Here is a 136,567-nt window from a genome sequence, read left to right as displayed (position 1 = left end):
AGCTGCAGAGGACAAGTCACTCTTTTCAGGCTCAAGCCCCTAATTTATTCATCAAAAAATAAGACGGAAAGCCAGGGTTTTTAAATACCCTTTAGGAACACCTAATGCTTCTGCCACAATCTTACAGCCAAGGAGTTCAGGAACGTGACCAGGATATCAGGGCTTTGAAATCAGCAGTGCTGTTCGCTGTTCAATGGGTCTGGATGAAAAAGGGTTTGCTGATGTTCATTCAGGAAATAAGATTACTGTGTTTTCGCTATAGGCAGTGAGTGATCTATAACCCCCCCCCCCCTTGCTCCCACACACACACACACCCTTCAAGGGGGGTGGGGGACAGGGAAAATAGGTGGAAAAAAAAGAAAAGCAAAATCAGTCAAAAGGCTCCTTGTGAATTCTAGTGAAATGGGTAAAAAAGATTTTTTTTTTTTTTTAAGCAAGGACTGAACCCAAAACCAATGGCTCTGGCAGTCAAATGCGTCTGAGCTGAGAGGCAAGGCTCCCAGGCTGCTAGATAGTCAGCACTGAGCTAGGCTGGCATAGACTACTTACATCTGCTCCTACCCACTGCTGGAAACCCCAGAGCCTGCAGGGAGCATCCAGAACAGCCCGCGGCTACACACTCCCACCGGCTAAAAAGCTGAATGGCCCTAAAACAAAGGACAGCCCCACCACTAAAGAAATCACAAGCCTCACTCTATTGAAGATGATTTTAGGCCACGCAGGACATCGGGGTGCAAGCTGGAGCTTTACGCAAGCACAAAGTGATGGGGAAAAATGCACCGGAACGGCTCTGAGAGCTGGTAAAAGCCCGTCTGAGAGGAGCTACAGCAAGGCAGGCTTAAAATCAAGTCTCAGGGAAAAGCTTCCTGCCCATGAGAGCAGCAGAAACTCCTACTACTGGGTGTCCAGGACAGGGCTGGGTGGGCGCCTGTCTGGAGAGGTTTAGGAACAGCGAATCCTGTGCCCATGGAGGGGGGTGGGGATAGGACTAGGTGGCCCTGGCACGCCCTTCCCCACCTACTGCCCATGCTGGAGGATTGGGCTTGGCATGTAGGCAGTTATTGACACCAGTTAAACCCAAAATGCTAGGAAGAGTTTGCTTCTGTATTTCTGACACCTGGCATTTGAACCCTTCCCTGCTCCGACATTTATCGGTCCACTATCCTCAATTCAGTTCCCCTGGCTTCCCCCCACCCCCTTCACACACAGCCACTGGAATATCAGAGCTTGTTTCCAGGTGCAATTACTTGTTGCCAGGTACACTGATCATGCCCCCCAGCCATGACTCCCCTTCCCAGTGCCCACATTCACCTGGCATCACTGGGTTGCTCGGGCTGCATAACAGGCTGGGGAAGGCCAAGGTAGAGGTTCCCAGATTTTTAAGCTGAACCCAATTTAGGGAAGACATTTCTCATGACCACACAGCAAAGTGCAATTCTTCAAGGAAATCCCTCTTCCCTTTCTTATGTTCCTGGTTAGCCACCTGCCAGTTCACGTACCCATGTTCAACCCCGGTTGAAGTTCAGCCTGGGCCTCTGAAGGATTGTTTCAGGCTCCTCACTAACTCAGGCAAGCATCTCTGCTGAGGTTATATTTGCTTCAGGACCTGGAAGTTTTCCCTCCACAAAGGTGAAGGGATGTGACTCGCTGCCTGCTACCTGGTCTAGAGGAGCCCAGGTGTGAAGGGCAGACTGCAGTCTGAGTCACACATCTAGATATTTGAGTAATATATGTCAGAAGCCTAAAGCATTTGTTGTGTGAACAGGGGACTTTGGCAGTGCTTTGAAGATTGTCTAGGTTCTGTGGTAGCCAACCTGGGAAGATGGTAGGTTATAAACCAGAAAGAGGAGTACAGGAATACACAGTACAAGAAGAGACAGGTGTTTGATGCTACAGTAGGACCAGCTCTTGAGGAAGGCAGGAATTGCTATCCAGATCTTATAGTCTGGAGTCCAGTATCCCCCCTTCAAGCAGCACCAGGTAGTACAACTCCTCCATTAACACCAGCATAAGCCTTGTATCCATTTGTACAGTTCATAACATGAGGAGGCTACAGCAACACGCATGCTAATTAAAAACACAGAGATTAGCAATAGTGCAATCTATAGCAGACAGTGCAGCTAGTTGCAGCATAAACAGATGGTTTTATTGCAGAGTTCAGGCTCCTGAATTAGTCCAACCCAAGAGTTTTCAACCTTTTTTAATAGGTGTACCCCTGGCAGCTGGGGTGGGAGTTGCGTGTGGCTGGATATGGAGAGGTGGCAGTGCGGAGTGGTGGGTAGTAGCCCCCCACATTTGGCCAGAGGCTGTGTGGCCCACAGAGGGATGCCACTGCGCTCGCCCAACCCTGCTCCTGGGAGGCGGCAACGTGGGGCAGTGGGTGACAGCACTCTGTACCCATCCACCCATGCGTACCCCCTGGGACCTTCCCAAGTATCCCGGGGGGAGGGGGTACGCATACCCCCGGCTGACAACCCCTGGTCTAACCAACCTGAACACAGACATGTAGATAGGAGCGCACACATGCTGCACGTTTTGAAGTGATATTTGGCTGTGGTAAATACAAGTCAGTTTATTTAATTAATAGAATTCAGCTCTGTAAGTTCTACCAGGCTTTGAGTGCAATTTTCTTAAAACAAAACAGTTTTATTTCACACGTAAAAAAGGAAAAAAAAAATCTTTCATTGAAACACGTTATTCCCTTCACAGCCCATATTGCACTTTTCTTTCCCCATTACAGCTCTTGTAACCCCAGCAAGGGGAAAGGTGCAGACTAACTTAGCCCAAGAGTTACAAGGCTGAACAATATTGCAGGTCCCTGAAATCACAAAGTGCAAGAATCCAGGTCAGAAGCAGACTGTGGAATCTGCTGTCCTATGGACAAAGCATGGAATTTGTCTAGTGTCAGAAATGCCTGGTGTTAGATTTACTGGCCTTAATACAAAGAGGAACACACCCTGCTGCTACCCTCCAACACAAACTGCATTAAAATGTACATATGAAATGGGAAACTCCCAATAAACCCAAGTGAAAATTCACTCAAACATGGTTCTTCACTTGACCTTGAGTACAGAGGATAGAGACACACATAGGCAGCACTACTAAATCCCTTCTTCAACAGTACAAACGTATTATGGCAAGATATTGACCATTAATAAACTGGTCTGAAAAAAAACTGCTGGACTAGAGAAAGCAGCAGGTAGGCAGGCAGAATGCTGCTGAGGTCCAAGGTCCATGGCTGCACCCAAAAACTCAGAACCTTATCTCTAGAGCAGCAGCTGCAAAACAAGTGAGGGAGAAACACCTAAGAACTATATGGTCTGTAAAAGGAAGAAGTCAGGATATCACCCCTGGAGTGGCATTCTTATTGCTCATCTTAGTGCAATGGCTCCTGCAGTTTGGTTTTGACAGGCTGCAAACAGCCTCAAGAAAGAGGGCAACAGCAAACCTGTACATCAGCAAGAGAATGACACTAGTTAGATTAAGTTTAAACACCAAATGGCTTCAGTTATGTCCCTTTCCAAGACTGAATGCAAGTGTCATCTACAGAGAACAAAAACTCAAGGGCCCCAGTAGCATAGTTCCCAAATGGACCATGCCTTCCTGAGCAAAAGGAATCATGGACTATTTCAGCAGTGTTGAGCAGACATTGAGCAGAACAAGGGGGACTGGGGGTGGGGGGAGGTGCAGTCAAAGGAGTTATGCTAACAAGCTCTCTCATCCTTACTGGACAAATAGAGCAAAACACTGAAACAAGCAACAGCAAAAATTCAACCCTTAGGATTACCCCAAGGCAGCAGATAGACCCTGAAGCCTACTTCAGAATCTTTTCTCCAAATGCCCCCCAGACAATGCAAAGTTAGTAAAACTTTAAGAAACACTGCAGCACTAGCCAAACGTTGGACTGTGGCAGAAGCGGGTGCTCAGCTTCTTTTGGCAAGTCAGGCTGGATCGCAAAGGGGCACGTTCCCCAAAGCATTCTTCATATTGTCAGTGGTCAGTCAAGTTGCATGTGCAATGTAGAGCAGTGCTGCCTGCTTTCAGACTCCTCCTGATCACCCTGCATTTCTCCCAGACAAACGGTCCTTGTCCATCCATTGAACAGTTACCTTGCGACTCCTCCTATATCTATTTAGATCAGAATGGAAGCCAGTGCGAGCGGTCACTTCCGAGAGTAGCATTAGCTGCCTTGAACGTCTTCAGATCGTGCTTTTTGCTTTGGTTGTGCCTCCTATGCTAGATGACGTTGGCATGCGCGAAGAATCCTGGACAGCTGTGGAATTAGCACCGCAGTCAACATAGTGATACGTTTCCAAGGAGCTCTGAGTCAAGTGACCAATGTAGGAGATTTTCACGGACGTCCTGTGACAAAAACAGAGATTCAGTTCTGATAGGCCACGTGACATTGAACTTACTATGCCATGAAGAGATTAAACCAGTGGACAACAAAAGTGTGTCACTTTTGTCACTTGTCCCTTGAACACTGCAGACAATCATGAATATTTATTCATGACCCAGCACTTGGGGAGAGATGCCAAAATAAGAACACAGTCTGTTAGTTTGTGAAGCGGAAACTTCCTCCTTTTATCTCAGTATGCACTGGCAGGTGGGGACACAGCACCACCACACACTATCCTGTGCTGCCGTGCAGGTGCTGCCCACCTGGCTGGACATGGCAGGGAGGGGAAGCTTGCACGTGGCGACTGCTGCTGCTCTGCATCTGGCTGCACCCCCCAGCTCGGCAGCTGGGGGTACACTGCTCCGTGTCCAGCCACCAGGGGGTACAATGATCCAAAAAGGCTGAAAACCCTGGCTTAGAGCATGTCCCCAAAAAGGCACTCACTTGACTTCGATTGGTAGAAAACAGAATTACAGCAAAAACAGACCAGAAAGAAACGACATACCTCATGAAGATCGCTATATTGTGCACTTTGACCTTCTCCAACGTGCAAAAGAAGCTGAAAGAGACCAGAGATGCAGGCAAGCAGTGAGAATAAGACCGATTCACCACAAACTCCAGAGATTATTTGGCGCTCCTGGCTGGCCTTTGATACCCCTTCTTGTCCCAAGGCTGTCCACTGGTGAATGGCTCAGGACATTTCAAACAGTCACAAAACTAGTGAGAACAACGTTGAGTCAACCCTCTTTGACAACAGGCCTTCTTAAAGAAAGCAGCCCTTGGAGCAGAGTTTGAGCAAGTTCCAGTTTAACCAGGTTAATGGTGTACTTTGTTTATACAAAGAAATAAATGCTTACTAGACATAAGAGAAAGGCCCACCCATCTCCGCTTTCACGGTGAAATTCACCTGTAGAGAGACAAGAGGAAGTGTATTTAGAAGAAAAGCTTAAGCGATTCAAGGAGTCAGATGGCAGAAACAACCTCGCTCCAGCCCAATCCTGGTTCATTCCCTCTACTCTGCTCTCCAGTCTGGCTCCGAGCTAATCCCAAGACACGAACCATCAATGATGCCTGAAGGAGAACCATCCTGTGACCAAAACCTAACAATATTGGACAACAGTCCTTGGCTTTGCTGTGAGATTCAGTACTGTGTTTGGAGTACTGTCTTCTACTTCCCCACAACCAAGATCCATCCCATCTCAGTTCATTCCTTTCATCCCATTACACCGTTGGCACCATCTTAGACAAATCTCCTCCCCTCTTAGCACTTGTGTAATTCAAATGCTTGTTAACCAAGCATTCCCTGACGAGTATATCTAGCTCATTAAGAGTGCACCCTTCATCACAAGTCACATGACTTCCAGTTGAATGCATCTGGTTGCTGGTTGGTGGTTTCTCGTACCAGCAGCAGCAGCAGCAAGGGACAATTCAATACTCCTGAGGATCTAAACCAGAGCATGGAGAACAAGAAGATCCCATACCAGTTGGTCGCTCCGTGCCTGGATGTGGGTGACATTGGAGATCTGCTGGGTTCCCACTACGGTGTTCATGTATTGTACCTGGCTGGTCAGACTGGTTATGGCAACTGAGTAAAAGTTGGAATTTCTGATCTTCAAGGTGGCCTGTATTGGGCAAAGAGGGAGACATAAGAATAGACGTCTTCTAGACTCCAGCAGTAAATTCACTCAAGCAAAGGATTAACCCAAGCTTTACCATGATGGCCAGAATGACAATGGAGTTCTTCTTGTCAAACCAAACTTGAACCACTTTGATGCCATCGTCCTCCACAAGGACAGAGTGTGGGAACAAGAAGAAAACCACCAGCCCCGATATCAGAAGGCAGAGCAGCACGGACAACAAGACGTACAGCTTCCTGCAACAGACATGAAAATATTTTCACCTCCTCTCCTCTGCAACCGAGTTTTTTGTGCTAGCAAACAGGAACCAATTTTAAACATCCTCTCCGAGAACACAGGAAACAATATGATCCTCGTTCTACACGGCACGTGACCAAATAACCCCAAGTCACTCGCGTCCCTGGAAGAACTGTAAGGAGACCCCTGATCCATATAAATCACTTATACACAACACACATGCACAGACGGGGAGTGACCGCAGGGAAGAGGCTGTAGAGTAGTTTTGTGCAGCTCAGCAATCTGTAATCTCTCTCAGAAAGACCCCTGGACTGACATCATCCTCTCTGACCCCATACTTACGTTCTCTGGGGGCGTAGCCGCTGGTCGCTGTATGGTATTAGAGCCACCAATTCGTTTACTTGCTCTGGAATCGTAGAGAGAAAAAAAAAGGCCGTTAATTCTCCAGAGCTGCCAAGTCCCTGCATTTTCAATGCACGGCGCTCCTTGAAATCTAGAGCACCTGCACCCCCGAAGAGTTCCCAAGGATTTCTGAAGCATACATATCAATACTATGCTCCTTCAGTATGAGAGATACCACTTGCCTATGCTGTTGCCAGCAAGACTAACTATGGGTCATTACTGCCACGGGTTGCAAGGTCGATGCTTCTCTGCCTCAAACAGTTAAAGGACGATGCCCTTGCAGGACTGTCTGTCTTGAAAAACATTGTCACGTTGATCTACATTCAGCCTTGAAACCATCGCTGGGCTAAGCACGGCCTTTGGTCTTGAACCAGTGACATTTTAAGCTGCCGGGAGATAAGGGTGGGTTTGTACTCATCGGTGAAGCTCCCTCGATACAAAGGTTTTCTGTTCACCGGGCAACGGCAACCGTGCCAACGTCTGCTGGTCGACCCGCAGCACCCGCCGCTTGCTGGAGTTACTCTATTTGCCTCGTACAGAAAAGCGGCAGGCACAAACGCGAGAAGGACGGTCCAAAGAAGGCCAGAAAGCAAAGCTGGCCGCTGCGAAGGGTGCCTCAAGAGGAACAGGAATTTTGACTAAATAAGGAAGACGGGCGCCTGCCCCAACCCACCCCGAGGTACGCGGGACCGGGGAGAAGCTCACCTGTGGGAATGCAGCCGGTGCCCTGGCAGGTGGGGCAGGTGATGCTGTCCCGCCCTGTGAACTCCACGTAGGGGAACTTGGCGATGTCCTCCTCGCGGTCCCGGCTGCACAGGATGTCATCGTCCTCCTCTTCCCACCGCTGCCTGCGGGCCACGCTAACGAAGTGGGACAGCGGGGACCCCATGGCGAGCGCTGGGGCCGCACCTCATGTCCTGTCGGCAGGGAGAGCCAAGCAGGGCTTGTCAGCTCCCCCTGCCCCTGGGAAGAGGGAAGCCCTCAGGCCCAAAGCACCCCCCCCTTAACCCCTTCACTGCCACACTGCCCCCAGCATCCCCCTCCCAAAGGAGTGCCCCTCCTTAACCCCTTCGCTGCCACACTGCCCCCAGTATCCCCCTTCCCCCTCCCAAAGGAGTGCCCCTCCTTAACCCCTTCGCTGCCACACTGCCCCCAGCATCCCCCCTCCCACAAAGGAGTGCCTCCTCTTAACCCCTTCGCTGCCACACTGCCCCCCACATCCTGACGAGGTAGCCTCCGCCCCACGCCGAGGCCGCCGCGCACCTGCAGCAACCGCCTCCCTCTGTCCTTCTGCCCGCCTCCCCGGTGACCAGTGTTGCTATGACAAGGCCGGAAAGGGGTGAAGCTTCCGCCGGAAGCCCCGCCCCTCCTAGAACGGGCCCAGTGCGCAGGCTCCAAAAGAGGCTCCGCCTCGCCCCTCCCCTCTTTTCCTCACGCACCTCCCCTCCGCAGCGCGCATGCGCCGCAAGAAGGGCGGGGCTAGAAGAACGCCAAGGTCGAGGAGGGGGCTCCGTGTGGCCCCGCCCCCCCGTGACCAGCGCCACGCCCGGGCGTAGCCCTCCCGCTGCGCATGCGCTGGAGGCCGCCAGCGAGACTCCTCCCCTTGTCTGAAGGGAGGCGTGACCCTTCCCATGCGCGTGCGCCGCAGGGTGCGGCCAAGGGCGCGGCTGGCGCATGCGCCACCCTTTCCATAGGGCGGGTCTGCCACGCCCCTCCTCATGCGCATGCTTCAAAGACACCCAGCGAAATCATTATGCTCGTTGCGCATGCGCACGCAGCCACAGCCACACCCTCGTGGCGCATGCGTGCCTGCCCCGGGGAGTCGCCCTTCTCATTGCGCATGCGCAGAGCCGTTTCTTGCAGGGAGCCTAGAGCGGGTGCGCGGCTGTTGCACGTGCGGGGCCGTGCATTGGTGCAGATGGGGCCCAGCTCCCACCTGACTGCACAGGGGCAGGAGCCATGGGCACCATCCCCTGGCCGGGTATTGCCCTGGGCAAGAGCATCCCTCTGGGGCCTGTTGTCTATTGCTCCCCCTGGAGTGGGGGAGGGGGCAAGCTTGATCCAGCTGTTGGGGAGGGGGCATGGCCCTGCTCTGACCCAGCTGTGGGTGGGGGCAGGGGCACGGGCTTGCTGCAGCCTGCCACGTGGGGTTTGGGAATTGGGTAGTGGGGGAAGGTGACTCTATTTATTGCCGCTGCTCCCCTGCTGCCAGATTTCCTGGCCTGTGGGACCCTTACCAGCCAGATGTCATGGCTCCAGAGGCTGCGTTTGGCCTGCGGGCCAGCGGTTGAGCACCCCTGTGCTAAAGAAATCACGGTTACGGAGCCTGGGTGTCAGAGCGGGTCCTGAGAGTTGATCCGGCTCCACCAGTGTTCAAGGCTGCTCTGGGGTTCACGCAAACCCACTGGTCTTGGCTGTGTGTGTGTGTGTGTGTACACAGTCCTGTTTTCTGTTTGTGTTTTGGCAGTACTTTTCCACTCTTCTGTTTCCAACTTCACATAAGACCATTCCCTGTTTTCATTTATACTCGCAGAATCATAAAACGTGAGGGTTGGAGGGACCTCAGGAGGTCACGACTAGTCCAACGCCCTGCTCAAACCGGGACCAGCCCCACGTAGATCATCCCAGCCAGGGCTTTGTCTACCCAGGTCTTGAAAACCTGCAAGGATGGAGATGCCACCACCTCTCTGGGGAGCCTGTTCCTAGTGTTTTACTACTCTTCTTGTGAGAGTTTTTCTTAATATCCAACTTCCCTTGCTGCAGCTTGAGCCCATTGCTCCTTGTTCTGTCGTCTGCCCCCACTGAGAACAGTCCAGCTCCATCCCCTTTGGCACCACCCTACAGGTAGTTGAGGGCTGCTATTAAATCTCCCCTCAGTCTTCTCCAAACTGAATAAGCCTGATTCCCTCAGCCTGTCCTGACAAGTCACGTTCCCCAGCCCCTGAACCATTCTCGTTGCCCTCCGCTGGACTCTCTCCAGTTTGTCCACATCCTGTCTGTAGTGGGGCACCAAAAACTGGACACGGGACTCCAGATGTGGCCTCACCAGTGCTGAATAGACTGAAAGAATCACTGTCCTCCATCTGCTGGCAGCTCTCTTACCAGCACAGCCCAGTATGCCATTGGCCTTGGCAACAATGCTCGCAACTCATCATTAGCTTGTTACTGGTCTACATAGAGAGCTATAACCACAATATTTTCATACATAATAATAAACCTCAAATCAAGGAGGGGGAAAAGGGTGCTTTGCAATACAAATGGCTGTTATCAGCATAGTTGCAAGCATGGAGACCTGAGAAGAACATGGGCATTGCATGCTACGTTGCAGGGTATTTTTGTACTAAGACAGTTGGGCGAGGGGCATGATTTTTCACCATCACCAGTATAAACTCTAATGTACATGTGTGCATCAGTATAAAAGGGTCTTATTCCAGTACAGCCTATTCCCTTTCCTGTTCCAGTGTTGCTAGGACTATTGCATCAACTATAGGGGTACAGCTAAAAGTGGTACAACTTCTGGGTCAAGAAGAGAGCAGAGGGGGCCAAAAGTATTTGGATGCCCGCAGCTGCAGATGGGATAAATACCAAAGTGCCTAAGGAGATGCATATCTGCAGGAGTTTGGTGCCTCACCTATTTAGGCAGGTTTGCAAATCCTTTCAGGCACCTAAATCCCCTTGCAAATCTGGCCTGAGGTGGTTTTTACAGCACTGGCTTTGGCAAAGAGGAGATTCACGCTGTCTGCTGTTAACAGGCATGGGCATGACTTGCTCAGTGCCCCACACACCTTGTCTGAGAGCTAGCTCAGCAGCTGGGCAGAGCTGTCAGCAATTCTCAGACCGGTTTCTCAGGGACAGCCTGCATTGTAAGAGGTGTTACTGAGGCAAAAAAGCTTCTGATGCTTTCATACAAGATTCCCATTAGACAGCCCTGTGTATCTAATGCTCCTAGCAGAGCTTTGCTGGTAAAATGTTGCCCGTATCAACCTTCAGACAGCTGCCGTCTTGACAAAGCAGCTCCTGCTCACCCCTGGGTTCATGGGGTGTGTTGCAGTTGCCTGACAAGGTTCTTTGGGTAAATGTGATATCTTTTATTAGGCCGACTACATAGTTGGAAAAAGTGTTCTTTGCAAGCTTTTAGGTGCAAACACCCTTCTTCAGGCATAGACGCTCCCCATGCCTGAAGAAGGGTGTTTGTACCCGAAAGCTTGCAAAGAACACTTTTTCCAACTATTTTAGTCGGTCTAATAAAAGATACCGGATTTACCCAAAGAACCTTGTCTGCCTATGTCCCGAGACCAACACGGCTACAACCAACAACCCGACTGCAGTTGCCTGGGATTTCACGAGATGGCGCCACGGTCTCAGCAAAAATGCAGTTTATGCTGAAATCAAGTCCAGCTGCTAGTTAGGGGATGTCAAAGCCTGCCTCTCTCCCTAAGGTCCTTAGGTGATCTCCTCCATGCACCAGCTTCTCTGGGTATTTCCCAGGATTTGGGGCTTTGCTGGTTGCCGCATGGGGCCAGGAGGGAGTTGATTCCCCTCCTGGTGCTGCTTGTGTCAGGGTTTTCTTTCCAAGCCTTTCTCAGAGGCACTAGGTGTTGACTGCAGCCAAAGCTGGGGATTGTGACTGGGTTGTGCCACTCCTGCTGCTCGGACTTCAACCCAGAAGTTCCCGTCTAGGGGGTCTTGCCCCTCCACTCAGGGTCAGACCCCATATGTAGTCAGGAAGGTGTTTTCCTCCATAGTCAGATTGGTATGTACCATGGAGGAGTTTGCCTTCCTCTGTACTGGGGGGCATGGCCTCTACCTGGGATCTCTTGAGCATATTTTAATAACCTTTGCAGCAGCAGGACATTGGCCAATATAGTCGCTCTGCTTTACCCGTGTCAGGTTTGGGTGTGATGTCTTGTGTTGTGTCAGGGGTGACTGCGCAGTGTTGCTAAGAGGCTGGACAGTGGATTTGCATGGGATGGTTTGGATAGAGATGATCCAGGCAGGGGGCTGGATTAGATCAGGAGTTCCCAACCCACTGGGTCGCAAAGGCTGCCGGTCTGCAGGAGGGTTGGCTGCCGGACCAGGAGTGACCGCAGACCAGCAAACTGTGGACTAGAAGTGACCAGCATACTGTGGACTAGCAACCAACCCTTTTTTATACCGACTATAATGGTCGGCTCTCTGTGAACTGGCTGCCTGCTCGCATTATGCTTGTCACTGCTGGTTTGCATTTTTCTGGTCAATGGTCACTTCTTGTCCATGGTTTGCCAGTCCATGGTCACTTCTGGTCCACGGTTTGCCGGCCCTCAGCATAACAAGGTTAGGCACCCCTGGACCAGATGACCTCTCAAGGTCCTGTCCCTCCCTGTGACTCTGTGCTTTCAGCTTCCAGGTGCCACATCTCACATGTGGCTTTTTCTGTTGGATTAAAGCAGCATGCACTATCAGAGACATCTTTCTTGTGCAAGCGTGCTTTTACCGTGATGAAATCACCTTTAACCATCTCTTGGAGCTTCTCATTAGACACATGTTTGAGCATCTCACTGCAAAGCTGGACCCCAACTCCACCTTCCTGCTCTATTCTGAACCCTTTCCAATGTGGCAGCACCCACATCAAATGCTAACCCCAGAACTGGACACTGAATCTAATAATGGTCTTAAATATCCATCCATCTATCCAAGCACTTTTCATCTGTCCAAACAGCCACCCAAACACCCATCTATCCATCCAAGAGGTGGCAAATAAATCAGATCATTCTGGCCCTTTGGTTCTGTATCTGCCTGGGTCTACTGGATTGAATATTTGACCAGTCAAATAAAAATCAGTCAATTGACCAGGCACGTATTGGTCAAAAATTGTAGAAAATTGCCAATAGATCCAAATAATACACAGAAAAAGCACAAATTTTCCATTAAGAAATGTGTCCAAAAATGATCCATCATATCTGTCAAGAAAACTACAAAAATGCAGGGGGTTTTGTAACATTGCTGCAGTCTTTGACCAGTCAAAAAGTATGCAGTCAATTGATAATATCGGACTGGTCAATTGATCGGCTTGCCAACCCTGGGGTCTGGTCTATAGCCATCTCCCTGGCCACCTGGGACAGTCACCAAGAAGAAAGCCCCCCTACCACCTTTGCTCCCTTTCTGCCAGCCCCTAAGCCCAGCATTTGGGTGGAACAGACTGCTCGGAAGTGTTTGGAGTGCTTTGCTGCGTAGATCCAGACAGATGCAGGCACGCAGGCAGAGTTTATCCATACATGGAGAACATGCGGGGGTCCTCATGTAACGGAGCAAACCATCATTAATGATTAATGATGTAGACATTGGTGTCAGAAGCGGACTGGCCAAGTTTGCCAACGACACCAAATTCTGGGGTAAAGCATCCGCACCTGAGGACAGGAGGGCAATCCAGGCTGACCTGGACAGGCTCAGCAAATGGGTGGACGAGAACATGATGGTGTTTAACACTGAAAAATGCAAGTTTCTCCACCTTGGGAGGAAAAACTTGCAGCATGCTTGTAGGCTTGGCAGCGCTACGCTGGTTAGCACTACAGATGAAAGGGACTTGGGGGTCATGACTGACCACAAGATGAACATGAGCCTGCAATGTGATGCTGTGGCTAGTAAAGTGAGCAAAATGCTGGCTTGCATCCATAGATGCTTCTCAGGCAAATCCCAGGACGTCATTCCCCCGTTGTACTCAGCCTTGGTGAGTCTGCAGCTGGAGTACTGCATCCAGTTTTGGGCTCCACTATTCAAAAAGGATGTGGAGAAGCTCGAGAGAGTGCAGAGAAGAGCCACGTGCATGATCACAGGGCAGGAAAACAGACCTTATGATGAGAGGGTGAGAGCCACGGGACTTTTCAGCCTGGAAAAGCGCAGGCTCAGGGGTGATCTGGTGGCCACCTATAAGTTTATCAGCGGTGGTCATCAGGATCTGGGGGAACGTTTGTTCACCAGAGCGCCCCAAGGGATGACAAGGTCAAATGGTCACAAACTCCTCCGTGACCGTTTCAGGCTGAACATAAGGGAGAACTTCTTCACTGTCCAAACCCCCAAGGTCTGGAATAGTCGCCACCGGAGGTGGTTCATGCACCTACTTTGAACACCTTCAAGAGACATTTGGATGTTTATCTTGCTGGGATCCTATAATCCCTGCCGACCTCCTGCCCATGGGGTGAGGGGCTGGACTAGATGATCCTCCGGGGTCCCTTCCAGCCCTAATGTCTATGAAATCTGTGAAATGTGTATTCATTGTGTAATGTCACACAATTCACTGCTACTTTTAAATATCCACTTGGGTGCTACCTCTTCTATAGAGAGCTCAGCATGTGATCCTAGGGCATTGATGAGTCAAGTGGACAATTGACTCCTCCCAACATTCAAAGGAATTAGGGCCTCTCCTTGCTTTGCGGGGGCTTGAAAGTAGTTGCGGGCTGAGACGTTTCACCCTAGGAGGGAACAGGTCAGCAAAGCAGGGCTGGAAAGCATGCCTCATTTAGCAAGAAGCGGGCATTTTAGTCATCCTCTGTGTACCTGTACTAGTGGTTAGCAGAGCTGCCTTTGCCTTGCAAAACATCGCAGTGCGATGAAGCAAAAGCACAGCAAAAGAAATCACAGAATAAGCAGAGTCAGCAAGAGGCCGGAGCAGGTGGGGTTGAGAAAGCCGCTGCCTGCTGGGAAGCAGCAGGTGACTCAGATAAGCCCAAATTCACCCCTTGCTCTTGCCTGATGGACTAGACTGCACCACGCTGCTGGCTTAAGAGTTAAAGCAAAGCTCCAGGGTCAGCACGCTCCTAATCCAGGCTGGAATGGCATGCCAAGCGCTGGTATGCCGTAGAGACTCAGCCTCCACTGCCTTTCCAACCAGGGCATGATGCTCTGCCTGGCTGCAGCCTCCCTACTAAGGGACAGGGCACGCGGCCTTCTGGGGAAGCAAAGTCTTAGACAGCTTGCAACCAGAGCTAGGGAAGGGTGGATGGTCAGGAGACACCTCTGCCAGGGTCTTCTCCTTCCCAGCAGCGACGGGAAGTACCCCGAGCACCAGCCATTTGGCTCTCCCCAGCCTTTCTTAATGAAGCTTTTCCACTTTGCAGAAATAAATACTTATTGGTCCCAGGGGACTGACTTCCTAGTCCAGTTTCGGGGGCACTTGGACTTGCAAGAAACCCCTGCTCGGTGTTCGGCTCCCTGTGCACTGCTGCAGACTTTAGTTTCGTTTTTGCCCAGGAAGCCACCGAAAGAGCTCTTACCGTATTTCCTCATATATAATGCACACCCTAATCTCCAGGGCAGAGGGGTATTTTGGGAGAAAAGATGGTATTTATGCAAAGTGGTCAAGCTCCAGCTGGAGAAGGAGATGGGCCCAGCCCAGAATTTCAGGGGGAAAAACACAGCCTTGATCACAGCATTGTTCCCTTCACCACCACAGGGCCGTTGGACCATGGGCCGTGCTACGTGCCGGACCCCATTCAGTCCCGATGTGATGGCAGAATCTACCTCTCCCAGGTATTAAGCTCCTGGCTTGTAGGACACTGCCCAATGCTGCACATGCTGTCCCACCTGGAGTCTGGCAGGGCCCCGATGCCATCACAGGCTGCAATAGGCAGCTTGGCAGTGTTTGGAGTGCCTGCTTACAAGTCGTTTTGGTTGCCACGGTTTCAGCAGCGGCTGAGGCTTAATTAGGCCAGAGGTAACCCTGTAAAGATTTTAAAGCAGCCCCTGCCTAGTCATTAAACTTTTCATTTTACTGCTGGGGGTGCCCATGACGCAGCCAGCCTATAACCCCGGCCTCTTCTCTCAACAGCCAGTGGGTAAATAAGTCATCTGGCACCAAAATTAGCCAGAAGCTAATTCCACCCATTTGCAGGCTTCGGCACCATGCAACAGAAGTGCCAGGACAGTCTTTGTCGTTCCAGTTTCTCCGAAAGCCACCTCTGCTTTAGATGGGCATCAGAATAGTGGGGGCTGGTGTAGTCTATGGCAGTGGTGCTCAGTGCTTTGGTCCCATGGGCCAGAGGAGTGGCGCGGGGCTGGTTCATGGGCCACATCAGACCCCATATGCCGGGATTAGGGATCATGCCTAGCCTTGGCTGGGCTCCAGGGTGGGGGGTTCATAGTTTCATAGTTGCTAGGGGCTGGAAGGGACCTTACAGATCATCAGGTTGAGCATCTCTGGTCTATGGCACACGCATTTTCACCCAAGAAAACTTCTGATTGCAAAACACAGGTGGCCTCTAAATGCTGCTAGCGTTAACATCCACTTAGCTTCAACAGGGCACAGTGACCTCGTCTGGGAACAGGAGAAGCTTTCCATGACTCCGGTAATGGAAGAAGCCATGGAGAACATTTTTGCTCTGACGCCCCCACGCTCGTTGATGCAGCAGCCTTGCACGCCGTCTCTCTCCCGTGTTCTTGGCTCACAGCTGCCCCAGTGAGTGGTGGGGGAAGGTTTTCTCATGAGGAATGAACAGCTCAGGGCAGAAGTCGGGACTTTTCCAGAGCATCCGCGGTCGCGTCCTCACTGCAGATCTCTGCTGGGGCAGGGATGTGGAAGGTCAATGGACTCCTAATGTGTCCGAGCCTCAGTGATTCACAGCTTGTCTGTACCTGCTGAGCCTGACCCCCTGAGAAGCAAGCCCCACCTGCTTGCTGTTGCTCGCCCCACCTGGGCAGAGCAGGAGACAGTGGGCGGTGGTACTGGTGGTTGGCAGGGGTACTGATCTCAGCAGACGTGGCCTGAGGACGATGACTTGCATGGATGGAGACACTTTGGAAAGTCCCTCTGGGATCATAGAAAAGTGGGGCTGGAAGGGACCTCCAAAGATCATCTAGTCCAATCCCTTGCCCGAAGCTGGGTCATCCCCATCCAAACCATCCTATATAATCCCTAATCTAAACTCTGCATAAAACGATCGTCAACCCTGACGCAACACAGACCTAACACCTTAACCCCCCACAGGTAAAGCAGGGGCAGGCAACGTCCTGCTTCTGTGAAATGTTGCTAATTTATGCTCAAGAGACCCTAGCCGTGCCCCCCCACTACAGAGTCTATACCAATTTGACCAGGGGTCAAATTCCCTCCTGACCCCAGATACGGCAATCAGTCTGACCCCGAGTGGAGGGGCAAGACCCCATGGCCAGGAACCTTAGGCTTCGGTCCCAGCAGAAGCATTGGCACAGCCCAAAGTCTCCAACCTTGATACCCATAGGAGAGCATAGGCATAGCTATGCCTTGATCATCCAGTGTCTGTCCAACCTCTTCTTGAACGCCTCCAGCGAGTGATTCCACTCTAACAGTGAACATGTTTTTCCGGATATCCAATCTACCCTTGCTTTGCTGCAACTTCAAGACCCCATATACCGGGGGACTTCATTGGTCCGTGTCCTCCTCTCTGCAGCAAGAGGTGTAGGGGTGCTTTCCCTCTACTTCAAGTATTTGAAGAAGTTCCCCTCTTAAGCACCCTTTCCGTCAGCTGGATAGCTGTTCCCTATACACTTCCCCTTCTTTTTCCAGTGCAGTGTTGCCCCAAGAGACAAGCCGTTTAGGCTTTGCCTTTTTGATCGCTGAAGACCCCAGTGGGATGTACAAGCAGGGAACAGAAAGACAAGTTCTGTCCCAAATTGCTAAGCGTCTTGCTGCTGTTGGCTCAACAGCGCCAAAAGAAGCCGGATCCTCCTGCGGCCAACTTTTAAACTACAATCCTTGCGATAGGAAGCAAGCAAGAAGGACCTGGGTGACATCAGAGAGCAATAAGCCTCTGAACCCCAGCAAAGAAACAGCCTGAAAAAAAGGAGGATTTGTGAAAACAACAAGGAAGGGAGTTTAAAAAAAAATACCTAAGAAGCTGGAAAGAGGCTCACCTGGGGGAAATGGCTTCTCTGTGAACTTGGTGGACACCAACCAAGTTCAACGAGTTTATCTGCTGCTTTTCCAGGAGGCGAAGAAGCCAAAGTGTTCCCAGTGTATAGATATCTAAACATAACCCCTACATCATGCCTGACCGCAGCTTTGCCGCCTCAAAGAACAAGCAGAACCATGTAATTTATGATGTGTGGAGACAAACGCAGACAAATTTGCCTCTGCAGTTGTTTCCTAGACACACACACACACACAACCACACATGCACACTCCCCTCTCTCGAAAATGCTGAATACTTCAATACGCAAATGCCACAGCAGGGACCCAGAATTAAAGTTCACAAATGAGAGAGGTCAATGCCAAAAGGAAATTGTAAGATCTAGAAATAGTGGGATCGGAGGAGCCAAGTGGTACTTTGTGGGGGAAACCAAGCTCCTTCCATGTCTCCTGGGGGTGCTTCACTGAGCACTAGCAGCCTTACGTGCTGGGTAGATCTGGCCCTGTATGAGTCTGCTTCTCTGGAGAGATCAGCTTAGATTCCCCATAGTGGCTCCCAGCCCAGGGAAAAGGAAGTGGAAAAACAACCAAAAAACATCCAAGTGCATCACGCTCTCTACCTTTTAGGAACTTCAGACTGGAGAGTGTTTCCTGAGCTATCGTGTCCAGCGCCCACGTTCACAGGCAGCCGGGAACCCAAGAAATCCCCAGAACCACCACGTCAGGAGCTATCTCCAGTGCCCTAGAGACTCAGGGGCCTAACTCTGCGCTGACCCACAGCAGTGTCAACCCAGAGGATCTCCACAAAATGCAAATATGTTGCTGTTAAAACCAGTGCAGGTGAGATGGAGAATTTCCAAAACCGATCCTAAAACCGTCGGGTAAAGCAAAGGCCGCTGGCAATAGATGTTGAACTGACATTTGGAGCCAGCCTTCAACCTGGGAAGACCAGCAGGGGCTGGGATGATGCCCGCTGTTGCAACCTCTTGGGCCAAATTTGCAGCGCGTGTAAACCAGAACAGCTCCAAGGACTTCCGTGGCCCAGAGTGAAGAATACTGGTGCTCTTTCACTATGGCTTGTTTCCAGTAATAAGGGTTTCCTACTGTTCTTGGCATTATGGAGGGGATTTCTGGAGTGTTGTCACCCCCAGATTTCCCAGGACTTGGACTTGGCCCGTGGCTGCCAGCAGCAGGCCTCTTACTTGCTGGTTTCTCACACTTCACTCCCTTGTCCCCAGGGATTTGGCCCCAGGAAGGTGGCACTTGTTGGCATGAATAGTAGGTGGTCTTTGAAGGTCATGGCTGCCCAGTAGCTTCACTCCAGACTCAAGAGTGCTCCCTGACTTTATCACCACGAGGGAACGGTCGGAGACCAGCTCAAGGTATCTCCTTTGGCCACTCAGCAGAGGACAGTCTTGTTGCAGGGGTCAGGTCCAATGTCATTGTCAGGACAGCCGCAGGCCCCTGGAGGTGGTCTCTGCTCAGGCCCAAGCTCTCTCTCTGGCGCTGTTTCTTGGCAGCTTCAGGAACGTTTTTCCCCTATATAAAATGTCAGAAAAACCAGAAAGGTGGGGGAAACCCCCCCCAGTTTTCACCTACATCTTCTACAGAGAAACACTAGACATCCATGGAAATGCAAACATCAAATATTTGGCCATGCTGCTGCAAAGCCCCCCTGGGAGACCTTGCCCTAGTGCCCCCTGACTATTCTCCTCTAGAGGTGGAGCTCCCCAGTGGGACTACATTTCTCATGATGCAATAGGAAGGGAGAAGGGAAACTGCATCATGGGAGCCCCAGAGTTACAGGGCTCAACCTTTGGGGAAGAACAGGGGTAATGTGATGACACCCTTGTGACGGGGATCAAGGCCTTGCTCTTTGCTCTGCTTCTTTTATGGCTCTGCAACCATGCCCTCCTTAGAGTTTTATGATTGGAAAAATCTTGCCGTGCCTCGGCTTCTCTGCCCCTTGGGTGATGGTGCTGGGCTTGGCTTGGCAATAAAAGGGAAGGTCTCTTCTTCCACGGTCAGGCTGCATGAAGTCCTCTGGCTGAGCCGTTTTCAGTCCTACAGCTCCAGGGACCACGTCCCCGAGGTGCCCTGTGCGGGCTACACAAATCAAATCCCAGGGGGTAGAAATGGATGAAGCTCTGCCTGAAAAATATCTATCCGGACATAATCTCCCCCTCCAAATCCCCGTGCATGCCATGCCAGGGGTGAGCCACCATCTCAGCCCATTCAGACACTGAACGACCAGCAGCCTTGTCTACACTAGGTGCTCACCACATCCTAGTGGCCACGTGTGAGCCAACACACTGCGAGAAGGGGAAAGGTGCTCCTTGCTGCTGTACAGGCTGCCTATGCGGGTTTGGCCTGGACGTACGTGGCCAGGCCTGTGGGTAGGGTCCAAGGGGCATCCAGGAGGTCAACTTGGTGGAGGCATTCGGTCCAGGTGTGGATCCACGGAGTGGAGAACACGGGACCAGGTCCCAGGAGAGCCAAGAGGGAGATCCAAGATATGCAGGCCTGGGTGCAAGCCGAGATCAGATGCACGTCCAAAATTTTCCATTCCCTGTTGCTCTCCCACTGCAGCTTCCAGCACATAGCCTCTGTCTGAAACCTCTGCATCTCCCTGCCAAGTTCAGTACCTACCCATGGACCTTTCCTCCAAGAATTGGTCCAACCCCCTTTTGGACTGGGCTAAGCTATCGGCCTCCACAGCTTCTTGTGGCCATGAGTTCATTACTCGCCGGGTAAAAACAAACCTATAGATTCATAGATGTTGGGGTCAGAACAGACCTCAGGAGATCATCGAGTCCGACCCCCTGCCCTGGCCAGGAAAGAGCACTGGGGTCAGACGGCCTCAGCTAGATGCTTGTCTAGTCTCCGGACGTAACTTCTTTATGTTAATTTTAAACCTACTGCCCAATAGTTTCATGCTAAGTCCCCTGGTTCTGTATTGGGGGAGAGAGCAAATAAACGTCCCCACCCCCGTTGGCTCTCTCTGCACCATTTAATGCAGTGTTTTCTCACGTGCTTTACTTTTGCTTTCCGTGGAAAGTGGCAGAAACTGCTTTTACCATATTTCATCCTATATAATGGGCACTCAAATTTAGAATCATAGACTCATAGAAAATGAGGGCAGGCTGGGCCCCTTGTCTCTTATGGGGGGGCTCTCATCTCTTATGGGGGGGGCTGAGCCCCCCCATGAGCTCCCTCTCCGTATTTCGAACCCTGACCACCGAGACTGGCAGGCACTTGACTGAGGGGGAGAAATCCTCAGGAGCCGACTGGCTTCAGCTGTCTATTAGGGGACTCCGAGGAAGGTCACAGCTTGGCTATTCCTCAGCCTCCATGCAATCTCACAGATTCCCCCCGCGACCTCCTCACTCCAAGTCACACTCTCAGCCCCACCGACCGAAACCCACCCTGCGCCCCTCACACGCTGGCTATTTATAACGTCTCTCCAGAAGGGTTTAGGAGCCACAGTTGATGGACAAGGTCACCAATATTTCGTACGCGCATGCTCACGAATGCATTCGAGCACGGTCTCTGCAGTCACGCACGCGCATTCATGCCGGAGGACAAGTGCAGGGTTTCCAGCTCCTTCTCAGTTCCCCGCGCTTGTGCCAGTGCCGTATTTGCAGAAAGAGGTCATGTAGGGGCAGTTCATACAGCTTACCCCCGTACTCATTCATATCCACTCCTAAATTCACTTAAAATATGCAACTAGCACAATATAACTGTAACGGAGGTAGGGGATACCAGATTTCAGCTTACGAAGGCACATATTATACGCGAAAAAATACGGTATTCTATCGTTCATGGTTCTTCTCAAGCATCGCTTTTTTAGGCTGAAAAGTCCTTGGCTATTTAGTCTCTCCTAGCATGGAAGGCCCCTCCATCCCTTGATCCCCCCTTATTGCCCTTCTTTGCACCTTTCCTATTTCTGACTCTTTTTGAGGTGTGAGGATTTGTGAGGCAGAAGAGACTGGGCAGGACAGCACCATGCAGGGTTCGAGATGGAGCCTTCCCTTCCCTGGGTGAGCTCCAGCTGGCACGTGTGATCCCTAGAAAGCAGGCACCTTGGCTTGCCTGTCTCATGTCTAGGGATGGAGGTCCAGGACCTCAGGCACCCTTCTAGTTTCACCAAATTAATTTGTAGGTGGCTTCGGGGCTGAAGCCGAGCCTCTGCTGAGCTTAGCTGGGAGACAGAGGTACAGAGCCTGGCACAATATATGTCCTCTGAGATGCGACTGCCATAGGTGTAGGTTGCCTGAGCACCGGGACACACGTGCCTTGCTCACGTCTCTGCCACTTCAGACACGAGGCCCTTCTGGCCTTAAATAATATGAACCGATCCACAAGCAGTGGCGTCGCTGGGATAGGCAAGGTGCACACGGATGCTGCGAGACAGACAGACGGATGACAGGTCTGCCAAGCTAGTGCTGCCATCTCCTCTGCCACTGGCTTGACAAGGGCTGTCTGGCGTTACCAGGTATGTGGGCTGAATCTCACAACGGCCGGATCTGGGGGATCCTAGGAGAGACTCATCTCATTGCAAGGAAGTTGCTAGCTCTCTGGATTGCGGAGAAAAGCTTCTGAGGACCACGCACCCTTCCCACCGGGCTTCCAACCCCAGAGATGCCCAATGCATTCAGCTGGCACTCATCGTTGGCAGGTAACACGTCAGCCCAGAGAGGCAGACTGGGGGCCGGTGACACTTCAGTGAAACGCTGGGTTGGACAAAACAAGAGTGTTATGAGCTCCAGCTTTACAGGGGCGCATATCATTACATAAAGGGATCATCACCTACCCATGCAGAGGGGCAATGATGGGTCAGGCTGTGGGTTGAATAAGGCTGGTGTTAGCTGCACTGCAGATAGGACTGCACAGCTCCTAGCACCCAGCTCAGGTGATCCTATGGGCATTGTTTAGATACACATCATGAAACGATGCCCAAAATCTCCGTTTCGCCAGGTTAATCGCGTCTCAAAATGCACATTGACATCTTTGATTCTACCTCCCTGCCTGCATGCTGCCCCTCAGGTCTGACCTGGGCTGTGGCAGGTTCCTGCCAGTTCCCCAGTGCTAGTCTCAGCCCTGATTAGACACACAAGACAACCCATCGTGGACGATTTGGGGTGTGTAACGAGCATCTCATCAGTCGAAGTCGAGGCAGGAAGGCTCCATCCCGCTGGTATTTGCTCCTGGGAAGGAGAGAGCAAATGATCCATAAAGTTTCCATCAGCACCAGAAGTTGGCAGCGAGAAAACCGATCGCAGCGCCCGGTGCTGCGAAGGCCCACTGTCCGCTGTGCATGTGAGAAGGTTATTGGAATATTTTCTTGTCATAAACTTTATTTTTATTGTGCTGCTGCTTATGAGGGGAAGGAATTCAATTTTCCACTTGTCTCTCACGTTGGCTGCAGCAGACCGGGGGAAGCCGGCGGGGGAAGGACATTGTAATGCCTCGGTTGTTGATTCCTAAAGGTGGCGGGTTGAGTACCTGACCGTTTCATTTGCCATCTGCAATTAGCTGGGATGTGCGATGATGCTTTGGGGACTTTTGTAAAGAGGCTGTTGAGTTTAAAGCAACGTTGCTGATCCCTGTGGGTCAGACGCTCACGATCATGAGATCTGACCTAAAAAAGGCAAGAGGTTTAAAGGTTGAAAGGAAAAAAGCGCTTTCCCTCAACAGGTCTCAAAGTGTTTTGCGGTGGGGTGAGGCAGTTGCATTGTGCCCATTTTGTAGAGGGGGTAAACTGAGGCATCAAGACATGACAGAGGAAGCCAGGGACAGGGGTGGAAACATCTCTGAGTCCTGGTCCTTGCCACAAGGCCTAGGCTGTCGGGACAATTGCATGGCAGCAGTGCCTCCTCCACGCAACACGAGGGGCCCCGATGCCCTTGATGGATCTGAGACATCCCAGAGGCTCAAGGCAAGAGGATCTTTTTGGCAGGGAAGTTTCCAGCTCTGAAATTTTCAGGGGAACATCAAAAGATGCGGGAAGAAGAGGCGAGTGGCTGGAAGGGTGCACGCTGACCCTCCCCAGAGCTCACCCGCGCCGGGAGGAGCAGCGCGCTGGCCTCGTGGGACTCCAGCCAGGTTGAGCTAATGGCACGGGATGCCAGCAGCTTGTGGGAGAGCTTTCCTAGAAAGCCATGCTCCATTTCTGGGGAAAGCTTTACTTAAATGTCCCCAGATGAAAATACCTCCCTTCTCCTCGCCAGCCGTCCGCAGCCTCATGCTGCCGATGCCCACAAGAACACGCTATTTGGGTAAAAAAAGGAAGAGGACTTTTCTCTATTAGCCCATCAACAAGAGCCCAGAGCTCTTGACAGACCTGGCGCCTGCCCGGAAATGCTCGCTATGTCCTGGCTGAAGCTCATCAACACCAATCCACTGCAGGAGTCCCTGGAAACTGGCACCTTTTCTCCTCTGCCCCACATCCCTGGTGCCCGCTGTCCTGCATTCCCCTACACACGTGGCCACGGCCCCCAGTCCATCTCCTCTGGGGAGGAGAGCTGGACAAAGGGATTGTGGCGCTGCTTTGAACTGGGAAGGGCTCGGCTCTTGCAGCATGTGTGTGTGGGTCAGATGCGAGCCCGGCTTAGCCCTCTCCGCACGAGGCGACATGTTGGAGTTCACCGAGCCATCAGGAGAAGGAGGGTCACCATCAAGCACCTTTACCACTGGAGCTGGATTGAGGGGTCCTAGAGGACCCCCCCTCCCCAGGCCAGCCAGCAGCCCAGAAATCCTTCCCCTGAAGCATCCCCATCCAGCTCCGCTTGCCGTGACGTCAGGCAGCAATAAGGAAGGCACAAAGGGGAAACTGAGGCAGCAGTGAGACCTGATCTCAGTGTGACTGAGCTTCTGTTTGTTGAATAACTGGGGGGGGAGGCTGCGTTTTCATCCTGCTCGTGCCCCCCTGTTGGAAGGCAATGCTCAACAGTGAATCCCTGGCACCTCTATGCTGGGCCGGGCATGTCCGAAAGCTAATGAGCAACATCTGGAAGGATCTGCAGCCCCCAGAGCTCCCTCAGCCCAATGCCACCCACCCCATCTCAGCCCAGCCATCGGCAACACCAGCCGGACCCCGCGCTCGGCCTGGAGTGGGATGTTTCTGTGCATCTGCACCCACGTGCAATGGGGCTGGAGAGACCAGGAGCATCTCTGGAGCTGGGTGAAGAGGGAGAGAGGAGTGGGAAGGGGTCACTGGCTGCATGCCTGGATGCCCCTCTCCGTACCTGCACCCCAGGGCCTCCTCCGCAGCACTTCTTGCCGGGATGCAACTCCCTCAGCACCCCTTCCCCATAGCATGAAGCCTCTGGCCTCCCGCTGCCCCTGCTTTCTGCTCAGGTGGATACACAGCGTGCGTCAGGGGTGAGTGCCTCTATAAATAGCCTCATTCCACAAAGAAACGGCCTGCTGCAGCCCCCAGGAATTCAATCTTACGAAGCCCTGCTGCGGCGGGAGCTGTTTGTCGGGAACGCAGCCGGCCGTGACCTCCTATCATCCCAGCTTATCAGCCGCCGGCCTAAGGGCCCGGCTGAAAATAGCCTCTTGTCCCCAACGTCACACCACACGCCTCGGAAAAAGACTGTGTGGGAAAACCGTGGGACCAGAGGAAGGTGGCAGGCCCCCCACCGGCAACGTCACTGCTGCAGCATCGCCCGCTGCCCTCTGGGCACAGGGCTGGCTGGGCATCTACACGCCTGCAGGAGGTAGGGGCCGGGGTCACAGCATCCTGCCCGTGTACCCCAAAGCACCTGGGGCTATGATCAGGAAGGCCCACCTGGAAGAGAGAAATGTGCACCAATGGTTAAAAGGTCTTTGAGTTGTTCCTACTGGGGACCTTAGTTCGGGTCCTGCCTCTGCATGGACTTTGGCTTTGTGCCCAATTCTCCTTCCAACCTCTGTTTAGATGGTAAATATGGGTTTTGGAGCAAGACCTGCCATTTGGGGCCTGGGCAGGGATCCACAAATTGGTGCCCTACATTGCAGCCCCTTCAGCCCAGCCCTTCGACCACAATCACTCCAGGGCAGGAGCCACGTCTCTTTAGGTTTCCCCTCACCAGTACCAGGGACTTTCAGCATGGCCTAACTGACTTAGGAGCACGAGTCTCACTGAAAAAACAAAGACTCGTTATCTCGGCACTTCTGAACCTCCCTCTGGAAATGGTCTCCAAGCAGGACCTCGCTCCATCTTTTGCCATCTCCTGCTCTTTGGCTTCATCCCCAGGAAGTGGGGGAAGCAGAACAAGCCTCTGGCTTGAAGTTGAAACCAATCACTGACAATAGAAATGGGATGCGACCCACGCGAGCATGGATATGGCTTTTACTTTCCTCTGATGCACCTAAAATTGGGTCTCCAATAGTACCCGATACCAGACCAGACAGACACCAGGTCCAAGCTGGTTGCATTGCTACACTTTGATCCAATCAGAAGTCAAGTCTCACTTTCCCCCAGTAACTCCGCAGGTAAAAACTGTTCCTCCCTTAATCTCCGGTAATTACCGAAGATCATTTGTGCACTAGATTTAAACACCCACGCGGCGGCTCATTGGGGCTGTTTATTCTGCGGAAGCAATTTCTTCACTCACAGCTCTCAGCATGCGACTTTTTGGGGGCAATTTATCCACCCCGTTCTCTGGGTCACGGAAGTTCGGAGCGAGGAGCTTCTTGCTAGGAAAAGTTTTTGCTTCTTAAAAGCTTCCCGTTAACTTCCCGGCCATCTCAAACAGAGCAGCAGTCTCTAGTGCTGGGGCAGGGGATCTGGACCTTTTTAGACTCCAGACCCCGTCGTCTCCCTCGGAAAATACCAGCTCTTTGCTTTCACTCATTTCTTGACTACAGAAAAACCCCAGAGCAATTCTTCTTTTGCAAAGAACTCAGCGAGTCCCCAGCAGGCCAGGACAGTAGAGACACTCTGGGCTCCTATAGGAAATCTCTGGATTTATCTTGTGAATCTACATACAGGTGTTTTCACAGCCAGCAGTGCTAATATTGCACAGCATCTCACAGCACCCCTGAATGCCACGGCACCCCGGTTGAGAATCATGGCTCTAGAAACTAGCACCAGTAGATCAGCTCAGTAGCCTCCGCACCTCCAGAAAGAGATAGCTGCAGCGGTAGGACCAATACTTGGAAAGGGAAGCTATAGGTTCCAGATCTGACCTTTCTTACTAGAGAGATGTCAAGGTAGTTTTCTTGCTTGGTTTTCACTTCCTGTCCTAAATGACTGTATGCAGCAAAGCCATCCCCACGTCTGGTCCCAGAGGCCTCCGCGGGCAGATGAATGCTTCCCTAGAGCTTTACAGCTCCTAAATTTTAATTTTGCACGGCACTTTTGGGAACCATTTGAATAACGGGGGCTTGGTAAACGCACCCTCACTCTGGAACTGCTGCCAGGAACGTGCGCCGCCTCCATAACAAGCACGATTAAAGCAATCATGCGGGACCGTGGCAGCCATTAGCCTTCCCTAGTTGATGCTTCAAAACCAGGTGCCTTCTAGGCAGGCTCGTCCCTGTATGGTACTTCCAGTTTTTGGGAGCACCCCTGGAGGCTGCTGGAAGAGGAGGCTTTCTGGAAAGTTTGAGTCTCATTCCCTCCGGCCAACTGGAAACGAGATGTGCAGGGGGGAAGAAACATGCAGTTCCCCCCCGCCCCTTCCCCCCCGAAAAATCCCATTCACTTCTCTTTTTGCAGGACTAATAGAGAAAAGTCCTCTTCCTTTTTTACCCAGACTGGTTCCTTTAATGCCACGTTTCTTCTGCCTCCAGTACTTCTACCACCCCCATATTCATAACATCTGACCCCCTGCCTTGTCTTGAATATATCTACTTCCCCAGTGCCCACTGAGGCAGGACAGTGCTACTATGCCCATTGTACGGAGGAAGGGAACTCCGGCACAAAGAGGCTAAATGACTTGCCAAGGGTTACACAGGTAGTCTGCGGCAGGGAATGGACTCCAAGACAAGTCTATCAGTTCCCAACATACCATACTGACTCCGGACCAGCTTTTCTCCCCATGAGGGAAGAGACTTGCTCAGTTAAAGCAACCAGGGAGAGTAGGATTTGACTGTCTTGGGTCCAGAAAATGAAGCTTGGGCATGAAAAAAGCACAAGCTCGTTATTATATTTAACTGCCACATGGCTGTATATTTGTTTCTCCAGCACCTAGTAGAATAGGTCCCATTCTCCAGGCTATAAAGGGACATCAAACTGTGATGATCACCAGTCTGGGTATGGCAATAGCACATAGATGATGATCACCATTCTGGGTATGGCAATAGCACATAGATGATGATCACCAGTCTGAGTATGGCCATAGCACATGGATACCCTGGGTAAAAGCATGGCTCCAGTATACTAGGCACTACACGGGTAGATAATGAGACAGTTCCTCCCCTTAACGCAGCCAATCCCAATGCAGCCAAGCCCTTTCACATGTTCCTAGCTCGAAGCTTAAAGTCCATCTCAATCTACATAGGCTTCAGTCCTACTGAAATGCAGAGACTCTAGCATGTTAAACAGGTGCTAAAATGCTTTGCTGAACAGACGCCAGGAAGCATCTGAACTCAATGCTGCAGCCTAGGACATACACCGGGGGGTACATGACACCCTGTAAGGGCTGCACCCCCAGACCCACCTGTGATGGTGAGATGGCTAGGATCCCCCAGCTCTTTCCTGGCTCTGGAAACAAGAGGCTTTAGAGGTAAACCAGCCCCTGCGGTTCCTGGAACTCAGGGCACGTGTTGACACCGAGTGTCCTGTGAGTTCCCGGAGTCCCGGAGCTGCACCGCCCCACACAGTTTCACTGTTGATCACAACACAACAAAGGGTAAGAATTAGTCATGCAGAGAGAGCCCTCAGCCTGATTCAAATGTAGCCTTGTTTTTGCATAATACAATGCCCAAGTTAAAGGCTCAGGTACCAGGATCTCGCAGCTACACATGCACAGCAACATTGATGCCATGAAAATCTCCTAATTCCAATCCTGTGATTTTGGAGGAAAAGCTAACTTGCGATTTCTGAGTGCATGGGATGGAGGACTGAGGAATGGGGAGTTACCACCAGCGCAGTCCAGAAACCAGAGCTGCCCCATAACACTCCCCGAGCTCGCTCTCTGCGTTCAGGACAAACAGCTCCAGGCCTATGGATCTGAGTCGGCTTCCTCCCAGGATTGATACAGCCATTACAGGGTTGGCAGCTTGCGGGACTTGGCTTTTTTACAACCTCAGCTCCTGGAGCCATGTGATTGTGCAAGAATTACCTCTCACTAAAAATAAGCCGAAGTACGTGGTTGCAAAAACAGCCTGAACATACTCCCTCTCAAGCATCCAAACCCTGAAAGCAACTAAACCCCCTGGGTTTTTGTTCCAAGCCTCAGGATCTCTAGTGGGCCTGTGACCTGTACACATCATCTATCAATCACCATCGTTTTGGCTTTGTGGCATGTCACACTCCCTTTGCACTGGGATAAGTAGCTATGCAAAGTTGGAGACGGTGGAAACCCTGTTCGGGAGTGTTTCCTGGACCTCACGCTCACGCGGCCCCGTGACTGCTGCACGTTCACCCCCGCCGACTGCCAAGTTCTGAGCCATCAGATTAACTTTAATAGAGCCCTCATTTCCTTAAAGATTTCGCCTTTTTTCTTTTCACCTGATTGGTGCCATTAAGTCAATTTAGCAAAACATTTTCCCTGGTAAATTAAAGCAGTTGAACTTACTGTGTGCAGGTCACAGTAAGGGGGGGGGGGGGGGGGTTCTCTCCTGTGCTGACATCCCAGATGCCTCCGCTTTCTCCCTCGGCTGTGAGTTGACTCTCGCTCTGCATTGTTGGAGCCAAAGGGGCTTGGGATTCATTTTGGTGTCTTTCTTAAGTCTTCTCCCCAGTTTCTAGCCCTGGTAAATGCTTCTGCTGCCTCTGCAGCATTATCTATAAATCTTTCTCAGACCTCTGCCTTTATCCCTGAGTCTAACAATACATGGTGTCCTCTCAAAGACCCAGCTCCTGGACTCAGGTGCTTCTGTGAGGATCTCAGCTCTCTCTCATCACTGGAAGAAGGTGAGCTTCTGTCCCTGGCTGCAGAGAAAAGTGTGCAACAGTTAACCTTCGAGGCTCCAAAACCAGAAGGCCAAAGAAAGCAACCTGCACTGATCTGGGGGAAAAGTTGCAATCTGGGGCTGCAGGTTAAATACCAGGTTCTAATTGTGCAGACACAGCTGTGCTGATGGGCACCCACGGGTGGAAGTTATGGAGCTGGGAGGACTTAATTAGAACCAAAGTACTGCACAAATTGTGTTGGCCCCTGCTGGGCAAATCTCACCCTTGGGGAGGAAGCAATTCTCCTTAGGACTAGAAGAAGGTTGTGGGGAAGAAGGAGAAAATAAGAGCGTTTCTCTGCTAAGGGGTACACGCTTGGACCTGGCAGAACAATTTCCAATCAGAACAGGGATCAGCAATGCTGAGACTCAGTATTTTCTCAACGTGCCTTGTCCTTCTCCTGATACCCACCAGCCCTGGGGCAAGGATGCTCACTATGCAAGCAGCTCCCATTTAAGCAATCTCCACCCAGTGGCCAATGCCTAGATCCCAGAAGCAGCTCAACCCCTTTTTACTTTCATTCAGGAGACTCCAGCTGCTTAAACCGCATCCCAGCAGACCGTATGTCACCAAACTAACAACCTGGGATGTGGGGTAGGATGCCCCAGTTAACTCAATTAGCCCTCATGGCAGCACCTAGAACGGCCACTGGCCGGACCCACCTGAATATACCTGCTCTCAAAAACTGAACAGACCTGGGCCAAGCTAGTACTTGGATGGGCAACTGCTGGGAGCCAGAGGTGGGTCAGATGCATGAATGATCGGCCTAAATGCAAAGGCATCATACGTTTCCTTGTTGAGCACACAGCTGGGAGAGGGGTCATTTAGAGAGCTCTTTGTCATGAGTCATGGCTAGGCAAGAACCTGGAAGAAAGCCTGCAGACCTAGAAACTGAAGCTCTAGTGTGGAGGGAAGGCGTCCAAGCTGAGTTCTGCCTGCCTGCTGCGGTCCAGCTTCCGAGACTGGCTGCATTCAGTTCGGCAGGGGCTGGAGACCTGGAGTTCCCCCAGTAGGAATCGCTATTCAGGGACCCCAGGAAGAAGCCCACAGTCTTGGCTTTGTAAAAGTAGCACTGAAGTGGAGCCTGAATGAGCATTGAAAAACAGCACCGGGCAGGAGAGGACTCCCCCGGGGATGTTCTGGGAGCAGTCGGTTGCCTGGAATGGGTGGGACCGATGGTCCACGGCTGGAGGCCAGTGTCACAGAAGAGCGCAGATGCTGGGGGATTTGGAGGCTGGGAGGCTGGTATCAAGCCAAGCCACAGGCTTTCAGTTTCCCTCTGGCGGAGAGGCTTGGGCTGTGAGTCAGGCTTCTGCAAAACAGTGCGGCATTTTGTCAGAGCCTCTGCCGCTTGCTCAAGAGGCCGAGTAAAACAGTCTGCAGAGCCGAAGGAAAGCAGATAGGCTTATCGCACACCCCGTGGTGGAAATGGGACCACGTGAGCAAGCAGCCAGGGTAGAAATCCTCCAGTCCCCAGCTCGGTTCTCTGGGTCTGGTGGATGTTAAAGCTCTGGTGCCGTGTCTTTGCAGATCGCTAGGTCCATCTCGCTACCAGAGTTAGCCTGGGCTGCAATCGCCCTGCCTACATTTGCCCGGGCAGATCTGTTGTGGTGACTTCCACCCACCAATACAAAACAGGAAGAAGCTGGGAGAGGTGATACCGGAGCCTGGAGGAGGAATACATGAAACAGGGCTGCGCTGCCCCAGTTCAGTTTGTACTTAAAGCTGGTTATGAGCAGGGAGCTGGGTAGTTAGCTGTTCCCTGACCCCTTTTTAAGTCAGGATCACAGGAAATCCTTTGATCCTAGCTGACTTCCTGCCCCTGGGGTAGGGGGCTGGATGATCTTCCAAGGTCCCTTCCAGTCCTAATGTCTATGAAATCTATGCAAGTGGAGCTCAGGAGGTCACTGCTAGTCCAGCCTCCTGCTCAAGGCAAGATCAACCCCAATTGAACCATCCCAACCAGGTGCCAGTCTGACCTGCTCTTGAAAATGTCCAGGGATGGAGATTCCCCCACCTCCGTGGGCAGCCTGTCCCAATGCTCTTCATCCCCAACCAAAGTCTTTTCTGCTGCAGCTTGAGGCCGTCGTTCCTAGTCCTGCCCCAAAGAGCCACAGAGAAAAGCCCATCACCATCCTCTCTGTATTCACCCTTCAGGGATTTGAAGACTGTTATCAAATCCCCTCTCACTCAGTCATCTCTTCTCTTCTCCAGACTAAATACCCCTCATTCTTTCACCCTTTCCTCATCAGTCCTGCTTTCTCTAATCACTTTTGTAGCGCTCTACTGGACTCTCTCCAATCTGTCCACATCCTTTTGGAAGCGCAAGGCCCATAACTGGCCGCAGCACTCCCGGGGGGGCCTCATTGCTTCACTTCCCCATAGTATTGCTCCTACCAGCTGTGCTAAGTGAATACCAGCCAAGTTTACACCTCTGGAGTCAAACTGATGCAACACGCTTGAGTTAAAACCAGTGCAAATTTGGTGCACCAGCTCTTGACAGCCTCCTGTGTGAACAACTCTAAAATCCAGCTGTTGGTTAAAACGGAGCAGGCAAGGCCTGAAGTATGCGCTCTTCGACCAGCCACCCCCATGGGTCCGAGGGGCTGATGCACCAGATAAACCCGCTCACCTGAAATCTGGATGTTTCAGGTTTGCAACAGCATTTTGGCATTGGCCGACTGGTCATTCAGGATTTAAAAAATGGAGGTCATGCTAATAAATCCTCGGGGGGGTTCTGCCCTGACTTTAAGATCCACGGGGCTGTGGGAATCCAGCTGCGCTACCCAACCGTCTAGAGAAACTACCCTTCTCCCATTAGAGGGGCTGTGTGGGGACTGTCAGTAAAGGAAGCTGTACAGAAAATTCACAAACTGGTGAGAGCGATGGAGGGAGTGAAAGGGGATCAATGCATGGGATTAGGTCCCTGGCCCCATCCCCTTCCTGCCCCTTATGCCAGGAGGGAGTTCCCTGCGTGGCTGCCCCTGCATTGGCAAAGCCGCGCAGGTACAAGCCCGGGTTTGCGAGTGCCTCTGTGCTAGGGGCTCCTGGCAGCACGTCTGCACTGTGGCTGCAGCCTCAGCTTCCCTTCCGGCTATTTGTATCAGGCCCCTCCAAATTCTGGGTAAAAACCACCTGCTGTCACAAGCAAATGGCTCCGTGGGAGGCTTTCGCTTGCCCCTTGGCTCCATTTTCCAGGCACTGAGGGCCGCTGGGACCTTTCGATCTGAGCCATGGGTTTCACATCAAAGGAAACATCAAAGCAAAAGGTTGGGCCCGTCACTCTCGTCTGCAGGGGGAATTTCTGCCCAGGGCGAGCTCCATCCGTTAAGCCGCCAGCCACGAACCGTGGGTGCTCCTTATCGGGTACGAGACTTGCTGCCTGGTCTTCCTTCCTCCCACCACCGCGTCCCCGGGGGGAGCAGGATGCCAGTGCTCTGGCCTGGATGTTGCTTGCCCCCCAGGTGCCAGGTGCTATAGGTATCAGGTGGGTGCTAGCAGCCCAGGCAGGGGGTGCAGGGAGAGCCCCCCAGGTGCGTAGGTATGGGGGGGTGCAGGGGGAGCCCCCCAGGTGCTGTAGGGATGGGGTGGGTGCAGGGGGAGCCCCCCAGAGTCGCATTGGAAGCCCTGGGGGGGGCAAGAAGAGCCCCCAGAGTTGCTGTGGTAGCCCGGGGGGGGTGCAGGGGGAGCCCCCCAGGTGCTGTAGGGATGGGGTGGGTGCAGGGGGAGCCCCCCAGAGTCGCATTGGAAGCCCTGGGGGGGCAAGAAGAGCCCCCAGAGTTGCTGTGGTAGCCCGGGGGGGGTGCAGGGGGAGCCCCCCAGGTGCTGCAGGGATTGGGTGGGTGCAGGGGGAGCCCCCCAGGTGCTGTAGGGATGGGGTGGGTGCAGGGGGAGCCCCCCAGAGTCGCATTGGAAGCCCTGGGGGGGCAAGAAGAGCCCCCAGGGTTGCTGTGGAAGCCGTGGGGGTGCAGGGGGAGCCCCCCAGGTGCTGCAGGGATCGGGTGGGTGCAGGGGGAGCCCCCCCTAGGGCCGCAGCTCAGCCTCGGGCCCAGCCCCGGCGCCCCTAGTGTAGACGCGCCCCCCCCACGCGGCACAGCAGCCACGCGCAGCCGGGCACCGCCCACAAGCCGGGAAGGGGCGGGGCTTAGGAGAAGACAGGGCGGTATTTCCCCCTCCTTCCCCGCCTCTATTCCTAATAAGGTAAGTGGCTGCCCTTGGCCAGAGCAGCCGCCGGCGCTCATTGGGTGGGGTCGGGAGCAGAGCCGTGCTCTCATTGGACGGAGGGGCGTGGCCATGGCGGGGGCGTGGCTGGAACGTGCCAGCCGGGGGGCGGGGCGGGGGCGTCACTGGGGGGTGTCCCCTGGGCGGGGCGGGGCCGGGCCGGGGATTCCCGTCAAAAGGCGGCTCCGCGGGGGGAGGGGACCGGCCGGCCGGGACCGCCGAGCTGGGGCTGGGGAGCGCAGGTACGGCGCCGCAGGGGCACGTGTGGGAGGTCCTGGGGGGACTGCAGGAGGGGACACGCGTGGGACCCCGGGGACGCACGTGGGTGGCACTGGGGGGGGACACGCGTTGGGGGCACACCCACGGGGGGTACCTGCCAGGACCTGCGTGGGGGCACACGTGTGGGTATGCCTGCCGAGAGGGACACGTGTGGGTGCTTGGGTGACACACACGGGGGCGACACGTGGAAGTGTTCGCTCCCACGCCTGCCCCTCTGTCTCGGGACACCTGTGGGCAGGGGGTCCCGACGGGCCAAGCGGGCGGCAGCCCCGTGGGACCATGCGGAGCAGGGCAGGAGGCGCCTGGCCCTGACCCGGCCTGCAGAAGGGGATCTGTATCGATTGCCAAATGTCCCCATGAGCTGGACGTCCTGGCTTCCCGGGGTGTATTTGTCCTGGGGGTAGAGGCTGAGCCCTCCCCGCTCTTGGTGACAGATGAGGCTGTGGGGACCTGTTTTCACCCTGCCCTGGACGTCCCTTCCCCCTCCAGCCGGCCGGCGGTCCGCAGGGGTCCTTCTGTACCAATTGATTTCCCCATTTAAGAGTTTTAAGAGGTGCCTTTTTCCGACCGCGTCGTGCAGGTACTGGACTGCGGGTGTTGTGAGTCTCTCCCCCCCTCGCGTCCTCTATCGCTCGTGTAACTTGTTTCTCCCTGGCGATGGGAGTTTTCCTCGTGGCATCTCCTCGCCAGCTCCTACCTTGTAAAAGGATGAAGAGCTGTAGCGGGTGCAAGGAGAAAAGGAGGTAGAGGGCTCTTGCTGCTATCTGTGCCTCTGTGCTGGGGAGGTGGTTATTACAGGTGTCTTCCCGGAGGCAGGGGGACAAGGCCCGAGCCCTGCTGTATCCGGGTGCAGTCAGCCAAGTGGAGTCTTTGGGGAGCGGGGGGATGTGGTTTGCGGGCAGATGGAGTAAAGAGGAGGGGAAACGGTGCAGGAAAGTGAGCGGCTGTGATTTTTCTTCCCGCCTCGTGTGGGGCCGCAGTTGTGGCTGTAATGACTGCAGGTATCTGGACTCGGTGGCTCAAAACCCAGTTTCTACCCAACTTGAACAAAAACCCATCCCAGGCCCCGCCACGTTCCACGGTGCGTCCTGCACCCACACAAGCCCCAGTCAGTGACTCATCTTCCTTTAAGGACTCTGCTGAAAGAGCAGCAGCCTAATTAAAACGACTGGAGTTTCCCTTGCTCAAGGCTTCTGTTACAAAGTCAACTTTATTCTCGAGTCTACCAAATCCAGTGTCGCGGGGACCGTCTTCCTGCATCCGCAGCAAAGCGAACGTGAGCCGGGCCAGCTGGTCCTCCTGGTGCGTGGCTTAGAAGGATGGGATAAGGGGGCTCCAAATAACTTGGATGCCGTCTAGTGGCTGTCCCGTTTCAGCTCTCTTGGCTAATTCAGCCAGCCAGTAATAGAGATACTCTTCACTTGTTAAAGTTCCCCTCACTGCGATGCAGTCGGGTTACAGACTGAATCCAATTTAAAGGTCTTACTTTCAGACTGAAGTTCCTGCCTTCTCCTGCTGCGAGGCGGCTTTTCAGTCATTACGAAGGACACTTGCGCAGCCTGGGGAAGGCAGGCTTTCTAAATCAGCGAGCAAAACCCACTCCATCTCTTTTAATTAAGAGTCCTCATTGCTTTAGCGGGGAAGTATTTTAGGGAGAGCGCGACTTTTTTACTTGTACCGCTCTGCATCCTAAAATGTCAATCTGCCGTTCACAGCGACTCCCGCTGATTGCTGCGGATTTGAGCTGCGCTCTGGACAAGCTGTTCTAAGTTGTGGTTTTGAAGGACAAGTGATGAGAAAATAGTGCTCTGTCTATTAAAATGCAATGTACTTGCAGGGAATTGGATTCCTCCTTCAAATACACCAGAAGCTGTTTTTCTTGGAAATCTGAGCATGAAATTGGCACTTGGAATCGATGCTTTGTCTCGGTTCCTTTTTTAGAGCTGCCTAACAAGTGGCATGAAAACCTGCTGTCCTGCCCTTTAGCTTAGTGGTCACTTAAGTTCTTGCCTATCCCCCCAAAAGTTACTGTCCCTGGGTAAGTGGAATCTAGAGGATTATCTCTGACTGGATCATGTATGTTCCTCCTCATCCTCAGACCCAGACCTGTGGGAGACAGTGAGACCCATGTCCTCATTGCTTCCAACTTCAGTTGCTTAAGGGGGTGTCGAATGAAACCACCACTGCCCTAGAGCATTTGCTGCTGCTTCTGTCCGTAGTGGAGGCCCATACCACTGAGCCCCTCCAGGCTGTGGATGCTTATAGCTTGCTGGTAACTTGTAGACTCTTGGTGCTAAATTGTTGGGATCTGGTGACTCTTTAGTACCTGCTTTGCCATCATAATAGTATCATAGGTCCCTTCCAATCCTAATTTACTAAGGAGGTTGCATCTAGTTCATCCCCCTGCTCAAAGCAGGACCATCCCCAACTAGGTCATTACAGCCAAGGCTTTGTCTAGCCAGGTCTTCAACGATGGAGATGCCACCTCCAAGGATGGAGATGCCACCACCTCTCTGGGTAACCTGTTCCAGTGCTTCACTGCTCTCCTAGTGAGAGTTTTTCCTACTATTCAACTTAAAACTTCCCTGTCCACAGCTTGCTTAGGGAAGTGCTCTTAACAGGGGTGAAGCAGTGAGGACACCCCAACTGGGGGCTGTATAGGGGATGGCTCAAACCGCTGCCAGGCTGGCCTGCAATCAGACACAGGTTGAAGACCTCTCAAAGGAGTCTCAAGGCACAGCTTGTTGTGTGTTGCCAAAGGCACAAAATAATATGAAAACACAACTTGGCCAATGAGACGAGCATCTCTTTCTCTGGGCCGTTTGCTTTTCAGACTCAAGAAGCAATCAGTGGCTCGCACCTCGGTGCCTGGTACCTAGATACCAAGGTACTTAAAGCAGATGGTGCAATAATCTAGCCCTTGTGTGATATGCAAATATAGCTGTACTAACTTTGGGGAGATGACTGTTTCCATCTGTGTTTAAGTGGCAATTAGGGCTCTGTTTAAAAACCCTACTCTGTTTTATTTTGAACCCCTGTAATATAGTCCGAAAACTAAATGAATCCACCCAAAACTTCCTGCAACCTCCAGGAGTTCAGGACACTGGAAAAAGGACTCGGATAAAACAAACCATGAAGTGTTTCTCTGAAAAACCTTAGCGTAAGAAAAAGAGGGTGAAGCCAGAAAACATGCCGTACTTTCAGTGGGGTTCAGCCGAAGGTGACTCAAATCAGCATGTGCTACCGCAGAGGTTTCTGACGGAAAAGCCAGTGATACTCCACAGCTTCAGCTCAGCGAAGCCACCTGCACTCCAGTTCACTTAAGGTGATTGTGGGGAGAGGGGGCTTACATTTATCCTGGTGCCAAGAGCTACCCTGGCCACATTTGCTCATGCTTGAAATAAATGGAGGCAACTTTCCGAAGAGGTCCAAAGCCGTTGTCCTGCGAGTCTCTTGGAGGGTGGGAGGGGAAGGTGAATCCATCATCGTTACTTGTAGGGCATGTTCCTGCACTGTGCTGGGGGGAAGATTGTCTCATTTGCTTCACCTTTTGGGTACCTCGGAGAGCGGAAACCAGATGGATCTTTCTGCTGGATATCTAAACTGTTTTTTAGTGTCATCCAGGATTTAAAGAGATTCTAGACCATGCGGCTTGCATGGTGTTGCAAGGCTGTCAAGCCTCCCTCTCCGCCTCTCTGCAGTGTTGGCCAAACTCTAGACAGCAGCGGGGGACCTGGTGCTAGATGCCCCGTCTGGAAGATAAGGCGGCGCTGGTCGGATTTGGCTCATATTGCAAACGCGAGCGCTAGGAACCTGTTTATTTTCTGCATGGCTTCTGCAGAAACTGGTGGCACTTGCCCAAGAGCTAGTTCTGCTTGCCACAGGCCAGCGAATTTATTTCATAACATGCCTTTTCACACTGTGGTTTGCGTTGGTCTGAGCTGAGGCTTAGGAAGTACTGCAAGTATTGCATCATGAACGTGAAATAAAATAAGGCTTGTCAGTCATTGGATACATGATCATTCCTCCAAATGGCTTTTGAGAGTGACTCTTCAAACATGCACTTAATTTTGAGGCAGCTAGGGAAGGCTGTGTTGCAACATCTACATGCCATCCTAGTGATGCACAAACAAGTGTGTTGGACTTGGTTTCTAGGCCATAATTAGCTGTATTGCCCCTGGAGCCTGGTTGTGGACACTGCCCTTCTTGCTTGGTGGCTTTGTGGGGCACGTGGCTTGATGTCACTACTCCCGAATGATCGGGTTGTATGAGTGCCTCCTGGAAGTGCCTACCTCTTTTCCATTATTCCCTCCCTTTGAGATCCACCAGCCCTCTTCAAGGCACCTGTAACAACCTCTTTCATTGTATATACACAACACATGATGAAAGCATCTCCTGTTTCTCTTCCCCATAACTCTGTGGTTTAGACAGGCCTCTACCTCTCATCTGTCCCACAATAGCCTCATGACCACAAGGCTCTCACTGTGATTCTCACCTAACGTCATCTCGTGTGCTGCATGCAGCTGACAGAGCATGTAGCAGCTGGCTAAAAAGAGTCGCTGTGATCATTTACCCACAAATTTTTCAGCACCAGCTGCAAACACCCACCTAACTTTTATTTAGTGGCCAGCTGAATAAGACAGTCTAGCTGTGAATTAGGAAAGGCAAGAACTAACCTGTACAAGTGTAAAAACTGGTGTTCGAACCCAGTGCATGGAAGACAAAGCTCATGGGTAAGTCCTTTTGAAGGTGGACAGATATAATGACGTAATCTAGTAGTATCTCTTCAGACGTGGCAGGCAGAAGGTAAGGTAGAGGTGCACCTTATAGACTAACTGAATGCACAAGCTTTCATGAGCCACAGCTTGCTGCATTGGAAAAGGCAGTCAGAAGTTCTGCCCCAGAGGAAAGGGAGCGCCTTGCATTTGGGACTCGATCTTCAGGTGTTTGTCCATGAAAATCTCAGACTCGAAACTAGTGATGATATCAAGAGGCACCGCAGGGCGAAAGGATTCTGGTTCAACAGGAATACAAGAAGTTTTTTGTTTTGTTTTTTTAATGAACTATATGTTTTAAAATGCAAAGAAAGTCTGTAACTATTCCATCAAATAAAATGATAGCATGAGTAAGTCTGGCTCAAAATTAGATCCTGAACCACTGACCCAAGAACCAAGATCTGCGCCATGAGGAACAATCTGAGCACTAACCAATATGTGAATCTGGAACGGGCTCCTGCAGGACGTGGTGCTGTCCCCTACTTTGGGGATCTTCAAGAAGAGACTGGATGAGCACCTAGCCGGGGTCGTCTGACCCCAGCGCTCTTTCCTGCCCAGGGCAGGGGCTCGGACTTGATGACCTACTGAGATCCCTTCCGACCCCAACATCTATGAATCTATGTAGGGACCTCCAGGGTAGCAACAACAGAAACCTCCTCAAAGGAGATGGGTTGGAGACGTGTCTCAAGCAGATGCTGGCCTCCAGTAATTTTGCCCTGACACGTCTGTTACCTGACAAACCCGCTGAGGACGGTTAGTCAGCCCTCCGCCGTCTTTGGAAGACAGACTGTGTTTTGTTGTCGACAAATGAATCAAGGTGGACTTGAGCTTTCGCTGTGCTCCAGGTTAAATCCAAGCTCTTGCCAAGGCGTATTTGGAGACGTGCCCGACTGGATCTGCCGCGTGGAAAGACTCTAGGGTTAACAATGGCACCTTTTATCTTGTGAGACCAAGTCTTGCTGGTAAGCACTAGGTGGGCGTCTTCCTGCTTACTCAAGACTTCAGCAGGATCTCCAGAAATGTTGGTGCAAATGTCTCTGAAGTCTGAGCACTCCTCCTTTTGCCATGAAAATATGGGTGTCCTGCAGGCTGTTTTTTTTTTCCCTGCCCCGTCACAGAAACTGCGTGTGTTCCCAGTGGGGCATTGGGCTAACTCAACCCATTTTTTAACAAATTTAAATCTTAACATTTTTCTTGCCTGGCTTGAGGATGCTGATGAATAGAAGAGGTCAATCCAAGGCAGGGGTGGCCACCCTGCGGCTCTTCAGGAGTTAATATGCATCTCCTTGAATCTTTGCAGAAGCACACAGGGACCAGCTTCCAAATATAAGCTGGTCCCCGTGTGTTTGTGCATCTCCTTGAATCTTTGCAGATTAACTTCTGAAGAGCCGCATGTGGCTCTGGAGTTGCAAGTTGGCCACCTGTAATCCTGGGTATGGAGGGAGGAGGGAATTGCAACATCCCTGGTGCATCTTCCTGGTACATGCAACCTGACGGGGATTTTGAAGCTGTGCAACAACCCCTTTCTATCTAGAGCTCAGCGCCCCTTTGCTTTGCAAAAAGATCACTTTCATCCTGGGGGTACTATATAAATAGCTTCCTTTCTCCTCTATGGAAGGAGAGGACTAGACGATCGAAAAGCACCCTGCTTTTCTTTCTGGGCATTCAGCTACTGGTTTCTAAGAGGGGAAGGCAAATTCCTGAACTGGGCATGGTCCTGTTTCTAGCAGAGAGGTGACAAAGTAGGGAAGGATGCTGTACAAAGAGATGGCACTTCATGGGCATGTAAGGGAATAAACTGGGGGTGCGTGTGGATGTTTTGAGTATGTCCAACCTACTCGTATTCCCTGCTTGACTGGCAATGATCTATGAACACGGACTCCTGTCTCCTCTGGGTCTTGCTGTCCTCTTGACGCTATGGACTTGTCTGCTCTCTGGGCCTGGCTGAAAGTATCCTGTACTGTGCGCCTTTTGGGTAAACTCTTGTAAAGGAAAGGCCCATGTCCTGACTGAATCTTTCTTTTCTTTTTTTTCCAGCAAACAATTTAGAAACCTCACATTGTGAAACCTCCTGCTATTGCTGAGAGAGGATGCCTAGAATTGATGGGAAGGAAGGATTTACCCCCATGAGTTCCCTTTTTAATTTCTGTACATCCTTCCTTTTCTCTAAATCTCTACAAACATAGCTCAGCCTTGGGTGCTGCTATTTAAGTACCCATTTGGTGGAAGCTGGGAGGAGAAGGCACGTGCTTTTTACCCCGTGCGCAATTCCACTGCAAAATTGAGGAAGTGTTTTCCATAGCGTGCTTTGAAGGGTTGTATAGAGCAGACAAATGGCTGATCTAATGTCTATATGGGCAGGTTATTAGCAGCAGCACCTGAGAACAGCCTGCACTTGTGGGCTTTGGGGGGTGGGAGGAACTGGAGCATGAGGAATATAAGCTGCAAGATAGAAAAGGAACAAAAGTCCAGCCAGATAAGGCAGGTCAAAGATTCTTGTGTGATATAAAGTTGAACTCTTCTTTTTTTTCAAAAGTTCTGGAGCAGCTACCATGAAGGCACAAGTGACAGGATGCCAGTACTTAATGCAGGGGCAGGCAATTATTTTGGGCAAAGGGCCACTTACTGAGTTTTGGCAAACTGTGTTGAGGGCTGCATTTCTCTTTCCGGCACAGGGAAGCAGGAACAGCCCCATGGTCCCAGGCTAGAAGCCTCTGCTAGGCAGGAGTTCTGGTTGGGCGTAAGGGCTGGGCAGACCTTGCTGCTGGGTCCTGCCACTAGCTTCCTCTGGGTCCTACTGCCCCTGGCTCCTGTCATCTTTGACAGGCAGCTAGGAGCAAATGAATATTAATTTTTTAATTTTTTAGGGGAGCCGCAAGCCAGATGAAATGGCCTGGCAGGCTGGATCCAGCCCCCGGGCTGTATTTTGCCCACCCCTGACCTAATGCTAGTCAGGGTGCCCTGGGTCATGTAAAATGGACTAAAAGTATTCTGTGACTTTTATTTATTTATTTTTTTTAATGTTGGCAATGGTGAGAGAGGGAAGGCTCCAGCAAAGGCTTAGCAAGGTTTTCTTTTCAGTCTCCAGCTGCCCAGCAGGAGCTGGGCTGTTCTCTCTTCTACCTGCACCCTCCTGATTCCTGCTTGGGAGGACTTTTTTTAGTCCTTGTCGCAGTTTCTTGAGATGCAACTTGGGCCTGCTCCTTGCTTTCCCCAGAAGCTGAGCTGCTGCTGCCAGCTTCACTTAGGTTAGAGGATGCCCAGAAGCCAGGAAAAAAATGGGTCTGAAGTCGTCACATTGAGCACCTAGAACAAAAGGCACTGCTCAAAATATGGATCAAAAAGTACCCATGGTAGAATAGCAAAAGAGCTGGGAGAAATTAAGAGCGGTGTATGGAAACCCCAAATCCAGTTACTCTGCTTTCCAAAACCCAGTGTTTTAAGGTGATTTAAATGATCAGGCATTTATAGTAAGCAAAAGATAGTTAAACCATACCAGACCAATGCAAAATTGACAAAAATTGGGAAGCTCAGTTGTTACAAATAGATCCATGTTCTACCCATTATAAAGATGGGCTAAAAAACCTGGTAAGTGGAAGGCTTTCAATCCACCTTGTGGTACAATTAGATACTTGGGGGTTTTAGTTTGTTCTCTACCCTCTAGATTTTTTTTTCTTATCTCTTACATTAGTCAAGGGAGAGAGCTGAGTAAAATGCCTCCTCTTTTAAGGCAGGAGACGGGAAAGAACTCACGTTTGAGAAAGGCAGCTTCCTCGGTTCCTGGAAGAGAAGGGAGAGGCTCGTGTCAGCCGAATTCGCTGAGAGTTTTGTTTCCAATCACTCCTCTCCCTCTGCTCCGGGCTGCTGAAGCTGCGGTGGTGACTTGCAGTTATGTTCAAAGCTTTTGTAGGGCTCAGAGACACCCAAGAACTCCCCTCCTTCCCCGCACCCTGACTCAAACCAGCCGGACCGTTATTTCCTCTTCTCACTTGGGTCAAGAAATCACATCTAGCATCTTTACGGCTTTGCGTTGACAACCTACTGAAACAAGGAAGTGGTGTATGTAGCTAGTTGCCTGCTTAAAAATAGGCATGGGCTTGGGTAACCTTCAGAAGCGCTTTTCCTCTGCTCCGACCTCTTTTAATACGATCCATGTGAAGCTCTGGCTGAGAAGGCTGGGCTACGGCAGATTGAAAATGCTACATAAGAAACCCGATAATAAAGCCATCTGACCGTATGCATACCTCCGGGTTGTAACGACTGTTCGTTTTATTGCCAGGTTTTGATGCCAGCGGTGTGGAGTGGCAGTAGCTGCTAACACAAGTCTTCTGCATCCCGACTCTGAGACGTGCTAGTTGTCGCAACATCGGTGAGTCGCTCGTTAAAACTCCCTGGCTCCCAGCAGGTAGCTCTGCCTAGTTACAAGTGTCCAGCAATTGCTCTTGTCCTTGCGGTTTCCTAAGACACTACTTGGGTTCACTTCTCCCTACTCCCCTTGCATGTCTTCTATTTAAACTTGGAGACCTGAATTCTCAGGTATTCAGCCATGTGCTTTCACATCTCTCTTATAAAGGGCCTTTACAACTCCTTCTTATGCTGCAAGCGGAGGTAAAGGATGCTGTGGTGTGATAATCAGGCCCTGATCAACTAGCGGCATTTGTGACGGTGGATGTGTAGCAGTTGATGTCTTTGATTTTTATAGAGGCTCCCAAAAGAGTCCTCTCCGCCTCGCTGTTAGGAATAAAAGGCCTGTAATGCCTTTTATTCATCTACCCAAAGAACCTTGCCTACCTACGTCCTTAGACCAACACGGCTACAGCCATAAAAACCATGCAATGCCGTGTGATGGTGCACAGCGACAGGGCCTATGGTGTCCAGTTTTATTTTTGCACAATAGGCAAATGAAGTGCTTCTGCCAGAAGTGTTTTCCATCACGTTGGTCCAGCTGGTGGGAAGCAGGCCAGACCTCCTGGGGATGTCCAGGTTGGCTGTGCAGACAGTACTGGACAACAGTCCAGCTGGGATTGCCGCTATGCTGTGATCTTCTCCATGCCCATGCAGAGCAGCATTAGGTGGGACTGTTGATATGGTCTCCGTTCTTAACTCAGTGCTGGCCGAGTACATCTCCAAAGATGAGGCTTTCTAATGGATCCCATCTGAGTCTGCTGGAACGTGAGATGTGGAGCTAAGATTTCTGAACCTTTGTCCACCCATGATTTTTTTTTTACTGGAAGCTACAATTATGGTCTCGGTACTGCAGGTTCCAGGGAAGAGCAGAGACTCTGACTCCGCTGCTCCAAGGAGGTGATGCCGCAAGACCGTGGTCCCCAACCTCTGGCCCCCAGGCTAGATCCAGTCTGCAAAGCCATTCTCCCCACATAGCTGGAAATTTGGCAGTGGGGGAGTGTTGGCAGTGTTGGCACTCTCCTGCTGCCAAGTTTCTGGACCCATGGGGAGCCCTGCTGCAGGCTGTATAATGTGGCCTTGCTACGTGATGGGACAATCTAGCGCACCAGTAGGGTGGCCATCATAAAGGACGGTCCGGTTGTCCTCTGTCTTCTATTGATACGAAACCTGATGACCTTACGTCCTCTATTTTTCTTTTCAAGAGAAAAATAGAGGACATAAAGGCATCCAGTTTCGTATCCGCAGGGGACAACCAGACTGTCCTCTATGATGGGCACTAGTGGCCAGGTCTGGGCAGGGGGTTCAGGCTGGAGCATGGGAATGGGCCAGCACGCAGCTGGATCCATGGAGCAAGGCCAGACCAGTGCTCTGAATTGTGCAGGCTGATCCTGTATGCCAACTCCAGGTGGGATCCAGCCCGTGAACCAATCCCACACCTCTGTTTTGTGAGTCTGCTTCTCCTGTGGAGCTGAAGGGGGGGTGCCACTACATTTGCGGAAAGCAGGGAACTTTGTGGCCAAAATACGTAAGACCCTTTACACCGAAGAAGCCTTGAGCATTGACCGTGAGGTCACTTTGCTTTCTGTTCCTCTAGAGAAATGCACGGCCTTTGTCAGGGGATCCTACAGAATATCAGAAATCGTTGCCTCTTTCTGTAGTCCAGGTATTGGTCCAAGTCACCCTGTAGACTCCTGAATTGTCTGATTAGTTTAGGCATTTTTCTTTTCTGCAAAAGAGCTGTAAAGCCACAAATATGCTGACATCGCCGGTATTATTTATAAGCCTTTATAGCACCATAAATGTTCACACTTTAACACAGATAAGGGGCATTAGTTGCCGTCTAAATATATAGTTCTTGCTTAATTCTGTAGTGGGTGCTCTCTGTTATCGCAGCTGGCGTCGTTAGTCCCATTTCTCTGTCTGAGAAGAGGTAGGGAAGCTTTGCTGTATCAGGTGCTAGACTGGGGCATGCAGCTCTCGCTTCTATTTCCATCCTGGTCTGCTAGGAGATATCTGATCAGTCGCTTCAGGTCTCTCCCCTGTAATGATGGCGACTTTGATTTTTTTTTTTGCAAAGCTTTTTGAGGCTGTATTGATGAAAAGCACTCTAGAAAGACTCGGCTACTGTGTTTAATGCTGTTGGCCAGAGAGCTCTTTGTCAAATTTGTGCGAGTTTTACCATGTGAGAGACTTATCCTTCTGTGGTCTAATAGTGTGGATCTCCAGTAGGAGGATGGAGCTCTGCTGATTTTGGTTCATAGCTGTATTTATCTGGCAGGGTTTTGGACTAAGCTTTTCTGTGTTATCTCTAATGGGCTAACATATTGACTTCTCGGCAGTCCTCTTACTCTGTAACTTCAGGTTCAAGGAGCTCTTATCTGTCTCCGCTAAAAATAGTGCGGTTATAGTTCAAAACAACTATCTCGTATTTGTGCGCTCCAAGGTTGGACGTTTTTATAATGATTTCTGACCAAGGGTCTGCTTCACATTCAAATATAGTAAGATCTCTGTAGCTGTAGCAGACTTGGCTGGGAGATCAGGGGATTTAGTTTCTGTTCCTGCTTGTGCCACCGACTTGTTGGGCCTTTGTTCAGTCACTTTGCTTTTGTGCACCCGTCTCTCCCTTTTTTTGTCCCTCTTGTCTGCCTGGGCCATGTGCTTTTCAAGGCATGGATTGTGTTTCTGTATGCACAACGCTTAACTAAAAGAGGCTCCAATTTTGCCTCTCTGCTTTCTCCCTGATGAAGTGATTTTCTGCACTAATGACTGGGAGACCTCCTTGGGAACAACTCATTTGCCGGCATAAACATCTAGGCAACACAAAGGCATTGCAAAAGACGGCACTTTCTTCACGTGTTTTCAATAACTGGGATTTCCTGGGCCCCTGAATTACAAGCCCGACAGGTTTGCCGTTGTTGTCACAACAGGTGACTTTTGGAACAACACAGCCTTGCAAGGGCTCGGTCCTATGGAGAGCTTTGAGGTAGAAACGTGACCGTCAAGGTCTTTATGCCTTGTCCTGGATTAACCAAAAAACTCACTTCTCCTTTTTTGGGGGGGTGAGATCTCTTACTGGAACAACTGTATCATTGGGAGAGATGTTAGCTGAGCTTACAGGCACACAGTGCCCTTCTGCTTGGATCAAGGCAAGCCAAAGTGCTCCCCTCTATAAGCTCACGGGTAAGTCCTGTTCAATTTGACTTGGACTACTCATGCTGAACTGCAACCTGTGTTTCTCTGGATGCAGAGACCAACAAAGCTCTCCTGCCCTTTGGAATTGGGACTAGGAGTTTTGTTTTTTTTTTTTCCACCCCCCAGTTGTAATCATAGTGCATTTCAAAGCCGTTTTCTATAGACCGTGCATGTACCTGTACATCATCGGAGACTCTCTTGTAACACCTTGTCTCGGGGAGAGGTGGGAAGAACAGCCTGTGATTCTTACCCTGGAAGGGGTACCGTTCTGATTCTCATTAGTTCACCGGCTCGTTATCCTGTGAGCTGTCGGCGGCACTGCAAGGAAAGGACCTGATAATTGAGGAGCAGGGCACTTTTCTCGGGGTCACGTGGCTGCAGCGCTCCTGAGGGCTCTAAATTCCCCGTGTACTAGTCAGCTCCATCAGTCCAACACTGGAGGCAGCCTTGGGAGCCAGGACTGCGTGGCCGCACGCTGACGGACGCGCTGCAGGTAACTAGGCTCTTTGTATCTATCCAAGTAGCTTGCTTTTTAGAGTCCTCCTTTCCATGCTTGGGGGGGGGAAAAAAATATATATATATTTTTTTTTTGCAAATTCACCTGGCAGGCACTGCACCGGGTGAGACTTCCTCAAGCAGGCAAGAGACATCAGCCTTCCTAACACGCTGAGCCAAACAGAGTAAGACTTGTTTTGAGTGAAGTTTCTCTAATGACTGTAATTATTAATGGTGAAGTTTAGTAATTGCTTACTTTGCTTTATCTCTCATTTCCCCAAGGGGGTTGGCATAGCTGCCTTTCATTGTGCTAAACGTTTTCCTTTTGACCTCGTGATTTGGGGGTCGGACTCGATGATCTATTGAGGTCCCTTCCGACCCTAACATCTATGAATCTATGAATTTCCCTGTAAAATGAGATGAAAACTGTTTTTGAGGGGGGGTCCCATTAGTTCTTCAGAAAGATTTTTATCCCGGAGTTGACTGACCTGGCTGGGTGTTTTTCTTGCATAATAACAGAAAGCAGCTTCTAATTTCCTTCAGGAAAAAAAGGCAGTCCTGGCTAACTGCCATGCAATGCCTTTCAGCAGTTATTAAGCACAGCAATCTATTAACAGGTTCTTCCCCTTTCTTGGAAACCTTGGGACATAAGGGATTCCTTGAATCATTTAAGAACAATGTGCGTCTCCATCCTAAGATTATAATCTATATGGAAACAGTTTAAGAAGTGCTTTGGCATTCATGACCAATGCCTCTATAACATCCTTTATCCAGTTAATCCAGTTATCCAGTCCACTGTAATCCTCAGATTAAGATACAGGCATCACTATGCCAGGAAAAGTTGGAATATCCCATGAATACATCTGGAAGCCGAGGAGGAGCTGTTTTTTCCTTTTTAAAGACAGATGTGGAAAACTGGACTATAAGGGAAAGGTTCTGTGGGTGCACAGGTGGGTTTTGGTCTTACTTCTGCTGAGGACAATAGCTTTATCTGATCCTGGTTTTTAAATATGCCAGCACTTTGCATCTTGCAGAATGACTGTTTGGGATGAGTAAGTAGTCATGATTTTCGGGGATGAAATATATTGCGCTGGCTTTGTTCCTTCATTCTAGCCTACCATGTCGTGCTGCTTCAAGTGCAGGTTTCTCACTATTGGTACTCCCCTCCCCAAAACCCGCCTGAATCTTCCAAGCGCTCAGAAGAGCGGTGGATGGCTATTGCGAGTACATGAGAGCCACCTGGTTCATATTTGCCTGTACCCGCTCCAAGTGCACCTGCTCTTTTTTCTTCTTTCATGGGGAGGGAGGTTACATTTGTTATGAAAACTGATTTTCCCCTTGGTGTTTCTAGCCAAAGATCTTCAAATCCTAGTCGTGACTTGCCGGGCTGTCAAGGCAAGCGAAACCAAGCTGTTATCTTCTGACCGGCTTAAATAGAAGTCATCTTGGTCTTTTATTTTACTTTTATCTCCTGCGATCTCGCTCAATCACTTTTTTATTATTTTAGAGGCCTTGGAAGCGGATTAGATTCCTAGAACAAGCCGCATGCCCTCCGCACGGTTGCTATTTTTGTAAGCGCTGTACCTAGCCGCCAGACCTTGAATTCTAGACTCTTGACTTCCTTGTAGATGCTGTCTTTAATGCCTGTTGCACAATGGAAGGTGTCAAATGTCCCGTTCATTAGCTTCTATGGCAAAGGTGGTTAAATATCGCTGGAATGGCTTTTGCCCTAAAAGCCAGACTTGTCCAGGACTTGTGCAACGTGCTACTTCAAAGCTGTTTGCACGCCGATCGGCACAGCCCCCGCCGAGTTGCATGTTGCCTTCACCTCCCAGCTTTAATTTCGGCTTCTCTGCCTTGGTAGTGTTGCAATGCACGGCTTGCTTCCTCCTTGTTGCCTGTGAAGCGTGTGTGGAGGTTCCTTATCGCATCCTTAAGACCGTTACATGGTTTATATGTATTCCTGTATCTTCCCCCGACCCATTCCCCTTGTGTCGCGTTTTGAGAAGTCAAAGATTTTGCTAAATCCTGGCAAACCTCATCCCTGCCTCAATTCTTGTTCTTATCCTGAGCGCGTTGGAAGAGCGTGCAGCCGAGAAGTCAAGAACAAAGGTCACAAAAAGAAGAAAAAAAAATGAGAATAAGGCAATATAGTTGGGGGGGGGGGAAAGGGGTGCCAATAACTGTAATGTGGTGAAGCTCTTAAGGACGAGAAATTAGGAGACACTGTACATTGGAGACGAAAGATTTTAGTTGGTGTTTGAAAGGAGGGTGATTCTTCACTTGGCCGTTGCTCCAAAATAAGTAGACGTGAATACAAGCTAATAACTGGCTGCACTGATGGAGAACTGATTTCTCTCTTCAAGTAAAAACATTTTTATCGGTTTGGCCCTGGGCCTCCTGTCTCTACTCCTTCCACTTAACGTAGTTACAAAACTGTTTGGCTATAGTCAATGAAAGGTGCCGGAAAATACTAGTTGTGACCATGCCTCGCTTTCCCAGACTGCTTCTCCTTGCCTGGGCTTTGGAAAAGGGCGAGTGATGCTATTAGAAGAGCAGTGCTTTCCTTTGTCCTGCCCCTGCCGCACCCTACAATTAGCTGGATGCAAACACGGTATCGTTATTTCCAAGGTACAGCGGTATAAATAGCACTGTAATGCAGTTAAGCAGATAACAATATCAGTGTGGGAATCATGCTGATTAAGTCAGAGGTGCTGTTTCCAGTGGAAAAAACCAGCTCAGGGAAATATTCTAGATAAAAGTGGAAAAGGAAAAAAATCGCCGCAACTCGCTCCCGTGGCCCGACGGTGGGAAACGAAATCTCTCTTCGCTGCCTTGCCTTTGGCCTCTTCAGCCGTGTGCAGCTGATAACGTTGTGAATGGGTCTAGTTGCAGGACTCTAGTGCCAATCGGGCAGGGTTTTTTGAGGGCTGATGGAGCATAGGTTTGGTTTTTTAAGAATGACTTTGCCTTCTTGAAAGCTTCATATCCAGCTCTGGAGTCTAACTGAAGAACTTCTGTCCAAGAGTTCATGGTGGGCTGGAGAATAGCTATATTTATATTGTTCTGTTCATTACTACCCGGTTGATCCACACTCCCGGGTCTTGGGTGATTAAGGATGGCATGGCATCAAAAGAGGGGCCACTTGAAAGGCCAGCACATCAACACTGAACTGCTGAAGGGCCTTTGACCTTCTTGCTGGTCTTAACATCAGTCCTCCTGTGCTTCCATCTGTAGAGTCCTGAAAGGCTCAGACCTCTCCTCCAGTTAGTCTATATTGGGGCTCCATAAGAGACCAGTAGGAACTGGTGATGGGTGCCAATTGATACTACCTGTGGTGTAGCATCTAGTGAGCCTGAGCAAGTGCATGCTCACTTCCATTGGGAAAGCCACTTTCTTTGCAATAGGGGGTAATAGCCAGAGATTTCAAAGTTGTTGGTCTGAGTTCCTCTTAAGTAGCTTCACCACGTATAGACCGGCTTCTGTTGTGCTGCTTTTATTTGGCCTCAAACCTGATGTGGAAGGCTGCTGTCACCTTTTTTTTAATCAACTTTAAAACTGTTTGGGAACAGTTAGCTGAAGACTTCCTGAACTCCAGTGATCAGGTCCTGGACAAGTAAATCTGGCTTTCTTTCTCCTGCTCTGTGGGTAACAAAGACTGGAAAAAACAATTAGTGGGTTTGAAATGGGATGGCCTCTTTCTGAACTGCTGATGCTCTTTGGTTCTCTGCCCTGTTAGCGCCAAGCGGAGCCTGTCTGCATTTGCAAGCAGGGGTGGCGTTCTGCTTGGAGATTTTAGTTTTGCTATTTAATTTTAAATAGCGTATTATTAAAATATTTTCATTTCAAATTGATACCTGCCACTTCTAAGGTGCTTTGCTTTGGCTATTTAGAGCACTTTACAAGCCCTAGCCTTCACCGCGCTCCTGTGGGTTTAATAGGTCGATATTTAGGACTGCGTGTCATATAATCTGCTTAAGTAGTGATTTTACAATCGGGGGGGCTTTGACTTCTGTAACGTGGCAGACTTTGCCTACTGACTGAGCACAGTGGAAAATGATGTCTTTAATCTGCGAGATGGAGCAGGGTGCTGACTGCATCTTGCCCATGCAGTGCTCTGGTCTCACAGAGGCCCTGCAGTAAGGTGGCATCATATCTAAGTGTGCCACGCACCTGTAGCAGGGACGGGGCATGGATCATCCACTTCTGCTGAATTCAGGCTTTACATTTTTGCTTACGACTGGGGGGAAAAAAAATTAATCTCATCTCCAACCGCGGAGGCCTGGATCTGTAGATAAGCAGCTCCTACATCTCTCCTGCAGTTCCAAGACCCGGTGGGCTTCGCTGTTCTTCAGAGCCTTGTTGGCAGCTGTGATTATTTGATAATCTCATGTTGGTTTTGCCTGATTTGCAAAGATCACACCAAAGCCATGAGATGCAGGCAGAGGTTCAGGTGTTTGTGGGGGACGGGATGGACAACGGGAAGCAGGGTGGTAAAATAGCTGGGACAACTCCATCTTCCAAAATGGTCCAACTTCTTGCTGGGATGCTTTGACCTTTGCTGACTTCCTGCCCCTTGGGCAGGGGGCTGGACCTGATGATCTTATGAGGTCCCTTCCACCCCAATGTCTATGAAACTCTAGCAGAAAGGGGAAGAAAAGACTGTTCCTCTCCAGCCACCAGATATGGGAACCTGCTTCAGGCTTACCATGCCCCATTCGCAACTAGATCCATTCACAACATGCACCCAGTTCAGTCTCTGGAACTGAAGGGGAATCATTCAGTTCGGTACCCCTTCCTGGCCCTGAAACGAGCTGGGTTTCTTAGTGACACCTCTGGAAGCTTTCCAAGGGGGGGGAAATCCCTTGTGCTCTCAAATTGTTGGATGCTGAATCCTTCTCATGCTCCCAAATGTCCCTTTTTTTTTGGGTGCAAACAAAGCTTTCCAGTTGGACTTGGATAGCTCTTTGCATGTACTCCCTGCTGAAACCCATACGTTTCCCCTCTGGTAGCACTTGACACGGGGGCTCTTGGCCAGCTTATCCGGTCCTTCTCTAGGTACCCAACTCAAATTGCCATGGGAGATGCGGCTTTGCTCTGAACATCTCTCACTTCAGTCATTCCTGGGTAACTTAGAAATAACGGGGTGGCTCAAACTCCGCACGTGTTGAGATATTCCAATTCGAATGTATAACTTGTAAGACGCTGGTTTTGGTATTGCTTTTTGGCTCCCAAGTGTCTAGCGTCTGAAATACGAGACCCCAGCCGTGCCCTGATACTGAGGACACTTGACACTGCATAGATCAGGGGTGGGCAAAATGCGGCCCGGGGGCCGGATGCGGCCCGCCAAGCCATTCTATCCGGCCTGCGGAGCCCCTAAAAAATTTAGAAAATTAATATTAATCTGCCCTGGGCTGCCTGTCATGCGGCCCCTGATGGCTTGCTGAAACTCAGTAAGCAGCCCTCTGCCCAAAATAATTGCCCACCCCGGCACAGAAGAATACAGGAGGCTCCAAAACCATCGGGCTCCTTTGAAACGAGCACTGTTAATCTGTACACCAAAATCTGAACAAGCCTGTCTTGAACCGGGTCCCCCAAAGTCACTTCCCCGCCCTGTCCCTGGAGTCCCGGCAGTTCTCAACACTGGACTGAGAACGACTTCTTCTACCATCTCCTCCCCACCAAAGCTAACCAAAAGCCCAGCAGAACTGGCCTATCTCGTGCGTTGCCCAGCCACCTTTCCCAAGTTCCCGCGGCCTGTCGGTGTGTCCGTATCTGCTGCAACATCCAGCCCCGCCAACTAAAAATAGCCTGTTTAAATTGGCCTGCCCGTATCTTGGAAACCAGCTGGAGAGATCAAAAGGCCATGCATACATCTATACACATCTGTGTACATGCGTGCGTGTGTGTGTGTGTGTGTGTGTGTGTGTGTGTATATAGCTGTGTCTATATGTTTGTTAGGACATGCTATTCTCAATAGATCAGCATTACTGAATTCCTGATGGATATAGGGTTGAGAGCTGTTCTCCAGCGTGCGTGTACGCTGTAAATAGCTACTTGGGTATTTTATTACATGTGGTCAAGGTGACGGTTAGGATTGACTCTGTCCCTGCTTACAGCTTTGCAGGTTTAGGGAAAGATGGATCAATACGACCTTTTCTAATAGCAAGCCCTGCTTCAAACATCGTTGTCTGTACAGAGCAGTGATTTTGATTTTTATTTTTTTCCACCCAGGGAACCAGGGAGAAGTGAGATCTTTTTAAGGGTGCCGTGCAGTATTAGCACTTTTAGGTGTGCAAATACATACACTATTCACAAGAGAAACCCAGAGATTTCAGATCGGCTTCCAGAGTGTCTAAATCATCCTGTCCTGCTGTGGTTTTCCTGAATTCTTTGCAAACCAAATTGCTCTAGTATTTTTCCAGTCAAAAAACGAGTGCAAGCAGAAAGCTGGGATCTTCTGACGAGGCCCGAGTCTAACGAGGTCGAGAACCATTAGTAGAGGTACCTTGTGCGACCGAGCTGTGCTGGCAGCCTGGCTTTTCACAATGTTTTGGCCTGCGTGTTGCCCACATATCTGCTGCGTTAGCAAGTAGAGCGAGGATGTACCCTTGGCTCCTTAAAGCATGTGCACACCTTGGCATGTAGCAAGCCCCAACTCGCTGCACGGTTGCTGCCTTTTCTGCAAAGAGTCATGATCCCTCTGCCCCTGGAGAGTAAAATCGAACTTCCTTGCCAAAGTCCAACTTAACGCAGTGTGATGATTGGGAATTTGGACTTCGATAAGAAAGATATGGCATTTCCAGTAGCAATACTGTTGGCAACTTGTCAACAAGCTAATATACGGCGTAACCGAACACGCGGATGGAGATTAGAAAGGGAGCCATAAAACATTTAAAAAAAATCTGGATGGAAATGCTTCAGATCCATGGAGAACTTGCATCCCAATCTCAGCTGGAGGGTTTCGCTTCATCTCTAGATTTTTTTTTTTTTTAAACTAACTCACTCTCTCTCCCTACTTTCTTGCATGTCCGCAGTTGTGCAAAAAAAAAAGTCCCTGGGGCTAGGATGCGAACCACTGACCATGCTAGATTGTGTGGATTTGGAGGAGTGGAAAAAAAAGCTTGCTTCAGCTTGGCTCCAGACACGGTGGTCTGTGAACTCCAGTTAGTGTTCAGCTCTTTATGGCCTGTCCTTCCTTGCAAAAGCAGGATCTGTTTGCTTTAAATGACCCGTGGATTTGAGACGTGCACAGACCAGTACACAGTCCAAGAAGGTGCTACATTGGCTGAGGAAAAGCTGCAGAGAAAAAAATCCCCTCTTATCCAGCGCTGGCGCAATCTGTTGGTAGCACACGCGGGAGTGCAAGCAAGCAAGCTTAGACGCAGCATCTTTTTACCCCTAAAAGAAGCAAACTTGCTGTGAAGCAACCCAGAGATGACGGGAAGAGTCCTGTGAGGCTGGTATTTTTATAGGGATTAACTTTAATTTATAGCAGCACTGTCTATTCAGAGTCTGGGGAATGCAGCAATAAACTCCAATATTGCAACACGTTTGCAGTGCTGGATTTTTTTTTTTTTACACTTACATGTGTGTTCTCCTAGGTAGCCAGTGTGTCCACGTGCAAATCATGTGGCGAGGTGCTCAAGCCTATGTCCTCCCAGAGGTTTCCCCTTGTAGGTTAACGCCAGCAGGAATTTGTTTCAAACCCCACATCGGATCAGGGACCCTCCAAAGGTGCTCTGCTTTTTTACCTTGCCGAGACACTTGTTTCTGAAACAGGCTTCAAAACGCTGATGATTTCTCAAGCGCCGGCTCATCACAAGGTGTGATGTGTCAGAAAATGAGTTACGACTCTTTGTGTTCAAGGCAGGCAGGACTATAATCAGAGCTGGCAGAAGCTGGAAATCCCACTGGGTGGGGAAGCTTTTCGGCCTCTTGCTTTAATTTGGAATAAGCCGAAAATTTTTGTCTTGAAAGCCACAGCGGTTGCTTCCATCCCCTTCAATTTTTACGATGAAGTGTTGACGGGCTTGCATTTCTGTCTACGGATCGTTCTATGAATGACACAGCAACGTGGAAACCAATTGCTTTTGACTTTTTTTAGCCCAAAACAGAAGGAACAACCTTTGTTTCCATAAACAAAAAAAAAAAAAACTGTCAATTTGGGGGGGAAAAATGGCTTTTTAAATAGAAAACTGTCCCGTCAGGTTATTTTAGGTGGCTCTACCTATGTTTGCTCGAAATGGAGCAAGTACTGCCAGAAATCTCCAGGCTCTGGAGTATGAACGCAGCGTGCAATCTTTTGTACATACCCCGGTACTGCTCGTACCAATCTGCCCAAATGAATACATCAGAAAATGACCATATGTATTTGGGGTCTCTCTTTTGATTCTTTAAGATTCATGGTTTTCAGCTGTTTGCTGTAGCTACCTAGAAACCTGTTGTTCCTCCCCCCCCCCCCCAATTTTTTTTAAAGGAAAGCGGAGGTGTTTCTTTATAATGACTTTAAGAACTGGCACTTTAAAAACCAGTTTGGAGGCTGGCGATAAAATCAGCAGAGGTGGCAGTGTTCTGCAAATGCTGCCATAACCATCTGAATGGTTTTTGTTCGATGCCCGGCGCAAGCCAGCCGTGGCCTCTGATTAGATCTGAGGCTGCTCTGCCCTCCTTCAGTGCTTGGATCTCTGCTGCAAACGGCAGCACCCAGCCTAATCCGAATCACCTGGCTGTTCCCTGTGTTCATCCCGTTGAGCTGGTTGCATCCTGTCGTGAAGATTTTATGCTGCCCATGGCAAAGGTGGTCTCTTCCTTCCACGCGCACCACACCCCGGGTCCTGCCTGCAATCTGTAGACGCTATCATGGTACAAACTCAGGGCAGTCACCAGGTCAGGCTTCCTGTGCTGCAGGTACTGGCATGTGGAGTGGCTGTGCAAGGCCGTGTGTGTCGGCTTGTTCATTCACCTGCTGGTGTTGAATAGAGTCCTGGGTTTGTACAAAAAAATCCTTGGCTCAAAGTCTGCTCGAATCCAGGGTTACATTTGGCTGCCGGCTCATTGGTGTCTGCATGCACATGGCTGCAAAACACTGGGAAGCGATGGCAGTGGAAGTAAATCTGGGCTCCTACCAGGAGCACTGCTGGAGGACTAAGGAGCAGCAAGAAAGTGAGGCTCGCTTTCTGTCCTGAGCAATTTAATAAATCCAAAGCTAAACCCAAGAGGAATCGCTCTGCTGATCAAGTCCGGCCACCTGCACAATAGGGAGGCGGTGCTCTCCCCTCCCTTGGGGGTCTTCAAGAGGAGACTGGACAAGCACTTAGCTGGGGTCGTCTGACCCCAGCGCTCTTTCCTGCCCAGGGCAGGGGGTCAGACTCGATGACCCACTGAGGTCCCTTCCGACCCTAACCTCTATAAATAGAGGCCACAAAACTTCACCGGTGATTTCTGTATTGGCGGCTTTTTCTGCAAGCCAGGAGCAAATAGCTGAGTGAAGGAGCGCAAGGGGAACGCGTTCTGGCGGCTGTGTGACGGGGAGGTCTCTAGGTCAGATGCAAAGCCAAACATAACAAGATACGGCAGAACTCACGCGCGGTCTACGTGAGCCAGCGACATTCCAGTGATGCCCTGCAAAACTAGGGCGCTGGCAAACGGCTTCGTGGAGTGAGTGCTGGCAGCGCATCCGGACGTAGACTCCGGCAAGTGAAGACATGTCGACAAATTAAGAAACCAGGTCAGATGCAGGAGATAATGTTTTTGCTGGATGAAGCCCAGAAATGCATACGGGGAAAACATCTATACTTTGCTCTCCGAAGAAAAGACCTAAGGAGCTGGATCCAGAAAGATGCTGCTTGATGAAGGGCGTTTGTGCCCGAAAGCTTGCAATTAAAGAGATTTTTGCAAAAATCTAGTTGGTCTAATACAAGATATCACCTCTGCCACGGGTTCTGATTTTCATTACAAGAGACATATTCACTGGGAACGTGGGCAGGGGTGAAGGAAGAATAGAAACATTGGAGAGGAATGGTGGAGCTGGCCAGCTGAGACGGGAGCAGCATTTCCCCACGTGAGGCAGAAAATCCTTCTGAAAAAAGGCAGCAAGGGTGAGTCAGCTTTGGCCTAGCTAGCACAAAGCTAGAAAACGAGCTGCCAAAGTACAGACTTAGTAGTGCTCAGAGAAAAAAGCTATTTTAGTCAACTGAGCAAGAATGAGGGGCACGGGTAGCCTAGCAAGTCGCTCTGGCTTTTGCACGGTACCGCAGCCAGTTGCTCCCTGTGAATCTGGTGCCAGGTGGAAGCTTTCTCTCATTCTCATTTCAATGGACGCTGCCTTGAAGACGGCCAGGTCTGGTGCCAGCCAGGAATAGGGTGTTTGCATCGCAGGCTATTCTTGCTGCGTGGCCCCAGCCGAAATGACACAGCCCGTGGACCACGGCTCCCGGCCACTTGGAGCAACGACATGCGAAATGCCAGAACGGCTGCTTTCCCCTTCCCACAAGTGAAGTTTGCTCCCTAACCTCTGTCGGGTGAGGGCTGCCTAAAGAGAAAAGCCGAACATAAAGCTTGTAAGCGCAGTTCTTTTATGCATTTCCCTCCCTAGATTAAAAACCCATCCCAGCTTCCCTCTTTCCTCCGCTCCCAGTTGGTCTCGCGAGTCCCGCCATTTGTCATAGCCACACGCTTGGCCTTTTTTTTTTTCTTTTTTCCCCTCCCACTCTCGGGGATCTCCCAATTTGAGGACTCCTTTTATTTGCTACATCTGGTCATCACAATTCATGTCTGATGGAGTCCAGTGACCTCCTGTCTGGGGTGAGCTCAAGGGACACGTCTGAACTCTGGAGCTGGGTGGCGTATTGATCAGAGATGTGCGTTCCCCTGTCTGATGCAAAGCTGCGCCCTTTGCTTCTGCGGGCAAAATGATTCCCCCCCCCCGCAAGCTCTGTGCACTGCACATCGCCCCCTTCTTCAGCACCAGCTTGCAACCCTGGCCAGGGGCCTTGTCCTCCTGTGCCCTGCTCTCTCCCCCCACCGCCCCTTCTTAGTTGCCCTCCAATGGCTGATCCCATTTTATTGCTGGGGTGTCAACATTTAACAACGCTTTGAGGAGGGGCAGAGCCCAGGTGATGGCATTGTTATGCCAGGAAGTGTTTAATGACTGCTATCAACCTGTTCTTTGTTCTGTAGACAGTTGCTGAGCTGCCAGGAGTGCCACGTGTCCTCCATTCCCCCTTTCCAGACTCTTGCCAAATCCTCCTAGCAGAGGCCCAGAATATTTGCTGGAGCTGTGGCATGCAAAAGTTATTGCCTCGCAGACAGAAACGCCATCCAGTTCAGTACAAGCACTGGCTGAGCAAAGCAAGATGCCCGTTTTTTTCCCCCCAGCTTGGTTCTTGCCATTTTGTTCTTCCATCGTCTAGTTCTGGCTGCTGCCGCCTGGAGCTTTCTGGCTGTGAATTGGTCTGTAATCAGGTTTTAGTTTATGGTTTGGACTTGTTCCACTGTAAAAATTTGTATAAAGCTCTTATGCTCTGACCCAATCCAGTTCCTCCCAGGTAATGAGGTTACTGCTCCTTTTTTTTATGTTGGGACTCTAGAACTCGTGACCGCCTTCAGCTGACGTATTTGCAACTCCGTTCTTCAACGGTAAGATGCAAAGGGAACTTTCCAATTGCCAGGCAACACTGAGCTCGCGTCCAAAAGCTCAGGTTGAGCACGCTGGGGTGCTCCATTGTGCAGCAGGTCTTGCAGAACGTAACTTCTGGGGTAGGAACTGCTGCAAAGGAGCAAGCCCTGGACGTGGGCAGGTGGAGAAGAGGGGTGTGCAGGTGGTGAGGTGCCTCCTTGCACATGATGCAACATTATTTATTTATTTTTTTTTTAACTGGAGAAAACATAACTAGAAACTTTTATTCCTAGGCTAGGGGCCTAGGGCTGTACTGAAGCAAAAACCAGTATAACTTCCTGGGAATAAAAAAAACAAACAAACCAGTCTTTTGGGCTGTGAAATAGGAGCTGCAGTTACCAGGAGCAGCCAACACAGCAGAATTGCAGAACAAAGGCAATCATTGCAACCTTTACAGAGGAGAGAGGGCTGTTTAAAACTGGGGAATAAAGAGTTTAGAAGGGATCAGGTAGATTATAGTGAGCTATGACGTCAATGGACTCCCTCAGTATTGCCCGAGTAGAAAGACTGCTGCTACCACTGCCAAGTAGCTGGCTTTCAACTTTGGGTGGAGCAGAAATCAAAGGAGGGGTGGAAATGCACCAGTACACCCCTCCCTGGATCCGCCCCGGCCCTTGCCCGATTTAGAGCCTGTGAACGCTACCATAAATTCCATCTCCAACCAAACGAACAGCGGGGCTAGTTATGAAATGCCACGAGATGACTTGTAACTGGTAGGAAATAGCTGCCAACCTTCACTCGCCCACTGGTAAGCCCGCATCTGGAGTCCTGCGTCTACACTACGGAAAGGATGTGGATAAATGGGAAGGAATCCAGTGCAGGGGAATGAATGGCTGGGGGGCTGGGGCACAGGAGGCGGAGGGAATTAGGCTTATTTAGTCTGCAGAAGAGAAGACTGACTCCCTTCAACTCCTTCCATCCAAAGAGGATGGAGCTGGACTGTTCTCAGTGGGGGCAGATGCCAGAACAATGAGCAATGGGCTCAGGTTGCAGCAAGACAAGTTGAGGTTGGATATCTGGAAAAACTTTCTCACTAGTGAATACCTGCAACAGGTTACCTAGAGAGGTGGTGGACTCTCCATCCTTGGAGGATTTTAAGACCCAGCTAGACAAAGCCCTGGCTGGGGTGATCTAGGTGGGGCTGGTCCTGCTTTGAGCAGAGAGTTGGACTAAATGTGACCTCCCGAGCCCGCTCCCAACCTTCATTTTCTATGATTCATCACACCATTGAATTTAACCAGCACCCACCTGCCCTGCAGCATAAGCCAGCTCTTAAGGATTCCCTGTGGCCTCAGCAGAGGAGCTAGTGTGAAAATAGCCAGGTCTAGCTAGCACTGCAAGGGAGTTGGGAGGTGCGAGGTCTAGGGAAGCAGCTGCTGCCAGAAGTATCGGCATCTGCTGAAGGGTTTTAGTGCATGGGTGGGTATCCTGGACCAGGGGCTAGGAACCTTTGAGCTGAATTAACAGAGCTGGGTCTAAGGCAGGATGCCCTGAGCTAAGGACTTCCCCACCACCACATGCCAATGCCACCAACCACAAGCTGCAGGTTGCAGACCCCTTCCCTGCATGTTTTGAGGCCTGAACACTTGGAAATACATTCTTTGAGGGGTATTAAGATTTTTGCATGGAGTAGTCAGTGCTGTGTTAAAGACATTTTTTTTTTTTTTTTTTTTTTTTTTTATATTAAATCGAGCTCTTGCAAATCAGGGTGCCTGAAGCTGAGATGACTGCTATCCCCTCTCCAGGCTGCCACTACCTTATGGCTGGGGCCTCAGGTTTTCTAGATCTTTCTTTTCTGGCCTAAAGCTGCCAAGCTATAAATGTAATAATGGCCATTTAACATTATGGCTAGGGAAGCAACTTAATTACTGAACAAAGCACTTCTGTGCCATGCTGATGCTATAACAGCCATTACGCAGGCAATGAATAAGGGACTAAGAATCTTTGTCAAAGACAATTGCTCGCCAAAGACATCTGTCTTCTGCCAGGACTTAAGGAGCAGCTAGCACGGATTTTGCAAGTCTGGAAGACTCAAATTAGGGCAATGCAATTATTTTTCTGGTTTCTGTGCGTCTGCCATTGGGCTGCCATTCATCCTTCTTTGCGTCCTATAGGAATAGGGAACGGATCTTAAAATCACCAGCCTAAACTAAGCTTTTATTTTCTTTTGTGTCTCCCAAGGTTGAGTCTGTTGGATCCACTTTGCTGCTGTCATCTCTTCCTGCATGGCTGAGAGTAAGTGCAAACTCCACGGGTTTTGTGGGGTTGTTTTTTATTTTCCTGTGTTGTCCTCTTCCTCCTCCTCTTGTGCATGGGATGTACATGTCCTGTCTCCTGCACTGTAGATTAAAGAGACATTTCTCGCTTCCCAGCCACCATTCAGGGTCGCATGTTCCTCTCTGGCGCCTCTTGTTTCTCGCTTTTCTGCCTCGCTTCTCTGTATCTTCTCACTCCGAAGACCAATACACATGTCTCTGCATTCTTGTAGCTCCCTGCATTGCCCCCGTCGATTTGGGTGGGAGAGGTATCTCCTCCTGGTGGTAGCTTTCTTTTATTTTAAATTCCACTCCACTAGCTGTTCTTGGCAACTTTTTGACTGCCAGTGAGCCATCACACCTCCTTCTCCAGATGGTGCTGACTGCATCATATCTGCAGGCAGTGTGCGGGTCCCCACCGCTGCCCCCTGAATATCAGACGCCTCCCAGAAATCCTCATTTTATCGCCCGGTTAAATTTGCTGAGCCGCAGCGGTGAGGGACCGTGCCAGCCCCCACCCACACATGGCTTTAAGACACGGTGGTAAACACGTGACTCATCAGCCAGCTCTTTGCTCTCAGCCACTGCCCCCGGGAAATGTAGACTCTGACCAGACGGAAACATTTAAGAAGGGTTGACATTGCATGGACTGGGAGCCCTGGCTTGAACCCAAAGCAGGCCCTCTGCGCTCTGCTTTCTTGTGATTGCCCCCCGGGTCGTGTTGCGGGATGGTTGCAGAGGGCAGCTACCTCTCGGTGTATGTGGAAGGCCCTGTACATCCTGTGTCCATTGTACGCAGGCTGGATACACCTGCTGCCTAGTGTACACCCCACCACACACATCAGCAGAACTCTTTTAAGAGGTGACTTTTTAGGTGCCTCCATCCCCACTCACATGTGATCTCAGGCTGGGAGTCTCTGGCATGACCTACTAGTAGAAACAAGTTGCTGTGCTAATTAGAGAGAAGTTCAGGTGCTTCCCAGTGCGGCCAGCATGAGTCTCCTCCTCTCCGTAGACTGATCTCTTCCATATAGCACCCCACACCTTGCTTTATTTCCCAGTCTTTATCTCCCTGGAGGCTTATGTGGCTCTGTCATCCTAATACGTGAGGCACATTGATCTTCCAAGAGTGCCCCGTGCGGGAAGTCAGTGCTCAGTTCCCCCTGCTCCAAATGGAGAGTTCAGGCATAGAAAGGCTTGACTTTCCAAAGGAGACACAGGAAGTCTGTAGCAGAAAACCCCTGGTCTTGTGTCATAGGCTTGTGCCCACACAACCCCACAGTCCCTCCTCTGATCACTCTTACTCTGCAGCAGGGGAAAGGCCGTTGACCTCATGGTTACCCAATCTGTTGACCTAATGGGCACCAAGTCCATTTAGCTCAGTTGGTTATAATTTGGTACCAATAACACCAAGATTGCAGGTTCAATCTCTGGTTGGTTTTCATTTGTGGACCCCTAAAAAAGTCAAATGGCTGTGCAGATGTCTTTGAATTGCAAGTGTTGGGTGTTCACATATGTTTAATCACCGTTATCTTTTGCAGACCCTGTAATCATAGTCTGGAGACCCCCAGGGGTCTGCAGACCACAAGCTGAAAACCACAAGCTGACCACTGGACTCTTGAAGTCCCTTCCAACTTCACTCCTCTATGAAAAATCCTACCTTGCTCATACTAAGCGGTGGCTAACAATAGGGTGTGACTTAATTGCTCCACAAAGCTGTTAACTGCCCCCATTCACAATTAATGGGAGGGTTTTGCATGTCACACGCGTGCAAAGGTCAGACACCTACACATGGTTGTGGCATGGAATCCGTGCTAGTGCTACGCTCGGTCGTGCCATACGATCCATGCTACGCAGATGAGGTTTTTCCAGTTATTGGGCACGTAACCACAGTGGTTCTCTGACGACTGCTTCCTCTGTGGATTGTCTGGAGGTGTCCCAGTGCACTATCCCAATTGTTGATTCAATAACAGCCTTTTCAGCCAGCTTGGAGTGCGGCTGCTGTTGCTTTGGGTTTTCTTTCTTAGTCATCAGTGCAGAGAAGCTTGAAATTTCCCAATCTTTTCAAAGATTTAACTTCCAGTTTGCTCTATGATGGGACTTGGACTGAGCTGCACACTTTGTAAAACCCGTGACCTCAGTACAGGATGGATTACAACCCTTCTGTGTAGTCTTGATTGGGTCAAAAAATGAGTTGTTCTTTTAATGCACCCAAATGTGAAACTGCATTGATGGTTTTTGGGGGGTTTTGGGGGTTTTTTTTGCTAGACCAGAAGAACACAAACAAGGGCAACTGTTTTTTAGCTGGGCCATTTTGGCTTTTACATGAGCAGAGGAATGAATGTCAGCCTGATGAATGAGCAACTTGTTCTGGGGGTGGGGGAATACTCCGGAGAGACCTACACGGGGCTCTGAGATCTGAGTTTCATTATGGTATTGACTAACACTTTTTTTTTTCCAATAAGTCAGCAGAATTAGTGCTGAGATGCTTTTCCCATGGGAATAACAGGGGATCTGCCCTTCATAAGGGGATGAGAATAATTAATCGCAAATCAGTGGCCAAGTCACTTTTTGCTTTTAATTAAGAGTTGCCTAAGATAATGAGCGTGAGAACGAAGCCTGTGCAGCGTCAGGTCCAGCAACCCTATCAGAAATGGCCTCTGCAGCGTGCCAGGGGCAAGTAGGTAAATTTACCCTTGTTCTTTGCTTCCTCCTTAGTTCAGCCCAGACTGCTCAACCAGAATGGGAAGTGGAAAGCCAGAGTGACTTCCCTTTCCTGACGCAGGTGTACTGCACAGAGCCTCTGTGCAGCGGGGAGTGGAGCAACTCTTGCGGACATCCCTGTGTGGGTCGAGTCCTTCTTTCCCCATCGCTCCATTGGTACCAACCCCTTTTCCTGGCAAACGGGAGTTGTTCTTCCCTGTTTTTTCACACCCCTCTTCCTTGGAGCTCAGTGCCTGCATCGTGCAATGACTGGAGGACTGTTCTGCCACCCTTAGATTTAAATACACGGAGGCATTAGGAGGGTTTATGGTAAAGGATAGCACCAAAGCATGCTTTCCACCTCTCCAGCCACTGCTGGGATAAGGCCCAGAAGGTTGTTGCCTTCCCTTTTTCCCTAAGGGCAAATAATGTCGTGATCAGATGAGGAGATACCTTTTGTGTTTGGAAACCTTCCTGGAAGAAGTGTAGTTATGGTTAATGAGAATTCAGGCTGTCTTGTAGCAACAGCACATGGGGAAGGTGAAGAGATGCCAGGGCCGTTGTGTTACAGCAGTGTAAGGGCACAGGGAAAGCTGAATATTGGATGTGAGGCTGGGGGGAAAAAAAGGAAGTCGGGTAGAGGGTGGCGTGGGCAGACTGCTGCAAGCTGATTTCTCCAGTCGGATGTGGATTTGGAGATGTACCATCTCATGCAGAGACAAGCCAGGGCTTGCTCCTCCAAGCGAGGGGCTGTGGAGGTGCAGCTCCAGGTTAGCAGCCTCCTGGCTACACATTGCTTAAGGAGAGGGCTTGGCAGATCTTTGCGTGAAAGACTTTCATGTGAAATCTGCCAAGAGTGGGGCAGCTGCAGAGAAAGAAGAGAAGCCCCAGGGGCTCGTTGCAAGTGACCCATCTTGCTACTAAATCCGGCTGACGGGTCAGGGCAAAGTGAGCACAAAATGCTAAGTGGCTGCCCCACATGTAGGTGCTTCCTCTTCCTGTGTGGCAGCCGTGTTTTCGCACAAACACCGAGATGACTCCCTCTGCCTTCCTCCTGAAATGGCCTAACAGCAGGCTTGCGTTACACAGGCGTGCAGCCCAAAAAAGCAAAGCATCCTTTCCTTTGTCCAAGCCAACGGGTAATTTAGTGGAGCTGCAATGCTGCCATGCTATCAAGGTTGGCATTGGTGCTCCCTATAGCATCGCCAGCAACGCTTCCTGCAGAATCTGGGATCCTTGGAGTTCTTCCATCCCGAAATCAGTGATGTTGCTCTTATCAGGTGCTGCTGCAAATGAGCAAACTCCTCCCAGCAACATTTTCCCCTGGGAGCATTTCCCAGCTCATGTATTCACATGACACTCCCTGTAATAGAGCAACCTGGATGTGTTGCTCCTAACAGGCACCGATTGTAGCCATCAATCTTGCTTGGCTTGTGAGCTGACATGATCCCATCACACGAATGGAAAGCTGCAGGCAAATAAGGGGTTTTTTTAGGGTTTTTTTTTTTTTTTTTTTTTAAGTTGAAACAGGATGAAAATAGCTTCTAACATGCAGTAATCCTTGTTGAACACAAACGATGTATGTACAGAGTAGGTCGTGGCTGTCATCATATCACCTCTTAATAGAAGCATTGCAATTGCATGGGATTCCTCGTTATATTTTAAACCAGGATGAAAGTTGAGATGAGCATGGAGGTTGCTGGATAGCTTTGTAAATCCATAGGACTCTGACCATAATATAAGGGAAAAACCCTTTAAAAAACATTCAGACTGAACTCGGCATTACAGGTGCTATTTGTGCATGAGGGCCCCATCGGGGTACAGCTCGAGAAGCAAGTCTGCTAATGAGTTTAGAATCTGCATGATGAGAAAATACAGCCAGCAGATGTTAAGAACATTATTATCTTCCTCCTCCTTTCCCTAATAGGCATCACTTTTCATGTTACCTACTCACAGCTAAATGGCAGTGAGATTTATTTTTTAATTCCAGGGTAGACCAGCCTCAGTGACCACCTCTCTGTCGTTATAAGCCGAGAGGTAACTATATGACCAGAGAGTCCTGAGAAGACACTTCATGGGTGACAGGGTGCTGGCTTCAGGCTTTGATGTCCTAGCAAGACTCTTCCCTTCTTCCTACCAAACTTGTACAGCATCTTGTAACGCGCTAGCCCTTCGTTCTGGGCTGATTCTCGCGTGGTTCTTCATAATGGTCCAGTGAGTTTACTAACCTAGGTTAATATTTTCGAAGGAGGCTACGGCAACTAGTGCTCCAAACCACATAGCTTTTGGGTGACTAATCCTTTACTCTCCCTTGAAAACGGTGCTCTAAAAAAAGCGTCTTGTGGAGGGCGTTAATAAGCTGTATTAGTAACTGCGCACAGAATGGCTGTATGCCAAATGATTTTGGATTGTTGCCTTCATTTCTCATGTCCATTTTCCCCATTTCATCAACACATCTGTGTATGTATAGGCTGGGCTCTTTAATTGAATTTTGGGAGTAACCCTGACTGGCTGCTTTACATGGTCTTTCCAGCAGTATTGAGCCCTTCTAAGAAACATTTGAAAGTAGCTTGTCAAGGGAACTGTCAACTCCTGGTCCCTAAAAGCTCTGTAACTTATCGTTTAGGTCATCTTTTAGTCTGTTCGGTGGTGACATGTAGGGGGTGCACATGCAGCCCCTGAGTGCTGGTGCACCCCCTGACGGCCACCATTCCCTGCCTAGGTGATGAGCAGGGGGGGCAGACGGGAGCGCTGGTGTCCCCCCTGAGAGTACCTGCCGGGGATTGGGGACGCCAGGAGGATTTTCCCCCCCCAGTTGCTGACTGCCTGCTGAGGGGGCAAGTGCCCCCCCGACTCGGGAGGCACCAGTTGCCCATGAACACATTTATAGACTCCTAGAAAATGAGGGTTGGAAGGGACCTCAGAAGGGTACATCTAGACCAGCCCCACCTAGATTGTCCCAGCCAAGGCTTTGTCTACCCGGGTCTTAAAAACCTCCAAGGATGGAGATTGCACCACCTCTCTGGGTAACCTGTTGCAGTGTTTTTCTAAACTCCTAGTGATTTTTTTTTTTTCTCTAATATCTAACCTAAACTTCCCTTGCTGCAACTTGATACGATTGCTCTTTGTTCTGTCATCTGCCAGATGACTGGTCTTATAGCAGAAAAGAGCAAACGTAATGTGCATTAGGGCTGTGCGAAGCTTTGAGTGGCGATTCAATTTGGAGGAGATTCGGCCTGATTTTGGTGGCCGAATCTCTGAATCAATTTAAAGGTCCAGATCGATTTCAAAGCTCTCTGAATCTTTGGAAAAGATATGGAGAGCCTTGATTCGGGCAGTCCCCAGTGGCTGCAGCAGGGAGCTGCAGCAGACTCTAGCCACCACCTGCTCCCCCATGGCTACCCCTGCCCACTCCAGCTCCCAGCCCTTTAAAGAAAAGCCCCGGTGCTCACTGGGTGCTGCAGGGCAGGGGAGTGATCCCCACTGCCCCATGCTACATGGGTTGCTCTGCACGAGGCCCCCAACCCGCCACCTCACTCCCCCAGCCCCTGCACGGGTACCCCCGTGTAGGACAGCTCCAGCCCTTTAAGGAAAAAAAAACACGGAGAAAAGCCCCGGGACTCCCCACTCTTGCAGCAGCCCCAGGGCTCATGCAAGAGCCCCCCATGTGACACGGGGCAGCGGGGGGGCAGCAGGGATCGCCCGCCTGGAGCCAAATCTGAAGCGAATACTAGCCACTTCACATGGGCCTAATGTGCAGATTGTTCAGTATGGTTTATTGGGCGTGTCTACATGTGCATTTACACCAGCTTAAATTTAGTGTGCAGTAAATTACTGTGTGCAGTAAGCAGGAATAGGCCAACATTTAAACATGCTGGTGTTAAAGTGCATTAACACTGTGTGTGGACTGACTTGGGACTAAAATGAGTCCCAAGTCAGTCCACACACAGTATTACTGCACACGTCTACACATGCGTTACTGCACAGTAACTAATCGGGCATAAATTTGATGCCTGCCTGATGCAGGTATCAAACTTTATGCTCAAGTCAGCATAAGTCTCCATATCTCCTGCGCAATATGGGTATGCGCATGTAGATGTGTGCACGTACTGCACAGTTACTGTGCAGTAAATGCGCATGTGTGGATCCCGAATTATTTCTGGCGTTGGCATCTCTACTTAATTTACTGTTGCGGATCTCTTATTTCGCCAACTGGATTTTCCCAGTGCAGCGATGTACATAGACACACGCGTAACTCCCAGCACTTCAATTATCCCATTGGCTTGAAACCTTTATGCCTTGACTCACAACCGAAGCTCAACTCAGCCATTTGGCATTGCTTCATTTCATTCCACTGCGCCGAGCGTCACCCTATCCAGCACTGACCGGGCTGAGTTATGAAATACGGTGGTGTAGCCGAAAGGACTGAGCCGTGCATCATTCTCACACTTGTTCCCTGCCTTTTTTCGTCCTGTGCTGTGGGTCACCGGATGGGTGATGAGCAGATAGTTTCTCCTTGGCCTGGAGGGCGGCATAATCACCTGCTCCCGATATGACTGTCCCCTATGTCTAGGAAGGAGGGTGTTTTGAGAACCTCTATCACGGGGATCAGAGATAAGTGACACCTCCGGTGTGATGGGTGGGGCCGGGTAGTCTGAGAGCACCACACCCGGCTGATGCAGGTTGCTGACGTCAATGGCTCTGTTAGTGATAGGAATAATTTCCCAAACTGAAAGAGCCCGAGATGATCCATCGGACTTGCTCCACGTCGTGTTACAGCTGGAGAAAAATTGACGTTGTGAAACGTTTCTCATCCTGCAGGTTGTTCCATGTCGGAGATCCCGAGCTCCTGGGAGATATACCAGCAAAATGTAGCCTATCTTCCGGATGCCGGTAAAGTAGTCCTTTTTCTTTGAGAATATTTGCTGTTTTCTGCTGCTGAGTCTTCAAGCTGGGGGGGAAAAGCCGGTTGAATGATCTTAAGGGGGCCTGGTGGTCTGTCCATCTTGGCTGGGTTTTTATAGGAGCTCAAAGGAGTTGAGGCCTTCAGACCTAATTCATTGCAGCTCTGAAAATCCCAGCCCTTGAATATTCCTGCTTGATATACTAAGATCTCTCCAGGGTTACAGAGTAAGACTTGCAAAAGGCCTGTCTTCCTACAGTGACTTGGATGTCCGTAACTCCTACTGACTTTCAGCAAGAATCAAGGCTCCAGAGGGCTCGAGTCGCACTGAAAATCTTGTCCAGATGTCTGTCCTATGCACAAGCCAGTGGTCAGAGACGGGGCCGGACACGCATGGGTGAACCAGGTGGCCGCCAACCACGTGGCCTGAAAATGGCAATTTAAAAATGATTATGATGGCTATCTCTGGCGAAGTGGGGTGCGATACTAAAAGTTCACCGGGGTTGCCAGGAGTCTAGGTACGGTGCTGGTCCGAGACATACTTCTTAGTTGGAAGTCAAGTTAGAAGACGCACCTTGCAGACTAACAGCGTGTGTAGCACAAGTTTAGGCTGAAGCTCATTTCATCCGATGCTATGAAAGGACACGAAGAAAGCAGAGTTATAAGACGACAGAAATCTGAATACAAAAGACAAGGGGAGGAAGATGAAGAGGGAGAAATGAACAGAGAGAGGGTGGTGGTGGCAGAGGTAGAGACGAGCAAAAAAGCAGCAATCCCATAGGAATAAAGGGGTCGCCAAAGCTAAGCCAGGTAATGGGATAGGGATCCAGAGTCCCCGTTTAAAACATACTTGACACAATCCAGTCTGCGGAGGATTTCTGGTTCCCCAATTTCCCGTTCAAATGGTTTTTTAAATGTTTGCTGTCGGAGAGCAGCCGCCCTCTGCTCGATGGTGGAGCGTCCGGGGAGGTTGAAGTGTACTCGTCTTTCTGCACCTGACGGCAGAGTGGTGTTCATTTGTCCTGCCACATAGGGATCACCCGGTCTATCCAATGTAGACAACAGAGAGGCACTGCAAGCAGGTGATGGTGCATATGGCAGTGGTGGAGTCGCAAGTGAACGAACCTCGGATGTTATATAATCCATGCCTGGTGCAGTGCTGACGTGGTCTGCATTGTTGCTGGCGCACAGAAAGCGTTTGGGTCCGTTGCAAGGCCAGGTGCCTTGGTGAGGCTGAGGCTTGGCTAGCTTGTTGCTTGAGACGCAGGACTGGTTTGTCCCCCATGACGACTTTGAGGGGGTCATCCTTTTCCAGGAGGTCACTAATGGTATGTCTGACGCGCTCTGTAGGGGACAACCAGAAGGACTCTATCCCAGGGTTGGTATTGTAGCAGGTCTGAGCCTGGCTTTGTTGATTCGAGTGGCTACCACGGTCCCCGATTCTCACCGTCTCACGGGCAGCAATCCTGAGAGAGTGCGGTACTGTACTACAAACTGCATCCGACTATTAATTTCCAGCTGTCTGTGAGCAGTGGGTTGGAGAGCCGTGACGCAGGCTTTCAAGCTACCTGTGCAGTTTAATTTTCCAGTCATCCTGTTGATTGGCTCTCCATTAGCAGGAAACGAGGTGCTTGAAAAGAAATGAACTGACGGATCCAAGCTGATTGCAACCGAGAATTAAACTGTGGCGTTAAAATCGACACTTTCTGCTACTAACAGCCTTTCTGTTGTTCACCTGATGACTAATCAGTGGCTGCCGGAAGAGAGAGCCTTATGCAGAGCAATTCAAGCACATAGTAAAACATCTTTAAAAAAGTGGAGTAGGAAGAGCAGTAATGTAGCCACATTGCACATGGTCTCTATCATGGAAAACTAGCTTTTTCTAAGGATTGTAAACTTTAGGCCTCAAGCCCTTAGTGTGAGCTTAATAGTATGACTCCATTTTACAGGTAGGGAAAACCGAGGCTCAGAGGCAAGGCTCCAAGGTTGCACAGCAAGTCGTTTGTTGAGCTGGGAATTAAATCCAATCCCCTCTAACCACTGTGCAGTATTACTTCTGAAATATAACCTCGCTTGCCATGGGTCAGCTCAATCCTGCCTAGGAAACTTTTGAGCGGCAAGACTGGCAGGGGTGAGGGGAGGAATTGATGCCAATCTCCCAGCTGATCACTTTGGAAAATCTGGCACTGCGTGCACCATGTGGGAAATGAATATTTTACAGTAACATTTGCCTATTCTAGTTCCCAAGGGTTAAATGCTGAAACCTCCTGCCAAAAAAAATAAAAAGCTCATTTGCATGTAATCTTTCTGTACGTGAAATCTTGGGCGTGAATAGAAAAGCGGGGACGATAAAAACGCCAATCTTTCCTGCTGCTTGTCCCAGGATTCAAGAGGGTGTAGAGCTGCAGAATAAAAAAGCAAACCGAGCGCCTCCAACTGTGAGCTGCGCGTCCAACAAGCCGTGCTTGTATAAATCGATTCTCCATCATAAACCGAAACTCTGAACTTGGCAGGAATGTGATGCTATGTAGGCAAGACAGACATGCATTTCTACTGAACTTGATAGTTTCCATAGAGCTGTACAGAGATCCTTCCTTGGCAAGTCTACCACATCATAGAAAGCCTTTATGGGGGGGTTATTAAAAGGCAAAACTAAATCATTCTTTTTTTATTTTAAACTGGGAGACGCTTCTGAGAGTTATGACCCTGTCCTAAGAGATGGGCATCAAAGTGTGAATTCCAGCACTCGCTGCAGCAACCTGATGTGCAGGGTGCTTTTGAGTACCTCTTCCTCTCCCTTAAAAAACCAAACCACTTCTTAAGAAGGAGGACGAAGGGGAAAAAAAACCCCAACCAAAACAATACTCGTTTGACTTGCGTGCTTGGCAGGTTACTCATCTCCGCGTGCAAGACGGCTGGGGTGGTGCTAGTCACTTCCCTTTTTAGCAAGCAGGGAAATTTTGACTTTTTTTCGGGTAGTGGCATGCTTTCCCGCGTAGTCTGACAGATGAAAACACAGCGTACGGTTGAGTCCCGGGGCAGACTCTAGCAGGAACAAGAAGGGTCAGGAGCAAAAGAGGCTGAAAGTCCCCCCTAGGAGTCTGGGGGAAGGTTGGACGTGCTTCAAGGTGAGGTTGGAAGAGCATCTGGTAAGGCTTTCTTGGCCTCCGGGGCTCAGATCGAGGATTGCAGTGGTGGGGAGATGCACAAAAAGTCTCCGTCTTTCAACCACGTTATTGCAAGTTCTTCCTGCCCTGTGCCAGGATTGGCACAAGATGCCACCCAGTGCTGCCTTGCCTATAACTTTGCTGTAAGACTCTGCAGTGAGGAGGGGGAGGTCTCTAACCCTTTTTTGGCTTCTTTCCCATCTCAGAAATGGAGATTATGGCAGCAAGCACCTCGCTGCCTGACCCAGGCGGCGAATTCGATAGGAACGTTCCCCGGATCTGCGGTGTCTGCGGGGACAAGGCGACAGGCTTTCATTTCAACGCTATGACGTGCGAAGGCTGCAAAGGGTTCTTCAGGTGCGTGATGATTTTTTTTTTTTAATCACAAACCCATAGGGACCAGCTTTGTGCATGAAAACACCGAACTCTGAATCGGGCTGACCGAGTCGAGAGGCAACCAGTTGGGTTTCCGGCTTCTTATTAGGGCAGGCAGCACCTCTGTTGGAAAACCTGGGCATCTGGTAGAGCAGAGCCAGTGCACCCGACCTTTTGCAGATGTCTGAAAATGTTGCTGCTGTTAAAGGAGGCTAATGAACGCAGTGGCTGAATAAGCCAAGTGTCTCTAAATACCATGAGTTGCACTATTTCCCTTTCATTGATATATTTTTTTTTTTTCTTGTCTCCCCTTCCTTCTCTTGTGGTCTTCTCAGTTCCTCCTTTGCTTTTCTAATGTCTATTCGCATGTCAGCACATGTATACACACCTAGAATAAGCTCCTTTTGTAGCTGAAGATCATCTGTTGGAAGGATCCACGAGGAAGTAAATTCCCTCTCATGCAGGCGGTTCACAGCTTCAGAGGGATGTGCGGGGTACCATCCCAGTCCCTTGACCTCTTGCGGGTGACTTTTTCTCTTGCAGCTGCAACTCCAACTTTGAGTGAATTTGGAGGTTTTCAGACGCTGGAGAATTCTGGCTACTGATTTATCGCTTCCCCCAGCAATTATCTCTAATGAAGCAAATGTATTTTTAATGAAGATGTCTGCATGGACGGCAGGGAAGGGTTTGCATGGGAATTTTCTTCCACTTTAGTACAAATTACCTAGACTAAGAGTTGCTGTAATTAAAGACGATGATAGCTGCTGTGCGGCTAATTACGGCAACATTCAGTTAAGTATCAGTGCTGTAATGAGATGGTCGTCAGAGTAGATGGGCTGCCTCATGTAGCTAAATGCCAGAAAAGACAGATATGCTGCACGCCTTCAGCTCTGATGAGGGCTTAAAAGGGGCTTTAGGAGCCGAGTAGTCGGATAATCCCTTTGCAGGGGCTGCGAGACAGGATGTGGGTTTTCTTTGCGTTCCACCGCCTTGCAAGTGGTTTTTGAGCTGGGTTGTGCTGCAGCCTGGCTAACTGGAATTAACATTTTCTTCCATTGCCACTGCTTACTTAACGAGCGAGAGTGTTTTGGGTCTGGGGCTTACCCATTTGTCAGACCGGGTCTCTGCACAGGGTGGCTGCAGGCATCGTACCAGCGTGCACGTTTCTAAACCATTGTTCTTGCTTCCAGGAACCAGTGGCTAACTAGCACTTGTAGTGCTTTGGCCTCCTTGATGATAGTAAAACCCTCCTTGAGGATAATAAAACACTGCAACAGGTTACCCAGAGAGGTGGTGGACTCTCCATCCTCGGAGGTTTTTAAGACCCAGCTAGACAAAGCCTTGGCTGGGATGATGTAGTTGGGGCTGGTCCTGCTTGGAGCAGGGGGTTGGACTAGAAGTGATCTCCCAAGGTCTCTTCCCACCCTCATTTTCTATGATGTGCCTCCATTTCTGGCTGTCGGGAGCTGTCTCCACCCAATGCTGCACTACATAAAGTACTTTCAGATCTCTTCTTATGTTGTATATCAACCACTGGCGAGGCCTACCTTGAAGATGTTGTCCTAGATCATGGATGACTATGATATTACTCCGCTCTCGCCACATGGCCAGTCCCTGCTAACCATTGTACACACACCACTCCTGTAATGAGGGGCTGTCCCGTGATATTTCATAGTTCTTCATTACTTCTTTCTCTCCATTTACCCCTCACTGGGGCTTTCACCGGTCCGACTCTCTTCCTGAGAACATTGATTTTAAAACAAGTCACTTTCTATAGGTTTTCCAGCATTGTGCAACAAGTCTCACTCCGATACATCACTACAGATCTAATAATGGTATTGGAGTGCACTTCTAAACTGGTTTGACTGGCTGGATATGCCAGAATCCAAGAGCAGGTAGAGACGGATCTGCACCCTGGGTCCAAACTGAAGAATACCTGAAATCAGCAGGTTCCAGGACTAACTTTATTACATACCTGCGTAGGAATTTATTAGATCATACTGAGTTATTAAAGTGTGTACTCAACTGATAGCATGGACAGACAACGGGCGACCTTTGGCCAGCCGCTTTCTTAAGTCTACAGCCACACAGTTTATTGGCACCATGGAGTGGCATCCATCAGCCTTTTATTGAGCGGCGGTTGTTTGCTCAGTAACTCCTAAACCAGAACTGAATTCTTACTCCAGGTTTATTCTGCAACCTCACGGAAGACAGCACAGCTGTACTGTATTCACACAAGTGCAACGAGCAGAATTACTCCCGTGTTGACCGTCCCACTAGTCGTCTGAGCTCGTCCTCTTGGCTTCCCCTTCCCGAGTCCATGTTCTTGCTGAGGCCTGAAGTTTATTCTTCCTTCTCCAGCCACTCTTGTCCCCATTGCTGTAGCTCTGTCTTGGCTTGTGCCTTATTCATCTTCTTATCTTTTCCATAGCTCCTTTCGACCTGTCCAAAAAGCTTTTTGCCAAGATGGTTAAATGGGCATCCTCTTGACTTCCATATACAACTCCAACTTCTGCTTATCCTTCCCCTCCAGGCTCTGTCTAACCCCATTCCCACTCCTGCCCATGTGCATTCCCCTACCTATACCCTCGTTCACTTCCCCTCCTTCTGTAATGGCTCATTTCCCCTCCTTCCCTTATCTAACAGAAGGCCCAGAACTAGGAGCAGTCAGAAACAGTCCCTTTTGGTCTTTAAGTTTCCAAAAGCTCTGGAGCAGCATGCATGCAGATGCTGGAGGGGCTGGCTGGGGCACAAGGGTGGTTCAGTGTGGAGGGCTGCTTGCCATCTAGTCCCAAACTGAAGCACCCTCGTGCCCCAGCCAGCCCCTCCACAGTACAGTGAGCTGTCGGGGGAGCAGCCCCAGGCTGATCCTTGGGGCCCCCTGCCCGCTGGGGCTGCTCCGACACAGCTCGGTGTGCTGCACATGAAGAAACTCCTCCAGAGTTTAATGCTCCCGGGTGCACATTCAAATGGCATACCTGGGAACAATAAATTGTAGAGCAACGTGCTCTCGAGTTTATTGATGCACAGTAATAGCATGTGTAGACACACCCCTTGTCAGCTCTCTGGTAATATTCACCAGGTGCCATTGTCAGGCTATAAAATGAACCGTTTTTTTGCCTTTACACTCTGCCAATGTCTTACGGCTGTTTTGGGGAGGTGGCTTGTGAAAACCATCAAGAGGCTTTACCAATTGTACAAGGCCGTGCATACCGAGGTGGGTACGTGCATGCCTGCTCAAAAAGCTGTGCTCCGTTTTGGGTGTGCTGGAAAATGCCTGGACACCAAAGCAGGCTCGGAGGTTTTGAGGCTAGAGGTGACCATGCTGCTGATCTAGTGTGACCTCTTGCGTCACCCAGCGCAGAATTTCACCCATGTAAGGTATGTCTGGGTGCTGGCGACACCAGAGCAAACTCTTTTATTTTTAAGATAAATGTCATGAAAGTGTTGCAGACAGAAAAAGGGCATTTGGAACAAGTAACCAGGCACGCACTGCCCCCCTTTCCTCCCCACTTGCTTCAAAGGCTGGTCAAACAAGACTGGCCTAATACTTCCCAGCAAGAATGCAGTGCAAGTCACTGATGTGTGCATGTCTGTACAGGGCGCCAGGCTCGGTAGGTCTCGCCCCTACAAGACAAAGGATGGAGACTGCAGAAACCAAACAATGCAGCAAACAAGTATTAGTTTAAGACAGAGCTGACCATGAACTACAGCTCGGACACGGACTCCAGCCAATCTGAAGCTATTAAGAGATGAATCCTTGGGCTCTCTTTGACCGGGGCCTGTTTCCAAGTCCTCCTCCTGTTCACAAACAGGCTTTCCAACCATAAAGGCAGTGAAGTGCTGGGGTAGATCTCCATGGGAAGTTATTAAGAAAGGTTAGATAAGCGTCCCTCAGAAGTGGATTTAAGCAGACTTGATCCTGCCTTGGAGCAAAGGATGGAGACCCCAGCAGTCCCTATTTACTGGGACTCTAAGCTCATTCTTTTGGGTAGAGTATAACGGCAAACAGCCGTGCCCATGCTTCCAAGATCACAGACCTGCTCTGCTTGCCTTTTATGCAGAGCCGAATGGAGGCACTGTAGGAGAAAAGCGCTTGTCCCCCAGGGGCTCAGTGAGCTTCTGCCACTGAATTAGGAGAAGAAACAGTGGTTTTTAAACATCCTCCTCTCCAATCGCTGGCTGCTTTCCACTGGAGACTGAATGAGAAACGTTCAGGCAGGGAGAACTGCCGTGGAGCCAACCCCAGTACTTCCTATTTCGTTCCTTCTGCATCATGGCAGGCTGCTGGCAGGAGTGCCCTTCAGTTCCTAGAAGGCATCTTTCCCTCCCCAGATATATGGTCTCTTTTTATATAGGTGCGATTGGCCTCTTATGCTTGCCAGTCAGAGGAGCTTTGACAGGTTATTTAGCAATCCTGGGCCCTGCAAGGGCAATTATAATTGCTGATTACAACACTTTTAATGACATACCAAATCCGCATACCAGCACACGGCCTTCCCCCACCTTGTTGGAAGGTGTCTTATTTGGTGACCTGCAAAGCCTCCAGCTGGAAATCGGGTGGTAGGTCAAGGTGATCGGCTTTAACCTGTGGGGGTCTGAGCTTTCCAGCCGTAGGAGAAGTCTGTGTTGCCCACTGCAGCGTACAAAGAGTCGCCTCCCTCTTCTGACCTTCCTATGAGCGAGTGGTTACAGGGAAGGACCAGGGCTGTTTGTACAGCGGCGTCTCTTGGAGGCTGATTCTTTTCATTGACTCGTGTGTTTTGAACCACACACACCTAAATTTGGTTCCTTTGAAATTGGGAGAGGAGGGGGGCAATCCAAACTGCCCCTCTGGCCTAACTTCTTTTTCAGAGACAGCAAATACAGTTTCTCCCATGGTACTTCTTAAAGCTGGACCTCTTGCAGATCGAACCGGGCACTTGAACATAGGAAGCAAGCCAAATTTAGCACACCAATTTTTGAAAGTTCAGGCTTAAATATGTATGTGAATCTTCTAGCACCGGGTAAATGCTGGCTCACCCAGAAGTGTGTGGCGGGTGACTAATTTTACAGGAATGCTCTGCCTGTTGTGGTACTGACTTTAGTTCTGGTCTAGGACTGGGGACTCTCTGCAGTAGGTGTTGTCCAGCTACAAAATGCAAAGATGACCCCTGCCTCGGTGAGACTGCAGCCCAAGTGTAAGGCACAAGGACAGCTGATGGTAGACTGATTTGGGAATGCAAAGAACCGGTGAGGCAGTTTTGCTGAGCCTGGTGGGTAGCTGCTTCAGCACACTCGCCTGCCACGGTGAAGTTCCTTGTAAGCATCAGAGCAAAAGGGGAGCTTTAAGGAGGAAATAAATGACATGACAAAGGCCTGTTGAACCTCGGGTGCTGAGCAAGGATAGTTAAGTCAAGTCGGCCCCGAGGCTGCTGCGACTATTGGGGCACCTTAGATGCCGTAACAACCTTCCTTAGGAGGTTAGTTGAATTTTGCATCATCGGTAATTCTTCAGACAAAGTGACCTGGTGGCATCCATCTCCTCTCCAGGTGCAGCTGGCTGTTGGCTCGCAGGGAGCTCATCCACCCTTTGACAGGTCTTGTTTTCAGTCCGGTTGGGTCTCCATGCACCCTTCTCACCCAGGCTAGCTCAGGGGGTTGCCAGTTTAGCTGCCGATCCTAAAGCAGGCTGTACTGGTTTACATGGTACTAGATAGCAAACCGAGAGAGGCTTGGCTTGATGGGGAAACCGGCATAAGCAGCCCGGAAAGGCAGCTTGAGAGGCAATTCAGAGGGAGTGAAGCTGACTGTCTCACCATTTTTAGTGAAAGTCAAAGCAGGGTAAAATGTAAATCTGTCTCGGATAAGGCATTCCCAATGCACCCCGCAGCCTCCTCCCATGGCATTCTCTCAGACCTGCTCCTGGCCAGTGCTTATTCATTTAGTTTTAGCAGTTAACATTTTTTTTTTTTTCCTAACTAATGCCTTTAAAAAGGCATGTGGAAGGAGTTGGGGGATCAATCCTGTTTGGTATCTCCCCTTCCTCTGCATCCTGAGTAGAAGCTTTCTGGTAGGAATACCCCTAAAGCCATTGCAGAACTAAATCCACAGTAACAATGACAGCAAACGCCGAAGACTAGTGAGATACAGAACTTCATGTTCCCCATCCGGTGACCCATGCTTGGCCTGGTTATTTGTACTGGATTTGCACCTCGGTATTTCCACGCATGAGCCTGGATCCGCTGCTAGGCATTGTTCTCTCTTGCACACACGCCCCACCTCGCCATCCAAGCGCCTGCCTCGGGACCCAAAACGATCAGCCGCTCTAGCCAAGCTGCGGCTGTTCTACGTACAGATTCCCTTTCCTCTTTAGCTGCCCGCAGATCTGCTTCTCCCTCCCTGAAGGGTTGTGGCCTCTGCCCATCGTGGCTGTACAGCGCCTGGGCTGCATTATTATTCGGGCTGTTGTTGATCGAGAGTTTGAATGGAAATAGCTTCCATTTCTCCCTTGCAGCCAAAAAAAAGAGGCTAAATCTGGGCTGCGAGACGCTCTCAGCCCTGACCACGTGCGCTTGAAGCTGAACGCAGAACCTGTTTACTCTTGTAGATGGACAAGATTAGTACAGGGAGGGTTCGGGTTATTTTTAATTTTCGGCTGTCTGCCTGGGACATCGTTTTCAATGAGCCTTGAAATGGCTGGTTCTGCCGGGTTTATAAAAATACACCGAGGTTGGATGGAGCCAGACAGCTTGTGCTCTCGCTGGGCCGCTGTGGGCAGCGCCTGCTCCTGCTGTGCTGGCGATTGTCGCTTTTGATTCTTTTGCAGCAAAGAACCAAGCCCCTCACGCACGCTCTGCTTTTGAACAACCTCTTCTCTAATTCACTCTGCAGCGGGGATGCACCACGAATTACAGCTTTAGCATTAGCTGAAGCCCTCAGACCGGGTCACCATAGCAGTATGCAGGGCTGGCTGGGGCATCCCATGCCCCTGCGTTCCTATTGATTATGGTAGCTGATGGAGGACCCTGCTGTGCTCTGCCCTGCAGAAACACAGCCTTTACTCCAAGGAGCTTCCAACAGCCCAGATAAAGGCTGAAACTGGAAATGAAAAGCTAAGAACTGCAGTCCCCTATGCTGCAAACTCTCGTGAACCAGGTTCCTCCAACTAGTGATTAACACTGGCCTTAAAAAGTGGATTTAAAAACAAAAAAAACCCTGGGGGGGAATGTCAAGACCCTTCTACTTTGGCCATGAGGGCTCAGAACTGGTTTTTTAACGAAGGAAGACATTCTTGCTTTATCACTTGTCTCCGGTGCAGTCAACAAAAAAGCACAAATAAAGCAAAGCATTGCAAAGCTCAAGATAACGTCGGGAGATAGAGGCTAGGGAGGTGGCTGCGTCCCACATCCTGCTGAAGATATGGGACTTGAACCACTGTCTTGGGAGTCTGTGTCAGGGTTGTATCCTCTGTAGCCTGCTGCCCCACCTCTGGGAGGTCGCTTTTTTTTAGTGCAACAAATCTTTTTTGGTGGCAAATCTGGCCTTGTGTCTTATTAGCTAACACCACTGGTTTGCCTTTTGTTTAAAAGAATTGTAAGCAGGCAGAAATGAGTGCCTCTTAGAAGGAGATCAGGTGAAAAGGGGATGAAAGCTGAGGCTGGAAACAACTTAAAACACAAGCTTGTGTATTAACATGCTCTGCTAAAGCACGGCACAGATCCACACCATGAAGATGCCTGAAAAGGAGAAAGATCTGTTCACAAGTTGCAGGAGGGGGGTGGAGAGGAATTGGGGTCACTATTCATTTGTATTGCAGTTGTGCTGAGAGGTGCTAGTGAAGGCTAGAGCCTACTAGATCCTGTAAGAAATCCCATCCTGATGGCAGGCTGGTGGGGCAAAGTGACTTGCCCAAGGCTGTGTAGCAAGTCAGTAGCAGAGAGAAATGAAAACTGCATGTCTTGCCTCCTGTTCCCCTCGCTGCCATACTCAGCTGCCTCTCGGTACCCTTTAACTTGCAGGTCCAAGGTATAACCCAGGATCTGTCTCCAACTAGGTAGCTCTTGTCCCTCAGTAAGGATGAATTCTGGACTGCCTAGGTCTTACTCAGCCTCCCCTGCCTTTGGCACGGGCCAGCTTTCTATGCCAAGTGCCTTTGCTCACGGCAGGGGGTGGGAAGGGGAGGGAGTAAAACATGTTTTCCCATCTGCCGTTTTTAAAATAGACTTTAATTGCACAATGCCCGATGCCCAGGCCTGCAGCTCAGGTGCATGTTCCCTATTTATACCCTCCCAGCCCAGATGTGGCAGCCCTCGCCCTTTAAATGCAGGCTTGCCGGGTGCGTACCAGCCTGTGGTTTTTGAAGCCTGCGTCACTGGCTAAGGGTGGGGCAGTTCCTAAATGTGACAAGGGCAGGACGCTGCATGCTTCTCCCGAACGGCTCCTGGTAGCAGGCAGGTGCCTCCGACTCCCCAGGTGCCAGGCTGTGGTGGGATTCACTCTAAGCGCGTATTGCAGTTCCTTGTGCGCTCACCCGGCAGCTTCCCCCTGCGTCCTTCCATGTGTCTGCTGTGATCACGACCGACAGCCGGTCTTCCCAGAGCCTTGCCCGTTAAGCCTTTGACTTGAAACTCCTGCCTTTGTTTGGCATATCCTCATATTTCCCCTCTTCGCAGCAGGAAACAGCTTTGTCTCCACCTTTTTCTTCCTCTGGCTAGGAACAGATGTTGCATTTGTGCCTGTATTTGTTCTGGAGCAGAAGTGTCCCTGGATTGGCATGTCCATCCAGCACCCTGCTAGTAGGGGTTTAGTGAGCAGCTAAATACACTGCCACTTTTCTGCTGCCAATTCAGTGATGCAGTCCCAGGATAATTATCAAGATGCACTTTGCAATGTCCCGGAATAAACTGTTAGCACTCCTCATCCCATGACCCTTTTTAGGATTCATTCCGGAACAACGAGCAGGGATATCTGTCTGAACGATTGCACTTTGATATGACGATATGGTTTATCCAGGGACAAATGCGATGTCTCTTTTACTCGAGCATCCTAAGGCAAAAGGAAATCAGTCTGTGCTCCCAGATACGATGGGTGTACGTTGCCCCCAGAACAAAGGTCCTGGATGCTCTTTTAAGTATAGTACAGAAACCAGCCTTAAGACACAAGCAGCACTAGGGTTGCCAACTCTGCTTGAACCTATTCCGGGAGGTTTCATTACATGATGTCATGACATTAATGAGTCATTACATCAGGAAGGCAAATGCACATTACCATTACATTTTAAAAGCCCACTGAGCTACTGTATAAATTGGATTCAACATTTAATATTTATTTTAATAAATGCCTGATCATGTCTCTCCTGGGTGACTCTCAGCAATCTCTTGGAGATGTATAACCAATTCCTAGACTCCAGGACAATCTTGGAGGGTTGGCAACCCTAAGCGGCACTCGATCCTGCCTGAGTGCTCAATAATTAAATGTATTGTACCAGCCCAGCACAGAAGGAGAAACGGTGGGTTTGATGGGAACTGTAACTACAAACATCCTGGTGTCGGGCATTTAATGTCTCACCTGGACTGTTAATTAATGCATTTTGGGGAGTTACTGGCTGCAATGGGATTTCTCTCTCTCTCTCTCGTATGCGCACACATGCACACCTAACCAGTTATTCTAGACAGACCAGGCATTAAAGCCTAGTAAATGTTTAATAACACACAGTGGCTTCAGATGGTAGGCCCTGGGTAGGTACAAGCTGACCTATGCGGCTGATTTCCTTTGTTTTGGGTTTTTTTTTCCCTGCTTGCACTTCAGTTCTGTCTCTCCTTCAGGCCTTCCCAGTCTCCTTCCCCCCCCCCCCCCCAGCTCTGATTTTCAAAACACCTGGTTATTTTCTTGTTTAGCAAACCTGCTCTGTTAATTTGACAAGAAGGGCTGTTTAGCAGCCTTTAAACCTTTAATGAGAAGCCAGAGAGCCAGGCAACCTGTTTCTGTTTAAAGTAACCAAAGACCCTGAATGCAGGGACTCAACCGTGGCTGCTCAGGAGATGGTTTTGACACTGGTTTGGCAAGTCCCCACCTCTCAGTCCTTGCAGCTGATGCAGCGGAGAGCTGGCTTTTGCACGGAGATCGCTCCCAAAGCATTGTGGAGGAGGTATTGGCCCCTGGCACCTCCCGCGCCCTTCGTGGTAAGTGAGCCACGGCCTCACGGATATTTGTGTGTGCTTTCAGGAGGAGCATGAAAAGGAAAGCGATGTTCACGTGCCCCTTCAACAGCGACTGCAAGATCACCAAAGACAACCGGCGGCACTGCCAGGCCTGTCGGCTGAAGCGCTGCGTCGACATTGGCATGATGAAAGAGTGTGAGTAAGCAAAGGCCACGGGCTCATGGGGGCCAGGGATCGACCTTAGCTCTGCAGTAGTTCATGGGGGCGCCTTGGAGGCACGCTGGGACAGGCAGTGGCCTGTCAAGTAACTTTCTTTCGCCCCCTTGGAAAATTCCAGCCTAAAAAATGTTGGCCTGACTCTTTCTAAAAAGATCTATGACAGACGAGGCTTTTTGTGGATTGTCTCTTTTATTGGTTGGGAAATTTTTAGACTACTTTCCAATGCTCGGCATTTAACTTCAGGTCACTGTGTTCTTCAATGCTCTGCATTAGAAAGATTGTCTAAACCCAGCCCAACCGTGCTACTGGTCTACTAAAAGGTGTTACCCTCCAAAAATCCTCATCTAATCTATTTCCTAGACTGGAGTGTGGCAAGCGAAGGCATTGTGCTTGGCATGCATGCCTTGGGGCAGATGGCAGGGAAGGGGAACAGGGCTGCACTGCCGCAACAAGGATCGGGCCCCTCGTGGCTCCCTTGCCATCTGCCCAGAGGTGCACGTGCACCCGCCACCAGCAACGAGCCAAGCTGGGGCTCCACAGACCCCAATGCAGATGCTTGCATCGTGGCTCCCTCGCCATCTGCCCAGAGGTGCATGTGCACCCGCCACCAGCAACGAGCCAAGCTGGGGCTCCACAGACCCCGGTGCAGATGCTTGCATCGTTGCTCCCTCGCCATCTGCCCAGAGGTGCACGTGCACCCGCCACCAGCAACGAGCCAAGCTGGGGCTCCACAGACCCCGGTGCAGATGCTTGCATCGTTGCTCCCTTGCCATCTGCCCAGAGGTGCACGTGCACCCGCCACCAGCAACGAGCCAAGCTGGGGCTCCACAGACCCCGGTGCAGATGCTTGCATCGTTGCTCCCTTGCCATCTGCCCAGAGGTGCACATGCACCCGCCACCAGCAACAAGCCAAGCTAGGGCTCCACAGACCCCATTGCAGCTGCTTGCACCTGCTGTGAGCAGCCTGGGCTAAGTGGCAGGGGCCTGCCCAGAGCCCAGACCAGCCGTGGCAGGCAGGCAGGAGCGCAGAGCCCTGGCCCAATTCATTGCTGGCAGTGGGCGCATGCGTGCCTTGAGGCAGATGGCAGGGTTGCACTGCCACAACAAGGATCAGGCCCCTCCTGGCTCCCCCGCCATCCACCCTTGGCATGCCAGCATCTTACAAGTCGAGGTTGGTCTGTTTTTGACACGGCCCAAAAATGTTGCTGACCCCGGTCCTGCAACACTGATCCAACACTAGGTCTCTACGTTTTTTTGGATGCCAACCTGGAGATCTTTGAAGGGCATTTCAGAAAGTACCAGATACCTAGTGGGTGTCTGCATGGACACGCCTCCAAAGGAACCCGATTTGTTTCGTTCATTTTTTTGCATCCAAGAACAGTGTCCAAGAATCACTCAGCACTGTCGTGGAATGAATAAGTGAGAGTCTGCAATGATGCACGGACTATTTCATACATAACTTGCCCTTCCCTTAATTTTTAACTTGGGAAGTAACTAGATGGTGGTGATTCATAGAGAAGGACTGAGGGTTTCGTTTTTTGGGGTTTTTTTTCAATATTTGCTTGGCTTAGAGTTGTTGCAGCAGGCCAGATCAGAGGCAAAGTGCATCCCTCTTCAAGAAAGGCTTATCTAGACCAGGGGACTTGTAATACAGAACTGCACTTGTGTGAAATTTGCTGGATAAATTAAACCAGTGGCCCAGATTAGACCAGTTTGTATCCCATGTACATGTAAGCATTGAGTGTCTCCTGTTCGTTTGGAAGGGTAGGTAATGTTTCTGGGAGGAATTAATGGTTGATAAGAGTTGATTAATGATTGAGACCTTTTTGAGCCCGCTTGTGGATAGCAATGCGAGGATAGACTTGACTTCATGGAAGAACTTCATTGAGCTAAAACACAGCGGGGTCTACTGTCTTCCGAGAGAGTACGCGGTATGTTTGTCAGTTTGAGGTTGAACACTGCCTATTGCCAGCTGCCCACATTTCATCTGGTCTCTCTGCTAAAACTCATTTCCTTGGCATATGCTTTATTGCATATTTTACATATTCATCCTGGACTGTAAATAGGAGCTTAAAGATCTCTCACTGGGTTCTTAATGTGGCCATTATGAGCAGAATTCCTTGGTGGGTTTTTCCCACCTGAATGGTATGTCTTGTTGGCAACTTTTTCAGACCCCAGGTTTTTGCGGCCTCCGTTCTTGTTGACATTGTGCTGCATGTCCAGCAGAGCTCGGGGAAACAGCAAGGAAAAGTCCACGAGTGTTTTAATTGAATCCAAACAGACCAAGGTTGTCTGAAGATTTTTTTTTTTTTGCCCCCCCCGAGTTTCCCATTTTAATTACAGAAATGTAGCTCTCTTAAAAATCAAGCTTGGTCAGTATGGTGTTTCTCCTACCTTCTTCCTACACAGCACTTTCAACCAGTGCTCAACTCAAAATGATACCCCTCCATGAGGACAGCCCGGCTCTCCCAAGTTTCTCCTGCCCACACCTGCCAACCAGGGGTGTGAGACCAAAGCTGTGTAAGCAGTAAAAGACCTTGCCCCTGATTCTGCACTGCTTGGCTCCGTCTATGGCTCTTTCAAAGCAAGCCTAAAGTGTTAAGCTGCCAGCATCTTGTGCCCATGTTGCCCGTGTACAAATGACACAAAGGTCCCACGCAGGGCAGTTGGGCTTGGCTTTGCCCCATGGTTTGTAGTGGGGAGAATTCAGGTGACTCCCATGGGCGACTGGTGCCTCCTGAGTCTGGGGGAGCACCAGCAGGGCACGCCTGGAGGGGAGGGTCCCCCAGTGGTCAGCTAGCAATCGGGGGGGGGGGGGGGGGTCCCCCAAGCACACCAGCTGCCCAGAGCCAAATTCAGTGGGGTCACAAGCACTCTCCATGCCCCACTACCAGCTGGAGCGCATGCTGTCGGGGGGGGGGCACATGCCCCCCCCCATGCCTCTACTTCGCCTCGCCTATGCTTCTCCCCATTTGCCCTCTCATTCAGAGAGGATTTAGTGAAGCCAATAGTGTCCCCGCTGCCCCCATCTCAGTTGGGACATGACCTCAGATCCCCCGGTAGAAGTGGAGGCTGCACGGACAGCTCTGCATATCTGTTGCAGCTTTGCTCAGAGAGAGCGCTTGCTCTCCTCCGACTGACCTGGCAGGTCATGTTGGGAGAGGCTGCCTGTCCCTGTGGGGAGAGCAGATACACAGGCACATGAGACGACCTGTCACAGGGTGATTGATGGATGTTAAAAAAAAAAAAAAAAAGAAAAGAAAGAAAAATCTAACCAGCTTGGAAAATTTAAGTGGCGCCTCTCTCCCGAGTACAGAACAAACAGCTCCCTTACATAACAGGGCGTAGCAGAGGGACCTGCCATGTGTGCTCTTAAGAGAACCAGAGTTTACCCCAATGCTCTAGAAAATACAGGTCAAAGACTTCTCTTCTTCACAAGCCGGTACCAATAAACTAGTTAAAGTTTGTGAGCCAGGGCCCTGTCTAGAGATGCAAGAGCCCTGAGTAGAAAGAGAGCCGGCAGCCGGTGTGGGGGGGGTCTAAAATGTCCCATGCCATTGGATTCTAGCATTATTAGTGTCTACACTGCAAAGCTAGCTTTGGCACGTGGTGTTAAAAGTTGGGGGTACCATGGGTACTACGGGATACTGTGCTGTCCTATATCAGCATGGCAAACTGTCCAGAAAGCTTTGTTTCATGGCCAAAACCTTGAACTGTCCTAGCTTTTCAGTAAAGGAACAGAGAGCAAAGCTGCAGACGGAAGGAACCGAAGGTTATTTTTTTTAATGATTGTTTGATCTTGGCACTTCACTGCAATAACACGTATCAGAAAGGGATAAACCAGTATTTATTGTGCATTAAATCAGGCTTTTCCAAATACATGGCCAAGCTTGTTCACGGCATTTCCACAACAGGAGGTGACCAACCCCCTTTGGCAACCCGGTGTTTTTCCACTGACCTGGTCTTGTAATCATTATACAAGCAGCCTTTGAGGGAGCAAATATGTTGTGCTCTATTTAAAACAAAATCATCTCAATGTACCAAGCAACCTGGATGAGCTAATGGCGTCGAGTCCTGGCATCCATCTGAGTGCCGGCTGAAGCAGGAGCAAGTTGGTTGCAAACAAGGGCATTGCACCCAGTGGCTGCTGGTTGGTGGGACAGTTGGGTAGTGGTGTCACTGGGATTTGGCCTTCAAAGCTGGGCTGTGTGCTGCCTAGCAGTTAACTTGCAACGGATCCGTTTAGCAAAGTATTACTTTATTAATGAAAGCTAACCCAGAGCAACTAAAAATAGCCCTTGCCAATGGACTTTGCTGCTTGTTAACAGAACAGGAACCTGCTGTACTTTGGTTATTTTTAGGCCAAACCAGGGGGGTGTTTTCTAACTCCATGCACAAGGAACTCCTCTTCCTATTGCTGCTTCCTTTCTATGGGAGATCCCTCCTGCCCGGGTGCTTCAGGAGCTGGCGGTAGCAGCCGAGGGAAAGTGAGCTGGTTTTGATCAGGGTGCGAGATGGGAGAAAAACTGGGGGGATCCAGAGAAAAAGGGTATGCAAGGGAACAAGGAGGAGGCAACATTTGGGATCAGTAGGGGGTGAGCCACCTCACTGCACCCGACCACCTTCCAGGTTCAGAGTGCCTCCCTAGGGGTGCCTCACATCTGGCCGACCCCCTTCCTGGAGCACACCTGCAAGCCTGGGGTACCGCTGCCACCACCCAGAGTCTGGACTGATCTTGGACCTGCACCCTCTGGGAAACACAGGCCTAGTAGTCCTTGAGGGTACTTGACTCGCTGCAAGAATTTGGGGTGCTTCCTTCAGTCTGAAGCACAAATAGTGGTCTCCTTTAGTCGGTTGAACCAAGGGGACCCCAAGGCATAATCTAGGCCCTCTTCTGGATGAACGGCCTTAATTTGAGATCTAGGAAGAGATTCCCCATGCTCCCTACTCTGAGTGGTGATGTCGCTGCAGTGCTCATTCCCTCAACCCAAGGACGTTCTCCTGCCTGTGGCTGCAGCCCAGGCACTGGAGCCCTTGCTGGGAAGCTGGCTCTATGGATGATCCATCATGGTTTGGCACATGTCCGGGAATTGGGGATGTGAAGAGGTGTGGTTCCAGAGGGAGAGATGCTACATGGCTTGAGCAGCCAGTGGGAAGACAGTATCAGCAGCCCCATTTATATCTACTGAGGCTTTGGGGAAACTGAGGAACAAGAGGGCTGGGTTTTTGCATGGGGATAAAAGGACCCCAAACTATGAGAGGGCAAATACTTTACACCAGGGACTGCATAAGCACAAAATAAATCCAGTCCCCTTCCTGAGGAGGCAGGAGACAACAGCTGGATGCAGATGTGGGGAGCATGAGGAAGGCCCAGCTGTTGGCCAGTACAATCCACGGTCTCTATGTAATAGCTGCCTGCCTATTGTCTGGGTTTTTTGGAGGCCTCGCTGCAGAGGAGAGCACGAAGGCAGAAAGATGATGCTCCCCTTGCCAATGTGTTCATGGGCCATTTCCCCCCATGCAAAGAGGAAGAGAGGGATTTTGTGGCGGGCAAAGTGCTGACCCATGCCCCTCCACCTGTTGTACCACCAAAACGTGGCAGTGATGAGCCTCGGCCGACAGCAAATCTGAGCCCAAACTGGGAGGGAAAGAAGGGTTCAGGGTGTGTCAGGCTCCAACTGAGCGAGGCCGTTAGCAGGACACGGAAGCAGATGTAGATGCAGGGCGAAGGTAGAAAATCTGAGTCCATGGATGTAGCTGTGGCTGCAGGCAGGTAACTGGAAGGGAAGCTGGGGTTCCCGACAGGACAGCACGCACTGGGATCGTGCTGAACTGAGAACTGGGGTTTCCTAGGAGTTTGGGAGCAATAGAGTTGCAAGGAAAAGTTGGGGGGTTAGAAGGAGACTTAGACTCGGCAGAAGCTGCTATCGCCACCCTGCATACCTCGGTGCCTAACATACTCGAACCTGGCACTGTTCCCAGTATGTTAGCAAATATCTGTGGTTTCCACGCTGCTTTATCTCAGGTTGGTAAAGCACAGTGTAAATGCTTGGAGCTGTGCAAGTGGTGCCGAGCGAGTGCAGGCTCTTCAGCGGCAGGGAAAGCCAAGCTGTGTCATCCTGAAATGCTCTTTCCACGTTCTCCGTTTGCAAAAAATGCAGCAGCTTGCTAGCATGGAGGGGTAGGCAGCCCTTGCTTTGGACAGCGATAGATAAGGCTATTTCCCATGTAAAGCTTTAAGGATAGGCACTATTCCCCACGGTGTCTGTAAAGTGCCTCTGAACGCTACTGGAAAACAATTAATTCACTGTTCCTTCTCTCCTGGAAGATGGCTAGCAGCTAGACCCCACCACGGGAGAAGGGACATCAAGAGGGCCCCGCCAAGTTAATCTGTCACCCCACGGGGCCTTCTTGAGCTTGATCTTTGGAGGAGATGGCAAGAATCTCGTTGCCAGCACAGTCACTAATTCAGTGCATTTGACGTCGTTCTGACTCCTCCCGGCGCCAACTCAGACACAAGCCTGTGTTTTTATGAGCTAAGATGATGGATAGGTCCTTTGATAATATATGGGTGGACTGCTCTTGTGAGCCAGAAGGCCGGGTCTCTTGCTGCTCTGCTGTCACTTAGCACTTTCCAGAGTTTCCAGGCTTTGCCGGGGTGTCAGTGCACAGTGAGACTTCCTCTGTCTGCGCATGCAGGTATTTATATATCCCTCTTCATTGCAGCATCTAACCCTTTGCCCCTGTGATGTAAGGCCTGAAACTCCTCGCCGCTCAAGGTGTCTTGTTGCCACCATCACCACTACCTTCACAGCAAGCTTTGTGGAAGGGAACCCAGGCTTGGCCTGAGAGGCTGTCTAACCTGGGTTGTTGTTATGCCTCTGAAGACCACGTACTATGGAAGGGACTGAATGAATGCAACTTACTGCTTGTTCCACCCTTTCATTGGCATGAACTCAAAGGACCTGAGGGTTATGGTGGACAACAAGCTGAATAGGAGCCAACAGAGTGAGCCTTGTTACCAAGAAAGTTAATAGCATCCTGGGCTGCATTAGTAGGAGCGTTGCCAGCAAATGGAGGGCAGTGATTCTTCCCCTCTATTCAGCACTGGGGAGGCCACATCTGGAGTCCTGTGTCCAGTTTTGGGCCCCCCGCTACAGAAAGGATGTGGGCAAATTGGACAGAGTTCAGCGGAGGGCAGCAAAAATGGTTTGAGGACTGGGGCACATGACTTGTGAGCAGAGGATGAGGGAACTGGGCTTATTTAGTCTGGAGAAGGGAAGACCAAGGGGGGATTTAATAGCAGCCTTCAACTACTTGAAGGATGGGTCCAAAGACGATGGAGCGTTGTTCTCGGTGGGGGCAGGTGGTAGAGCAAGGAGCAATGGGCTCAGGTTGCAGCAAGGGAGGTTTACGTTGGATATTAGGAAGAACCTCCTCACGCAGAGGGTGGTGAAGCACTGGAGCAGGTTACCCAGAGATGGTAGACTCTCCATCCTAGGAGGTTTTTAAGACCCCGCTAGACAAAGCCTTGGCTGAGATGATCTAGTTGGGGCTGGTCTTGCTTGGAGCAGGGGGTTGGACTAGAGGTGACCTCCTGAGGTCCCTTCCAGCCCTCATGTTCTCTGAGTCTATGAACTCTGCTTCACACAAGGGGCTCCTTGGCCTCTTCTGCCAAACCCATGCCCTAGCCCTGCTTGGCAGAAACGGGGTAGGAAACTTGGGGCGTACAACTTTTTGCATCCCTTGCCCATGCTGTCTTCTGTCTCATGCCCAGAGACGGGGCTGGGGGGGTTTCCCACAGCAGCGTGTGCAAAAGGAGGAAGAGCAGTGAGTCTAGTGGCGGGATTAAACTGGAGGCAGCGTTAGCCAGGGCAGTGGGGCAGAGGTGAGCGAGCTCTGCAGGGAATAAGCTTGCGGAAGCCCTGGCACAGAGGGGACCGGAGCGACGGGCTGCCAGGCAAAAACAGCATGTCCTCCAGCAAGGCAAGAAGCCAAAATGGGTGGTGGGAGGGGGGGAACAAAGTGGGGACATCTGTTGCTGTCACTAACCTGGTGCTATAAGAGCAGGAGGAAGCAGCAAGGTTAATTCTGCAAAGCAAAACAGTTCCTCGCTCCCATTCATTTAAATTCAGCAAAACCCTTTTATTCCACCTCTTTTTTTTTTTTTTTTCCTTGAGGATCTGTTGCTGAGACCCAAAAGGATGTCAGAAGGCTGTTTTCAGCTCAGTTCCCAAGAATCCCCTTTTCTAAAAACTATAATGCAGAAAGGGTATTTCCCACTCTGCTCCGTTTCCCCGAAAAGCGGAGGAGCCTGGCATTGCAAACAACAGACCCAAGTTGCAGAGCGCGCTGCGCTGAGCGTCCTCTGCAGAGAAAACACAACCGTCAGGCTTGGCCTTCGGGATGCTGGAAGCCGGCAAAGAGGCGAACATGTAATGGGAGGATGAAAAATGAATGATTCCTGTTCACCAGCAATTTATCCACAGGTTTTTTCCCAGATTGTAAGACCACAGCGCTTGGACCCACCCGCTCAGAGCCACGTTAAGCACTCTTTACTCTTGTACTTCTTGATGGTTAGGGCTGGATTTCCCCCACCCACTAAAAGACACTTGAGAGAGTCAGTGGGAATTGGGCAAACCTGTCTCTTGAATTGCCTGCTGTCATTGTTTGGACCAGCTGTGCGTATTCTCGCCAGGGAAAGCACGCCTCGTACAGCCAGTGCTGCAGCTGCTGTACATGTGAGACGGCTACTTCTGCTTCTTTTTGGATGTTGGCTTCGTTCTTCTAAGAAATAGGTGGCTTTTTCTGGGGCTGACTCGCGCATTGGCCAGCTTGCTTTAAAAACCTTGTGGAGAGCCAGGACCTGGAATTTTACCCTGGGGGGCTTCAGTTATTAAACTCCAATATGTCTAGGGGTAAAAAAAAAATGCAGGTGCTTTGTCTCCACTAAAGATTTTATCAAGGGGTGAATGTCAGTCTGAGGTTGCTGCGAGGGAAGACAAGAAGGCCTCTATGTTGCCAGAGCTCATGGTTTCATCCCAAGTCTTCCCATCTTCCCCCTCCCTTTAAATCCCCAGCTCCGGGAGTCCTGTGATCAAGAGAATCTCAGCTTGCTTCTTATGGCGAATAAAACAGGTTCCTAGCCCTGCTGCCTGCCCAGAAAAGCTTGAAAAGCATGAACCTCCCAAAGTTCAGGCCAGAAAGCACGTCCAGGGTGATTCATGGCTAGGAGGCATGGCAAGCTCTGGAGGTGGGTTCTGTGGGCACGGGGGCATGAAACGGAGACTCACTGCATGTGGATTATGCATGCATCTGACTAATAACACCTTGACGTGTTACAAAGGCGGCCAGCACAGGGCCTCAGGTGTGCAAACGGCAGCTGGCTTCTGCAGGGGTGCTTCTCCGGGCACAGCCCAACAGTGCCATGGGATCCTTGCCTTTATGGCCCGTTTGCCTCCTCGTAGTAAATAGCCATTGCTGCCAAAACACTGATGATAGCGGCCGAGCACTGCTGCACGTGCGCATGCATGTGCACACACACACACGCAGAGGCACGCGTGCACCCACCCTGCTCTATTTCTGACCAGCAATGTGCAACAAAAGCAAACAGCAGGTTTCCCAACCCACCTGCTACTAGCTGGCCAGTTTCTCACAGCTGTTGCAGAATGCAGCGGCTCGTGGGGAAATTGCTGAAGAAGGCAAGGAGCCTTATGAATCAGCTGAGGGAGGTCAAGACGAGAGCTACCGAAATGCAAGATGGAAGGATCTGCGGGGAGGGGCGCAACGGGAAAAGCGCCAGGGTGGAGGGAGGGAGGGAGTGCATTATAATCAGGACCTGAACATTGAAACTGCCCTCCCCATCCACTGAGAAAAGGAGCCAGGAGCCCCCAGTTCCAATTCTGACCCCACCACAGACCTGATCATTGACTCTAATACTGCTTGTGCCTCAGTTTCCCTCCCTGGAGCAAGGGCCTGCTTTGGACCGGCCTCAAGGGCAGGTGGGAACGTTTGGCAATGCTTGCCAAGCAGGCCGGACCTGCTGAAGGCGTACCTGCATAGTCAGCATCAGCAGCGCATATCACCTGGCCTTTTTCCGGGGGAGTTTACCAGACATGTAAGATCTTTTGCAGAGCCCATTCCTGTGCGTGCGGACTCTCCCTTTCCTCCTCCTCGCTGGCTACCCCCGTTCTGCAGGCTGCACTGGGGAATACATCTCGGGATATCTTCCCTTTTCTCCCTGTGCTCGTTGCCTTCACAGAGCACACGTGCCAGCAGTGAGACCCACACAGGGGCTGGGGCAATGAGGGGATGCTGGAGTAGTGAAGGAGGCGTCTAAGCCAAGCGCTGATGGGACCAGGAGGAATTTGACAACCAGTCTCTCCAGTTTGGCCAGTGGTGGCAATGCTGCAGCATTGGTAGAAAAGCAGGTGCAGGCTCTTCTGTGACCCAGTATGGAGCTGCATCTTGCCCATTAGCACTGCATTGCCCAGTGCAGGCCAGCAAGGCAGGCTAGGTGAGCCCAGAGGTTGCTCCTGGCCCTGGCATACCCTCCTAGTCTCTATTTGTATGTTATATATGGACATACACATGCACGCGATATGCCTCGGGCACACCGAGTCCTGCAGCAGCGCTGTACCCTGCCCTGTCATGGGGGGTTATGATTCATCAGGCTATTTATACATTCGCATAGTCTTGCATCCTGGAATTTTGTTTTTTCTGCTCCCAGCCCCTCTTGCCTAACCCTGAATCACCACCACCACGGTAGGTTTGTCTGTGTGCTGGCTTGACCGCAGGCTCAACCCCGGTCCTGCTGTGTTGTGACCCACTTGATTTAGCTTTCCCCTACTTCTGCCTATCCAGCACCCACCTTGTTCATTTTACCCTCTCTTATTCCCCGTAAACAGGAGCGGGTGGTTTTATTTCAAGCCAGGCGCTGGTAGGTAGTGAGCGTATGCAGGGGCCTGGGTGGGCTCTGCAGAGCATCTGTGTTGCTCCGTGGAAAGCCACCAAATCCTGCAAAAAGAATAGCAATCTGAACCCAGGAATCCAGCCCTGGAGAGACCAGCGCTGGGGACGGGCCGACTGGAGATGCTTTCGCTCTGAACGGATAGAAATCCATTGTCGCCTCTTCCCCGTCCTCTCCCAGCTGCTCGCCGTTTGAGTAGCGAGCACTTGACTAGAGAATTCATTTTGTGCTTCATGTTTTCACTTATCCTCTTAACCCTTGACTACATTTTACCGACTGCCATAACTCTGCAGCCCTCCCACAGTCCCGCGGTGGCGATAAAAGGGTATTTTGCTTAATTGCGTTTTTTTAATACGTCGAGACTTTTGTGTTCCCGCCTGCTCATTGTTCAACAAAGAGTGCCGGGGAACGATGGTGAGAATTTATGACTGCTAGTGGGCAAACCTCAGTGCAGTGAGAAATAGCCGCGAGAATTATTCATGAAGCAGCTTGGACAGATATAATATAGATAAGCCCCAAACACATGCATGAGGTTGTAAATCCTGCCTGGCTTTGTTTCTCGTTTTTTATCAAGTATTTTGCAATGCAAATCCGCTCCAGATCACTGTCTCTTGGCACCTTCTGAAGGCCTAAAGGGGAAGGGTGTCTCCATTGCTTGTTCTGATGAAAATTAGCAATGCAATAGTCTAAAGATTTTGTTCCGCTTTAGATTTGCCTGTGGGGAACTGTCCTGTCAGCTAAGCCACGTGTTGTGCTGCAATTGAGATGCATCTCTCTGCTTCCTTGTTATCCCTAGGATGGCTGGTTTTCCTATGGGGTGCTAAGTGACCTCAGCTCTCATGGGAGCACTGGGCACTTGGCGTTTAGCGTTTTGATGTCCTGGTCCGGGGACCCCTTGGGAATCCACAGACTATGTCTAAGGGGTCCTTGAAAGATGACTAGGATCAATCAAATGTATGCGAATGCCCACCTTTACATTCAAAGGGGCCCATATCTCCATTTGAAATTACCAAAGGGGTCTGCAAATAAAAAAAAAAGGTTGAAAACCAGTGTCCTGGAGGACTGGCTGAGGTCTGCTGGGCCATCAAGTCCAGGTCGCTGGTAATTGTTAACAACTCCTCAAACCACCACTTTTTAGTTGTGAGTCATTTTCCACATTCTCCTTTACACAGACAGCCAACGTGGCAGAGATTTCTTCATGCACCAATTTAAAACCACTGGTCGATATTCAGCATTCGCTGTCTTAAAGACAAGTACGTGCCGTAGCATTTCACTGTTTGCAATTTTATTTTTTGCAACCGAGATCATCTTACATCCCACTGCAGTTTGGGGGTTTTCAGCGGCATGCATGTTTTGGCTGGAGCTAGAGGAAAGCACAAGGTGAAACAGCGAGCGGGTTTCTGCACATACGGGACCGAGTCCTGATTCAGAACGGGCAGCGATGTCCGTGGAAATGGGCTAACAGGACGCCGCCCCTGAGTTTTCAGCCTGGCGGTGCTCGCTGCACCGGGCGGTACCTAATTCTGTAACAGGCTGAATGAGGAGCCCGCTGCCTCGTGACATCCGCCCCTCATAGGGAGAGTCGACCTGGAGGGCTTGCAGAACAGAAGTGTGGACTGCACGCTTGTCAGCACATTTTTTTTCTGCCGAAGGCACACTTCTCCTTTTGGCTTCTAGGAGACTGAAATCCCTGGCCTAGGTGCATGCATCTCTCCTTTTGATGCAAGAGTGTTTGAAAGCTTTTGAAAGCTGACACTTTTCACAGGAAGCCTGACTTGCACTAGGGCTGTGCAAATACATCGGTGTTTCTATAATTGCTTCTGTCTTCAGGATTAGCCAGCATGGCTGCAGAAACAAGTAGATGGGTTACCACCCTGGTTGAGAATCAGTGGTCTAGGCCCTATCTGCTGAGTCTTTGATGATGATGATGATGATAGTTATAACAGTAGTGCCCTGCGGTCCTATCCATATTGGTGCCCTGTTCTTTCAGGGGCAGAATCCAGATCTGCTCCACTCACCATTTTCAAACTGCATTACCTGCTGCTAGGCAGCCCCTACCTTCCCCTCTTAATCTCACCTGGTACCCTTGAGCAGAGAGCGATTTAATGTCCCCATCACTAAAGTCACTCTTGCAGTCTCTGGCGTCTGGCATTGCTTTGGCTGTCTGGGCTGCCGAAAGCATCGTGGCAAGGCAGGCTGGCAATGGGCACGCAAAGATCTGTGCAAGCCCTGCGGCACATGCCAAAATGCACCTCTTGACGTCCTTGAGGCTTGTCTGGACTGGGGTTTAAAGCTGTCACGACAGGTCTGCCAGCATGTTATAGGAGGCTCCCGTGGACAAGACAGAAGAAAATTTACCTGCTCGGCTGGCTGCCTGCCTCGAAATCCAGGCCTCGACTTGACCGGCTTTGCGTGGGGATCAAACCGCAGCACAGGTGCGAGCCACACCATCTTCGCTAACACACCTTGTAGAAGTCAGGCTACCAGCTCAGTGCCAAAAGGGATGAGTTAACTTCAAGAGCAACCCCAGCGTGAGATCCCAGGGCATACGTGCCTTCAGTACCGTCAGCTGAAGTGAAGTCCCAAACTGGGGGAAGCAAAGGGGACAGGGCAGGATATTTTCACCGTAGTGAAGAAAAAACCTATCGTTTGGCTGGGTGCGATGGCATTGTATTCTCCATCTGTGCACTGGCCCTCATCATATGACACTGCAGCTGCCCTCATCCTATCTGCTGGCGTTAAAAGAGTAAAGATGGAGTTCCTAAAAGAAAGTTGCCCCCCTGCATGGGATTTCAGTGATTTCCTGTTACCTGCAGAGCTCTCCTTTGGCAGGGTCAGGCTAAGGCCTTGCATTTTCTCATTCTTTGCTGCTTGACGGTTCTTTTAATAAAGAGCAATTTGTCTTCATCAGTCTCTTCCCCAAGTGAAGTTGTCAACTAACCTAACAAGGCTTCCACAGCAACATCCCTTAAGGATGAATTGTAGCATCGTTCCACTCATTAAGAATAACCTTTCAACCTGGAACATTCAGTTGACTTGTCTCCTTAGATTGAAAACAGCAAGGTGAAATATTATGCAACTTCGCAAATGTATTGGAAAAATACCGGTGGCTTCAACCCAGCAGAAGTAACCGAAGGCAACGTAGCGCGGCTACCAGACCTCGCGTAGCCTCAGAGTTTTGTGCAGCCAATGCATGCTTCGGTGCGTCGTGCCAAACCTTTCATACCAGACTCCGCCGTCCCCTCCCTACATAAAATATCTCTACAACCGACCGTCAGGAAAAAGCCTGCAGTCATAAGATAAACGCTCTTTTATTTGTTCGTGACGGGTTAAAAGCTAATGGTGTCTTGACAGATGGGAAAGTCTTGTCTGCTATATTTAGGATTGGTTACCTAGCTGGCAGGGTGTGTTTGAGCTGCCGATTTGTGGGTATTAAAGAGACCTTTCTACCAATGTTTGACTTTAGTCTTAGGGCGCCGATTTAAAAACTTGCGGTTGCTCCAATAAATGGCACGGAGGGCTAAAGGAGCCTGAGAGTTTCTCTATTCTGCGTCTTCTCTGTGGGCCGATATAGTCTTGTGGCGGCGGCAGGGCTGTTATGTTTGTAAAACTCATGGTTTTCATATGCTTCGGACTTGTTAAGAGGTAACGCGCGCGGTGCGGTTGCTCGTGCTTGTTCTCTTCCCCGAGACCAATTATTTGTGGTAGGTTGTTTTAGGAATACTGGACTACTGCGTCGCTCCCTTTGGGGTTTGAGTGGAGGCTCTTCAGGACAAGGGTCACGCGTGTCTACCGCACATGCATAGAATCAGAGAAAAGACTGGTTAAGGAGAATCACGTATCCCACAGGTACTGCATGGGACATGGCAAATGCCTGTAATGTCCGAAGGGCGGAGCTGGACTGTCCTCAGTGGGGGCAGATGCCAGAACAAGGAGCAATGGGCTCACGTTGCAGCAAGGGAGGTTGAGGTTGGATATTAGGAAGAACTTTCTCACTAGGAGGGTGGTGAAACACTGGAAGAGGTTACCCAGAGAGGTGGTGGCATCTCCATCCTCGGAGGTTTTTAAGACCCCGCTAGACAAAGCCTTGGGTGAAATGATCTAGTTTGGGGTTGGTCTTGCTTGGAGCAGGGGGTTGGACTAGATGTGAGCTCCTGAGGTCCCTTCAACCCTCATTGTCTTTGATTCTATGATAAGCCCTAAAGACAAAGCTGTCATTCAGCTAGAGACCAGCACTGCACATCCATATATTATTATTATTATTATTACCAGTAGTGGGAAGATGGCAAAAATGTTATGCCCAATCATACATCTGTGTAACAGGCAAGCAAGACTCAGAGGAGGGAAACGCCATGTGAACTTCCCGAGTTCTCTGGAGCTCCGAACTCAAACTCAATGCACCTTTATTTTCAAGGCATGAAAAATACCCTGGGCCACCTCCTGAAACTCTGGTAAATACTGAACCAGAACAACCAGGAAATATCTGTTCATGGGCCAGCGACTGGTTGAAAGACCAGTGATCCAAAAAAAGAAGGATCCACTTAAGTGTGAGTTTTCAGAGTGCAGCTTCCTCCTGTGTACTCATGCCTCAAATCATTTAAAGCTCATGTCTCATCCCCACTAAAGGATGTACTTACTGGGCATGTCTATATGTTCATTAATGCGCCTTACATGCTGCACATTTAGTTTAGTACTTGCTTAATAAAGTGCTAACTAAATGCACAGTGACTAGTAGGGCCGGCTTTGTGATGCTCACTGTGCATTAGCCTAAGCACACTTTGCAGTAGGCTGTTAGTATGGTTTTTCACCGCCGTGCTACCGTGCAGTGTTATTAAGCTAATGCATGGCAGGCGTCTCATGTAGATGCGCCCAAAGATAGCTTTGTGGTGCTGAATTGAGGCCTGGCTCTGCAAAGCAGTGACTCCCAACCCACAGGCCGCATGCAGCCCAATTGGCACGCTGCCGCGGGCCAAATGTTTTAAAAAACAAAGCATTTTTTTAAATGGATACACAGGAAGCAAGTTGTGTGAGTGCAGCCCACGTAATGCATTGAGGGCCGCAAGTGTGGCCCACTTTGGAAAACAGGTTGAGGACCGCTGCTCTAAAGCAACGAGGCTGCTTGGTTTCCTTTGGGACCTTTCACGTTCTGATCAGCGAGAGCTAAAGATGTGCCTAATAAGCGTTCAGCTGAAAACGACTGCACAAAACAAACTCTTGCAATTTAACACGGCTGCCTTAATTCATGTATGCTGTCAGAGGAGGGTGACAGGAGGTGTTACACCCTCCAGAGCCGCTGGAGGGGGTAACACATGCCTGTTCTGGACCTGGAATTGCAAATAGCCACAGCGCTCTGTGCAACCCTGGCCTGGGCAACACAGGCTGTAGCGCATACGGGTTAATTCACGGGACTGAGTACAAACAGGATTCTCATTCGGAGCAGTTGCCACCACAAGAGCGCTATCTGAGCCTTTCGGGGTGGGGTGGGGGAACAAAAAATGGAAAGCAGAGGGTAGAAGTGAAAAACACAGGTTGACTATACTTGCATCGAGGACAGAAGTGACTAAGAATAGCTTGTAATCATTCATCGCACCTGCATTTTGTTCTGTTTCCTGCCTGTTAAAATGCAAGGACAACACTTTCTGTTTAGCGCTGGTTTTCTCAGACCGGGCCTTTCCAAAGGGGCCGGGGAGGATGGAATCGCAGCTCTTCTCTTGATCACCGATGATGTGATTTTCCCCTCTTCTAGCCTGGCCTCCTAAGCCTGTCTTTCGGTGCTAAGCAGCTTTCACATCTCTTAATTGAAAGCAGAACAGCGGTGGGATCAAATTAAAGATGTTGCTGCGCAAAAGGTTTTTGGATAGGACGCTTTTTCCGGGTCCCCTGCAGTATCAGATTTGCCTTTCCCAATACAGCGCCCTTCAGCCTGAGAGAGGGGCTGGCTGCCAGGCTCCACAGCCCTTCTGCCAATAATTGGCATGGTTTGAGATAGCGCTATCCCACGGCACCAGCAGAGCAAGACTGGTGTTTCAGAGAAAAGAAACGTCTGACCCAATCTCTGGCTGGACCCAGAGTTTTTGGGGGTAAGCTGAGATGAGATGGCACTTTAGGAGCCTTTGACACCCAGCAGAGACCCTCTATTTCAGGAGATCTGCAGCAGAAGGGAGAAAAAATGGGTCTTAATTGGCAACAAAATTGGATACGGTTTAATCTCTGACAGTCTTTGGAGATGCTTAGGTTTTAGGGATTTGTGGGCAACTCCCTAAAAGGATAGGGTTATATAATATAGGATAGGGATAGGGTTATATATTATATAACCAGGATAAGGGTTTTTGATTCTTGTTCTCTCTCTCTCTCCTCCCCCCCACCCCCTGCCCCCTTGCTACTACCCGATGTGTTTTGCAAACACAGTCATCCTGACAGACGAGGAGGTCCAGAGGAAGAGAGAGATGATAATGAAGCGCAAGGAGGAGGAGGCGCTGAAAGAGAGCATGAAGCCCAAGCTGTCGGAGGAGCAGCAGAACGTCATCGACATCCTGCTCGAGGCCCATCGCAAGACCTACGACCCGACCTACTCTGACTTCACCCAGTTCCGGGTAGGCTCCGGTGTATATGTGTGTGTGTATTTTCTCCTCTCCTTCCAGCCAAACCCACCCATCCACTGTGACAAGGAGGCCATCTGCTGGCAAATAAGTCTGGATCGTGACTTCTGATGGGTTTTGAGCAGCCTCTTCCTTGCTGTCACCCTGTCTGACAATGCAGTTTCAGGAGAAACTTCACCCATAACCATAACGGGAGGTGGAGGCCACAACCCCTGACACCTTTTTTAGGACCCATCGACTGGGAACGCCCAACGCGGTTGCCAATTTGATGACTCCATGTGAAAACGTCTCCCCGGCCCCCAGCCTTGTTCTCTTGGCACATCACCCGTGTCATGCAGACCCTTGTTACAAAGAGCAGTCTCCACTTTCCAGAGTCTGAATGATTTAAGTCAGGGCTGGGTGTCTTTTTGGAAAGCACGAAGGAGCCTGGCTGCAAGATTGGCGTGGGGTCCTGTGATTCATGTCAGACTGGATGTCTCTTTTTTTTGGTCCGTAAAGTGTATATTTTTTATTATGCCAAGCACTTCGGTTAATCCAAACTCGTGCAGCTCCATAGACGTCCTTTATAGATCCATCCCATTAAGTCAAGCGTGCTCCTAGTTTTAAATTTGGCATGGGGGGGCGGGGTTCTCTCAAGTTCCCCCTAGTTAGAACACATCTATCCCGCTTGAGACCTTTCACACACACTCTCGTTATAGTTAATCATCAATGGTTATTAACCCATGTCCTGAAAAGGAAACTATGTGACCAAGCAGAACTGGAAATTGGGATCTCAAAGTAAAAATACCTGTGGTTGTAGCTACTGGAAGTAGACTTTGAAATGTTTCTCATTCGGGTTTGGGACATTACCATGAAAATATACCATCTCTGGGACAAAATGTGCTGACCCACAATGGGGAGTGGGTGTCTGTAAAAACCCAGTGATCTGATACTTTTGACACAGTATTGTGGGAAGCAATCAGCACTGGCCAGTCTAAAGCAGTGGAGCTCGACCTTTTGCTCCCGTGGGCTGGAAGGGCAGTGCCTGGTCTGTCCGCAGGCCAGAAACAGCTGGTGAGCCTGATCCAGCTGTGCAGCAATGAGGGGGCATGGCCAGCTGTGTGGGAGGGGGGAAGAGGGTATGGCTTGGTCCCAATCCGGCCACACCGGGCTTGGGAATTTGGTAGTATGAATTGCCACCGCTCCGCAACCACCAAATTTCCTAACCCGTGGGGAGCTCTGTGGGCTGGATGCCATGGCTCTGCAAGTCAGGCTGGGGGTTGAGCATCCCTAATCTAAAGCACCATGGGTGGAGCTTCCAAAAACATGGTTGCATTACAGAATCATAGAAAATGATGGTGGGAAGGGACCTCAGGAGGTCACGTTTAGTCCAACCCCCTGCTCAAAGCAGGACCAGCCCCACCCAGATCATCCCTGAGCCAAGCCTTAAAAACCTCCAAGGATGGAGATGCCACCACCTCTTTAGGTAACTTATTCCAGTGCCTCAGCACTGGAAAGCAAGAGTTTTTCCTAGCATCCAACCTCAACTTCCCTTGCTGCAACTTGAGCCCGTTGCTCCTTGTTCTGTCTTGCTCCTTGTTCTGGCACATTGATGTCATTGGAACCAGAACCGTGCCATGCCGAGCACTTTGGAAGCTGTCCACCCGAATCCCGAGCCAGTAACAGCCTCTTTCTGTCGTACGCTGCTCTGTAGCGGGCACTGATGTGTGCGACCCCCACTGCGGTAGCTGGGAAGACGCAGAATAAAGGAGAATGCAGCCGTCCTCGGTCAGCCCTGTGAGGTCTAAGCGGCACCTCCTTTCTCTTCCAGCCTCCTGTGAGAGCCAGAGAGGACCAAAGACTGACCAGGTCATCGTCTGTCCTGACGCAGGGTTTTTCATCGGAAGATTCCTCGGAGCCTTTTGGTTCTTCTCCAGGTACTTCGTGGTACAGGGGTGCCTCTGCCAACAGCAGCCACAGGGGAAAAGAAAAGCAAGAGACAAAGCCTGACATGGGTTTTGAAGGGAGCGATGATTAAGACTCGCATGCTTTCTTTCTGAAGTGAAATCCTCCACTCCAGCAAAGCCCCGAAGCGCGCTCTTGTCCCTACTCATGGCTTGAAGTGCATCAAGGGCTTTGCTGCATTGCACCATAGGTTTTGTGTCAGAGCATGCAAAGAAGACCTCTTTGTAACCCCTCCTAAAGAGCCGAGGGACCTGAGCACTGGCACGGGGCTGTATCATCTTTTTGCCTTGCCAGCAACCAGCTCAGATGGCAGAAGTTTATCAAAGAAAGGGAAATTCGCTCTTCCTTGGCCCTAAAACAACCTCTGCTGTCTCAAGGGAAGGGTGCTGGTGATGGAACGGGTCTTGGCAGAAGACAGATTCCCTGCAAGGCATCCCCCTCAAATGAGCTCAGGCGGATAGTGATGTATTTAAAATTTCTGGTGCCAGAATTCAGCAGGAAGGAGCCTGGCTCGGAAAGGGGCTGCAGCCTGTGAAGCCACGGGGCACCAAAGGGTGCCATGGGCCTAGGAGTGCTGTTGCCGGGGTGGAGCTGTGGAGGCCTGGCTGGTGGGTTATAGGATGTGGGTAAGCTGGGGGTGATGGGGACCAGCGTGGAGGAGAGGTGAATTTTTGCAGGGGGTAGTAGGGAATTTATAGCTTGGGGTGTGTTGGTGGCTGGGTGTGAGGTGCCAGGAAATGCTGACATGACTGCGTTCTGGGTGGCTGGGGAGCGGGTACCGGGTATGGATAAATGTGACAGGCCATTGGAAAGAGAAGCATTAAAGCTGGTCTTTTTGCTTCCGGCGTTCTCCTGCCTGGGCGCAGCTGCCTTTCTAGGGAAGCCCACGATCCCCTGCATAGCTCGCTCCAACAGTCTGCTCCTCACTCTGCCCATCTTTTATTTTGGCCATGCTGTTCCCTGGCTGAAGCCACGTGGGAGCCCGATGCTGGGGCAATGCCCCGGCTACCGTGGTTGTGGAGCTTGACTCTCCCCTCGCTTAACTTTTCCCCTGAAGACCCCAAAGCTTTTGTGCAACCAGTCTGAAACGTGCTACCCCGCTTCCCCAGATTCAGTGGAGCACGGCATGTTCTCCAACCTGATGCTGAGCGAGCCCGAAGACAGCCCGTCGATGAGCATCAACTTTTCGCCCCTCACCATGCTTCCCCACCTGGCCGACCTGGTTAGCTACAGTATACAGAAAGTGATCGGCTTTGCCAAGATGATCCCTGGGTTCAGGTGAGAGGGGTGTGCGTGGGGTGGGGGGGGGTCTTGTCTCTGCTTTGTGCTTTGGATCGAAGCCGTCCTTATAGCGAAGGTGCTTTCTACAGAGTGCCAGGGTAGAAAGCCGTGCTGGCGTGAACTGCTCGGAGAGGTGCAACCGCGAGGGGAAGGGGTGCCATCAGGCTCGCTGCTGCTGGCTGATAATCCTCATGTTCTCAGGATCAGTTGCTAAAGGCACTCAGCTCGAAAAAGCTCATCTGAACGATGACGACAATGTGGGCTCCATTTCCCGTGGCTGCAGGACACAAGTGTTCTGTTTTTCTCTCAAAATGACAGGCCCAGCAGCTGCGGTTCTCTAATCTCCCCGCTGGCAGGGACAGATCATTATTCAGTCCCAACATTAATCTGGAGCTTGAGTGGGATTTCTAATGTGTTCCTGCCATACCAATAAGGCCAGATGACAAAGCGAGCTCCTGGCATATCAAATAATACTAGGGCCCTTTTTTCTCCCCCACGCCAAACTCAGTTAAGCATTTTAAATGCGGGCCAACTACTGTAAATCACAAGTGTCTCACTCTGACTTCAGTTCTTACTTCACTTTACCATGCCAGTTCCCTTAGCCCCAGCAGTTTTCTTTTTTTTAGGAGAGGAGGCAGAGGACAATTATCACGCAAGCGGCTCTTTGCTTGCAGGCGCATTTTCAAACTGGGGAAGCTGGCACTTGGTAGTTTGCAAACTAGATCTGAGGTCTCATTGGTTTTCTTTCTCCTCCCTTCTCTCCCTGTGTTCAGGGATCTCACAGCGGAGGATCAGATCGCCCTGCTGAAGTCCAGCTCCATTGAAGTCATTATGCTCCGCTCAAATCAGTCCTTCACCTTGGAGGATATGTCATGGACCTGCGGCAGCAATGACTTCAAATACAAAGTCAGTGATGTTACCCAAGGTAAGGGGGCTTCTGTATACCAGCCTACCCTGAGAACAGCACTGGTCCGTGACAGCTCTGTGACATGAGGGATGAGGAAACTGTGTCCAGGTCTGATTCTCCAGGCCTTAAATGCAACAATTTGTTGATTCCACTTTGAGGATGTAACTGGAGATTCATGTAGGAGGACACAAAGATACAGCAATAACAGACAGATGAGCTGACTGATGCTGCATGAGAGCTGTGCATTACTTACCTCCTACATGAGCCCCATGAGCACTGCAAAAGATGCACATTGAACAGTATGAACGTTGAATGATCCAATCAGTAATTGGAAAATAACCATTTGAATATTGAAAAACAGCAGATGTCTGGGGAAAGAGATAGATCCCCTAATCTCTTAGGGCATGATGTGATGCCAAGAAGTTCTGCCTGCAGGCATTATCCCCTCCTCCTCCACCTATTTCTACTTGTTTTAGTGTTCCCACTCCCAAAAAAGGAGCCGGTGTTCAATGCTTTGTGCTTAGCTGGTGTCTCACTTACCACAGGGGCTAATTGTATATTAAACATTTTTAAGGAGCTAAGTACAACCTTGGAGTCAAGAAGATTTGCCTGAAAAGTGAAGCTAAGGAGCTCAGGCTGTTTAGTTTATTGGAGGGGAGGTCAAGAGGCAACTCAATCAGTCTTACACGCACGCACACAAAAAGATTGCCTGAAATGAGTGTAGTTGGTGGAGGTGTCATAGGAGCCAGGTTGAAAGTAAAGGGAAAAAATTGAACTAAAAAGAAGATGTAAATGCCTGACAGAACAAGGAGCAATGGTCTCACGCTGCGTCAGGGAAAGCTGAGGTTACATATAAGGAAAATAACAGCACATGCAGGGAAACAACCTATTGGCAGAAGGGTGGAAATTCAAGCCACTGTGCATGTAAAGCATCTGCTGGCCACAGAGTACAGATACGTGGCACGTGTGTAAGACACAAAATGACTGTACATCTTCCCAATCCCTGCTTTGCACACCAGCTGACTGGAGTCTGTGTGCAGAACTTTCCAAAGTTTGCAAGGGCTAACGATGGCTTTTCCTGAAGGAGCGGGGTTTTTGTGAATGTGCAAGATACCAGCCGTGTGCTGAATCCCTGAAAAACAGACCAAGACAATGCCCCTTCTCCCAAACCTCACGGTGTAGCAAGAGTCTCTGCTCTGGAAAGAGGCCTTGATACAAAATTCTTCGTAGAGCTCTGGGTCTGGATTGAGATACGGTGATGGAGCTGTAGGAGGAGAGAGGACCTCCTGGCCAGAGCAGCAGGCTCACGTGTCTCTGTAAAACCAAGCAGCAAATGCTTAGTTGCTTCCTCTGTCAGGAGACCTGGCATTTAGAAATCATCAAATGATAGAAAATGGGAAGGGACCTCAGGAGGTCCCTCAGGAGGTCCTGAGGTTGGAAGGGACCTCAGGAGGTCCAGCAGGACCAGCCCCAACTACATCATCCCAGCCAAGGCTTTGTCAATCTGGGCCTTAAAAACCTCCAAGGGTGGAGATGCCACCACCTCTCTGGGTAACCTGTCCCAGTGCTTCAACACCCTCCTAGCGAGAAAGGTTTTTTTCTAATATCCAACCTAAACCTCCCTTGCTGCAGTTGGGTGAAGAAACATTCAGCCTTGGCCATTGACCAAACTGCCCCCACTGAGCTAAGGGACTTGCCCACCCCTGTATCACTGGGACATTGGGCTTTGCTGGTAGCGATGGGAAAGAGCTGCCCTGACAGGTGCGTTTTGTTGTCTTCTAGCGGGTCACAACATGGAGCTGCTGGAGCCACTTGTGAAATTCCAGGTGGGCTTGAAGAAGCTGAACCTGCACGAAGAGGAACACGTGCTCCTCATGGCCATCTGCATCCTCTCGCCTGGTAAGAGGCACGTCCTCTGCTCCAAGACCGCATGGGAGCAGCTCGCATCCGCACCCAGGAAATGTGGCCTACAAAACTCATGGCTAGGACCCTGCAGAGCCTGGCCCATGACTTCAGCTCCCTCAAACACTGCTGAGTGCGAGAGAGAGACACAGGGTGTGATCTTGCAGTCAGCAGGTCAACCTAAGCTGGATTCCCCTTCCCTGTGAAAGAGAGAGGAGAAGGCCAATAGGGCCCTCTGGATTCTAGAGACAGCTCCTTTCTTTGGCCAGAAATAGCCCTTTTTTTTCTTTTTGGTGATCTTCTCCTGGGCAGGCTGCAAAAAGTATTGTTTGCCGGAGGATTTGGGAGAGGGTCATGAGCCTGCACCTTCAGCATGGGGATGGAAAGAGGGTCCTGCTGAAGTCATGGGTGGTAACAGTGCAAGGGTGCTGAGAGCAGTGGGTGGATGCGATGAATACTCGGTTATCTTAAATAAGTGGTCGCCTCTTCAGTCCTCCCTACAACATGAATCTGGCCCCTAGGGTCAGATAGGCCCTCCAAGTTAGTTTGGTCCAGCCCCCTGCTCAGATGCAGGATTCATGGTCCCTAAAGCATCCCAGACACCAGCATCCCCAGCTCCTGAAGCCCTTGGAGACTGGACAAGCACCTAGCTGGGGTTGTCTGACCCGAGCGCTCGGTCCTGCCCAGAGCAGGGGGTCTGAGGTCCCTTCCGACCCCAACATCTATGAATCTATGAACATCCCTGGACAGCCTGTCCCGTTGTCCAGCTGCCTTGACAATAAGGACACTTCTGCTGGGTTTGATCTAACTCTATGATGGTGTTTCCTAGACCGCCCCGGCGTGCAGGACACCGCGCTAGTGGAGACCCTTCAGGACCGCCTCTCCAACGTCCTGCAGAGCTACATCCAGTGCCAGCATCCTCCCCCGGGCAGTCGCTTGCTCTATGCCAAGATGATCCAGAAGCTGGCGGATCTGCGGAGCCTCAACGAGGAGCACTCCAAACAGTACCGCTGCCTCTCCTTCCAGCCGGAGCACAGCATGCAGCTCACACCACTGGTCCTGGAAGTCTTCGGCAATGAAATCTCCTGATTCTTTTTCTGGATGCAGGGATAAGCACCCAGAAATAAAAGGATAAGTCAGGCCAGCTTCCCTTAGGTGAGCAAATTGAGAGGGGTGCCCCTTCACGGGGGGTTGTATATAGGCAGATCATTTTCACACTACTGGAAGTCCTGTGTCGTCTGCACACCAGCAGTCGCCTGGGTCGGCTTTCTGCAGAGCGGCGAGCAACCCAGCCAAGCATTTATTTTCCCCCTCCGTTGAGTGGCTTTTCTCCTTGCCTTCCTTCTGGAAGCGGCCGATTTAACCCTTTCTGGATGTCGTAAGGCTGGCTGCAACCTTCATGCTCGGACCCTGCCTCACACCAACTCCTACTTTATTTTATTTTTATTCTTTGTGTGTTCTACAAAGGAAAACCTCAAACTGGCAGCTCCGATGCTGGGCCACGTGGAAGAAGGAATGAGTGGGGACTTCTCACAAACTGATGTTCCTGGCTGAGAGGAAGGGGTGTCCTTTTTCTAGCTCCCTCCGTTCCCCTTCCTAAAACACTTGTACCTGGGTGCCATTCAAGTAGGGTTTCTGCCTTGTTCCATCCCAAAGTCAGTCCCCACATGTGAATCCCTGCCTTCTGCCGCTGGCTGCAAAGCACCACTTGTTCAGCGCTAAAAAGAGGTTTTGATCTAGGAAGAATTTAAAACTTGCCTTCGGTGGGACTGATTCCTTGCATCTCCGTCTCCTCAGAGAGAGCTTTGTTTGCCAGGCGCGTGCAATCGGAGGATGCTCCGAAGCCATGGTACGCTGTGGTCACTGCATCACCGTTAACATGACAAACGGACAGGATGTCTGAGCTCACCCGATCTCAGGGATTGCAGTGTTGAGTGCCATGCAGGTGTGCGAGAGAGCAAGAGGAATCCACGCTAGCCAACAAGCAGTGCCAAGTCTGCTCCCGCCATGTTTCAAACACTACTAGTGGGCAAGATGAGAAATCAAAGAACCCACAGGGACCTACAATCCCCCCCGACAGCCTGTGATCTGGATGACAAAGGGCTGCCTGGCAGATCTGCTGAGCCTGCTAAGTGTGAGGTCTTACGATAGCTCCCTCTGCTTCTATGGAGTTCCCCCTCTGTGCCCTAAAAGAGACCCCATTTTGCAGCAAGATTGCAGCCTTCGCTAGAGGAGTCCTTGTTTCTCAGCAGGAACATTTGCAATAATGAAGGAAGGAAGCCGCAGCCATGTTCATAGACAGGCCTAACCCAGAAGAGGCCTGAGATGAACCAGCCTAGGCTCTGCAGAGTTTTTTCTTTGCAGCGTAGGAGCCCTGTTCCCACCATGGGAAGGGCCCAGACTCCACCATGACTATACCAACACTTGTATTGTGCTCACACCTATAGACCCGTCAGATCAGAGGCCCCGTTGTGCAAAGTGCTGCCCAGACCCACAGCAAGTGGTAGGGGCTGGTGGAGAGAAGCAGAGATCTCGAATGCCTGAAAGTCTGACACAAGGAAGAGGGCAGGCAAGACTGAAGAGAAGCTGCTAGGCAGAGAAGCAAGAGCATCACAGGTCCCTGCATGGAGTCACGTGGGCTATCCTGTACGGCAGAGGAAGGGCTCTGTTTTGTGTACTATGGACATTTGCCATCTGCTAACCTGGACCTCTCTCAGACAGCCACCGCTGCCATTGCAAACGAGATATTCATTTCTCTAATCCCAGAGAATCATCTAGCGGACAGCTCACGCATGGCCAAGCTGCTGCCTCCTCTACCTTTTGCACTCACACCGGAAGGCTCTTGTTGCATTTTGCCTCTAGCAAGTCACCAGCACAGCGCAGACAAGCGTAAGCCTCAAGTGTGTTTCAAGCCATTTCTCCCACATGCCAGATTTCCAAGCACATCTTGTAGGGGTGTGCATTCGCCTGGACCAAGAGGTTTGGGACAAGAGAAATGTCCCTATTTTAATGAAGTGTAGTCACAAAATTCTTGATTCTGGTAGCAAAATGCATTTATCCTACAATAGGGGCTAAACGGTGACTTTAGAGAGCAGGGATTCCACCCAGCTATCCTTGTGGGCTACATGAAATCAGAGTACTTCTCCCCACATTCATTTTTGGTTTGTCCCTGGGGCTGCATTGCATACGTCTCCCTGAAAAGCAGCCCGTACCAATAGCCTCTATATCCAGGTACTCGCTGCCGGAGATCCAGGATTGTATTTAACTATATACAGGGGGAGGGCGATACGCCTGAAAAGCTGAATTTGAAATAATAGAATAGGAAAGCCCCGGTGTGATGTTGTCAAGGGTGTATCAGCACGTCGGCACTCGAACGCACTTTAAATGGGCAGAGTTCAGGAGTGTGGGTAGCAGTGTGCGTGTGTGTGTGTGTGTGTGTGTGTGCACGCATGTGTGTGCGCACGTGTCAGTCTTTTAAAATACAGAGGGGTTTTTTTAAGATGGGTCTATAAACATTTACAAAGGGGAATTTGATTCATACCCAGGGTTAAAAATTTTTTTTTTTAAATCCACCTGTCTGGAATGATTAACAAGCTCCTCGGATATATCCTGGGAAACAAATAATCCTGTCTAAAATAACGCCCGGCCTCTTCTGGCAAACTCCCTTCAGCCCAGCCGTTGTCGCTGAAAGGGCAAGCATGAAAGCGGATCCTTGGACAACAACGTGCCTTGAGCTCGCTTTTAGTGCAGTGAATGTCCCTCCCGCCATCCTCCCTCCCCTCCCCTCCCCTCCCCTCCCCTCCCCTCCCCTCCTAGGAAAATCACTGTGTCTTAATACAATTGTCAGCTTTTTTTGGTGCCTTAAAACACGGACGTGTCTTGTATCCTGGCTGTGACCTGTTGCTGCTGAAAATGTCTTGTCTGCTTCTGCAGCTCTGGGCCGGACTCTCCCCTCGCTTCATTCTCTGGTCTTTTATCTAGTCCTGCTGGATCCTGCATGCTACCCGGTTCCCCTCCTGGTCCTGTTTGCCCCTCCATGCCCCAGTCTGAGCGGTCTCCTTGGACCTCCTCGCTCATAGCAAAAATTCAGTGTCTGCAAAGACTTTCTCCGTTACATGCATGCGCTTCACGGCCTCGGCGCTCTGCTAAATGCCTGTCCTCTTCCTGCCTCAGTCCTGGCGACTTTCTGCCACTCTTGGCACCTGCTTCTACCCTCCTGCCTCATCTTCTGCCTCTTCCTGGCTTCCTTCTGGGGCTAAATCAGCGCCGGGCACTGCAGCATCCTCGTTCCTTCCTCCGACTTCCAAAACTCTCTTGCAATCTGAGCTTCTTGCATAACGGGGGTGAAGCCGAATGCAATTTTTCATGGGGGTGGGGGTGACGTCTCCAAGGAGAACAACCTCCAGAGGAAGCCTGAAAGCTTTCTGGGAGGGAGCAAACAACGGGATGGTTCCCCGAACGTGCTGAAGCGATTCCTTTAGCCAAGCACCCAATTTATTCATAAGGAAGCGCTGCCTTGAAAATGGCTCCAACCCTCCTCCCGGCAACTCATCCCGTGGTGCCTGCCCCTTCGAGTCGCCTATCTGCTTGCACCCAAGCAACGTGTTGGGCCCCATTTCTGAAGGGTGGGGGAGAGGTCTGGTTTTGACCCCAACATGCTCCATCTCCCCCCATCCTCTCCAGGCTCCTTGCAGTCCTGCTGCTGAGATAGCCAGCCCTCTCCACGGGTTTCCTGCATCCAGCTGTGTATCTCCTTGCCTTCCCTCCTCCACGCGATCCACCCACGTTCTTCTGGGGCTTGCTGTTCCCTTGGCCCCTTTGCCCCACTGTCAGTGATGTGGCTTGTTTCCATGCTGCTGCTACTGCTTGGATCAGCTCTTCTCTCCCCAAGCCCAGCTCCCATGGGAAGTAAGCAACCCACCTTGCCCTCCCAAACCGGAGTCCCCTTCCCGTCACACCCACTCGTGCCTTTTAGACTGGAAGCTGTTCAGGGCAGGGACATTTATGGCTGCTTTTCACCCACAGCCATCGCTGAAAATGATGGGAGGTTTCTTGGTGTTTGCATCTGTGCCGCTAGCAACATCTCCCCTTTGCAGACCGGAGGAGAGGCGTTGTGCCGGACTGAGCTCGATCTCCTTCAGGATGGAAACTTGGCCATGACGAGGCACCGCAGCACTGGGGCAGAAGGGGAGACCTCATCCCAGTTGCTCCCGCTTCGAATAGGCACGGGACTGTTCCCTTTTCAGGGGCTCAGATGTAGGGGGCTTTAAAAATAGGAGTCCAGATACAAGTTGGAAGTGGTCAGGGAATGGACTTGGCTTCCACAACTGACCTTTTCTTTTAAAATTTATTTCACAACTCTCAGATCCCATCTTCGATGGGAAAGCGTCTGATGTTGCGGGATTTCCTGTTTTCTGGAAACAGGGAATTTTCCAAAAAATATCATTTTTTCCTTCAAGAGACCCTTTTGAATGAGCTGTGATGTAACCCAGTGTTGAATGACACCCATGACTCCCTTCCTCACGCTCTCAGCCCAAGCTCAGCACAGCCACCCGACGCGCCATGGCCGCGATGATTATTTTTCAGCGGCTATAAACTGCGTCTTACCCCTATAATTCCAGCTTTACATCAGTATTGCTGTGCCAGGAAGTGACAGTTGCTGCGTGAAGGTCCGTTCTGCGTATATCCCACTTCATGTCTGCCATTCTGGGTAAACCAATGCGTGGAAAAGGCCATGGGCAAGAATTAGCACTGCAATAAATGTTGAGAGAAACTCAGCACGTCAGGGACCAGATAAAAAACACAGGTCTGATATTATCTCAGCTAGAAGAACGTGTGTTTTTTTGGGGGGGTGGGGGGATAGAGTTGGTTGGCTTTTTAATATTGAGCCTGTTAATAAAAAAATTATATATATCTATATCTCTCTATCTCTGTCTATATCTATATAGATAGATTTATCTATACTTATCTCTATCTATATAGAGATATAGATAGATCTGTCTATATAGATATAGATAGATAGATCTATCTATATAGAGAGATGGATAGATCTGTCTATCTATATAGATATAGATAGGGATATAGATAGCTAGATTTATCTATATAGATAGGGATATAGATGTATCTATCTATATAGATAGAGATAGGGATATAGAGAGATATATCTATGTAGCTAGAGATATAGATAGATATATCTATCTACATAGATATACATAGATATATAGATATATCTAGAGAGATAAAGATAGATCTAACTATATCTATATAGATAGATATCTATATATAGCTATACATATATGTTACGAATCCAAGGAATGATTGCAACAAATTGCCAGATGATTGATTGTTGACATGTCCATAACTATTTAATATAGGTGGAAATGCTTTATTGTAAACTGTAAATTGAATTTTAAACCTAGAAATCGTATTTAAAGCTGCTTTTGGGTTGGTAGACGCGGCAACGCTCCCCCGTCCCCCCCTCTTCGGCGTGTAAAACAGGCGTGTACAATCCCATGAGACGCTTCCGACTGTGAAACAGATTTCTGTCGTTGCCTTGTGTACTAGAGGACAGGAAGGCCGTGCACTTTATCTGTAGGAAGACCTAATTGAGAAATCTCTATTTTTAATTATAGTGATGACTAGAGGTGATTGCTGCCTGTTTTCCCCCTCCCCTCTTGTTCGCCTTGAGCTTTTTCTAATGGACACGAGAAGCCGGAAAGAAATGCGTTTGAATGTGAAATCTCCTTCAGAGCTTTGCACAGGACGCTGGATGCTGTCTTACATGCATAACTGTAATATGCTGTTACCTTATTAATAAAGCCTGTCGCTTTGTGGAAAGCTCACATCAGCGTGGCCGTTTGGGGGCTTCTTGGGCTGGCGATGAATTCCTGCCGCGCTCACGGGGGCTCCTCACCCTTCGCGTGGTGCCGGTCCACACCTGTGCTCCTAGTTCACATGAAGACCTCCCCGCAGGCCGTATCCCATTATATTCCAGTATGTGCAATATTCAGCCCCGCTTCACACAGGAGACCCCAGAGAAGACCCGGGGCTGTCAGAGTTGGTTTTGGTGCATTGGCTCTGGAAAAGCCCTCCAGGTTTCCAATGCAGGTTTGCACCAGTGGTCCCAGTTCACATAAAGACCTCCCCATAAGCCGTATCCCAGTATATTCCAGAATGAGCAATATTCAGTCCTTCCTCGCACTGAAGCCCCCGGAGAAGGTCCAGAGGCTGCCATGGGAGGTTTCAGTGCGTTGGTTTGGAAAAGCCCGCCGGGCTTCCTCTTCCTTTAGAGGTTTGTTCCAGTCCGTACCAGTGGTCCCAGTCCACATAAAGACCTCCCTGGAGGCTGTATCCCAGTATGTTCCCTCCTCAACCACCCCAGGGATGGTCCTGGGGCTGCCCCGGCTGGTTTCAGTGCATTGGCTTCGAAAAGCCAGACAGGTTTTCTCCTCCTTTAGGTTTGTGCCAGGCCATACCAGTGGTCCCAGTTCCCATGAAGACCTCCCTGTAGCCTGTATCCCAGTATAGTCCACAATGAGCAATATTCAACCCCTCCTCACGCAGGGATGGTGCAGGGGCTGCCATGGGAGGTTTCAGTGCGTTGGCGCCAGGCTTTTGCTAGAGGTTTGTGCCGGTCTGGACCAGTGGTCCCAGTTCCCATGAAGACCTTTCTTTAGGCCGTATCCCAGTACAGTCCAGGACGTATCTCGTGCGGGGCAGGGGGGCTGCCATGGGAGGTTGCAGCTCCCTGCAGGGTCCCATGAGGACACCCTGTGCACCGTGGCCCAGTGCATCCCAGTATGAGATGAGCCCCATGCCACCCCGCCTCCTGCAGGGGAGGGCTGGGAGCAGGTCAGTGGCTGGAAGAAAATCCCCACAAGCTGGTGCTGGAGGTGGTGCCAGTGCACCCTGGGGTGTGATGGGTGCAGTGTCCTGTCCATCCCCCAGGCGCAGGGTCGTGAAGGGACCTCCTTGCCCCTAGGTGGGCGCCCACGACCGGGCAAGCAGCTGCGGGCAGCGGCTTCTCCGTGGCGTCTGCGCATGTCCGGCGCATGCGCAGTGGCGGGAGGACATGGGCACGGGGTTCCGCGCCGCCCGGTCACTGCTGCGCCACATGGCGAGTCCCGCTCCCGGCCGCGCCCCGCGCCTCGGCACCCACGACGGCAACTTCCACTGCGACGAGGCGCTGGCCTGCACCCTGCTGCGGGTGCTGCCCCGCTACCGAGTACGGACCCCCCCCCTGCACGTGGGACTGCCCGCGGGGACCCTCCTACTACCCCCGCTGGCCCCGCCCCCTTCCAAGCCCCCCCCCTGGGTCCGCAGACCCCCCCCACCTTGTACTCTGTGCCCCCCCTCGCCTTGCCACGACCCCCCTGCACCTGGGACCTCTCCCCACATCTGGGACCCCCCCCCCCGCCGTGGGATGCGTGGCCCCCTGCACTGTCTCCAATGAAACCCCCCCCCCAGGACCTGCAGCCGGGCTCCCCTTGCCCCCCTCCGCGGGACCCCCCCCCAACGCAGCACCCCGGGGTCTGTGCCCCCCCCCCCCCACCTGCCCCAGGGCTTTGGGGTGTCCAGGGCCTTACGGGGACCCTGGTGCAGGTGGGGCTGGGGGTGTTTGTGGGTCCCATCCCCAGTACGCGGTGGGGGGGCCTCCGGCCCCCTCACGGGCACCTTCCCTCCCCCAAGGATGCAGAGATCGTGCGGACGCGGGAGCCCCAGCTGCTGGCCCAGTGCGACGTGGTGGTGGACGTGGGCGGCGAGTACGACCCGCAGCGGCACCGCTACGACCATCACCAGAGGTGAGCCCGGGCCCCTTCCCCGTCTCCCTTTGCAAGAGGGAGCGGGCCAGAGGCTGGAGCGCGGCACTGGTCCTCCGGACACCAGCTTGGCCCCGTACCTGCCGGGAACCCCCGTGGCTTGGCTTTGCCCTGCCTCGGTTTCCCCTCCTCGGACTCTGAGCCGCAGGGTCCGTGCAGCACCCGGCGCCGCGGGGTCCCGCTGGCTGTGCTGGGGCGCGGGGGAGGCCACGGGGCTGATTCTCCGGGGCCGGGCAGGTCCTTCTCGCAGTCCATGCACGACCTGAGGCCCGACAAGCCGTGGACGACCAAGCTGAGCAGCGCGGGGCTGGTGTACTTGCATTTCGGCTCCCAGATCCTGGCCCACCTGCTGGGGCGCGCGGAGGACGACCCCGTGGTGCAGCTGCTGTACGATAAGGTATGTGGCAGGGGGGTGCTAGGGGAGTCCTAACAGCGACTGCCTGTGCAGGAAAAGTCCCTGCTCTACCTGCCCCTCCCCTCCCGGACCTGGAAACGTGGCAGAACCCAGGAGTCCTAGCTCCCTGCCCCCGCCCGCTGACACTGCATTGGCACAGCTCATGGCGTACTCTGTGTGGCACCCGCAGCACCATTGAAGGGAGCTCTGAGCACCGTGGCCACCTGGTTGAGGATTGCTGCGCTAGACCCCACTTGCTAGGGAGAGACACATGGCATCCACGGCTTCCTGGGCTTCCCTTGGTGCTCTCCCGCCAGTCACGCTTGCTCCAGGTGGCAGTGCCAGCCTACGGGGTCTTCTCTGTGGCACAGTGGGTCACGGGAGCAGACGACCCTCCAAGGCAGGCTCAGATCCGGACTCCTCGGGTGTTTTGGGGACAGGAGGGACTGTCCCGCTGAGCCCTACCACCTCCTTCTGCCCCGGCAGCTCTACGAGAACTTCATGGAGGAGATCGATGCCATCGACAATGGGGTGGCACAGTTGGACGGGAAGCCCCGCTATGCCGTGACCACGGACCTGAGTGCTCGCGTCGGCTTGCTCAACCCCCGCTGGAATGACCCCAACCAGGACACTGAGGTGAGGCCTGTGGGGGATCAGGGAAGAGAGGGCAATTCATGAGACCAGAAGTGCCCCCAAAATCGTTCAGCTGTCACACAGGTGGGGGGGGGGGATGCCATCTTCAAAGATATCGTTGGGCACATGTAAAGGGAGGAGCTGATCCTGGCATAGGTCAGGCTGTACCGTGGTCACACATGGAGGGGGAGAAGCAGATGAAGGTAGGGGGTGGGCTGGACCATGAGGCATGTAGCAGGGAGCAGATAGAGGTGACCTGTCCCGTGGACACGTGTGTAGAGGAAGAAGCCACATGGCGTCAGGGCTCACAGCCTCGCCAGCCAGAAGCCAGCTGGATCCACTCCCCCTCGTGCTGCCATGGACGGGCACCTGCTCTTCCTGCACACGGTAGAGCTGAGCACCCCCCAGGGTCCAGGGATGCCCTGGAAGGTGGGTGGCAGAGTGGGCCTGACTGTGCGCCTGGGTTAGGCCGGTCCTACACCAGCTGTCTGCCCCCCCTGCAGACCCAGTTCCAGAAGGCGATGGAGCTGGTGAAGGCCGAGTTCCTGGACCGGCTGGATTACTACCACCGCGCCTGGCTGCCTGCCCGCACCCTGGTGGAGGATGCCGTTCAGAAGCGCTTTGAGGTACCTTCTGCCCTGGGGAGGCACCCTGGCCTTCTACAAGGCTATTGCTAAGCCAGGACCTGCCCCCACAGCACAGGGATACAACCCAGGAGTCCTTGCTCCCAGCATGGCCCCTGCTGGGATGGTCTCTGCTCTTGCCAAGCGCATGGGTTTCCTTTGGCAGTAACAATTATCTGTACTACGGAGCTTGTGGGCATCATAGATGAAGTGCAGGCGAGGGTCCACTCCCAGTCGGCAAAGTGAGGGGAGCTGGGGGGTGCCAGGTCCCAGCAAGGGGGTATTGACATCCTGGGCAAGGCACAGAGCCCCATGCTTCTCCCTGCCTCCCTCTCCCCCAGGTGGACCCCAGTGGGGAGATCCTGGTGCTGCCGAGCGGCGGCTGCCCCTGGAAGGAGCACCTCTTCAGCCTGGAGGCAGAGCTGGGTGTGGAGACACCCATCAAGTTCGTGCTGTACCCGGACCAGAACGGGCGGTGGCGCGTACAGAGCGTCCCTGCCACGCTGCACAGCTTCCACAGCCGGTGAGGACCCCTCCCCCCATGTACCCTCAAGGTGGGGGTAGTGGGGTCTGAGCTGGCTACTGCCTGTCTACAGGGAGGGTAGATCACAGGCTGGCATGTGGCCCTAAGTGATTTAGAAGCTTCAGTCCCATTTAGGGGGTCTAAGGAGGGCTGAGACCCCTAAATCTTTTAGGCTGAGTGATTTGCCCCAAATCTCATGGGAAGCTGGTGGTTAAGTGGGGCTGGGGGCCTACCCTTGTCTGTGCAGCTCTGGCATGGGCTGCCAGCCCCTGCCTGTCCCTCATTCCCTCCCTCTCCGGGCACAGGCTACCCCTCCTGGAGGCATGGCGCGGCCTCCGTGACCAGGAGCTCTCACAGCTGAGCGGGATCCCCGGCTGCATCTTTGTGCACACCAGCGGCTTCATCGGGGGCAACCAGACACAAGAAGGCGCCTTGCTGATGGCACAGAAGACGCTGACACCAGACTTGCAGGGCAGCTGAGACTCAACATCCCCCACTTTGCAGGGAAGGGGAATGGAGGATCCCCTGTCCTCCCAGCAGCTCAGGCTGGGGGCAGGAGAAGGAGGCAGCAGCTCCCTGAGGCACTGAGGTGCAGTGCCTGTTGGACTAGGGCGGGCACTAGCTGAGAGAATCATCCTTACACAGAGAGGACTAAATAAAGTGGCACAACTTGGCGCTGGGTCAGTCTGTGCTGGGGAGTGGGATATTTAAGGTGAACTGTCTGGGCTGGCTCTGGAGGCATGACGGGAGGCTGCCTGGGCAAGGCCTGCTGCCCAGCAAGCCACACATCTGGGGCATGAGATCCCACAGGACTCCAAGATCGACCCGTGTGCCCAGAGCATAGCTGTCCTGGTGCTGCAGGAGACCAGCAAAACCTGCCTGGGGACTCTTCGAGGAAGCCAACCTGTGCACCATCTATGCCAAGGGTATCCAGCTGCATCCATGCGAGAGGGCCTGAAGGACCACAGCATTTCCCATCTTGCCTGCTAGGAAACAACTCCAAGGGACCTGAAAGGGAGAGTGAGCTGGGTCTGATCAGAGATTTTCCCCAGTTCCTCTCAGTTGCGGTCAAGTCTGATCCAGAAACTGCGTCCTTCCCTCCCCTGCTAAATAGCTGTGGGTGCCCCTTTCCCCCAGGAGCAGGTTGGGTCCATTGGTGAATGGGGCTGAAATGAGTCTGCCCTGCCCCAATCCCTGGGTGCCACAGCCCAGTATCGGGGGTGGGGTGGGGGAGGTCCTGTATGGTGCTGCTCTTAGAGCATAGGACTGGGCAGGCCCCAGAGTGCCAGGGAAGGGAAGAGAGGCACTAGCCTCCAGCCCGTTCCCATCCCCTTGAGCTCCAGGGTGGTGGGGCAGAGCTCACAGCCATCCCCAAGTAGCTGGGGCTTGGAGGATGTGCCCTAGGCCTGGACAGAGGCAGCCCAGTGGTACCCTCACCTCAGCTTCAGGATCACCCCTGCTCTAGCCGCAGTCCCTGGGTTGCTGTGAGCCATGAAGACCTGGGGGCTGATCCCCCTCCACTTCTAACCCTTTGCCTGCTGGACTCCAGCTGCCCAGAGCCCTGCCCCACACTGCCATGTGGTCCCCAGCCCTGCCCCACGGGCTGTGCCACCTGCACCTGCCCTCCTGTGTTGGGGCAGTGCACTGGGCCCTTAGGTGGGTGGGGGTGTGTGGAGGGATAGGGCACTGCCTGGGCTTCCCCTGCAGCGCTCAGCACTAAGCTGGGCGCAGCCTCTGCTCTGGGTGGGGTGGGGGAAAGCGGTCAGGTTGGGGCTGCTCCCAGCTCTGCACCGCCCTCACTGTGGGCTAGGACCGTGTAGGGGCACTGCTGGCACAGGTACGTGGGGCTGGATCTGGGCAAAGGAGGGTGGGGAGCAAGGCCAGGAGTCTGGGCACCCTGCAAACCCCCTCCCCCTGCCCCACTAGAGCTGGGAGCCAAACTCAGGAGTCCAGGCTCCTCTGAAGCTACCACAAGCCCCTGATCTTCCCCAGTGCTGAAGGTAGAACCCAGGCATCCAGACTCCACCAGTGCCCTCACGAGCCCCCAGTTCTCCGTCAGAGCCAGCTGGTATGATGCTGGACATGCACAGGTCCCTCTGGAAGACACCTGCTCAGTGCTATCCTTTAATTGCAGAGAGCTGAGGTCAGGCAGGAGGGAAGTCAGACAGCCCTAAGCTTGGGCCAGATCTGTAGAGCTTCAAAACACTCATTTCTTTTTCCGGTGCCTCCTCCCTGCAGCCTGAGCTGGTCTTTCCTGTCAAACAGTTTGAGCCTTTGTGTAGCGGCTTTTTAATTCACAAACAAAGCGAGCGACAGCTTCCTTCTGGCACAGACAGTGGGAGTGTGACTGGCTCTGCCCTCTCACCATGTTCGTTACAGCTGGCCTCTTGCTTCCTGCTGGCTCCTAGGGCTGCAGGGCTCTGCGGCACGGAGCAGGGGTATCAGAGTCAACCCTCCCGGGGACTCTGAGTGCAGGAGCTCTAACAGCAGCTGCCACTACGTCGCCTCAGGCTCTGCTGAGGGCAAGTCCTTAAAAGCAGAGAACACGGGGAGTTGCCACAAGCCATCATTGCAAATGGCGAGTGTCTGGGGTCCTGTCTGGCAGGGGATCTGAGGAAGTCATCATCAGCCCACTCCTCAACCAACAGTCAGAAGTCTCTTCGCTCCCAGGGGCAGAGACTCTGAGGATCAGGACGCACCGCCCAAGCTGTAATGCATCCTGGTGCAAATGCAGTCCTGGTGGCTGATATCTCCTGTTCAGAAGCAGAGGGTACTTTTCACATCTGCATCTCCTCCTCTACTGAATCCCACTCAGCTCTGCTTCCTCCTGCCCTGCAGCAGCATGTCCACTAGATTCCCAAGGAATGGGCCATATCATCTTGCCTATCACACGTTCCTGAATGAGACACGCAACTGGTTTTTGAAAGGCAGAATAGAGGAAAACAAGATCTTGCAGATACTAAGGAGCAACACACTGCTCCTGGGGGAGGAGGTGCAGTCTTACTTCATTTTCCCACCAATAACAGTTTGTGCTGCAACTGTATTTCCCCACTTATAACACCCACCACAATTTCCAGCAGCCGATTTTTGGAAAAACAGATGTCATAGGCGAGGCAATAGGGTGTTTCTTTTCAGCCTGTTCTGAACTGTTGGTTTTATCCACAGCCTCTGTGCAGGCCTCTCAAGGACCACTACTAGACTACATATATTTGACCACAGCTACAAAGCCACCAGCAAACCAAGTGAAAATCCCAAAGCCCCCCCTACAGCAGGCGGGTCTAGCAGTTCAGTCACTAGCCTGGGGCTTGCATAATCTGGATTCAACTCCCCGCTGCCTCACAGCTGATATAAGAATACCTCTGTTGCGACACAGCCCTGGTCTGTGCAGCAATCCAGCCCAGGACCTGGGCACAATCCTGGGCCCGTGCAATCAGTTAAGTTGCTTTTATATAAAGCTGGTCAGAGATGCCCCAAGTAAGAAAGGTCACCTATACAGGACACCTGGGTTCCACACCTTACGGACCTTAAAAGAGCCCCTTCCCTGCTCCACGCAGCCAGCTGCACACCTGTATGCAACACAGCACCAAGGGGTAAGTCAGTAGCCAGGAATGAACTCAGGCCCTTCGGATTCCAAGCCAGTCTGCTCTACAGAGACCCAGACCTCGGCGCAGTAGCTGGATTCAGACACTTCTAGAGAAGCCAGACAAAAAGGGAGACAAAGCTTGACCTTTAATCTGCGTAGCACCACGCGGGCTGCTACGTCCACCCACACAGCACAGAGGTGTCCCCAGCCCTGCACAGACAGCACTGGATACAAATCCATTCAGTCCGTCCAGCAGCCTCTGCCCAATCCCTGTGCATGTCTCCACTGGAAGGGAAAAGCCCACTTCAGGTCAGGCTCAAGGAGGAAGCAACAACCACGAGGTGTCCTATGGTTACCCAGCACTGCAATCCAGTTTTACAGGGAGGTCCAAAGGGGCTTGAACAGCAGTCCGACCCTAGGCTCCCGAGCATCAGGCTTCACAGCTCTGAGAACAGGGGCTGCTCACGTACCCTGGTGCTGCTCCTGCTCAGGGATGCCATGGGACTGTGGCTGGGGCTGAAGCAAGGGAACTGGGCGCCCACAAAGAAGAAGGGGATATGGCTGATCCGTCCTGTAGACCAGCACTGGGTGGGAGAAGAAAGAAAGAGAGAGAATAGAGCATGGACACCGAACCAGCACTGGGCACACCAGCCCTCTGCCCTATCGGAGCTTGGCTCTGGTGCCATCTGCCCACACCATCAGCCTCGTGGCCGTAGGCCAACGGACCCCAAGTCAGGGTAGTGGCAATGGGCGTATTCCCACTGCCAGCAGAGCTAGCCATGTCCCACCCCACCACATCCAGAGCTAGCTTCTGCTTGCTGCTGCCTGGCCACTCCAGGAACAGTCTTCCTGCTGCAGAGTGTGCGCCAAGAAGAAATCGACTTCAGCCATCAGGGTCTGTGCAGGGGGTTGGGAAATCTTGAGACCATCTCAGCTAAGCTAAACTAAGCTAAGCTGGCCCTGCATACCTGGAAAAGCCCATAACAAAGCTGCACTCACCACAGTCAAGAGGGCCCCCTTCTTAAAGCAGGGATGGAAAGCGATGAGCTGTGGCTGAGCTCCTGGCTCGCCCTGTACAAAGCCGCTGGAGAGAGAAAGAACAGTTACTGCCTAGGTAGCTCTGTGCTGATCACAACAGATCAACCCCCTTCATGATGGGCATCAGAATGGGCTATGGGTCTTAGACCTCCTCTGGCCCTCATGCCTGGCTAGGAAAGCAGCACTAAAGCTGCTGCATTTGCTTCTCAAATGTGGGTAGGAGCTGAGGGCTGAGTTGCACCTCAGACAGACTTAAAACGTGACAACTTCAGAGAGGACAGGCAACTGCTACGTGGTGTGGACCAGCTGATCTGATGCACCCGGGTCCCTACACACTTGGTGCAGACAGAAACAGTGCCTAAACCATGTTAATTTGCCATGGAATGAAACGGCAGTCAACTGCAACAGTTCAGCTCACAGATGGAGCAGCTGTGAAGCACTCAAGTGCTTTAATTCTGGTGTGCCCAGTCTGCGGCACACGAGCCACAAGTGCCACTCCACAAGTGGCTCATGTAGCCTGTGTGTGTGTGGCACACAGTAAATTAGGGAAGGGACTAGCAGCTCAGGCAGGAAGCAGGGGAAGGGGATTGGAGTGGCACTCAGGAGGGTGCAGAGCTAATTTGTAGCCTGCCTGCCAAGGAGGCTGGCCCCACTATTTTATTGCTGGTCCATCTACACCCTCTGAAGGAAAAGCACCAAGAACAGGGCACATTCTCCTGCCAGAAATCACAATGGAGAAACGGTCCTGCTCGGACAGGAGCCAGGATTTGGTGGAGAAGTCCTATAGCTGTGAAATCTCCAGCAGAACAGACCCTCTGCCTTTGAAATCAAAGGGCTACCATTTAAGTCAACAACACACACCATGGCAGGAGTTCGAACACTGGGCTGTTGCGAGTACGAAACACAGCAATGACTGTCCTGCTTCCGGGGTTTCCTGGAGAAGAAGAAAGACAAGAAAGTGGTGTGTTAGTTGTTATGTCTGAAAAACAGAAACAGCTGTGCAAGTTAGAAGGGGAAAACCACGAGAGAGGGTTGGAGAAAGCAAAGGCACGAGCGCACAGGAAACAGCTGTGACAGCACACACCCACAGGACTGTGGATAACACTCTATTAGCAAGCTTCATCTCATTTGTGAAGGGATCCCACTGGCTGACACATCCACCTTCCTCCTCTGCTTGACAGCTCTGAACCAGACTGCCACAAAGTCTGGACAGAAACGAACTTAACCTCCAGTCCCTTGGAACATGAAGCTAAAAAACTGGGGAAAGCAATGTCTGAGATGGGGCTTTTCAAACACTTAAGTGATGTACCCCAATGGGTCTTGGATGCCATGGTGCTTAAATATAAGGAGCAGGCATAGGGGGATTAGAGCAGCATCCTGGGAAACAGGGGTCTGGGCCTAGGTCCCTGCTTCTCCACACACTTCCTGTGCGAGGGGGCATGGCATTTTGTACCCAACCACCTTGCAATCCCCACACAAGGGAGTGAGGCAGGCAGCATCATTCTGGCTATTGCACAGATGGGCAACGAGGTACAAAGGCTAAGGGATGCCCAATATCACAGAGGACATGTATGACAGAGCTGCGTGGGCCGAGTCAGGGTCCCCCAAGGCCCAGGCTGGCACCCTAAGCAGGTGCCAGCTTCTCTCCTTCGGGAAGTCCCACCCCAGATGGCCAGGACCGACCTTCCACTCGAATCTCTCTCATCTCCCCTTTCTGACTCCTGCCTCAAGCACCTTGTGCATTATTTGGCTCCCAGGTCCGCCACTTGTCCCTGTTTAACATTATGCCAGGTGTGGAGACTGGACCTACTCAGGCTCTATCTAGGCAGTACAGATCCAGAGTCCCAAGGAAGGGCCCATTCTGGGCTGGAGAGATGGATGGATCCAGAGTTTTACCTCTGATGATGACTGCAAGCCTCTCGCCGCTGGGGTCCCAGACCATGGAGTGTACTTCCCCGCCAATCCTGCAACCAACATACAGGGAGTTAAGAGCAGCTTGCACTAAGGCAGGGGAGACTCAGACTACACCTATGCCACTCAGGCTGGCAGACGATTCACTGCCAGGATCCCTGTATACCCATCCCACTGCAGCACCACAAATTCCCCAACTAGCTGGGCTCACAACTGTGCACAGACCCTCTGTCTCCCTGGTAGTGCGGCTCTGTTCCAGGCAGCCCTGTGCCTGTCTGATGGGAACAGAGGAACACAGCTGGGTTATGCTAGCCATCTATCCCTGAAGCTGACTTGAAGCCTTTATGCCAAGACACAAGTGACATGGCTCAGCTGAGAACAGCTTTGTTGGCCACTCTGGCTGTGCCAGCACAGGGATGATCCAGAAGTGCAAACACCATGGAAAGCCTCAGGACCAAGACTATGGGTGTTGACACGAGACCCTGGACACAAAGTGAAAAGGCACTGCCTGTTTTCCAGCTGGCTCTGGCAGATGTCACCAACCTCCATGGAAAACACCTCAAAACAAGAGCTGGAGGCAAACATGGAGGATGCCCCAATCATACTACACCTGGATACATGCAGCACAAACTGCCTGGACACATGTACGTGTATATGGCCATCTGCATCTTCCACTTGGGGCCTGAACCTGCAGAGCTGCTCCCAGCAATTGCACCTCCCCTGCCTGCAGCACTGCTATGTACCCGGTTCTCACCTCTCCTCCCCATACATCGTCTCAAAGGTGGTCTCTGACAGGTCTGCCACAATAGATGCCGTCTTGGGCCCTCCTACTTGCCCCTGCATCTCTCCTGCAAGAGAATAAGATGGAGGAAGATGAGTGCTGCCACTCAGACAGGGCTAATGAAGTCACAGAGCTGTGTGTGAAGCAAAAAAGACCACCAGCACTTTGCACCCACCACTAGGAGGAAGATCAGGGTGGACAAACATGCAACAGATAGCGGTCTCTCAGGTCTGCACCACAAGAATCTGCAGTCTGGATTTTCTGCAAACGGCTCACGAGAAAGAGATCCTGCTCAGTAAGAGATCCTACCACATACTACAAGAACTGGGGGGTGGCCCATGTCTCAGCCAAGTTTCATAACAGATTATTCTGTTCTGCCTCCCTAAAATTGTCCCTGCAGGTCCGAGTGCATAAAAAGCTTTCTCTGCTCCATGGGCTAAGCCAAGTCAGTGTGCAGCATTCATCTACGCTGTTCGAAAAAAAAAAGTTAGTCACGTCCCACCCCACAGACAGCTGCATTATGGCTTAGGAAGCCATGGAGGGGAGTGGGGGCAAACTCACCTTTGTACTCTGAGAAAGACAAGGAATAAATGACTGACTCCCCCAGAACTGTAAAGAGCAAGCGGCTGCCATCAGGGCTCCAGCAGCCAGTCTGAGAGGGGAAAAAAATAAAATAAAATAAAATCAGAGACACATGCTTAAACCAGACAGCAGTGCTCAGGGTCTGTAGGCCAGTAACTTGGACCTGAAATTCCAGACATTGCACATGCAGCACCTAAGTCCTTTCTCTGGATCTGGCTCTAAGTTCCTAAAGCAGCTAGGGCTGGTCTTGCCCTGGAGAAGCGAAGGGTGTGCACTGGGCAGCTCAGCCCACACAGTTAGTCCATCCACTGCTATGAATCTAGCACACATGGCAGCACAAGGGGCTGTTTTCAGCTGCTCATCCCTTACCCACCCCAAGACCCAGTCACTCGACTCCCTCCATCTCTTTAGCTCTGACCCAGGAGCACACCTATCAGCACTGTGCACCAAAGTACCTGGCAACGGCCCTTGATGGTTGGCCACCTCTCACACGTCCACATCTGGGCTTCCCACACCCTGAAAGACAAGGTTTGGAATCAGCTCTTAAACCTCTGGGGATGAACAGTCCAGCCCTGCTCCTCCCTGTGCGTACCACCCTAAGAAATCATTTAGGAACATCAAGCTTACGTGCCAATAGTGGGGCACACAACCCTGCCTGGGAACCCCTACTTCATACCACACTCCCCATGGCCCTCAGCGCCCACCTGAACACGGCTGAGGGTGTAGCAGCTAGCACCTTGCTGCCATCTGGCGACCAAGCCAGATGGGTGACCCCGCCCCCTCCAAACCACTGCAGCTGGACACAGTTTTCAGTGGACACATCCCACACCTGGAGAGACACAGAAAAGAGGGGTGAAATCAGAGGGGAAAAGGAGTATACTGGCTGGTGGGGGAAGAGCTGGAAGCTAGAGAGGATCCAGGCATTGCTGCTGGGTTCAGCTGTCTCTCTGGTAGGTTTTTTCCTACAAGGGGAGAGTGTGACAAACACTGGCCATGCTTATGGTATTAGGCTCTGCTGCGGATCTGGGAGAGAACCATTTCCCAGTGGGTAGGGCTGTAATCTGCTTGTTTGTGGGAGACATCTCCTTGCTCTATGCAGCTCCCTAGGCCTGTCCTGGTAAGGGAGACTCACCTAGCAAGTTCCAGCCTCATTGGCTGCAATCACTGGCCCACAGCCACTTCCAGCAACTTGGCTTGCCCCCATCAGATTAAACAAGCTACCTCCCTCAGGCCCTTCCTGGCCCAGGAAACAAGGAGTGTCTGGGGCTTCTTCATAGCCAAGCTGCTGCCAAGTGAGAAGTATGGGTCTATGGAGAAAGGAAAGAGGTGCTAGGTTGGGCCAGACCTGCTCAATGTACCTCAGTCCCCATCTTGCTACAAGCACCTTAAGGCCCCCCCTCGCTATCCCTGCTCTGGACACCTCCCAGGCAGCACTGCTAATGACCCATCAGCCTAATTTCTCATTCCCACCCCCACCATGCCAGCCATGGATCCTCCACAGTGCTCTGCTCCCAGACCTCAGTTCAGATTGAGGGCACCCCCTGCTGTTCCAGTGTCTCCCAGGAGAGCTGGCTACTGCTGCAGAACTGTGGAGCACACTGAATGCCTTAGGAGGCTCTGAGCCCCTGGAGCAATGAGGCTGGGTCCATCCAGCAAAGAGCACCAGGGGCATTGCCAGCTCCACTCCAACCCCCACGGTGAACAACAAGGAGGTGGCTGTTACTCACGAGCATGGCTGTGTCAACCGGCGAGGCTGAAAGCAGCATCCCCCCGCTGGGTGCCCAGGCCAGGCTGGTGACGGGACTGTGACCAGGATGGGAAAGCACCTGTGCGCAACCAGAGGAAGGCCTGGGGGTGGACAGGAAGTAAATAAATACATACATACATAAATAAATAAATGATGGCTAGCAACATACAAGCTGTTTAGGACCTGTTCCAGAAAGTACAGGTCTGCAGGCAACATGCCTGTCTGCACAAAGCAGCTAGTTGGCGAGTCTCTACTCCTGAGCTTTGTCCCAGTGCCCAGAGGATCAGGCCCTGTCAATAAGCTGCTTAGTTCACCTGGACAAGAGGAGCACTACAGCCCTGATAAGTGCATGGAATTTGGGCAATGCCTCATGTGGTGCTCGCAACATGGGAGAGCAGCATGTGAGCCCCCAACCCCCCCCAGTGGCTAGTTACCTGGTGGAAAGAGAAGTGGGGTCCAGGTGCCACACCAGCACACAGGTCTGGCATGCCACAGCGAGGATGGAGGCGCACAGTGGCTTCCAGGCCATGGAGGCCACATTTCTCTGCAAGCGATGCTTCAGGATGGGCACTGTGGCACTGCAAGAAAGCAAAAAGCAACATGGGACAAGAGCGCAGCAGGACTGCCTGATCCCTCCACATTTGCTACCGAGACATCCAGGCTCAATAGTCCTAGCAGGGGTAGTGACCGAGTGCACATGCATCCTAAGCTAAGCTAGCCAGAGCCTTCTGGTCCTAAAGCACCTCTGCTCTAAACGGAAGTTCAGGGAGGCCCAGGATTAGGAGCCAGCCTGGGACATGAAGACCTGGATTCCAATTCCCTGCTCCACTAAAAGCTTCCAGAGCAAACTCAAAGACAGCCCTTTGTTCCCCTGTAAGACAGAAAGCCAGCTGAGCCTGAGGATAAATATGCTATAAGCTGTGAACTGCTTCCCTAAGTCAGGTCTGCGGACAACAAACAAGTCACACAGGTCTGCTGCAAAGGGGAGGCTATACAACACCAGGTGGACTGAAAGCAGGAGGATCTGGCCTCAAAATTAGTCAGAACACACCAACACCTAGGAAACGTCCTACCCACGTGGCCACCCCAGAAGCTGAGTGAAGACACCTCCTTGTACCAGCATGCTTGGTCACAGCCTTTCTGCTGTGCCGATTCCACTCCCAGCAGTCCCCCACACAGTGCCTAGGCCCTGTCGGGGTCTAACTCCGGGCAAAAAAAAATCACAACACAGGACAGCCCAGCTGCAACACTCAGTGGTTCGAGGGGACGGGGAGATGACAGCGCACCTAGTCTCTTTAAGCGGTGCGCCTGGGACTGCCTGGGGCCTAGTCCCAAGGGTTGATTTGGCTGTAGCCAGCATGAAAGCCCAGCCAGGCACTGGAGCCTGCCTGGGGGAACACCGGCTGCGTTTCAGAATGAACTGGGAAAGTCTTCTCTTAAGAAAGCTTTTACTTGCCTGCTGAGACCCACTCGGAGAGTGGGGAGACCTGCAGGAGAAATGAGAAGCGGTGACACTCATGGGGAAAGGGAGAGACACCGCCCCTAGCCAAGTCACTCCCATGCCAGCAAGGTGCGTTCTCAGCTACTCTACTGGCTGTGCCACTGCATGGGAAGAGCATCATTCCAGGCTGCATGTCAGACGTGCTCCGCTCCCCTACTACTATGCCAGGAAATGAACCAGGGGCTCACTGATTTGTCTCTCCCTTTCCAAGCCCTGGATGAAGCAGAGCAAAGCCACACTCCCATGGCTCCCAAGTGCTCACAGCACAAGCTCCCAGACCCCAGGAACAGGGATAGACAGAGGTCTTCACCCAAGCAGCAGAGGCATAATAGCACTAAAACACAGAGTTATGATCACCACAGCTTTGAAACACAGACATCTTCACTCTGCTGGCTGCAACAGGAGCAGCCCAACGCACCTCACCTGTTTGTGTTGTACACTCGGATAGAGTCATCCAATAGGGCCACAGCAAACTTGCTGGTATGGGGGTGCCAAGCAAAGGCCCGGATGGAGCAACCAGCCCTGGAAACACAAGAAAGGGGGGGTCACATGTGAGAAACTGATGCCTGAGACTGGAGTCATACCGCCCTTCCTCCCTCCATATGTGCTAGGAACTTGGACACCACAGCCATGGGCCACGCTACAGGCCTAAGTTGATACACACGCTGCAGTCTTAACACACAGAACTTACCAGTCCACTGCCTGGGAGAACTCTGCTATCATGTCTTCACTTGTTAGCTTTGAGAAAAGGAAAAATGGGAGAAGAATTAAGCACTTCAGTGGCAGATCATGCCAACAGAGGGCAGTGTCAGTTTGTTTCCAACTGGCAACACTATCCTCCTGTTCTCCCCTAATAATGAATGAGAGAAGGGGATAACTCGTGCCCTCTGCCTGTATGGTCTGTGTCTGGATTACACTGGTAGGTCCCACAGACAGCTGTGACTTAATAGATCAGGCCAAGAGTCAGACAACCTGGGTTCTCATTGCCAGTGATTTACTAAGCCAGGTAGCACAAGCTACTTGTTCTCCAGGCCTCAGCTTTGCCCCTCTAATGATACCAACCCCCTGAGCGCAGAGATGAAAAAATGCTGCAAGTAAAAATTTGCATTTTTATGGCTGGTGTGGGGCGTCTGCCATCTGCCAGTCACATTGCTAGATGAGTCAGCCGCCAACGGACATGCAGGTCTGGATCATTTAATGGTAAAGCAACATGGTATGAATCCAACATTAGCATTCCTGCTCACGTGGCTAAAGACCGCACTTTATGATCAGGGTAACCCAACCCTCACCGAGCACAAGCAAGCATGGGACGGCAGGCAGATGCACAAGGAGAGATAAGCTGGAGCACTCACCGACAAATGGGGGAAGAGGGAACCATGGAGAGAGGAAACCCAGTGGCACACAGCCAGGGCATAGCGTGATCCTGTCTTCACCCACTGGAGAACTAGAGAACAGACCTGAGTGAGAGGGTTGCCACTTCCCCAAAATGGGGGCATGCAATTGGATTCAGAGCTAACGGGGACCCAGGAATAGGCCCTCAGGGCATTATGGGTGTAACAAGTCAGGTGTAAATCCTGCAGTACTGTCCTTTCTCAAAGGACCCCCTAGTACCACAGAAATCCACATGCCTAGAGCTGAAAGGTAGCAAGGGAGGGAGAGGCAAGTCCCAGTGAAGAGCTGTAGGTCTCCAAGGTCAGCTAGGGCCCCTGAACAGCGACAGGCTCAGAGTGCGATTTGCTGGTTTAACAAGACAGCAAATTTCACACTGAGAATGGAAGGGAAATACAGTCCAGCCTCCGCAGCACTGGCTTGTGGAACCCTTTGCCACTAGATGCTGCTGGGGCTATACGTTTGGTAGGCTTCAAAAGAGACTTACAGAAATGAGACAGGTCAATTAGACTAGACATTAGGAAGAACTTCTTCACAGTTAGAGTGGCCAAAGTCTGGAATGGGCTCCCAAGGGAGGTGGTGCTCTCCCCTACCCTGGGGGTCTTCAAGAGGAGACTGGATATGCATCTAGCTGGAGTCATCTAAACCCAGCACTCTTTCCTGCCTATGCAGGGGGTCGGACTCGATGATCTATTGAGGTCCCTTCCAACCCTAACAACTATGAATCTGGGTCCCAGAGTAAGGGTTAAAATGGCAGTGTCTAAACCCCAGTGCTTGGGCAGAGATCAAAACCCTTCGGCTTCAGGGATTTAGTGGAGTGGTGAGGTAAGGGGAGGACACAGACATGTCCAGAGGATGGCAGCAGTACAGAACAGGGATGAGGGCATTAGGAGACTGCTACCTTATCCCTCAAAGACACTGGTTGGGGAAGGGAAATGAAGCTTTGGCCCCGACTCACCTTCCTCCTCTGCGTTGGCGATCTCACTAAGCACCCCGCACACACCCACATCGCGCCTGGAGATGGAAAACTCATAAGTCTCCTGCGTGCCAGCAGGATGGATGCCCTGGGTAGTGACCCTTCCCCAACACTGCTGGTCCCTGGCTTGGAATCCCTGAACTCAAGTTTCTGCTCTGCTAAAGACTCCTTGAATGACTTTGAGCAAGTCACTTAGCTTCTTTGCCACACACTAAAGACAGCAAGATGCCCAAAACTGTCTCCACTTCCATTACTCCAGACTGATCCAACCCATCCTACTGGGACCCCTGGCAAGACTGGACACTGAATCTGGTGGCAGGACCCTGGAATCTAGACAGAGCTACATGTTGTTTTGAAGCTGCCCACCATCCTGTTCCATTTTTTCCCTTATTGCCAAAAGCACCAAGCCCTGGCTCCCTTCCTCCAACAGCCACCTCCTGCCATCAGGCAACCCCATGGTCCCACACACCCAAATCCACCCTGCCTCCCAGTTGTGGACACTTGCCACTATCCCAGGTGAAGACCATATCTATGCCTGCTGCCTCCTGACTCACTCTGACCCCGTTCTTGGCTACCCTTGGAAGTAAAAAAAACAATTGACCCATTTGCCAGCTTCCCTCCCCCACAACCCTCCCTGCTTTGACATTCCAGGAGATTTAGGTGGAAAGGATCCCTCCCACTTCTAGCAGCAATACAGCTGCCTTCAGAGCAGCACAAGCTTTTTCTTCCTCAGTTCCAAACACACATTAAAGGACACCCTGCTTCTATCAATCACTAGATCAGAGAGTGATGAGCACAGGTCTCTCACCCCATTCTCGTTAAAAAACTAGGGGACTGTGGCATCAACACCTACACAGTCAATTGGGTCACTAACTGGCTGGAAGGTGGTAGTGGATGGGTCTTATTCGACCTGGAGGGACGTGGGCAGTGGGATACCACAGGGCCCGGTCCTTGAGCCCGCACTGTTCAACACCTTCATCGGTGACTTGGATGAGGGGGTAAAAAGCTTCTTGTTTAAATTTGCAGACAACACTAAGATGTGGGGGGAAGTGGGCACGCTAGAAGGGAGGAATAGTCTGCAATCGGACCTGGACAGGTTACAGGGGTGGGCGGATGAGAACAGGATGGGTTTCAACACTGACAAGTGCAAGGTGCTCACCTGGGGGGGAAGAACCAGCAGCACACCTACAGGCTGGGGAACTCCCTTGTCAGTGCAGAGGCAGAAAAGGATCTTGGAGTCATTATTGATGCCAAAATGAACATGGGCCAACAGTGTGGGGACGCAGGAAAGAAGGCCAACCGCACCTTATCATGCATCCACAGATGCATCTCGAGCAGGTCCAAGGAGGTGATCCTCCCCCTCTGTGCGACACTGGTCAGGCCACAGTTGGAGTACTGCGTCCAGTTCTGGGCACCGCACTTCAGGAGGGATGTGGACAGCATGGAGAGGGTCCAGAGGAGGGCCGCCCGCATGATCGGGGGGCAGCAGGGCAGGCCCTACGAGGAGAGGCTACGGGACCTGAACCTGTTCAGCCTCCACAAGAGAAGGCTGAGGGGGGATCTAGTGGCCATTTACAAACTAGTCAGGGGGGACCAGCAGGCACTGGGGGAGTCCCTGTTCCCCCAAGCACTACCAGGAGTGACTAGAAATAACGGTCACAAGCTGGCAGAGGGGAGATTCAGACTAGACATCAGGAGGCGCTACTTCACTGTCAGGGAGACTAGGATCTGGAACCAACTTCCAAGAGAAGTGGTGCTGGCTTCTACCCTGAGGGTCTTTAAGAAGAGGCTGGATGAACACCTTGCTGGGGTCGTTTGACCCCAGCATCCTTTCCTGCCATGGCAGGGGTCAGACTCGAAGATCTGCTCAGGTCCCTTCCGACCCGACCAACTACGAAACTAGGTGAATGTGATGGGAAATAATCAATGGCCACCAGCACAATTAGGCTCATCTAAGGAATCCTAGTCACCTTTCTGCCTCCCAGCTCCCCAGTCCCATATTATGCATTGTTTGGCATCCCTACGTATACCCGTAGCTCAATCAGGATGCCACTGCGCCAGGTGCTGCATAGCTCCTTACAGAAAGAGCCCCTGTGCCAAAGAGCTGGACGTCTATGAGCTGACATCCGCCCCCTCGCTCTCTCAGCAGCTTGCACACAAGCACTCACCATGCATTGATGCACCTTTTCCAGAGGGACTCCCGGTGGTGGATGAAGGCAGGTTTTGTGCTGTGCTCCAGGCGGCTGTGAGCTTTCAGCGTCTCCTTGGGGATGGTCAGGGTGGGCAGGTCAGCCAACTGCAGGCACACGAGCCGAAAATACGAAAACCACTTAAGAGTATGGTGCCAGACGAGAAGGGCAAGGCCACCCCGGGGAGGGGGGGAGGGAGAGCACGCGGCAGCCCCCTTCTCCCCGGGCCAGGGAGACTGGGCTCGGCCTCACCTGACTCTGGAAAGGCAGCGGGAGCGTCTCCAAGACGCGGCCGGAGACCAGCGCGTTGTTGCCCTCGTAGAGGGTGACGTCCCCGGGCAACGGCGGCGGGGGGAAGAGCGCCAGGGAGCACATCCTCAGCGCCGGGCTCGGGAGAGAGGGGCTCAGTCCCCGGCGGCTCCCGCGCCTGAGGAGACCCGGCCGCACCCTGATGGGCTCCGCGTTTCCCGGGCACGATTCGTCCGCCTACGGGTCCCCGCTCGGGACAATCGCCGGCCTACGGGTCGCCGCGCGGGACCTTCCGCGACACCGACGGGTGCCCGCGCGGGACCTTCCGCGCGAGCAGGGCGGCAAGCAGGTGGCGGGCGACTGGGAATTAAAGGGGCCGCGGCCGCATTTCCGTGCCCGGCACCGGGGAGCACTGGGCTCTGTGCCGCGCTCCCAGGGTCACGTGCCTCAGTTTCCCCGGCGCGCGGGGCATTAGGGTGGCAGTCGGGCCTGCTGCCTGTACACGGCCTCCTCCTGCATCTCACCCCTGCGGTGTGCACGTCTGAGTGAGAGCGTGTGTGTCTGTGTGGGCGTGCATGTGTCTGTGCACACGTCTGTGCGTGCGTGTGCGTCCATCTGCATGGGTGCTTCTGCCTGTGTCTGTGTGTGCGACCCACCAGCTGGGTGCATTACTCGTTCTGTGTGTGCAAAATCCTGGCTTTTATCTGAGTATATGTCTGTGTGTAACTGGCTTTCATCTGTGTGGGTGTGCTTAAAATCTTGGTTTGTGTGCGTGTAAAATCCTGGTTTCCATCTCTGTGTGCACAGGCTTGCACGTGCATGCTTCCGTGCGTGTGTATGCATGCACACGTGTGTGTATAAAATGCTGGTTTCCGTGTGTGTGTGTGCCGGCTTGCATGTGTATGCATGCGCACGTGTGTGTGTGTGTATAAAATGCTGGTTTCCATCTGGGTATACACAGGCTTGCATGTGCATGCTTCTGTGTGTGCATGTGTGTGTATCCACGTGTGTATAAAATCCTGGTGTCCATCTGTGTGCGCACCGGCTTGCATGTGCATGCTTCCCTGTGTGTGTATCCATTTGTGTATGTGAAACCTAGGCCCTGCTGAAGACAATGGGAGTTTTCCCACTGATTTCTGCGGGTTTGAGATTTCAGTCTGTGTGCGTGTGTGCGGACGCACACGCGCATGTAGGTGATGTATCTGCCTGCGCGTCTGCGTTTGTGTTCACCTCTCCGCTTGCGTGTCCTCTGGGCCGGACCTGCCCGTGCATCGGCCCCTCGCTCTGCCTGTGCGGGCTGCCAGTCTGCCTGGGTCTGTCTGTCCGTCTCTCATCTCCCGTCCCCTCCTGGGTCCCAGCTTCTGGGGTTTGGAAGGCGCCCAGCCCCTCTTTTGGATTCTCATTTCTTTCCTTCCCGCTTTCAGCTCACTTTGATTCTATTGATCTTCGTGGCTTGATTCTCTTTCCCCTTTGCAGCCGCAGAAGTTATTTTAATTTTTTCAGGATATTAAATAAACGCTGGGGCGGGGGGGAGGGCCCCACATTCCTGACCCGTTATGGAGCAGGGAGGGCTGGACAGGAGCAAGGGATTTGGAAGGCGCCTCTCGCTGGAAGACATCAGAACCACCACAGCCTGGCGTGGGTCTTGCAGTCTTCCCCCTGCCTTGGACGTGGCCACGGGAGCTAAGCGCCAGCGTGCGCCCTGCTGGGAGTGGCTCCTGGGGAAGTGAAGCAGGAAGCGCCTGCGGTTCCCGCTTCCCTCAGCTCTGGGGGTGCCCAGCTCAGCCCCAGGGAGCACTGACAATCCGGTTGCCCCCAAGAAGCCCCTTTGAGCTCAGCCCTGCTGGCTTCCCCTCCTCCTGGGGACACTGCTTTGGTTGGAAGCCTTGAATCTGGCTGGACCCCTTCCCTTGGCTCCCGCAGGCTGTTGGCTGGGGCCCACCCACAGCATAGTGTCATTTTTGTGCTGGTGCGGGTAACCCCAGCGATCAGATATGGCCCAGCAGAGAAAGTGGTTCCTTAGAAGTTCCCCAAAATGGGGGGAAAAAAGGACCAGCATTCCAAGGCCGTGGGATGCCCGGGTCCTGAGAGGCAAGGAGTGATGGACATCAATGAACAAGCTGAAACTAGGATGGGCAGCCTCATCCTACCTCGCTCTGTGCCATGTAGCGTCCTCAGTGCAGATGCAGCGTGCCGATTTCCACCTATTTGTGTAGTCGGGAGGCGGTGAGACAGCCCGAATGACCTGGTGCCCAGTCACAGCTTGGGGCCACCTTTGGCATAAGTCTGAGGCTTGAATTCATGCCTCTGGAGCTGTAGCAAGATGCCTTAAATGCTGCGCCACTGCGTTCAAAGAAAAGGGAGGAAAGATGGCTTGATTTTGGAAAAACTCGGGTTTTTTCTAGTTTGCACATGAAGGATTTATGCTAAACGTCTCCAAAAAGACATAGATACCCACATATGAATTCAGGCCATGGCAGAGAGCAAGCCTGAGACATGTCAGCTCACATGGTGCAAGTTTAGGGGCTTAGGGTGGCAAAGGGCTAGCTTAGTTCAGCTATGCTGTGTCCCCAGCTTGGCTTGCAATCCCACTTGCATGCCAACTGCTCTCCAAACCAGACACGAGGGACTGCTCTGCTTGCTGCAAGAGGCGTTTCAGCGATAAACCCACCACAGCTGTTTTCCAGCACGCCCAAGACAAAGAATTCCTCCCCCGCCTGCTGCTGGCATTGAAATCCTGCTACAGGGGAATATAAGGGGGCAGAAGGCAATGACCTGAGCTGATCCAGTGGGGTCAAACCCTCTTTTGGGCAGTGGTTGAGGATTCAGGAACTCTAAGTACATGCTCTACTATGGGCCTCATATGTGGGCCCGGAGCTTCTCAGTGCTTCAGTTTCCCCTCTCCCCTCTAACAGCCCTGCCTATGAAGATAAGTTCATTAGAGAGAAGACCAGGTGCTCTGGTGATGGGCTCCCTCTAAATAACATAGAAAATAGGGCCAGAGAGGACCTCTGGAGCTCACATAATTCTTCCAAGAAAGCACCGACTGTACCTAAACCACACCTGACTGGTACTTGCCTAACTTCTGCTAAACCAATGATGATGATGATGTGAGTCCCCAATTCTCTCGCCTCAGCCATCTCTGCCCAGGTCCTGAGCTCTCCATACTGCTAGCAAGATTTTCTCCAGCATCTGAGTTCTGAGAAGTGCTAGTTGCTGTTGCTGGGTCACAAGGATCCAGGCTGGGACCCCTAAGCCGTGGCTTTCAGGCAACCTGCTGCCTGCTGTTAGCCCCAGGGAATAAATCACAGCTGAGGTTGGCAGAAGAGGGAAAGAGGTTGCTCCCGGCAGGCCGTTTGCTCAAATTTGCTGCCCGTGGGCCAGCACCACGTGGGGACCCTGTTCAAAAGATGCTTCCTGCAGCTGCAGTCAATCTGGGGTCTGAGAGAGCTAGAAAGGACCCTGTTGATGCACCAGCTTCAGGCAAAGACTGAGTGAGCAGCAGGACATGGTCCCCCAACCCTGGGGGATTGGCTTTCCCCCTCCTCTTGACGCTGAGAAGAGAGGAAAGCTGA

General features: G+C 51.4%; 4 protein-coding genes and 1 long non-coding RNA gene across 9 annotated transcripts; 2 read left to right on the top strand and 3 right to left on the bottom strand.

Annotated features, from left to right (window-relative positions):
- Positions 1–2,552: 2,552 nt before the first annotated feature.
- Positions 2,553–8,030, bottom strand: TMEM106C (transmembrane protein 106C). The gene is made up of 8 exons (XM_006273341.4): positions 7,939–8,030; positions 7,381–7,592; positions 6,616–6,679; positions 6,113–6,272; positions 5,881–6,021; positions 5,257–5,306; positions 4,905–4,958; positions 2,553–4,362 (listed from the first exon to the last, which is right to left on the bottom strand). The coding sequence occupies exons 2-8, from the start codon at positions 7,562–7,564 to the stop codon at positions 4,200–4,202; spliced, it is 816 nt and encodes a 271-aa protein (XP_006273403.1). The 5' UTR covers positions 7,565–7,592; positions 7,939–8,030; the 3' UTR covers positions 2,553–4,199.
- A 26,003-nt stretch (positions 8,031–34,033) lies between these two features.
- Positions 34,034–112,896, top strand: VDR (vitamin D receptor). 4 transcript variants are annotated; one of them, XR_002088911.2, is made up of 13 exons: positions 34,034–34,102; positions 43,194–43,283; positions 60,870–60,923; positions 68,468–68,539; positions 71,923–72,073; positions 82,298–82,428; positions 99,830–100,014; positions 101,831–101,936; positions 103,074–103,242; positions 104,019–104,170; positions 105,935–106,051; positions 106,884–108,943; positions 111,080–112,896. XR_002088911.2 is itself a non-coding variant. In XM_006273342.4 (12 exons), exons 3-12 carry the CDS (start codon positions 60,914–60,916, stop codon positions 107,141–107,143), a joined length of 1,353 nt encoding a protein of 450 aa, XP_006273404.2. In that variant the 5' UTR covers positions 34,034–34,102; positions 43,194–43,283; positions 60,870–60,913; the 3' UTR covers positions 107,144–112,896. The 4 variants fall into 4 exon arrangements, 3 of the variants coding, with proteins under 3 accessions (XP_006273404.2, XP_019338259.1, XP_019338260.1); XM_006273342.4 differs by having other exon boundaries at positions 106,884–112,896; XM_019482714.2 differs by lacking the exon at positions 60,870–60,923 and having other exon boundaries at positions 106,884–112,896.
- LOC132245763 (uncharacterized) lies at positions 41,913–47,056 on the bottom strand. 2 transcript variants are annotated; one of them, XR_009457481.1, is made up of 2 exons: positions 46,690–47,056; positions 41,913–42,220 (listed from the first exon to the last, which is right to left on the bottom strand). It is a non-coding gene; the product is annotated as an uncharacterized LOC132245763 (long non-coding RNA). The 2 variants fall into 2 exon arrangements; XR_009457480.1 differs by lacking the exon at positions 46,690–47,056 and adding an exon at positions 42,668–43,197.
- A 1,197-nt stretch (positions 112,897–114,093) lies between the features above and the next one.
- Positions 114,094–117,720, top strand: MYG1 (MYG1 exonuclease). The gene is made up of 7 exons (XM_014610047.3): positions 114,094–114,278; positions 114,743–114,855; positions 115,111–115,270; positions 115,754–115,903; positions 116,404–116,526; positions 116,865–117,046; positions 117,352–117,720. Exons 1-7 carry the CDS (start codon positions 114,126–114,128, stop codon positions 117,524–117,526), a joined length of 1,056 nt encoding a protein of 351 aa, XP_014465533.2. The 5' UTR covers positions 114,094–114,125; the 3' UTR covers positions 117,527–117,720.
- Positions 117,721–120,752: 3,032 nt separating this feature from the next.
- AAAS (aladin WD repeat nucleoporin) lies at positions 120,753–133,486 on the bottom strand. Its single transcript, XM_006273343.4, has 16 exons — positions 132,996–133,486; positions 132,723–132,850; positions 130,537–130,592; positions 129,542–129,633; positions 128,881–128,927; positions 128,613–128,711; positions 127,123–127,266; positions 126,669–126,789; positions 125,646–125,770; positions 125,397–125,457; positions 124,921–125,011; positions 124,333–124,426; positions 123,564–123,631; positions 122,529–122,601; positions 121,629–121,713; positions 120,753–121,213 (listed from the first exon to the last, which is right to left on the bottom strand). The coding sequence occupies exons 1-16, from the start codon at positions 133,116–133,118 to the stop codon at positions 121,067–121,069; spliced, it is 1,554 nt and encodes a 517-aa protein (XP_006273405.2). The 5' UTR covers positions 133,119–133,486; the 3' UTR covers positions 120,753–121,066.
- Between the last annotated feature and the right edge of the window lie 3,081 nt (positions 133,487–136,567).

Source organism: Alligator mississippiensis, chromosome 15 (assembly GCF_030867095.1).
Source record: "Alligator mississippiensis isolate rAllMis1 chromosome 15, rAllMis1, whole genome shotgun sequence".
NCBI classification, from domain to species: Eukaryota; Metazoa; Chordata; order Crocodylia; family Alligatoridae; genus Alligator; species Alligator mississippiensis.
Note: the sequence above shows the minus strand (reverse complement) of the source record. Positions and strands in the feature narration are given on the sequence as shown.

Excerpts from the sequence above, each read along its gene's own strand:
- TMEM106C (XM_006273341.4), bottom strand. The coding sequence starts at position 7,564 with ATGGGGTCCCCGCTGTCCCACTTCGTTAGCGTGGCCCGCAGGCAGCGG. Across the intron at positions 4,959-5,256 it reads GGGCCTTTCTCTTATGTCTA|CTTCTTTTGCACGTTGGAGA; the intron begins GTAAGCATTTAT and ends GGTCTCTTTCAG. Across the intron at positions 4,363-4,904 it reads AATATAGCGATCTTCATGAG|GACGTCCGTGAAAATCTCCT; the intron begins GTATGTCGTTTC and ends TTTTTGTCACAG.
- MYG1 (XM_014610047.3), top strand. The coding sequence starts at position 114,126 with ATGGGCACGGGGTTCCGCGCCGCCCGGTCACTGCTGCGCCACATGGCG. Across the intron at positions 114,856-115,110 it reads CGCTACGACCATCACCAGAG|GTCCTTCTCGCAGTCCATGC; the intron begins GTGAGCCCGGGC and ends GGGGCCGGGCAG. Across the intron at positions 115,271-115,753 it reads TGCAGCTGCTGTACGATAAG|CTCTACGAGAACTTCATGGA; the intron begins GTATGTGGCAGG and ends CTGCCCCGGCAG.
- VDR (XM_006273342.4), top strand. Across the intron at positions 68,540-71,922 it reads AGCCTATCTTCCGGATGCCG|AAATGGAGATTATGGCAGCA; the intron begins GTAAAGTAGTCC and ends TTCCCATCTCAG. Across the intron at positions 103,243-104,018 it reads AAGATGATCCCTGGGTTCAG|GGATCTCACAGCGGAGGATC; the intron begins GTGAGAGGGGTG and ends CCCTGTGTTCAG.
- AAAS (XM_006273343.4), bottom strand. The coding sequence starts at position 133,118 with ATGTGCTCCCTGGCGCTCTTCCCCCCGCCGCCGTTGCCCGGGGACGTC. Across the intron at positions 128,712-128,880 it reads TTCTCCCAGGCAGTGGACTG|GGCTGGTTGCTCCATCCGGG; the intron begins GTAAGTTCTGTG and ends TTGTGTTTCCAG. Across the intron at positions 123,632-124,332 it reads ACGATGTATGGGGAGGAGAG|GATTGGCGGGGAAGTACACT; the intron begins GTGAGAACCGGG and ends TGTTGGTTGCAG.